Below are 128,309 nucleotides of genomic sequence, written 5' to 3' on the forward strand. Positions count from 1 at the left end.
CATCTCTGTATATTTAAATTATTCTTATTACTTTAGACATTGTTTAAATTTTATTGTTACTTGGATTTTATGTTATTTTTAATTTTATTTGTAAACAATATTATATTCTGTGTTAATAAGTGTAATTGGTTATAGGCCGTTCTTGTTAACAATAAATAAATAAGCTTAAAAAAAGCAATTATATTATAACTATCACAGTGTTCGTTTTTAAAGTTTCCCGCGATGGTCCTACAAAGATACCTTCCAAATACCTTGAGCCGTACTCAATTGAAGGAAGAACTTATCTACACTGGCCTTCAAAAGTAAGTATCACACTTTTAAAATTGGGATAACGTCTTAAGTTCACAAGATATACTTTCGAAATAAAAAGGACTCCAAAAAGAATTCAATTTTGTACATAAAAACTTTATAGTCGGTAACCTTCTTTTAAGAATTGGCTGAAAAAAAACTTCAAAAACAAAATCATTCCTTTTTCAAAGTGGACGTTTCCGAATTACAATTTTACCATTCACATTTTTCTTTGTGTTTTATTTTTTTTCAAGATCGATGGGTCTTGTTTTAAAAATTTATGCTAAAAAGCACATAACATTTATTTATAATGCCTCTTTCAATTGAAGAATGTGCTAGGATCATGGCTTTTCTGGAACTAGGCATCAGTATGCGTTGCACTGCAAGAATGGTGGGTGTGACGAACGGTCCCGAAGGTAAAGCGAAGGTACGAAGAGACTGGACCACATCTGAGGAGACCTTGTAATGGCAGACCCAGGGGTACCAGTGCCCGACAAGATCGTTATATTATTTCCACTGTGTTAAGAAATCGCCACTAAAATGCAGTTGACGTCCAGCAACAGCTACTTCAGACCCGGAGGGACTACATTAGTGACAGTACAGTGAGAAGAAGACTTGCTGAAGCAAATTTGAAACCCTGAAGACCAGCGAGTGGCCCAAAACTCGAGAGACAGCATCGAGCAGCGAGACTGCGATACGCCCGTGAACACATGCAGTGGGATGAAGAAGAATGGTCAAGAATTTTGTTTGCAGATGAGTTTCGATTCTCCCTTTACACTTCTGATTTTACAGGCGACCTGGTGAGCGATACCTTCAAGCCTGCATCTCAGATGGAGTCCAATACGGTGGAGGCACTGTACATGTATGGGCTGGCATATCTTCAGAAGGTCGCACAGAGCTAGTAGCCATAGAAAATGGCACCCTCACTGGGCAAAGATATGCCCAAGAGATTCTCAATGAGTATGCAGGGCCGTATTTAGCAAATATGGGTGGTGGATCGATGCTGATGCATGATAATGCCCGGCCACACACGGCTCATATCGTACAAGAGTATATTCAGGAGGTCGGTATCAGCGTGATGGCTTGGCCATCAAGATGTCCTGATCTCAACCCGATTGAACACGCCTGGGATGAGCTTGGGAAGCTAGTCAGAAATCGCAGACCACCACCTACTACCCTAAGGGCACTAAAGCAGGCCCTGGTAGAAGAATGGGAGAATATTCCCCAACATTGGCTCCGAAACCTAGTGTTCAGTATGCCAAACCGGCTCGAAGCTGTAATCAGAGATCGAGGAGGCAATACCAGTTATTAAAATTAAATAACATGTAATACATTTTAGTTGAAGGTTTTTACACTAAACTAAAAATGTCTATTTTCATTGTTTTATCTTTTTTAAGTTAAAAATTTTACTAATGTATAATTTTAGTTTCTAAGAATTTCTTAAAATTTGCAACAAAACGTTTTTAATCTTAAATCTCTACCTTCTATTGTTAAGAAAAAAAAATAATTTGAAAAGTGTGATACTTACTTTTGCAGGCCAGTGTATATAAAGACTACATAAGTGCCAGACCTATCATCGCTCTTAATTTCTAATCACGCCTGCAGAGATGTTTCTAAATAATATGATTGTCACTGAAAAGTTCATTCTGCCTTTTCTAAAGGAGAAATCTTCAGAACTAAGCAAAAAAGTAATTATTAATTCATGACAAATCCCTACTAATATTATAAATGTGAATGTTAGTTTGTTTGTTACGCTTTCACGTCTTAAATACCGAACACATTTTGATATAATTTTGTAGATAGCACTAGAGCGTGAAAAACGATAAAGGCTACCTTTTATTGCAAACAAAAGTGATTTCAGTTCATTTCTCTATCATAGAAGAGCGCTGCCAGCAGCGGAAAGAGCAGTTTGTATGTATATTACTTGAAATATAAAAAAATAAATAAAGAATGCCCAAAGTAACTATGTGTAAAATTGACAAAACGACAATATAAAAGAACGTGGCACTACAAAGGACGCCACTAAACATATTTGGAACTGAGATTTGGATAACCCCAATTCAGTGGGTACCTACCAGAGCTTTAGAATATATAAGCGTATAGACGACCTGGCAGCCTAATTTTAATGACCAACATTCAAAATACAAAGGAGCCAAGCGTGGCTGACTGTTTAGGAGTTGTTAATTTAAATCGGTTAGAAAAACGAAAAATTCACTTTCCTTCTCTATCTTGCTGTTACAGCTCCGTTAGAGATGTTCTTTCTCGCGTGTTTTCTTTATAGTATATTATAAGTATGTGGTACCAAATCAAAATTATTTTATTCATGTAGGTCAGGGAAACGACACTTATAAATTTATTTTTATTTATTTATTGAAAAGACCAACAGCATAAATGTTATAAATGAGGCTTTAAAATTAGTGTACATATAACAGCCAATTACAGGTCTCTATATAAAAAAAAACAACTAATGAGTATCCAACCTAATTTACTTTAACATAATAATATGAATGTATAGTTAAAAACATTGTAAGAACAATATTATGCGTATGAATGCGAATGTAATATATAACTATTATTATATTATGTTGTCATCTATGTATAGAACGTCATTGACAATAACCGGTTAAAATTGGTTATTGTGTTTAAATTATGTGTATGTGTGCGTGTAGTGTGTGTTTATGTAAATGTTCGTGTGTTTATGTGTTTGTTCGTTTTATTAACCGACTTCAAAAAGGAGGAGGTTATCAATTCGATCGGTATTTTTTTTTATGTATGTACACCGATTAACGTAATTCTTCTTTTGTTAGATGCGAAATAGATGCCATTTGGTCCCATAAAAATTTTACATAGTTTGGCCCAGTAGTTTTCATTTTATGAACATTTATATGAAAATTTTCGTCTACCTGGATGACATAATTGCTTTCTGTGTACGGCTTTTTTTTTGGAGGCTTCATTCAGGTTGATTATATATTATTATTAACTGGCACTAAAATGTAAAAAATAACAAAAACTACGTTTAAAAAAAGCCGACTTCAAAAACTGAAACGTATCAAATAACTAAAAAATTTATTATATACACCTCTTATGCAAACCTATACCTTTAATATTAATAAAATACTATTATTTGTATGTGCTACATATTGATAGCTTTGAAGTCGGTGCCAAGCCAAATGTAATAAAGGTACCTTCACTCGCTACGTGTGACTTTAATCGGGATTGTTCGTCGAAACAACCCACGCGGATAGACACGCGTGGCCAGACAACCTTAATAATTACAGTATGTAAGCTGTTTATAATATTTAGTTTTATTTTGCTTAGGGCTTGGGACTGACTTAAAACCTATCAATAGGTAGCACATATAAATAATGGCATTTTATTAATATTAAAGGTAAAGATTTGCATAAGAGGTGTATTAAATTAAATTTTTAGTTATTTGATACTTTTCAGTTTTTGAAGTCGGTTTTTTAAACGTAGTTTTTTTTTTTATATTGCTCCAGTAACATTTTTCGTATATACTGTATTCATTAATATTTGAATAATTTCTTCCTTGCAGATATTTTTACTGTGATTATGAATGTCGACATTAGAAAAACGTCATTGTAATTCTTACAAATTCTATTAATGGGAGAATTTTTACCATTGTTCGTAGTGTAAATTGATAATGAAAAAAGAGGCGTATTTCTCGTTCGTTAATACTAGCAAGTAATGTTGGGGAGTCCAGAAGATTATTTATTATATTAAATAAGAACATTGTATCCAGTAACGCTCGTCTATCTGCTAGTGAAATTATATTGTAATGCATGCAGCCATCTTAATAGTGGGAAAAAAAATATGGCGAGGGTTAAGGTGCTTTATAGATTTAGCTTGTATCTTTTCTAGTTTTTCTATATACGTTGTATAATGGGGCGACCAGATACAACTAGCGTACTCTCAGACACTACGCACGTATGCATAGTAAACAGATTAATTAATACATGCAAGGTCAATTAATGACTTGGTAGAGTGGTAATAAAAGGTTTACAAGTACGTCACAAAACCTAAGTCCTTGAACGCTTTGTTCGCATCGTAATCTTTATGCTCAGACATAGTTAGTTTGCTGTCAAAAATAACACCTAAATGAAATGAAATGAAATGAAATGAAATGAAATGAAATGAAATGAAATTTATTTGCAGGAAGCATTGTACTTAAGGTGTTAACAATATAATGGATAATCCAATATGTTTCGTCAATTGACATGCAAAATATGTTACAAAATTGTCTAAACACTAATCGTACTGTTATATTGAAACATGTCGGATTTCACAATGATATCAATAATATTTATAAAATGAAATTTTAAGATATTATAATATGAGACGTAAATAACTTAATAATTCATTTAGTACCTATGTATAATATTAACAAATTCAATGTCATAAAAGTATATTAATTTACATATATTATTATCAAATAGACTAATTCATTTTGTATTGAAAAATTCATTTAAACTATAGAAGCACTTATTTGTTAACCACTGATGCAGTCTTCTTTTAAAAACTTTGAACTTTGAAATCTTTCAATTCATTGGGCAATTTATTATATATTTTCACAGACATGCTGAAACAATTTCTACTAAAAGATGCAGTGTATATGTAAAATATATTTTTATCATCTTCGTACAAAAGATGGTTGCATGCATTAAAATATCTATAAATGTCATAAATATAAGCGTTGTAAAGCCATGGTCCCAGGTGAGATCCCTGTGGAATACCTGATGGAATTTTCACAAAATCCGATCTGTATCCATCTACAATCACTGCCTGGGATTGAATAGACAGGTATGATTTAATCCATTTTAACAGATGCCCATGTATACCTAGACGTTCTAGTTTGGCTAGTAAGATGATGTGGTCTACACGAGCGAAGGCTTTTTCGAAATCGGTGTAAACCACATCAACTTGACCACCATTTTCCGTATTTTTAAGGACAAACTGTATAAACTCAGCTAAGTTCCTCAGGGTTAACTTTTGGTTCATGGAAACCGTACTGTGAATGACTTACTCCATTCAAAACTGTAGGATAAATTTGATCATAAACAAGTTTTTCAAAAATTTTACTAAATGTGTTAAGCATATATAGAGGTCTATAATTATCAATTTTATATAGGTATGACGTTAGACTCTTTCCATTTAGATGGAAATATTCCCTCTGATAAAGATCTGTCATAAATATATTTTAGAGGTTTTTCTAATGTTTTGACACAGTTATGTATTTATAGTTACAGTTATAAATGTCAAAAGTTTTCTTTTCTTTTTGCATTTATCACGACTTTGGAACATGTTGAAAGTTTCAGTCTGAGGGCGCCGTAGCTAGTGAAATTACTGGGCAAATGAGACTTAACATCTTATATCTCAAGGTGACGAGCGCAGTTATAGTGTCGCTCAGAATTCTTGGGTATTTCAAGAATCCTGACTGGCACTGTATTGTAATGGATAGGGCGTATCATCTACCATCAGCTGAACGTCCTGTTCGTCTCGTTCCTTACTGTCGTAAAAAAAGGTTGATCTTTAATGAGACGAAGCGGCAAGAAACTCATTGCTACTCTTTATAATCAACATTTATAGCTTCATCGTTTTACAAATCATTTCAATTACAATATAATATGTAAAGTGATGCAACAAACATTCTCAAACGTCAAATACTTAATGCCTTGAGAACAGAAGATGCAACAATCCACACCAAAGACTATATTATGATACACACACACTGTAAATAAAAAAAAAAACGTGTGCGTCTTGGCATGACCGACAGAAGTGATAACCTAAACTATTCTAAGTTTAACTCTTCAATATTCAAATTGATTAACTTGAGAAAAGCTTAGGTATGTAACCTTAGGTACCTAACCTAACCTTATATTTAATATTGACTAGCTGACCCAGCGAACGATGTATTGCCATAAATTAATAATAAAAAAATCAATAATTAACATTTTTGGAGCATAAAAAACAAATCACGACCGATTCTCAGACCTACCAAATATACATATAAATTAATGTATATATATAATATATATGTGTAACTTACATGAAAATTTATCGTACTATAATTTATTCAATTGCCCTCTTGCAACCCTATTGCGGTACTGTGGATGGAACAACGGATATTGATCGTAGAAGGGTGAAAATTTTAAATTGTATGTATTTATGAACCATACCAAGTTTTTGAATCATAATAAAATAAAAATAAAAAAATTGATAAAAAAAAAAAAAATAGTCAAAGAAAAAAAGATGTTGGACGCTTCTCAAACCCACACAATTTCATCCAAATCGGTTTAGCCGTTTCGGAGGAGTTTGGTAACAAACACTGCGACACGATAATTTTATATAATAGATATGATAAAGTAAGGAAAGATTTTTGTTAGTAAAATCATTTATTGGTTATAAAATATGTAAATTTTATTCTTAATTACAATTCTGGAATATGTACATTAGAATTTTGTGTATGTACATTATAATAAGTATCAATATTTAATCCTGTGAAAGTAACAATTGGCTTATGGTACCTTTAATAAGCAACGATATAATAGATGCCTGTCCTAATAATACCGAGGAAACCAAAAAAAATTCCGCAAATGCCAGATTTTTTTTTAAATTTTATTTATTTTATTACCGAGTAATTTGAAACAATTTTTTTTAAACCATTTAAAAGCTATTAAGATTAACAACGGTTAAAAATTGTTTCAATTTTTTTTTCTGACGGGAGTAATGTCGCAAACGTCAGAAAAATTCTGAATACTTTTATTTATTATTCATTACAAAAGAGTATTAAATAAACATCTGAATTAATATTATGTCCCATAATACATTTTTTTTTCGGAAGAAGAGGACAAATGAGCGTCGGGTGTACCATGGGTTGTGATCACCGCCGCCCACATTCTCTTGAAGCACAAGAGGAATAGCAGGGTCGTTTCCGGTCTTTTAGAAAGGTGTACGCGCTTTTTTTGAGGGTACTCATGTCGTGGAAACATCGCACAAGGAAAGCCCATTCCACAGCTTGGTTGTACGTGGAAGAAAGTTCCTGGAATACTGCAAGAAGATTTCCGAAGATTGTACAAAAATAAAACATACAGTGAAATTGATAAACTCCTCCGTTTTGAAGTCAATGTGGAGGAACGCCATACATCTAGATGGTGGGGATGGTATCCTAATTTGTGACGTGTCGTGTAAAGGTGAAATTCAATGGCAGGATTCAAATCAAACAGCTCTTTGGAACACAAGATAGAAGATACGCAACTGACAACGAAGCGACTTCTATACGCAATCCCAATTGATCGAGCCGTTCACAAAGAACTGGATCCCCCACAATTTGAGCAGCATCTCTTGAAGGTACCCATGTTTTATTGTCCTGGCAACACCTCACAAAAAAGCTCATTTCACAGCATGATTGTACGTGAAATAAAGTTCCTGGAATACTGCTAGAAGATTTCCGAAGATTCTACAAAAATAAAACATACAGTGGAATTAATAAACTCCTCTGTTTTCAAGTCGATTGAAAAAAGAAATGAAATTACAAGTAGTTAGTAGCACCTCTGACTTAATTAGGTCTGCTTTAAGTGATATCGAAACTGGGTTACTAAGACGAGTTTTTATCAAGTTAATTATGTTCTTTTATACCATTTATTGTCTCGCACTTAATTATCTTATAAGGTCCGTATGGGTTATCGTCAGAGAAATGAGTCTTAAGTATTATTATTCTTCGATACATAATCCTTCAGATCTTTTTCTGAATCTGCTGGAAATAAATATCTTAGCGAACGTTCAATGATCTAGCTGCTTATTTGAAGATCGCTTATTGTTTAAATACTAAATTGCCGGTATACTTTATATTAGTTGCGTCTGAATGTAATTTGGCAGCAAAATTGGTTGGGAAGAATCTCACGATTGGCTTAAAGTCTTTTGAAACGTTACAAAGGCATTTGATTGTCATCCGCTGTGACATTTTGCTGAAAAATCTGCAACTTTACTGTATTATCAACGGGCCTCAGAATCGAGTGAAATGTACATTGTAATCAGAATTCAAAAGTCAATGTTCATGAAACAACTTCACTGAGATCACATGTATCTATGAGTATAGCACAAGGGTCTTTACTTGGACCCTTCATATTTCTTCTTTATGTATGTACATGAATAAAAGATTTTTATGTTTTCAGCCACAGCAAATTTATTATATTTGAAAAACTTAAATAACTCTATCTTCAATAATATTTAATACTGAAAGGATTAAAATAACTGGTTCCCTATTAACAACCACAATATAATGTTAAATGAAATGAAAATAAAATGTTTTAAATTACGACTAACATTAAATATAATTAAATTAAAATCTTAACAGGGACTATGTTCTTAAGAATAACTTTCAGACAGACAGCTTTTTCTGCCGCAGAATTGCAGCTCCGCATCCTCACTCATCAACCTCCATACAATCCTTACTATCTCAATGTGTACTATATTTCTGTGTATTCATTTACTACACTACTAAAGAACCTATTTTTTTTAAGGATTTTCTTTGTAATTATAAACAAACTGGTGAATGAACTTCTATTCGTGGTTTTTCCTGTCGTGTATTCCTGTAAGTCGAGTGTTGCTTACGCTACCTATACCCTGTTTATTCTCCTAGTGTTGCAACACTAAATGAACAATTATTATGATCAATTATCATCACTCATCATGTTCGCACTTACGCTCGTTTATCCTCCTTATTCCCTAAAATGTATTATTATAGTGCAACTTTTACAATTATTATTGATATTGTCTACGTCGTAGACGATCTCAAAGGACGTAACGATCCGATTATTTGAAGAGTTATATTTGAACCTCACTTTGGGTCTACAATCAAGGAATGTGAAAATATCTTAAAGATCTTGTATATTCGCTTAGTACTTCCGCACAAACGTCATATTAGCGTTGCAAAGAAAGATAGCCCTTTGTATTATCAATTGTCATCAACTATTTGGGCTTAAGGCGGTACGCGAGTCAAATTCCTTGACTATACAGTCCAACTGCCAGGACATCGAAAGTAATCGCCCTAAAAAGAGCCCTTAATTCGATAGCCGTTTACAATAACGCAAGCCATGTATGGATTGATTATATTAGAACTAGTGGCAGTTTGGGTTATTTTGTTTTTTTCTAATCGGTGAAATAATTATTCATAAGTAAGCGTTTGGTGATTATCCTACTACAAAATCACAAAGTTTTAAGTATGTCTATCGATATTTTGTTCTAACACCTTATACCATACACGTTACAGATATATATTCCATATGAGAGTAGCTGCAACAGAGTTATTATTATCGTTGCGAGGCATTCACCCAATATAGATATAGATAGGCTTTGATAACAAAGTGATTCTGATAAGGACATCGAAGATAGTCAAACGCTTTTTACAATTCGAGCATTAGTACCTCGCACACTTCTAACTGTTAATGTACAGTAAAGTCTATTAGCGTGATATGTGATTGTTTTATCTCTTGGAAAATAAAAAGCTTAGTGAAATATGGTTTTATTGTTCGATATCTATATTGTAGCATGACATTGAACTGCATTCGCACCGGGCATTTGTGTGAAATTTTATTTCCAGCTCCAAATGAGTACCGAAAGGTAGAGTAAATTTGTATTGTGAACTAAGCGTACAACTTCAGATATTTCAATGATCCGTGAGCTGAGCCCAGAATTGGCTCAGATAGCCAAAACAGAGCTAAATGAAAATCCAAATACTACTCCGTCTGACATTACATATTTGAAAGAATGGATTTCCAAGCAGCCGCATTTGAGAGCTAGAACAGGTACGGTTCCATATTTTTATATAAATAAACAAATATTTAGGTCTATTACGTCTGTTTGTAATATCAATTATAAAAAGTATAAAGTTATACACTTGTATTTACAGCAAGTGCATGTATCTAATGCATCTGCTGTACTCACTTATGTGCTTAGAAGGATTTTTATTATTGTTACATATTATAATTTAATTGGAGTATTTCTGTTGCATCACATCGTTTATTTTGTATTTTATAAAATGCTTAACCTGTGACGTTCTCACACTTTTTGAAACTCACACGTTCTTGCAATTTTTTGAAAAATTTACAATTTTGAGATTGATATTGAGATTAAAGAATAATTAATTAATTTTTGGTTTGAGTGATTGTGAGTCTGGTTGTTTATTGTAGATACCTACGTCAATGCTTATTTCTGATTAATTGCTTTCAGATGATCAGTGGCTCGTTGCATTATTAAGAGGTTGCAAGTTTAGCTTAGAGAAAGTGAAGACCAAGATAGATTTATTTTATACGCTGCGGTCAACTGCATCTGACATCACACTGAAGATGAAGCCAACGGAGTCAGAGTTCATAGATTTTCTTAGGCTTGGGTATGTATTTACCACTATATATAAAGTATCTGTATTTACAAAAATAAAATTTGAAAACAATATTGTACCCACGACCTCTCGCATTCCGTGCGAGTGCAACTTCCAACTGAGCTTACCGTAGATGAAGCCACAACCTGAGAGTTGAACAAAGCATACAAGATTTTATGACGATACGTCACGTGACGTAATGAGTCCCGCATCGTTCATAAAATTTTGTTTTCAAATTTCATTTGTGTATTAATCCTAGAAGTTAGGGTTATCACTTTAAAATCATAACAACTTGTTTATATATGTATTTAATAATTTTTGCGATGGGCTGCGAATAACAGGGAATACACTTGCACGTTTTTTATATTTCAATTACTAACTTCAAAACACAGATACACTTGCAATTCAAATCAATTTTTAAAATAACATTTCAAACATCGATATGTCTTGTTTGAACGCCGCCTTATTTCGCGGATCTTGGATGACGTCATAATCCGTCCTCCTTGGTTATTTATTACATGTATTGTATAATTTTACATCGATCTTTAGCTTGGGGCTATTCTGCCAATGTAAAAAGCTTAACAACTAATAAAACAAGATCAGATCTTGAAGCCTATCCGACTACATTGGGGAATCAGACAAAGTGCTGTCATATTGACGAAGCTATTCACCACTGCATTGGAAGATGTCTTTAAGCGTCTGGACTGGAACGGACTGGGTGATGCTCTGTCAGTACAATAGAGACCCCATATTGAAGGATTGGCTAATAGACTTAATGCCGCAGAATACTCCGTTAAAAATATTAGACAATTAACTAACATCATCATCATCAACAATAACACCTTTAGCTATTTTCATAGTATTATATCCTATGGTACTTTGTTATGGGGCAAATCTGCCAATATATCATCTTTGTGCTGCAGAACAGGGCTATTCGCTACCTATTTATGTCCTAGGTCCCAGAGAATTATTGAGGGCAATATTCAAAGAAATCAAAATTATAATGTTATGTACGTAGGCTCATAAATGAATTTGCGAAAAACTGTCATAACCATAATGTTAACACCAGGAATGCACAGACGGCACAGACATAAACCTACTACTCGGCAGTCGAGTTAGTAAGTCTTTAGTGGGGAGATGTATATGCTACAACAACATCCCAGAAATTTTTCAAAACAAATAGATTAATACATCTAAATCGAAAAAGAATTGTCAATAACGTTTGTGTATATTGTAACCATATATTTATGAAAAAAAAAAGCCCGCTGAGTTTCTTGGCCACGTTCTTAGGTCTGAGGCATACTTTTTCGAATGGGTGATAATATTTGAATTTCAATAAGTGATATCATAGCCTATTTTGAATAAATAATATTTGAATTTGAATTTGAGGCGGAAATCTTTAGCACTAGACAAGCTATTAAAATGAACATCGAATTTAGATTTAAGTTTAAAATTATAAAATACTAGCTGACCCAGCAAACGTTGTATTACCGCGATATATTAAAATCGCGATATAAAAGTAACTGTTGATCGTAGATGGGTGGAAGTTTGAAGTTGTTGTAATGTAATAATGTTGTTTGTTTTAATGCTGACTTTTTTAATCAAACAAATTTAAAAAAATTACAAGAAAATTAAAAAAAAATCGTGTTGACCACCCTTAACATTTATGGGGATGAAAAATAGATGTTGTCCGATTCTCAGACCTACCCAATATGCACTCAAAATTTCATGAGAACCGGTTAAGCCGTTTCGGAGGAGTTCAAAGTTTAACACCATGACACGAGAATTTCATATATTAGATAATTTTATAACATTTTTGAACAGCAAAAAAGGTTTATTTTTTTTATTTTATGAATGTTGATCACAATAAATAAAATAAATATACTTATTGTTTGTACAGGACCATTTTAATTTTACCAAAGTCGCAGAAACTCACGCCGAGAACTATCATAATACGAGCCGGAAGATTCGACATAGAACACTATCACGTCGCACATCTAATGTGCCTTTTATATTACTTGGTACAGGTAAGTTTAAGATATAACAATTAAAACTATGATTTTCGTAAGTTTAATTCCACCTTCGCATGACACGCCACAAGTTACGATATCATCCCCACCATCTGGATGTGTGGCGGTCCTCCACAGTGCGGTTTTCAAGGAGCTTTCTTCCACGTACTACGAAGCTGTGGAATGAGCTTCCTTGTGCGGCGTTTCCGGGACGATACGACATGGGTACCTTCAAAAAAAGCGCGTACACCTTCCTTAAGGGCCGGCAACGCTCTTGTGATTCTTCTGGTGTTGCAAGAGAATGTGGGCGGCAGTGATCACTTAACACCAGGTGACCCGTACGCTCGTTTGTGCTTCTATTCCATACAAAAAAAGTTTCTAAATTTTATTGAAGGGAAAGCTTGTTAAAATATCTTTATTAATTGAAATCATATTTGATAATTTTGAATCGATTTTTTTTTTCTATAGCCATACATCCTACTTCAAAATTTTTGTGATAAAAATACATATATTTTATAACAAATTATTGTGGATTACAAATAATTTGATAATAATAAATGTTTTTTTTTTAATCTTAACTAGGAACCCTAAAATGTAAATGGATATTCAGCGGCATATAACCTCTGTGTTGTAACAAAAAAAAATGTATTTAATTGAAAATGCTTTGCTTAGTCTCATATAATTTGCAGTTAGGTACTAACTTTACTTTGTAGGGATAATTCTTTTATGCACTTCTGTGTTAGGTTCACCCGACGAGCAAGTTTGTTGAAAAATCTATTATATATTTTAGATACTGGTTGTTGAGGATGACACAGCTTCCATTGTCGGAACCAAGATCGTGGTAGACTACGAGGGTGTTACTATGAATCATTTTAAACAGATAAACCCCACGTTTTTAAGAAAAATGATAACACTAGCTCAAGTAAGTAATTTAAACTAATTCCAAGATAAAGAGACCTCCTCTTTATCTTATATCAGATGTATTTTTTTTAATTTTTGTTATCTCGGAACATCGTCGTTTATGGAATGTTTTGGGAATAGTCTTATTCATTTATATCAACTTTCTAGGATCGAAATCGACATTGATAATCTAGTTAACAAGTGCCAACTTTTTTCAGAAGTCTCCGAAAATTATCATTGAGGTGTCATTCGATTCATAATGGCATCTAGATGGTTTTCGAAAAAAAAAACGAAGTTCCGTTTGCAAACATTACAAAAGTTATTAACAATTAATTAAAAAAGGGGGTTTAGTTTTTTGCAAATATCTCATAAACTACTAGATTTTTCAAATTTGGAAAAAGTTTCAAAATGAGGAGGAAGTTTTCTAAAAAAAATTTTAACTCCCAGAGGTTCGGAAAATTATAAATATTGGTCCTATAATGGGAAAATAATAACTTTTGTAATTTTTGCAAGCGGAACTTCTTTTTTTTTGTTCGATAACATCTAGATGCCATTCCGAATCGAATGACACCTCAATCATAATATTCGGAGACAGTTATAACAGTTGACCAAAAGGCACTTGTTCGCTAGGCTATGAGTCCAATACTGAAAAATAAATCGTTTCAAATCTGTGGAAAAAGAGTTGAATTTAAATTTAAAACGATCACTTTAGATTCTTCAAATGACCCAGGTTTATGATCTAAGATGCCCTGAGTAAATTAAACTTACATACATACATGTGATCGGTGTATAATTGCACTTCAGAAATGAATTGGAGTTGGCACAGGATTTCGTCTAGGCGGGTACCATCGGCGCCTTTTTCTGCCTTCAAAGAGTAACCTGCAAACTTATGAAGATAAACCTGCCTCGGTTTGAAGTTCGCCGTAAATAGCTAAATTTGTGGGCGAAAAATACTAAACATCTTTTGTTTCAAAGTGAAGTGACGACAATTAGCTGGCTGCAATTTTTCAGAATTGATACGACTTAGGGATCTTCATGCTTAACCCCAACTTAAGGCACTTTACCAAGCAAGCACGATACCTTGTGAAATGATCATCTTTGAGGGCCTAATGCTCTGCAATGAGTTAGCTGGGAGATTTAAAAAAAATATATGTTAGGGAATGATTTGTAATCTCCAATCCGAACGTTTAAAAATTTTGTAAAACGTAAAGTACTATGTAATAAAAATTATTGAAATGAAGCTGTCGTCAACTTTAAATTTGCTACTGCTTCTTAGCAACTGGTGATATTTTTATCGCTATAAAAAGAGAAAATAGCTATTTTATTTTTCTAAAAAGCGAATATCTTAAAAGTTAAAAAAATAATACAAATTTGACATAAGTATAAAAAATTCTAAAAGTATCGGGAATGGAATATTTCCACTGTTCCTTGTCATATTATTAATTGAAAACTCCTTGGTTTTCAAAATCGAATACCATTTATTTATTTAAAAAAAGATTCTCGGTCTTGTCACAAGGTCTTTTCAAACTTGTTTAGTCTTAAAATTCTAGAACGATGATTTATAATGACTTTCGAAGTGGTTTAACACAAAAACAGTGTGTGGACCGGATGATTTCTGCATTTGGTGATGAAGCCCCATCCAAAACCACAATTTATCGCTGGTTTGCTGAATTTCAACGTGGACGTGTCAAGCTCAGTGATGATCCCCGTCAAGGTCGTCCAAAAACTGCAGTCACGAAAGAAAACGTTGATGCTGTGCGTAAGCTGATTGAGGAAGATCGACATGTGACATACCGCGAAATTCAGGCAATTTTAGACATTGGCATGAGTCAAATACAAATAATCTTGCATGAACAATTAGCTGTAAAAAAGTTGCTTTCCCGATGGATACCGCATTTGCTCTGTGAAGAGCAAAAAGCGGCTCGCGTTACTTGGTGCGTCAGAACTCTCGAAAGATTCCACGCAGGATCCTCAAATGCTGTATACAACATAGTATCAGGTGACAAATCCTGGATATACGCGTACGAACCCGAAACAAAATACCAGTCACGAGTTTGGGTGTCCGAAAATGAGTTAAAGCCAACAAAAATTGTTCGTTCACGGAGTGTTGCAAAAAAAATGGTGGCCACGTTTGTCTCAAAAACCGGCCATGATGCGACTATTCCTCTTGAGGGACAAAGAAAGGTTAATACAGAATAGTATGCTAGCATTTGTTTGCCACAGTTCGTTTCTGAACACCGTACACAGAACTGCAACCGCCGCATCATCCTCCATCACGACAACGAGTTCTCACACCGCGCACAGAACAAAAGAGTTCTTAGAACAAGAAATCATAGAATTATTAGACCATCCGCCTTACAACCCCGTCCCAAGCCCTAATGATTTCTATACTTTCCCTAAAATAAAGAATAAATTGCGTGGTCAGAGATTTTCATCACCTGAAGAAGCTGTGGACGCCTACAAAACGGCCATTTAGGAGACCCCAACTTCCGAATGGAATGGTTGTTTCAATAATTGGTTCCATTGTATGGAAAAATGTGTCAAATTTTGCGGAGAATACTTCGAATAGCAATAAATACATTTTTAAATAGTAATGTTGTGTCACTTCCTTGATTCCTGAAATTTTCAGTGCCGCGCTCGTATTCACTACAAACGGCCGTCCGCGGGTCCGTGTGAGGGCAACGGGAGGCAGTGCATTTACTTGCTTACTTTCACACGAATTACCAATGACATTCAAGAACGTCATTGCGAATTACATTTGTGCGCGCTCCGCCCAATTTGGTGTTCGTTGGCGTGATCCTCAACCTTAAAGGCCGGCAACGTATTTCTTTATTCCTGGTGTTGCTTTAATACTTCTCATCACGTTTTACCAGTGGGAGGCTCCTTTGCACCGGATGCCGGCAAGATTATGGGTACCACAACGGTGCCTATTTCTACTGTGAAGCATTACTGTGTTTCGGTCTGAAGGGCGCCATAGCTAGTGAAATTATTGGGCAAATGAGACTTGACATCTTATGTCTCAAGGTGACATGCACAGTTGTAGTGCCGTTCAGAATTTTTGGGTTTTTCAATAATCTTAAGCAGCACTGCATTGTAATGGGCAGGGCGTATCAATAAGCATCAGCTGCACGTTCTGCTCGTCTCGTCCCTTATTTTCTTTAAAAAAACGTGGCATCTTGCCCGTTTGTTTATTTTAATGCTTATACTAAAAAAAAATTATTTAAATTGTAATATTTCTTTTAGGATTCTCTTCCACTCCGATTATCAGGCAGCCATCATATAAATCTTCCTTCTGGCGTGGAAATAATTTTCAAACTCATCTCAGGTTTCCTAAGTCAGAAAGCAAAGGACAGGGTTCGTTTATTCTTTATTTTTGTCTTGTGTTGATTCTTAAGATGAAGACTTCATTAGGCACACTGAGCACTTCTTATTGTGGGTATTGAATGAGACTGAGCTGTCACGCTCGGCTTGTAATGCTCTTTCAAATAAAGTCGGCTCGAGTCGACTAATACGTATCATTAACATCGCATTGATGAAGTTTTCACTATGTTATAAGGTCTTAAGCTAAAACCGATTTTTTTTTATTTTGTATAACGGCGCAAATACTACAACACACCTATTATAAAAACGAGAATAATTCAGTTTAATAATGGTTTTATTGTAAAAATAACATGAATTGAAAACACGTGCACGTACACCGAACCCCATAAATACGGCCGCATTTCAAAACACGTGGAGTAGCACGTGCGCCGGGTCCTATAAATACAGTCACACGGTCGACACTTGGGTCTTATCTATAATATTGGGTTTCGCATGAGCGAAAACTGGAGCGGCGTAAGTCATAACCGGTCGAATGCAAACCTTGAAGAGTGTTCGCTTGTTCCTAAAAGACATTTTACTGTGCCTACCTAACATACTGTTTAGGCGGTACAGATAGAAGCGGGCGGTTCCGGTCACCTTCTGGACGTGAGGCCTGAAGGTGAGTTGGGAGTCGAGGGTCACACCCAAGTACTTGGCTGTGGACCTGAACGGGATAGGGGAGCCTAATAGATGAATGGGTCGATCCCGGCAGAAGCGTCTGCGCTTAAAATCAAAACGGACTGCGGAGCTTTTATCCGGGTTGACCTCAATACGCCATTTCCTAAACCAGTCACCTAGCTCATTAACTGAGCATTGGAGCCTGCAGAGGACTGAAGATATCTGTTGGGACTGGACGTAAAGAGCGGTATCGTCAGCGAAGAGAGAGAGTTGGACTCCTTTTCTAGGGATGGGAATATCGTTGGTATATGATATGTATAGAGGTGGTGAGAGCACTGAGCCCTGTGGTACCCCAGCCGTGAGCAGGCGAGGGGAGGAGAGGACACCTTCGTGTCTGAAACGAAAGGTACGTTTGTGAGGATAAGAAGCCACTATGCGGACTGATCGGGATGGGAGGCCTAGAGCGTGGAGTTTATATATTAGGCCTTCGTGCCAGACTTTGTCAAAAGCCTTGGCGAAGTCGAAGAAGACAGCGATTGTCTTTTTACGTTAGGGATAGAACCCGCTGTAGATGTACTCTACAATGCGGTGGACTTGTTGAGGACAAGAGTGTTTAGCACGAAAGCCGAATTGTTGATGTATTATTAAGGGAGGGCCGTCCGTTGGAAAGAGATGCTTTCTCATACGGAACAGAATAACCCGTTCAAAGACTTTCCCCATAGCCTTGAGGAGGCTGATGGGGCGATCGTTGGAATATCCCCTATATTGAGGGGTTTCCTTGGTTTAGGAATCCCTATAACTATGGCCTCTTTCCAAGCGGTTGGAAAGAAGTAGTGGTCGAGGCAGGCGTTGAAGAGGAGGACAAGAAAGAAGATCACCTGCTCGGGGAAGTGTTTGAGCGCCAGGTTGGAAATACCGTCGGGTCCTGGAGCTTTGCGAGGTTTTAATCCACGGATGATGGATTTAACCTCCTCTACAGTAGTTGGAATGGGATCGTCGGTGAGAGGCATTGAGTTCAGACGGCTGACCTCATTATCCACCGACGCTACGTGGAGGGGTTCAAAAGAAGAAGTGCTGGGTGAGCATTGTGAAGCAATGCTTTCAGCAAAACACTCCGCTTTATCCCTGTCCTCGAAAGCTGTACTGCCGTCGGGGCGTATCAAAGGCGGAGTGTGGAATACAGAATAGAACTATATATATATTGACCACAGCTAGTGACAGTTACATAAAATATTGCAACAACACTTGGTAAACGTTACCAAGCTACATCATTTTGTAAAGGGACTTTCACATGGTTAGAAAGTTTAATTGATAAACTCCTAGTCCTTTTGTAAATATTGATGTAATGATCTTTCAATGTACTAATAATTTTACGAAAAGCAGTAAAAATAATGGCAACTAAATAAAATAAAACGTGTGGCACTCGGGGACTGCCGCGGTAAAGCTACTGCATAGCATTTTTTATCAACTTATGCAATTATAATTATTTATTTATTTTATTTATGCAGTATTTTTTTTTTTGATAAAATTAATTTAAAAAAAAGCAAACGGGAAGTGAGTAAAATTTAACTTGCAAGATTTGATTACAGACAGACGACGGGACAGGTGAAACTAAATAAAAATGCTTGGCATAATAATAAAAATTAAAAAAACGTGATAAAAAATCAAGATGTACCAGGCTCGAACGTGGAATCTTCTGCACAAAAAGCATACGTGATAACCGCTGTTCCACGAGAACTGTAATGACCTTGCCGAAATATCTATATATATCTAGTAAGTAAGTGTTAGGTTATTTTCGTTACGGAATTTCTAGATTCGGTCTCCACGCTCAAGGCCCGCGATAGAAGCTATGCAATAGCTTAAAATGAGTAAATTAAGTAAACAATGACTTACAAATTGAAACTATAAAGATTATTTTAATTATCATAGCTCTTACCTCAAAAACGAATATCTTTTGGATAGCACATTATAACGTCAAATTCAAAATCATTCTTTAATATTTACGTAGAGTTTACTTAAATGACTGGCGAGCTGACATTTGGCGATCAAAATATATTGTGAAAAAAGCGGCCAAGTGCGTGTTGGACCCGCCCATGAAGGGTTCCGTAGCATCAAGTAACAGAATATAAAAGTTCTTGTAGTTCCTTGTTACTTTGATCCATGTTTTAATTCTAGTGTATTTTCTTTCAATTAAGTTTTTGATAGAATTATTTATAACGTATTCAAAAAAAACTACTCACTAGATCTCGTTCAAACCAATTTTCGGTAGAAGTTTGCATGGTAATGTACAACATATATTTTTTTTTAAAGACAAAAGTCCACTAATCGCGGGGCGCGGAAGTAGATAGCGTGAAGGGACACACGGACCAGTTGGCACTTGCGCTTAACTAACGAAATAATCACGCAGTGCGGTGATATATCAACACATAATTTTTATAGGGAAATTTGTTCAAAAAGTAAGCACGTAATTTTAATACATACATAGAACGATAGTCGAGTACCGAGTTCGCTCGTTAAATATTGTTAAAAGTCTCACCACTAACCCAAGTGCTGCATATTACGTTAAAATAGTTTTAAACTCTGAGCATAGAATGCTAAATTCATTTCATTCGTAAAAGCATTCGTTCATTCATTTGGTAAAACTAATGCAACTAAATGTAGATCTTTTGTTTGTTTTTAGTTGCAAATACATAATAGTTATGATGAGTTGCAAGAAAAAATACCTAAAGATATCCTACCAGTTGAGTACGGCGGTGATGGCGAAAGCATTGCTGATATTATTGGTAAATATTTTACATTAACTTTGTGATTTTTTTTATTTCCCATCATGTGGGACCAATAGTGGGATGCTCCTTTGCTGCCAGTGGGGGCTCCTTTGCACAGGATGCCGGCTAGATTATGGGTACCACAACGGCGCCTATTTCTGCCGTGAAGCACTAATGTGTAAATATTACTGTGTTTCAGTCTGAAGGGCTCCGTAGCTAGTTAAGTTACTGAGCAAATGAGACTTAACATCTTATTATCTTGTCTCAAGGTGACGAGCGCAATTTTAGTGCTCAAATTTTTTTGGGTTTTTCAATAATCCTGAGCGGTGAAGTGGGGTACACCATTGCCTTGTAGTGGGCAGGGCGTATCAATTACCATCAGCTGAACATTCTGCTCGTCTCGTCCCTTATTCTTTTTCATAAAAAAAAATGTAATTCTCTAACAGTCGGTTGCTCCATAAACCTGTGCGTGTAAAAAGCCCTTTTCCTTGAATCTAAGACATTGGATAATTAATGAAAATTTTTAAAATATAAATATATGTAAATGTAGGTCACTGGGAGAAGAAGGTGGTTGAGTACAGATCTTGGATGGAATACGAGATGACTCTGGGAACTGATGAATCAAAGAGACCTGGAAAGTCGTGTGGCTCCGAAATATCCGAAGAGGGATCATTTAGAAAATTAGACATTGATTAATTATTTTTATTGTTTAAAGTTGTATTTGTTCGTTCTGTTTCTGAATTATAGTTTACTATTTGTATTCAATAACATGTACTTAATATTAATTATTAACAATAGTCGATAATTCATTAAAATAATAAGATTTTATCATCATATAATAATGTGTTTTGTTTCTCTGTGTTTTAATTTTTTATCGAAAATAACTATGTCTTGCGAAAGCTATCCGATTTGATGGGCACGTATCGATACAATTACAGACACTAGTGAATTTCGAAGTGAGCCCGAGTGAGGAAACTTAAAGAAAGTCCATTTAAATGATAGTCGATATACAAGCTAATTTTCAGAATCAACATACCATGGAAAACCACCGTTATAAGTGAACAGTACGTGAACATATTCCTGTTTTTTATATTAGGTTTGTTCAATTTAAACAAGACATAAATAAAAACGCGGTTTAACGCTTTTGTGATTCCTCTGGTGTTGCAAGATAATGTGGGCGGCGGTGATCACTTAACACCAGGTGACCCGTACGCTAATTTGTCCTCCTATTCCATAAAAAAAAAATACTTGGATTTTTTTTTATGGAATACGAGGACAAACGAGCGTACGGGTGACCTGTTGTTAAGTGATCACCGCCGCCCATACTCTCTTGCAACACCAGAGGAATCACAGGAGCGTTGCCGGCCTTTAAGGAAGGTGTACGCGCTTTTTTTGAAGGTACCCAAGTCGTATCGTCCCGGAAACACCGCACAAGGAAGTTCATTCCACAGCTTTGTAGTACGTGGAAGAAAGCTCCTTGTAAACCGCACTGTGGAGGACCGCCACACATCCAGATGGTGAGGATGATATCCTTACTTGTGGCGTGTCGTGCGAAGGTGGAATTCGGCGGCAGGAATTAGGTAAAACAGCTCTTCGGAACACTCCCCGTGATAAATGCGGTAGAAGGCACACAATGAAGCGACGTCTCTACGCAACGCCAAGTGCTCCAGCCGTTCACAGAGTACTAGGTCCCCGACAATTCGCGCTGCTCTGCGTTGCATGCGGTCAAATGGATCGAGCTGATACTGGGGTGCGCCAGACCAGAGATGACAGCAATACTCCACGTGTGGCCGGACCTGCGCTTTGTACAGCGCTAGAATGTGGGCCTGCTTGAAGTATTGCCGTGCTCTATTAATGACGCCCAGTTTCTTTGAAGCCAATTTGGCTTTGCCCTCCAGATGGCCACGGAATTGGCAATCGCTCGAGATTTCGAGACCCAGTATTCCGATACTAGGCGAGGCTTTTAGGGAAGTGTTGTCGAAGAGCGGTGATGCGACAAATGGGGTTTTTTTAATGGTAAACGCGCAAACTTGAGTCTACTGGGGGTTAAATTGGACAAGGTTCAATTTTTTCCCGAGAGAGACGTGCATGGCCCGTGTATATGGCATCACCAGTGCTGTCATCTGCATAGCAATGAATGTTGGAGGTGTCCAACATATCATTGATATGCAGAAGAAACAGCGTAGGAGATAGCACACAGCCTTGGGGCACTCCAGCATTCACGGGCTTCGGGTTCGAGCAATGTCCGTCGACAACGACCTGTACGCTGCGCCCAGTGAGGAAGCTGGAGGTCCACTTGCACAAGCTCTCGGGAAGCCCAAATGATGGAAGTTTAGAGAGGAGCGCCTTATGCCATACACGATCAAAGGCCTTCGCTATATCCAGGCTAACTGCCAGGCCTTCCCCCTTGCTTTCAATAGCCGCAGCCCATCTATGTGTTAGGTATACCAGAAGATCACCTGCCGACCGACCATGGCGAAACCCGTATTGTCGGTCGTTGATCAACTGGTGACCCTCTAGGTATACCAAGAGCTGACGGCTAATTATGCTCTCCATGATTTTGGAGAGCAGGGAGGTAATAGCAATAGGCCTGTAGTTTGCCGGATCCGAACTGTCTCCTTTTTTTTGGATCGGATGGACAAGGGCAGACTTCCATGAGTCAGGGACTATGCCTTTGGAATAAGAGTGCCGGAATAAACGCGTTAGCACCGGCGTCAACTCAGGGGCACACGTTCTAAGCACGATTGGAGAAATGCCATCCGGCCCGCTCGACTTCCTGACGTCCAACGAAAACAGAGCTCGCCTAACAGTTTTCTGTCTGAACTGTACTTCAGGCATAGAGCTCTGACACCGCGGGATGGTCGGCGGTGTTTTTCCGTTGTCGTCAAGAGTCGAGTTGGAGGCGAAAAGAGCGCACAGGAGATCGGCTTTCTCTTTTGTCGTATGGGCCAGGGTGTCATTCCTCATGTGCAACGGCGGCATGGACGGCTGGCTGAAGTTACCAAGAGCAGCTTCCGACAACGACCAGAACTTGCGTGTTCAGGTCGGGTAACTGGAAAGCTGCTCGCCGATTTTGACGACGTGTTTTGACTTTGCACGGGCGATTTGCCGCTTAAAAAATCTGGAAGCACGGTTGTATTTCCTCTTTAGAACTATGCAGTTCGGAACCTTTGTGCCCAGCGCCGCAACCCAAGTTCGATACGCCTGTTTTTTGCAGTCAGATGCTGCTTTAACTGACGCATCGAACCAGGGCTGTGATCTGCCACCGATCGGTACTACAGAGCTTGGTATAAAAATATTCATGCCCTGTAGTATCACATCGGCTACTGCAACGGCGCAGGCACTAGGATCATCCGAAGGGAAACAAACCCTGCTCCAAGGGTAGGATGCAAAAAAGGAACGCATCCTATCCCAATCTGCTGACTTGTAGTGCCAAACGCGGCGGGTCGCTGGTGGTCTGCGACGTGGGCGTCGTATAGGCACTACACTCCTGACCAGGCAATGGTCGGACGTTCCGAGAGGGGCGTCGACAATGACCTGGTAACCATCGGGATGTGTAGTCAGCAGAAGATCTAATAAGGACGGCATGTGGCTATCCACATCCGGGAGCCGCGTTGGCGACTCAACCAATTGGGACAGATCGTACGCCAATGCAAAATTATGCACAGACCGCCCTGCGTAGTCTGTGGTACGTGATCCAAGCCATTCGGCATTGTGCCCGTTGAAATCACCCAAGACTACGATTTCAGCGGAGGGGATCTGTGCAAGCACGTCGTCAATTGCCGCTTGAACGCAGCCCATGAGATGATCGGTTTCTGCGTTACCACTATGGGACCTGTAGACACACGCATAGATGCGGACGCGGTCCTCTAAATCTACATGGAGCCAGAGAGTGGACAGGTCCCTACCCTCAAAATTGCCGAGACGGCGACAGCAGATATCCTCCCTAACGTACACACATACCCCGGCATGAGGCAAAAAATTGTGCTCAATTTTGTACCCGGGGTACGTTAAATATGACGTATCGCTAGGTCGAGACATCTGCGTCTCCGTAAGGAAACACAAGGCCGGCTGCGCCGTCTCAAGGTGGTGGTGGACGGCGTTTAAGTTGGAGTGAATTCCCCTGATATTGCAAAAGTCCACGGTGAGTGTGGAGTGGGGTGCCGTGGTGTTACTGCCTCGTTTGTCCTTGGTCATGCGCGGTACTGTGCCCTCCCCAGAATACGAAGGGCAGCCCGGGCTAGAGTGCTCGAGGAGGGATTCTCCGACACTAGTAGAGCCGGTGCCCTCCTGGGGTACTATCTCTTTAGGGACCGCTTTCATAATCTTTGTTGGGGATTGGGGGGGGGGGGGGGGGAATGGCCTCCGGTCCTCGACACTAACCTATGCGAAACATAGCGGCACCAGGCCGCAACTTCACGCCGGTATTCTGTGCGAGTGTGGTAATTAACCCGGACGAGTCTGTCCCGATTGTGCTCACGTCAAAAGACGGCTGCGTGACTCTCCCACTTCTACACTACTTGGAGTTAGTAGCCCAAGCAAATGGTGCCTGGTCAGTCCTGTCTTCGGAAACTTTTATTGTTATTGTGATAATATACTATTTAAATACACAAATTAAATTTGAAAACAAAATTTATGAACGATGCGGGACTCGAACACGCGACCTCTCGTGTTCCGTGCGACCGCTCTTCCACTAATCTTGATAAATATTACTTGTTCAACTCTCAGGTTGTGGCTCCATCTACAGGATCTACTTTACAATTGATAACCTTAAGCAGGTTATCGCGATGAAAATATTCCAATGCACAAAATACAGTGCACAAAGATTAAAGAAAATTTTGAACCGAATAGAATATTTATATATAATTTGAAATATCCAAGAAAAGATTTGGAAGATACTTCCCAAAAATTAAACTTTGGAGTCAAACATCTCTGAATTCTCAGGGATAACAACATTCTTTTTTTTAAGAATTTAACAAAGTTAGTATTTTTCTAAAACTTAAACCGAACAATTATTCAGTTTGATGTATATATTTGCAATCAATGCATTTTTTTTATATTCAATAATATTTAAAACCGTTTCAAGGGCGATCTGCAAGTAAAGAATTCTTATTATTTATAACACATTATCTCGTATAATATGACGTAGGTACCTACTTTCTTGTTGTTTTAATTAAAGTGATTGCCAGTCAGTTACAATATTTCCGTTGTGAAGTTCGGATCTTAAATTAAACATCTCCATATTTTCAAATTGCTGTAAAAGTGTGTAAGATCCTTTTCTTTTGTTTATTTATTTATTGTAAATAGAAAATAATTCTATAGCGTTATGTTGATATCATGAAAGTTAACCTATTATAATTTCATGGATTTTTGGTGGTTGTACTTTAAACAATATTATGCGATATATCTAACTTATTTCGAAATAATTTCACACAATATTTACGTGTAGTTATTATGTGTGACTTGGTTTAACTCATATTAATTTTCCGACGGAAATACCGCTGTTAGTCTGTTCACGCAGTTCCGTTATTTATAAACTAAAATATTTCTTGCTCTTAAATGTGTCTATCTATTCGTAATACTTTTCTTAACCAGAAGTGACAGATATTTTTATTGAAATGTGTGACGATACGATAGTAACGCGTCGCCAAATGACCTAACGTGTGGTACAAGCCCGATGATATCACACTGCAACCGCCCGCCTAAGACTTAACCTAAAAAGTCTCATGTAATGTCTCTGTAAATATACAATATACCTACTCATAGTTATTTATGCAATTGTTGTGTAATAAGAGTACCGGATACCTACTCATGTGATACTACTATCACCCATATTCGTGTTTTAATACCAAATTATCAACAGTTGCATACAATACAATACCCATAATATGAATCCTCTAAAACATTCTGAAACAGTTAGCTTACTTCTAACATTAAAACAGCTTGTCCTAAAACAGTAGTAACCTCACATCATCCATTACTGATTAAATTAATACTTTTTGAAATTTTTTGACAAAACTTATGATTTATCAATCTACATATATGTAGTTTGTTGTCAAATGTCAAATAAAATTGTTTGCGTTCAGAAATTTAATTTGTGACAAAACTTAAGATTTATCAATCCATATAAAAATAATCTGATAGATAGTTAACAACTGTAGTTAATATACCTACTATAGTTACCTAATTAAAATTAAGTTTATTTTTTACCTCCTGAAAAAGTTAGAAAGATATAAAAATTCTAATTAGTTATTCAGTATACACAATTATTTGATTTCTTATCGACGGGGGACACATCATAGAAAATCAAAATCGTTGTTTTTATTTCATTCCGAGCATTTTCATATTTATGCAAACTTTTTAAACCTTCTCTGGACTTCCACAATTAACTTAAGGCCAAAATTAGCCAAATCGGTCGAGCTGTTTTTGACTTTTAGCGAGACTAACGAACATTTCATTTTTATATATATAAATTATAAAGAGATTTGTATATACGTACTATGTACATTGTACAGTTATCGCGCAAGCTGAATGCAGTCAGGGCCTCAAGTAAGGTCCGGGAGCATCTTTAATAATGAGTGAGTCGAACAGAGAGAAGTAGAGATTCAGAAGAGAATGCGGCAGAACAAAAATTTGAGATTTAATTATTAGGTTCAAATGATTAAATCGTAACGTAAATTTAGTCTTAAATGGTAAACTTAAAGTATTTTTTGAAATTATCGACACACTCATGATTATTTATGGTCATCAGTTATAATAAAGTCACATCACTATCGCATCCCGGAACTCTGCATTTAACTCGCGCGTTATATGTATTTACTTTTGGAATACTTTGCTGGTAAAAAGGGCAAGGCGTTTGCCCGAGTTATATTATAGTATATGAGTGTCAATCTCTACTCTGTGGTACATAATATCTAACGCAGAAAAATAAGTCAATTTCAAGTATGAATAGCACAGAGTAGGAAATAATTTTTAGTTTCATAAAAAAAAAGTAAAGGATGTATAAGCATGTAATATATACAATAATACCAAAAATGTAATTTAAAGGAAAAAACTTTTGGAACCATGAAAATACGGCCGTTATCGGAACCCCTGCAAAAAAAGGCGATCAAGGAATTGTTCGAAGATCCAGAAAGAATACATTCGGATATAACAGCTATTCGAACATGGCTTCAAAAGCAACCACATTTGGAATCGGTTAATCCGTGTGAGTGAAATAATGACTTCCAGATCTATATTTCTTTAGTTATTGTATTTTCTCTATACTATTGTGTTTTTATTTATCAGCCATTAAAAATATATTTTGCTTATATCTGCCATCTAGTGAAAATATTACATATTATTTATAATTCTCTTTTGATACCTATAAACGCCATCTAGTGAAAACATTCCAAACTATTAGAAAGTATTCCGTAAACTTTAGTTTGTTCCGTATTCTGAGAGTTTTTAGTTGGCGCGTTAATACGCTAATGTAATAGATGGTGACAATATAGTAACTAAATAAGGACAGCTGTATAACATAAATCTAAGCTGACCTTAGATACAATACGAATGCACAACTCATATCAGTTCTCATATTTACTTCCTATATATTATATAAAGGAAAGGAAGGAAGGAAAAAATAATATTTAATATTTAAATGTCAAATACCCCTTCTGCCGACCATCGCAATACTACAAACCACAGACTAAAATAAATATTAAATACCTCTGTGTGTTTATGGTGATGCGTTGCATTCCTCCACATTGTGATTGTTAAAGAAGTTCCTTCATGTAGAACCAGACTATGGACTATACGAACAAGGTAACTCATTAGTTACCTTGTTCGGTGAGAATCTAGCGCAACACATATTTATCGTGTTATTGCACTGTGACGCAGAATGTATAACAAAATAAAGTTTAAAAAAAAGTACATGATGTTTGTGCAATAGCACAGTAGGCATATGTATGTAATAGTCTCGTAGATGTTCCTGCTGACATGACACCCGTATTCTTTTTCTTGTCTTGTTTGCAAATTTTAACGAAAATCCAGTTAGAACGCAGAAAGCAATAAAAGGACATAAAAACGACTTTCTGCTGATGTTGAAGTTATTATATCTTACCATCACTACACGCTTGGTCACCATCTTTTTTATGAAAATAAGGGACAAGACGAGTAGGGCGTTAAGCTGATAGTAATTGATACGACCTGTCCATCGCAATGCAGTGCCGCTCAAGATTCTTGAAAAACCCAAAAATTCTGAGTGGCTCTATAATAATTGCGCTCTACAGACATAAGATGTTAAGTCTCATTTACCCAGTAATTTCACTAGCTACGGCGCCGTTTAGACGGAAACACAAAAATGTTTACACATTACTGCTCCACGGCAGAAATAGCTGTCATTGTGGCACCGATAATCTAGCCGGCATCTTGTGAAAAGGAGCCTCCCTGTGGGAACTTTTACTCACTTAATTTTAACTCAGAAATAGTATTTTACTATCAGCACGTAATTATTTGATCAATTCGTAGTATAAAAAAACAAAAATTTGGTTATTTGCAGCTAATCAAAGAATAGTTTCGTTCTTGCGAGGAAATAAGTACAGCTTAGAACGAACGAAGGAAAAGATTGATATGATATACACACTGCGGACTTTGGTGCCGGAATTATTTCGGAATAGAGATCCATTTGATCCAAAAATACAAAGAATTTTGGCAAAAGGGTAATTTTTTTATTATGATACAATAAAATCGACGTTTTATCGACAAGTTATTGACGAATCATTGAAGTTTTCTACAAATTTCAGGGTAGTTTTGCCATTAGGCAAGTGTGTTAGTGAAGATGGAAGTCGGCCAATATTAATGAGTCTTAATAATGGCTCTTGTCCTGAATGTACCCTGGAGGACATGATGAAAGTCTCATACATGATTTTTGAATTACTAATCGAGGAAGATGATAACTTTATTATTGGTGGAGAGGTGAGATAAAAAATCATTTCGTTCCACTTGCACAAAATGTCATTTTGTGTGACTAGTAATATAGAAATAAATTTGAAAACAAAATTTATGAACGATGCGAGTGCGAGCGCTCTTCCACTGAGTAACCGTTCGAGTGACGTATCGTCAATAAATCTTGTATGTCTGTTCAACTCTCAGGTTATGGCTTCATCTACAGGATCTACTTTGCAGTTGATGACCTGCATAACCCCAATATTTGCATTTTAGGAAATTGACTTGAGATGTAAGCAATTTGTTATTTTTTAAAGTGATAACCGTCACTTCTGGAATTAATGACACAAATTAAATTTGAAAACAAAATTTATGAACGTGAGGGACTCAAACCCGAGACCTCTCAATAAAAGACCAGCAACGCTCCTGTTATTCCTCTGATGTTGCAAGAGAATGTGGGCGGCAGTGATTACTTAACATCAGGTGACACGTACGCTCGTTTTTTCTTCCATAAAAAAATATAAAGCATTAATAGTCTAGTAAAATTGAGTTTACCGTAGCTAAAATATCGACCATCCTATTACAGGTATTTATTTCAGATTTCAAGGACGTTGGAATATCTATACTATCTCAGTTTACGGCACCGTTTGCCAAAAAAGTTATAACATCATTCGAGAAAGCTTTCCCGGTGCGAGTGAAGGCTGTGCATCTATTAAATACACCACCAGGATTCGAAACAGCTTACACACTAGTTCGAAAGTTTTTGAGTGATAAATTGAGGAATAGAGTAAGTAAGCAACCATTTATAATAACAATTTATTCTACATGTTATAAAAATATAACCAACCTATCAAATCAAACCTACCTGCTCTCGAAAACAATAAGGAGGCCATGAACCGCCAGGTCTTGCCTTTTCAGCGACAACCATTTTACAAGCATTTATCATGGGGAATGTTCCGAAAATCTGTTTCAACTGATCATTGCCGCCGAATCCCACCTTCGCACGACACACCACAAATTAGAATATCATCCCCACCATCTGGATGTGTGGCGGTCCTCCACAGTGCGGTTTTCAAGGAGCTTTCTTCCTCGGATTACAAAGCTGTGGAATGTGCTTCCTTGTGCGGTGTTTTCGGGACGATACTACAAAGCTGGTAGCTGTGATTCCTCTGGTGTTGCAAGAGAATGTGGGTGGCGGTGATCACTTAACTCCTGGTCGGGTCACCATGCGAATTGGCTTATACCACCACATTCAAACTATCGTTTTCTGTCATCAACCACCACATTGAAATTATCATTATCGTGTTAAGTCAAAGTTTCCTCTACAGCCGCACCTTCTTCAAACAGAGCATATTGAGTACTGTTTCTGTTGCGTTAGCTCCACTCTGAAACACGTAATCTAAAATTACTCCAATTAGCAAAGTATCAATCTAAAGAAAAATTAAAAATAAAATAATTGAAATTCAAACAAAATTTTTAAATCTAGAACGTTTGAGCAGTCATGGGGAAAATATTTCACTGTGTACCAAGTTTATACTAAAACGGGAACGTTATACTTAAACTACTATTACTAATTATAGTTAGTTGTTAACACTGCCTTGTGGAACTTGTGCTTCACTAGTTTGCAGCACTGGCAAGTGATAACAAAATGTGCGCAAATATCTATTAAAACCGGCCCCTTTTTCACCTTCTTTAAAAGCAAATAAAGTATTGTTAGACATAGTTAATCGGTGATTTCACCATTATATCTATCCGATTTTTTCAGGTTTTCCTGAGCCGAAGCCTTGAACAGTTTAATGAGCACTTTCCTCGAGAATTGTTACCTCAAGAATACGGAGGCACCAACGGTTCGATTCAGGAGTTGACTGGTATTTTTATTTCTGTAAACTATATATTTGTTGGGCACTCAGAATGTTTTGAGAAACTACAAAACCAGTTTTTAGTTTCGAAATGAAATTCACTCTAAATATCCCGTCATACTTTCTAAGCGTTTCTTATTTCGTTCTTTTCGCGTTCTTTATTAGCTTTCAGAATTTTACCTGTGCTTCTCGATCGCTTCACTTTGGTAGACTTTGGTTCGCTTTGTAACAGCCAAACTGTCGTCTGACGCATGACTGACGACGTTTGGAACTGAACTGTTTTGGACTTGAATTAATTGGATGTAATTTTAGAAAAACGTTTCAAACCACAATCATGTCGAAATTATGAACACAAAACTGGTCACGTGATTCATATTAACGGACTGACAAAAAATGGCAGCCCTACTCTTTAAATAACATTACGACTTAGTAGCCCAACCCACATGTATGGAATACACTAATATTTATTAATCTTTCAACACAAATTTCTTAAAATGTGATGTTTGTGGCTTGTAGCGTTTTGCAGGAACTACGTCCAAATTTTCTTCAGTAGCAGCGCTCGAATGACGACCATTTCTGTCTTCATCCCCCAACGATAGATGACCGCGTTTAAATTCGTTAAGCCAACTGAAGATGGTTTCTTTACAAGGATCTTCATCCATAAATGCAATTGGAAGTCGATCAAATAACTCGTCTGGCTTAAGGCCAGATTTGTACTATAAAAAATCGCTTGAAAATGTTCCCGACGTAGATCCATTTTTATTTTCAATTTCGATCAATTTTGCTCTCAAAAACATTTGGGGGATATTTGAAATTCGAACGATGGCATTTTTACGCGTGAATAATCACATATTTGTAGATAATTACAGTTAGCCAGGGCTTCATAACTATTACTACTATACTTCATAAAAACTGTTTTTCGCAGAACTTTCTGAGTGGCCTGGTATGTACGTGACCATTAAAATATTATGTTAGTTAGGAATAATTCTTTTATTGTAATTAATGCTATATATCATATGTTCTCCTGGTAGAAAGTGATGCAATACAGTACTGCTAAAATTCTTGAGAAGTTCTCAGCAGCATCGCGATTATGCTCGTCAGTTTGAGACATCAGAAATATGTCGTCTGAACAGCCCAGTAAATTCAGTACATACGCCTAGGGTGCCCTTTATGCCGAAACACATTACTGTTTAGCGGAAGACCCGCTGTGTTCCTCAAGTAGCCGGCATCCTGTACAACCTACCCTTTAGTTTTTCCCATTTTAGCGGGATCACTCACACATACACACACACAGATCAACATATAGGTACCGGTGTGTCATTAAACATAAAATTATAAAATGAATTTGATTCGTCTCAGCAACTTAAGCAAAAGTTGTGGGATTTTTGAAACAAAATATGAACTGTACAGATATGACTGTATAATATATCGAAGATTATACATTTTTTTTAGTTTCACAATCGCTATAATATACATAATTATATTTCTAGAGTACTGGAAAGGCAAGGTGGAAAGCTACCGTGATTGGTTCCTTGCAGAAGACAAAGTGCGCTCCAACGAGTGTTTGAGACCAGAGAAACCTAAAACCACATGCTCGTTATTTGGTGTGGAAGGATCATTTAGAAAACTAAATATAGATTAAGGTTCTGACGAAGAACATTATTATTTCTTTTATATTTTAATCTTTATAAAAATATACGATCAACTTTGTTTTTAAATTAAACGCATGGGCACGTAGGATACTTCTTAGCTTTAAGATACAAATCATATTATATAGTAGACAATCTATTTCAGTAGAAGTGTTTTTCAGTAAAAAAAAAATCTATGATTTTGTTTTACTTTAGGAGTTTTCTATTGAATTGTATGAGATAGTTTTTAATTAAACTAGAAATATAATAAACTAACTGTAACATTAATTATGTTGTGTTTCATTGATTCATCATATCTTTAGGTCAGTTAAAAACGGGTGGTAAGATGGTGGTTTTATCATAATTATATTTTTTTATAAATATATATAAGTTAAATTACTGTAATAATTGCAATTGTTAATACACGGACTTCTACGATGGTTACTCGCAGCAGCCCTGTTAATGGATATGTACAAATTTAACTGGTTACTGGTAATTAGGACTGGCCTGATCAATGGGAAGGCTTAATTGTCTTAATATGTCTGTTAGTGTTGCATTTTATATCTACTAATAACTAAGCAATATTCGTAATATAGCTAAATATTATATTAATATGATGTTCGATTGATTTACTTCGAACAACCGTCCTTTAATAATAATAATGACTTGTGTCACTGTTTACTACGCATGCGCTGTTGTCGGTAGTGCGCGGGCGGCGCGGACTACTCCCACTATTATTTACTTCATTATAATAATATAATAATATTTATCTACACCCATGCTTTAAATCCTCTATTAAAGATTCTGAAACAGTTAGCTTATTGCCAACATTTAAACACCCAATGTGCTAATAACCATTACATCACCCAAAAGAGTGTTGTAATTTTGTACTGAATTTCATAACAACACTCCTATGTTTTTTTTAATCCCTTCATGCGCAGAGTTTCAACATACCTACAGCCACATTATTTTTATTGCTCGATGCGTGGTATCTGTATGAATTTTCGTTTACGCGCGCTCCACACTCCCAGAACGTCGCGAGCCGTAAAAAAAAAGTAGGTTATTCGAATCCCCGCCATTTTTCTTCGATATTTTTATTGTTTTGTTTACAAAAAATGAGCGATTCATTTTAAACGCTGCAAAAGAACATTATATTCGAGTGAATTTTAATTGCACTATACAAAATGTAAATTACTACTAAAATAAATAATTGTTTCATTAATACTTATTTTATTTGTATATAATCAGTAACGAATGATATTAGGTTACTACTAGGACTGGTGTTTTAATGTTAGCAGTAAGCTAACTGTTCCAGAATATTTTAGAGGATTCATATTCTGGGTGTAGATAAAGTCTTGTATGCAACTGTTGATAATTAGGTATTAAAACACTCATGTGATACTATTATCACACTCGGCTTCGCCTCGTGAGATAAAACCACATTCGTGTTTTAGTGCCCCTTATTACACAACAGTTGCATAAATAACTATTAAAAATTAAAAGATTTATTTGGTTAAAAAATACAGATATCTTATAACTAATAACAATATTATGGACATTACAGAACCAAAATGGTGTCTAGTCGCCATTATGTTGAGAATATTACTTCTCAACGCTGGTATTCTCTAGACACCGAGACACAGACTTCGAGAATTTAATATTTATATATTTATAATCCCCCAAGTCCACTGCTAACATAAACATTGGCAATGAAAATAAAAAATATATACATACAAAAAAAAAAAAAATAAAAATTAAATCTCTTAGTTACTAATACACTTATCAATTTAAGGAACATAATAATAACATAACATTTAATCATAATATCATAACATCGGGAAGTAATCGGCAAAATTTTTCGTAAAAATAAAATTACAATACGTCGACAATTATCGAACGCAAAGAAGATGTAAATACTACGTAATAAGAGGCTGGACTGCCTGAGTAAAAATTTAAATGTAGTTTATTGTGAAACGTGGCATAAGTTTGAAATAGTAGTAATTACAGGATGGCGATTGGCGAAGAAGTATAATCCGGCTAAGTTTGAAATCATACAGTTGCTTAATACGGAATGGATTTTGGCTATCTCCGTTTTTTACAAGATTATAGCCGTCATCTGTCAATGACTGTGTTATGTTCATACAATCGAGTGAATCGCCTTTTTCTTAGAGAGTTTCGCTAGGCTGATCGAAGTCATTGGCATACAGACCTCATTTTTCTTGCATTAAAATTTCAACGAAGTTGTAACGAATGTTACTCTTTAAATCGGCGGGCGGCGACAGTCACCGAGCTCTGCTCACTGTGAAAACTCGCGAAAATGCCAATTTACAGTGGTGAGACTAGATATGTTTTTCGCCTCTAAAAACCTCCCTTTAGTAAATTACATCCAGAACATTAGAGCCGATTGCGTGGGAGAGTATTCGCCTTGATGAAGTTTTCTATTCTGTCGTGTGATTTTAAGCGCACACCGTTTTTTAACTAAGGCTCACTATCAAAATATTTATTTATGATATTGTTGAAAATAATGTTTTTGATGATAATTTATCTCAGAGTCTGATTCCACAATTTAAAATTCTTAAATAAATTAAGAAAATACAAATGAGAAGTAACACAAATATTTTATTGAGTGACATAGGCTATACCTACGAAACGAAATATAATAATTATATGTACAGGAGAATTTCGGGTTGATACGAGCAACAAAAATCCACCATCGGATATTAAAGTGCTTCCACCAATATCACAATGACACCTGGCCTTCTAAAACCGCGTGTTTTGCGACTTTGTGGAAACAATTATCGGCTATTGTTTTCCCGAACCGATACGACTTAGGGACATTCAAGAAAGGATCATACTCCCATCTTAAAGGCCAGCGACGCATCTCTGAACCCATGGCATTGCGGATGTCCATGAGCCGGTGGCCTTTCCACTACCTATCACGTGAGCCTCTTGCGCGTTTGCCCCCTCTTATATAAAAAAAGTAAAAATGATGACCCAACGCATGGTCCACTGACCACGGATGCACACATCGCAAGTTAATCGCATGCCGAGGAAGAAGGAAACGGGCCGAGGAACATACGGTATTGTCAGTATTTGCATTAAACTAACAATATGTTTACGCAGTGTCGTGATATATTCACACTTAATTTATTAATCCAAGGATTTTTTTCAACAAATATATACCAAAAAAATTTGTACAAATGTTTTGAAGACAAGTTGTGGACAGCTTTTCTGATATTCTTAAGCAGCTCAACTTTTTCCTGTGGTACATTCCTAAATTTACCTAAGATATCAGTTGTTGTCGCTATATTTAAGAAAGTATGACAGATATTCGAAGGTTTTTGAAATATACATACAAAAAAGATTAATGGAGATTTGCCCCAAATTTAATGTAAATTAATAATAAAGAACTGTATGGGTTCCAGAAAGACAAGTCGACGAATTTAGCAATTTTATCTATACTAAAGAATATCTTATGTAATTAAAAAGACTGGAATATATTTTTATCCTTTCAAAGACTTTTGAGTATCTCATCATATAAAATCAATCATCAAAAAGCTTTAAGCGTCTGGTTTATGGGGAGCTGCACTTGACTGCTCAACTACCTTGCAAATAGACCTCAATATGTGGTCATCACGTAACTTGCTGAAAATAATGAGATGAAGTCATCTGCCCATAAATAACTTAATAAGGGGTTCCACAAGGAAGTGTTCTTGGGCCGTTTCTAATTTTAATTATTGTTAATTTTGTTATAAATATTACAAAAATGTTTCTCATACGATATTTCTATCGTTGTGACTTCTGAAAAAATTCCTCTGGAAGGATCATAAAGCTGACATAAGCGTTACGATGGATTCAAAAAGACAATTGATTGGACACAATTATCTAAAAATTAATCTGGCTAATTCGAATTATGTACAATTTAACGAAACGCATAATCCCACATTGAAATGTTCATTATAATTCACTAAGCTAACCAAACAATGTTTCTGGGATTTCTGCTAACAGATCATAATCGAATCAAGTCTTAATGGTGCTGAGTTCTGTAAATTGTTATACTAACGAAATCAATAAATAAAAAAAATCGGCATTTTTTAATAAAATACTGAGATAGATCAAATTAAATGTACTTACTCTTTAAATAATTTTGCAAAAGGTCCTTTTAATTTTAATTGCACGGCGATCACTCTGGAATCTTCTCTAAATTGCTGCCTTACTACTGCTAAATAAATAATACAATCCATAAATTAAGCAACAAAGTAATAATTATAATAAAAATATATAATGTCGATGTCGATAATAACGTTGCTAGCACCTGGATAATTTCTACATTTGGGAAAAATTCAAAATAAGAGAAAAAAACTAAAATATAAAAATACCGTTCGTAAAATTAGCCAACCATAAATATATTAATAGAGTTTTGAACAACATGATACCATGCTTTAGTGATAAAAACGGAGTGCCAGTGCGAAGTGTTTGTTTAAAATTAAAAATCAGTAAGTTATTTTTACCGCACCTTATGATATTCTCTGTTGTTATTTTAACTGTTGTTAAACTATAGCTTACAATTTTTGTACTTTAATACCATACAAATAAAAAATTAACAAATTAAAAAAAAATAAATAAAACAGTACTTGATTTTAAAAATGAAACCATTTCTACAAAATTTCAAATATTCTAGTATAAAGATGACCTACAAAAGCCGTAAGGAGTGCTTCAAGTAGATTTATTTCAGTTGTTATTTTGAACTAAGTATATTTAAAAAAAATATATAAATTTAAAATCTTTAATGGTTTTGAGTACTATCTACACATACATTGTATAAGTATGTAACGGCGCTCCGTTGTGTCTTTTACCGCATTTATCACAGAAAGTGATTCGAAGACCAATTTGACTGGATCGGTCCGGTACAGTTGATATAGAAAAGTGTTCGGAGTGCTCTTTTCTCCTTTGGACGACAAGAAGTCGAGCGGGCCATTTCTTTATCGTTTCTCCGAATTCAGAAAGTATGTCCTTCAGTTAGATCCGGTGCTAACGAGTTAATTCATGCACTCACACACAAAAGAAGTAGGCCTGAACTCGTGGTAGTCAGCATTTGTCCATCCGATCCTCAAATAGCAGACAGCTTGGACAGCTCCCGGCATATCGAATATGTATCAACAATCGCTAGTTCTTGATATATCTATAGAAACATCAGTAGATCAACGACGGTCACTTCTGCTTTAGTTCAACTGGAAATCTTCTAGTATAGTTCAGAGTACATGTATACATACCTACGTAAACCTTACACTTAGGTTGTTGGAAGGAGGCCATTGAAAGCAAGATACAAATGAAGTATGAAAATGATAGTTTGGATATTATAGACCTTGGATCAGGTATGACACAAGAAATTTCCATCATTTAACTATTATAACTTCCCGAGAGTTTTTGCAAGTTGATCATTAGCTTTCTGACTGAGCGCAGAATACAATATGTTATTGTCAGCGTTTGTTACTCAGACTCTAAGCCCACCACTAGTTTTCAGACCTCTGTGCTATCTTCTACACTGTTCCTTCTGTATATCAGTGACATATTGCCTTAGCTTTAGCATGCATTGCTATGCGGATGACAGTACTGGAGATGCTTTCTACACCAGCCATGCAGGCCTATATCGGGAAATCGTTGACCTGGGCTGGAAGAAACTTTTACTTTCTATCGAGTCCTATTATGAGAAAGCCGCGGCATGGAATACTTTGTTCAATTTAACTCCCAGAAAACTCGCATGTTCGGAAATTGTAAAAATTTCATTATCGGAAACTGCCTCTTGAAATATTAAGCGATTGGCATTTCCGTGGTAAGCTGTAAGGCAAAGCCAAAATATTATCTTCGAAAAATGATTCAGTCTAAGTTAATTAAGTAAAAATCATTTAAATTTCTATGATACTATTCTTTATTTTCGCAAATAAAACCATCTGCATGCACATTAATCACACCTCCTCGTGAAAACAAGTCAATGACAAGTAAAGTTATTATTAATTATCACGTCCAAAATATCCTTATATCTTCGTACAATTTATTATATAATAACTATTTTAAAAGTGAACGTGTCTACTTCATACGTTAGTGTCTGTGAAGCACTTAGGTAAGTCATTTCAATTTTATTAAAGTCAAGTGCACCAGAAACTAATTACCTCATTACCTCTTCAAATCTACACGTTTATAAGACACGAGGTTTTGACACGCCTATTAAATGATTAATAATTACTTAGTTTTTCTTTGACTTTTAAGTTAAGAACTCCAAAAGCATGTTTACTGAATACATCGATTACACATAAAGTATATCGAAAACGGTCATTATTTTGGGTATAAGTTCTCAAATAACTTAAATCACGTTTTTATACTGTTTAAAAAGTATGTATGTTTCTTTGGGCTTGTAACTTTTTTTTTACATTTTCTTTTGGCATTCTAAGCTTCATATGCGGTTCTGCAGTATGGACTCGAACAGCTTGTATATACTTGAAAATAGGCTGATCGGTCTATATTTCTCGATGTTGATGAGCAGGCTACTCCTTTTGTAATGAGATTTGCATCTCTCCATAGGTACTGTTTCACTTTCAAGCACCATATTGAAAAGTTCTGGGAGCTGTTACACGAAATCAAGTGCTCCTATCTTCAAAGCTTCATTGCTAATGCCATCTGGCCCGGGGCTTTTATCGCCTTTAGTTTCCTTTAAGTGTAATAGTATTTCTTTTTCAGTTATTTAATCTATTTTGAGGTTTGATTCCGTTGAAACAATATCTTTTTCACTATTAGGTATATTTCTTCTGTCTATAATTCTCCATAGAATTCTGTGGCATATCTCAGCAACTCTCTGAAACTTATTGTTTTATAAGTTGTTGCGATAACAATAATGGTCTCTTGTAATGTTTTTGGAATATATAGAAATATTTTTGTATCATCTCAATCAATCGTAAGTTATTTTGATAAATATAATTTTATACAGATCAGCAAGAGATTTTCACAGTGTAAAAAATAAATACGCACGCCAGATGATAATTGCTTACCTTATGAAACACCAAAGGAATCACAGGAGCGTTTCCGATTTTTAAGATAGTATTATGATTTAAGATATTTCGCCAGTGGGGGGCTCCTTAGGACTGGATGCCGGTTATATTATGGGTACCATAACGGCGCCTATTTCTATTTAGGCATTATTGTGTTTCGGTCTGAAGGGCGCCGTAGCTAGTGAAATTACTGGGCAAATGAGACTTAACATCGTATGTCTCAAGCACGGACTAGTAAAAAAATAAGGACTCCGTGTCACCTTACATAACAGTGTAGCACCAAAACAAGCCGATTAACGTGTAAATACATAGCCCCACGCACACACTTACACTACTACAGGCCGATAGGCGGCCATTATGAGAGTTGTCATCGTCTGTGACAGATCAGTTTGCATTTCAATAAAATATTTTAAAAATGCCGTCTTACGTTGTCATATATATATAAGTGTAAAAACGATATTATATAAGTATTTGTTGCCATATATGATTATTTAAGGAAGAAAACATTGTGTAACTATACTTGCCTGTGGTCTCAAGGTAACGATATACGCAATAATTGTAGTGGCGCTCAGAATTTTTGGGTTTCTGAAGAATCTTGAGTGTTACTGCATTGTAATCGGCAGGGCGTATCAATTACCATCAGCTGAACGTCCTGCTCGCCCGTCTCTTACTGTCATAAAATATATATATATATAAAAAAAAATACATGGCGACTTTGTGTGCGAAATCTTATCTACTTTGTTTGTAACCTATCGAAATAAAATAAATGCTATATTTTACGTTAAGCTATAAGTATCAAAGAAACTCGAATTCATATGGTTTTTGCAGTTTCTGAGATTTGCGTGCATAATAAAACATGACTTATTTGGCCTCTTTTATAAAATACAGCCATTGTCATTTGTTTTATTGAGATAATAATATTTAATCGACAATTCGACATACACGGCATATTGACGTTTTTATTGGTACATGTAGCTACATGTATAGGTGTTTATAATTTTAGGTACTTGATGAGCTACCTACCATGAGAAACATACACTTCATGAATGTCGGTCGTAAATAATAACTACAAAGTCGAATCTAATACCGAATATGTATGTATTGACCATTAATGGTTTAAAATTACCTTACCATATTACAGACTTAAAAAATGACAATCCGACCGCTTCCCGGGCATTTACAAGAGAAAGCTTTCAAAGAATTGTTTGAGGATCCGGAAAGAGTTGAATCGGATATTGCAGCTATACGGACTTGGCTTCAAAAACAACCGCACCTAGCATCGGCTAATCCGTGTAAGTAAAGACTTCATAATTATGCCATCTATTGAAACTTTTGTGCACTACTACACTACCGTTATCTGTCTAGATATATCGGAACACTCCATCTGAACTTGTTTGTTAAAAGTTCCCTAGATGGCGCTATTAAGGAAACACCACAAACTCGAAATTTAATGATAATATCCATATTTTTATACTAATTATTATTGTATAATTTTTATATAAATCCACTAATCTTTTGAATATTTTTAAGACTAAATATATAGTCATTTGGGAAGTATCTCGGCGACTCGTACGACGGGTATAGCGGGCAAGATTTTAGACTACGTCTTGATGCCTACATCCGATAGTTTGTAAAGTTCAGTGTTTAATTAATTAATTAATAGCCTTATCTGGTACCTAAGTCCCAGAGATAAGTCGACTATTTGTAGCACTTATTAGTCGCAGCTGTTGGCAAAGTCCAATAATATTATCATTATAATATTAGTTACAAAATATGCCACGCACACGGTAACAATGATTGTTGTTTTAAATTGAAGTAGGTACCTACTTCCCATCTAATTCTAACCGGTATTTGAGTTCGGTAGATACCTAATGGATAATAATTGCCTTCTGGATTTTCCTCGGTAACTGCTGATCACCAAGCGTATATCAAAAGCTAGACTTACTACTACCTATTTGTAAACTTAAGGCAATGTTTAATTTATCTATATTTCAGCTGATCAAAAGATAGTTTCATTCTTGCGTGGAAGTAAATACAGTCTGGAACGTACAAAGGAAAAGCTTGATATGAGTTATACACTGCGGTCTTTGGTGCCAGAAATATTTCAAAACAGAGATCCTCTTGATCCAAAAATACAAAGGATTTTAGCCAAAGGGTAAATATCATATTGCCCAAGAAAATTAAATAAAACATGTTTTTCTTTATTTAAGGAAGACAAAAGTCTCATTTGATAGGAAGTGATGATGCAAACGTGCAAAGCCTCCGCAAAGAATTTTTCATATTTTCAATTCCTCTTAATTTTAAAATACCTCTCGTTAAAGCTATTTTAAATTTCATATATGTTATTGTGGCCCTTGACCACTGGGTCAAGACAGAGAGAGAGATGCGTTGCCGACCTTTATGGTGGAAGTATGGTCTAAGATTAAAGGTCCCTAAGGGCTAAGTGGTATCGATTTGTGACGACTGTTGGCGGTAATTTGAAGTTGATTTCACAAAGTTTAGTGCAGTTGGCAGCATGGTGCGAGTGATATTTCACGAAGTCCCATCCTCAATCCCATTGACATCTGCGGGACTTTCTACAACGACGTGTTGGAGCTGTACATCCAGTCCCACAGAACATCTAGCTATTTGCTATTACGGCGGAATGGGAGCTTATTTCTCAAAAAACCTCGTCCGAAGCATGCCACGAAGAATTGCAGTAGTTGTTTTAGCCAGTGTAGGTTTATTGTTTGTAAGTTTTAGTAAATAAAAGAGAAAGTTCATTGAAGTAACCCTATTTTTTGTCAAAATGAGTAATATCCTAAAAAACAAAATAAAACAATCGACTTAATAATAAAACAAAAGTGTTTATAAATCAGTAAATAATTTTGATTTTATGTAGTAGCTTCAAATCCCTTTTAATACAATAAGTAGGTACTCGAATAAATCGAATCTTCCAAATTTTTTTGCAAAAGAGTTTATATAATATGTATGAGTTACCACTCACCTTACCAAGACACTCACGATACTCAGCGATGTGATATTTGGCGATCATATATTATGAAGAAGGAAATACACGCCGATCGCGGGGTGCGGTAGTAAGAAGGGGAAGGCAGACACACGGACCTGTCGGCGGTTGCGCTTTACTAACGAAGTAATCGCTTGTATAACTTGTGCTGGCTCTAATAATCAAACTAGTATTTATATTGGAAATTTATTTGTTGTTTGAAAAAAATAATTATTAAAATATGTATTTAACAACATAGGTACTGATATTAAGATAATTATTTAATCATGTATTATTTTGAACTAGCTGACCTGGAAAACGTTGTTTTGCCATATAAATTATATATGTAAACCTTCGTTGAGCTTCAACGAATCTATTACAAAAGATTTCATTATGATCGGTCGAACAGTTTAGGAGTTATTAGGGAACATACAAACATAGATTCTCTTATATATTTATAGATTCGTTTTCAGGGTTTTCTTTAATAGTTATTTATACGACTATGACATAATGAAGTAATAAATTTTATATAACTCAAACAGAAGTTTTTGCAAATTTACGATGTATGTTACAGGGTATTTTTGCCGTTGAGGATATGTGCTAAAGATGGTTTTCGGCCAATATTAATCAGGCTAAGTTCTGAAATTGGTCCTGACGTCACCATGGCAGATATGGTGAAGATTATTTTCATGATAATCGATTTGCTGATTGAGGAAGACGATAATTTTGTCATAGCTGGTCAGGTAAAGTTCTTTTTTAAGGCGAAGAGTAACCAGAAAACATGCAAACAAGGTGTTTTTAGACAAATTTTTTTGGTGAAAATATAGCATTTCGAGCTATGAACACTACTTAATCCTGTTACACATATACTTAATTCTTGTTTGTAGGTTTCTAATGCTTGCTGTTGGTTATAATTTTCACTTCAGAGCCTTTTTGAACTACCACTTTTCCTTGCAGTTAAACAAGTTTTTTGGCATGGCATGACGCATTTTTTTAGTACAACTCTGAGAATAGTTATTCTTATAGCTTTACTTTTTTGTGTAGGTATATTTATTCAGATCAGTAATAAATAACGAGGATTGTAAGCATATAAACTGCTTTACACGCAAGAATTTTGAAAATATTGGCTTTGTTACATAGATGGCGGGCCGGAAGCCGTGAACTCATATCGCGCAAGGTCGCTGGCATTTAGTGTCGCCTTAACTGACATTTTTCCTGCAATATGTCTTAAGAGCATTCAGTTACACACTAAGTATTTGAATTCATAAGTGTCATTTCCGTGACCTACATAAAAAAAGTGATTTTGAATTTGAATTTGAATTAAGGTCGTGTTTGGCAAAATCCACTGATTTGCCCGAATATAATGTACTAGCTGACCCGGCAAACCTTGTTTTGCCATATATATTTTTATATAGCCTATAACACAAAGGTATGGCATTCTAATAATTGGTAACATAAATTTTGAAATCGGTTTGGTAGATCCAGAGATTATCATATTATTATTAAGTATTTTTAAATTATTTTGCTATTCGAGACGGAGACAAACCAACAAATTAAAAATCATGAAAATCAGTCCAGTTATAAAAGTTCGAAAGAGTTTTTATAATAATCTAACTAATAGATATTTTAACCGATATAGTTTGTAAGGATAGATAGGTACGAATATATGTGATGCAAAATTTAAAGGTGGCTACTGCATTATACTCCTATAAACTATGATAACCGCTTGTTTTCGGTCTGTCTGCGATTTGTTGAGATATTGAAAATTCAACTTTTAATGCGAACTGCATGCGTTTGAACTTAATAACTTACTCGGTTGTTTATCGTTATATTCATATTTAATGATTTGTCCAAATTATGCAGTGTATGAGACAAATTTTATCTGCTTTAAATATCAGATGATTATCTCAAAGGTACCACACTCCAGATACGATTTCATAAGGCTACCCGAAAGCATCTCTTGTGGATACATCAAGGGTTTGTGGTTGTCACATAGGTTTTCCTCGTAGATATGGAATGTACTTGGTTGGTTATGCAACCTGAATGAGGTGCCCAATGGATTATAAATTAGCACACCACACGGTCTGTTGCAACAAAGGTCCAAAGCTTCCACTAACTGCAACGCAATTTTATAGTGACGTGCATAGTGTCCCCTTACAATTCACAATAGGTAATGCCCACTCGACCTTTTTTTTAGCATAATTTAGTATAAATGCGGTAGAAGGTGCAGAGAGAACCCACATCTCTACGCAACGCCAAAGAATCAAGCCGATCGGATATGACTTATATTTTTTTGATAATCAAGGAAAATAATATGTTTTTTGTTATTTCAGGAAGCGATTTCAGATTCAAAAAACCTGGGATTTGCTCTACTGTCGCAATTTACTCCAGCGTTGGCAAAGAAAGTTGTAACCTCGTTTGAAAAGGCTTTGCCATTACGACTGAAAGCCGTTCATTTAATAAACACTGCTCCGGGATTCGAAACATCTTACATATTATTAAAAACATTTTTGAGCGAGAAATTAAGGAACAGAGTAAGTAATTGTCACGTTTGTTCTTCGATGCATAATAAAACTATGTCTATAAATAGATTAGACAAGGTATCGCTACGTTATAGATGTGTTAGATAAGACAGTTTTAATTATAATTGTTATGGGCAAGAGACATAATTCCAATATTAACTGAATCTCTTCATTTTAAACTAAACTGAACTAAACATTATAAATAGCAATGGAGAGAGCTATCTAAAATTAAAGCGAACTCATAAAATATAACATGTAATTCTTAGACAAAGAAAACACAGAGTATCTCTCTCTCTCAACAAGCTTTAAAACTCAAATTACAATGGCCAGGCCATGTCGGAAACCAAACTGATAAGAGACGTACTTTAATGTCAGTAAAATATGGACACGACCAAGAGGAAAAAGAAATGTTGGAAGACCAAGTGAACAGTGGGATGATGATATAAAAAATGCAGGAGACAGCAGACTTAATCAAGCAAAAGAATAGAAAGAAAGACATGGAGAACGCTTTCATCCTTTACTGATACTATAATATTAAAAACTTAGATATTTTCCTAACTCACACTTGTAGTATAAATAAAGATATATTGTTAAATTATTTAAATATAAAAACGATTCACAAATATCAGTTTAAATTTTAAAATAAAGTTTGTATCAATTGAGGGATGTCAACATATCAATATAGCTGAGCAAAATATAAACCTATGAGCAAACCAAATTATATACACACACTGCATGTAACTTATTTTACTACATTTATTTTTTACTAGGTATTACTTACTATATTTCTTAAATTGTTTTTGTTAATCTTATTAAAATTAAACAAAGGCTTTGTAGTGCTATTAAAAAGGGTGGTCGTGAAAGCAACATGACTGTGCAAATTTTTATTGTGTATGTAGAACAAATTGTTAGGAATGATTGGTATCATGTTCAGATCAAGAATGTACAGAAAAATGATCAAACTGAGAATACCAAGAATTTCAGAGCTTGCATGGAAAGTTTGACATTGGTGGAAGTGGCCAGATATAGCTGGACTATGGCAAAGTAAGGCCCGGGGCCTTATGACAAAGCTCATGGTCGCTCAGAGGGCAAAGGAGAGGGCTATGCTCCGAGTTTCCCTTCGAGATCGAATCAGAAATGAGGAGAACCAAAGTAACCGACATAGTCCAATCGATTGCGAAACAGAAGTGGCAGTTGGCAGGGTACAGGGACATTTTGGGGGAGGCCTTTGTCCAGCAGTGACGTCTTCCGGCTGATGATGAAGATAATATGTTCAAAAGCTATTACTAGTGACAAAATAAGAATATTCAATGAGAGTACTGGGTACCGGATTCTCGTACTAATAACTTAATCATATTAGGTAATAAATAAATGAAGGGTGCATACATCCCCACTGAGCGCCCGAATCTTTCGTTAGTTGAGTGCAAGCGCCGACAGATCCGTGTGTTTCCCACTCCCTACTTCTGCACCCTGTGATTATCATCTAGTCCACTGTTTAGTTCGGGCAAGTATACGAAGTAGTCAATTAATATTTTCTTACAAATTTGTTTAAAAAAATGATCGAAAATATCACATCCTCCAGTACCGTTACTTTCACAACAGTCACATTGAAGAATGTACAAAATGTATAAAAATGTTCGAGTCCCACGACGTACAAATTTAATTTTTATATTTAATCCCAGAAGTGAGGATATTATTTAAAAATAACAAACTGATTAGTTTTGAAAGAGCTACATCTCGAGTCATTTTCCTAGCAATTATTGTTGTTGAGTAGGTTATCAACTGTGAAGTAGATCCTGCAAATGAAGCCACAACCTGTGAGTTGAACAAGACATACCAAGATTTACGATCGATGCGTTGCACGCATGGTTGACTCAGTTATAAATTTACAAATTATTTTTTTGTATAAAAGGTCTTAAAGAACAAATTCCCTGTTTGTTTTCTCCACATTACAATATGAAGCATGGCTACTTAATCATATACATTTAGATGACTTAGGTACCTATGTAATTTTTGCAGTTTCATGTCCATAATAAAAACTTTGCGGCGCTGTATGAGACATTCCCACAAGAGATGTTACCAGAAGAGTACGGAGGCAGTAATGGTTCTATTCAGGAGCTGACTGGTATTATTAATTTCGATTTTACTATTGCATCTCATATCTCTCTAAGTTTTAAGAGCAGTTTCACGATCTGCATGTGCAGGGTTTATCCGAAGCATTACACACCTATATCTGCCGCAAAATACCATATGTACTGCTCTGTTCCGATTTGCAGGTGGGCATATATCTAATAGAATGCTCGTCAGATATTCTATCTTAAGTCTCAAGACGACGCGAGCATGGTGTTGTGATCCAATCGTATTACGCTACGCCATTTGTATTGCGTTAAGATTCAGATCTTGCTTTCACTGTTGTGGGCAGATAGAGCCTGATCTTATCAGCTGGATCATCAACTAGTTTTGTCACTAAATCAATCAAAAATAATCAGAACTATTAATGAGATCAATACGGTTTAATTTTTCACGATGACGTGATTCCTCTGGGATTGCAAGAGAGTACTGGTAGCGGTGGTCACTTACCTTACTAAGTAGATAAAAATAAGGGTAACAGAACATCTTCCTTACTAGAGTTATAAACTTAGTCTGGCCATAAATACTGTTACAATTAAAAATAAACAAAATATTACATTTGAATTTGGAATCTGTCTTTTTTATATGATTGTTCATTGAGTTTTCTTATTTTGGCGCCAGTACATATATTTTGCGATATTAGAATGGAGTGGGGTGTTAAACAGAACCGAATTGCTGTGATTACATTACACAAAGTAGGTATGGAGCCAAGTGCAATTTTTAAAACTATGCGCTTGGTATTTTTGTTTACGGATGTGATTTTTTTACAATTGAGCAACATTTTAACGAACATTTTATCTCTAAGGAAGCTTCCCAATTAGTCGACAGAGTGCAACGTGGGCCCTATATCTGCATGTGCAGGGTTTATCCGAAGCATTACACACCTATATCTGCCGCAAAATACCATATGTACTGCTCTGTTCCGATTTGCAGGTGGGCATATATCTAATAGAATGCTCGTCAGATATTCTATCTTAAGTCTCAAGACGACGCGAGCATGGTGTTGTGATCCAATCGTATTACGCTACGCCATTTGTATTGCGTTAAGATTCAGATCTTGCTTTCACTGTTGTGGGCAGATAGAGCCTGATCTTATCAGCTGGATCATCAACTAGTTTTGTCACTAAATCAATCAAAAATAATCAGAACTATTAATGAGATCAATACGGTTTAATTTTTCACGATGACGTGATTCCTCTGGGATTGCAAGAGAGTACTGGTAGCGGTGGTCACTTACCTTACTAAGTAGATAAAAATAAGGGTAACAGAACATCTTCCTTACTAGAGTTATATACTTAGTCTGGCCATTAATACTGTTACAATTAAAAATAAACAAATTATTACATTTGAATTTGGAATCTGTCATTTTTATATGATTGTTCATTGATTTTTCTCATTTGGGCGCCAGTACATATATTTTGCGATATTAGAATGGAGTGGTGTGATAAACAGAACCGAATTGCTGTGATTACATTACACAAAGTAGGTATGGAGCCAAGTGCAATTTTTAAAACTATGCGCTTGGTATTTTTGTTTACGGATGTGATTTTTTTACAATTCAGCAACATTTTAACGAACATTTTTATCTCTAAGGAAGCTTCCCAATTAGTCGACAGAGTGCAACGTGGGCCCTATATATATAGTTTATAGGTTATCACGAGCTACTATCCGCAACTCGACGACTACAGCGCGCCTATTTTGCGTGGTGAGGTTGGCGGCTAATCCTGCCAGCCCAGCCCCTTAAGGTAATGTATCAAACCTCTGATGTCACCCATTACCTCGGGGAGAGTCCTCGGTGACCCCAGGTGTTTGGCGTGGACCTTATCCGAGTATCCGACTTCAGTGATGGTTTGGTGGGGTATTAGCTATGAAGGAGTGACTGAGCCATACTTTTATAAAAAGGACATATATATTGTAGATATACAACTTAACTAACAATTTGTGAAACTTTTCAACCTTATAGCTCTACGTGTTACTAATTAACCGAGTAGTATGCATAAAAAGTTTATTTCTGTACCTGGTTTTAACATTATTATTATCACATGTTCTAGAAAATTCGTTTTTGAGCCTAAGTACATAATTTACATTATATGATCGAGTTTTTTTCTCTTTAACAGATATGGAAAATATAACCGTAATTCGTAAAGTACAAATAATGTTTGTGTAATAGTATTGTGTGAATATATTCTAGATTACTGGAAAGTTAAAGTGGAAAGCCGCCGCGACTGGTTCCTTGAAGAAGACAAAGCGCGCTCCAACGAGTACTTGAGACCAGGCAAACCTAAAACAACATCCTCGCTATTTGGAGTCGAAGGATCATTCAGGAAATTAGACGTCGATTAATATTTAAGAAATAAGTATTGTGAGGATAAGAATCAATACTATGTACAGCAACCGCAGAGAAACTGCGATGAATATACCTAATTAATTGAATGTTTATATTTTTTATTTTATTTTATTTATAGCTTTATTTCCTTACATCTATACATTTAGATATTTACTTATAAATTGTATTTGTTAGTATGTGTTAGTATTTCACTATTTTAAATAAAAATACCTATTTTGTTACTATAATTAGTTATTATTTTCGACATAAGGACTTACCTTTAGCGGTAAAAGCCTCCTCCAGTGATTTCCACTTGTTCCTGTCTCTTGCAATTCTTGTTCACATCTCTCCTGCTGTTTCTACTATGTCATCCCTCCATCTCTTAGTAGGTCTGCCTCGATTTCGTTTCCTATTCATAGGGTACCAGTTCGTTACTCCTTTAGACTATCTTTCGTCTTTTGTTCTTTGTATTTCTCCAGCCCATTCCCATTTTAAACCTAGAACAAATAAAATGGAAATGGGACCGCAGAGAAACTGCGATGAATATACCTAATTAATTGAATACTTATATAAGTGTATATAAATTATTTGACATAAAGTACATAATTTTGATTATTTCTGTGTTTCCTTAACAAATATTATTAATTTAAGTTCCTTATGTAAGTATCAAATAAAATTCCGTTGTAAGTTGAAACTGTATGTGTCTTAGATTACACGCAGACATAGGAACTTGATCAAGACGAGGAAGACTCCCTTAGTCGATTCAAGCCGACTTTATCTGAAAGAGCGTTACAAAGCTGTGCGTGATGGCTCAGGCTCATTCAATACCCACAAAAAAAGTGTACAGCGCGCTTTAATTACAATGCAAGAATTTAGAGGGAACGAAAGCGTTGTCTGTTATGGCCTAAACAAATGGTCGCATTTGGTATGGCTGGATTATCGGACGGCCCGGTGGGCGACTCGCATCAATTAGTCCGGCGTCGTACTAGGGACGTTCCGGAAGGTAATGATAATAATTTTGTCCGATTCACAATGCGACATACCATCTGTTAGAATCATTTTACGTCCTTTCGCTTAACATCCAAAAGATGGCGTTGTCTATGTATATGTACATTGTAACATTAAAAGACGCAAACAATTGTCAATGCATCATAATATATGAGTATGTATGGTACAGGTTGGTTGGTTATCCCAGTGGAAACTCCATACGGAGTGCCGCTTGCGCCTCTCTCTCTCTCCCCCCAAGAGAAGGTCGCCTTTGATGTAGGCTTAGAGGGCACCTGCCCAAAGCCAACTGCAGGTGGTGTTTAGTGGGTAGGCACCTAGGTTTTCACGTGAGTCCCACATAACCAACGCAGACTTAGGCTGCGTTGGTATGCATGAGCATTCACCACCTCCCTCCCGTCGTTATCCCGGAGGGTAGCCCTTTCCCTTGTTTGGGAGCAAAAAAATAAAAAAAAAAGTTGGTTAGTTCTGGAATATCAGTGAATAAATACTGTCAAGTTAAAGGGTGTGTGTTTCTTTATCGTAGTCCTACTGTGCAAATTAAACACCATCGAATATGTTCCACTACTAGATCGCATCTGATGAATCAGCCGTTCCAAATCCGATCATGTGCTTAGGTTATTATAATTAACATGGTAGCCTATAGAGTCTTGCGATGCTCGAGGAAAGTTAGTCACCATATAGATGAATCAACATGTCTAAAAAGTATACACATTAGAAGGGTGTCAGGAAGCCAAAAATTAGGAAAATTATTTAAAGAAAACGGAAATTGGAGACAAATTATTTACCCCTAATTAACATTGGTAATTTTTTTTGCAAAAATGGCTTAAATTTTTTTTTGATAGGGTTTTATTCTTTCAAGTGTCTACCATAGTAGAAAATAATGATATTTTTACCAAAAATATAACTATAATTAATTATATTCTGTTATGGTACCTTCACTGTATTTTAGCGGCAGTGTGCCCATACCGTTACAGCCACAGAATAGGTAAACTCTTTAAACTGTTCTGTGGTTACAGCTATATCAAGACATATTTTCGTTGACTTTACCTTATACTATATATAAGTAAAGATCCGAAAGCCCAATAAAATCTTCTTACATGTCAGAAGTATTACTAGATTATCAGTTTTTAAAGAAAAAGATTACCATGTTAAATTATTGTTAATAACTATATCAATTTTAAGTGCTGATACATCCTCGAGATACATATATTAATAGACGTCATTCGACAAAGCTATATTTTTACAACCTTTATCAAGAATTACACTAGGTGCCTTAAAGGCCGGCAACGCTCCCGTGATTCCTCTGGTGTTGCAAGAGAATGTGGGCGGCAGTGATCACTTAACACCAGGTGACCCGTACGCTCGTTTGTTCTCCATTTTCATTAAAAAAAACACATTTTTGAACTTAGACTAGCCAATTCTTCAGAACATGTTGTGCATCATTTTACCATTTCCGTCTGCAGCATTTATATTGATTATACGTTTATAACTCTATAAATATGCCAACTTAAGATTAAGAATGATAATTACAAAACATTAATAGGAATACATGTGTTATTTTATGCACGTATTATTACTTACGTTAATAATAATAGTATTTAAGATGTGAATGTGTATGTATAAGTGTACGAGAATGAGGATGTGGGTGATTGAGTGTTTTCGTGTTTATGTTATACAATTTTATTTTAATTTAGGGTATTCTCGCGCCTGCTACGATCTTAAAGCGCATCAGGGATGCTTCCCGAGGCACGGGTGAATTGTTGGGTAGTTTTTATTTTAAAATCCAAAACTTTGTATGGCCTTGATAGGCAAGAGCAGCCACAACAATATTCTACTGATTTGACTGGACAGCATTTGACCAATGTAATATGAATCACCTACTGACTTTATGAAATATACAATCCTTATGTTGCACTTATATTTATTATTCAAACAAACCAAATCTTATAACCATATTTACAATACAACGACTACATAAAATTAAAACCATCATCACGTGGAAGCGCACCAAGAATACTGGCAGCATTACCGCGTTGGATAGCAAGGATGATCCGTTGACCGAAATAGCTGCCAGCGCTTGGGTTTCCAGTAGCCTTATTGAGGCGCGAAGATAGTATTTTGAACATTCTCCGCGCCTCTGGGCCCCACGGGCCAAGTGTATCGACACCAAACGGCACAACTATGTATGACTCACTGAGACCAACATATTTGCGACGCTTGCTGTCTTCGGCAGTCGAAGCAGTAGCCCCAGCACCAACTGACGTAACTTGGACATGAGAAGGAGCCAGAGTGCCGACGCAAGTAGCGTCCCACACCAGCGCCCTTATTATATGCACTTATTATTATAATTATTATAGTACATTTCTGCAGCGGTCAGTAAGTCATTGATGGCCGAACGTGTAAATATGGGCCGAGGCATGCATACCTAAGTCTATCAATGCCTAGTTATGGCCAAGGCTTGTATATTACTTTTCTCAAATAACATTTCAAAATTATTTATTAATAAATGATTAATACATAAATGTACAGCTATTTTCGTTTTAATTAAACATGAGTTTTTTTTTCAAATTAAAATTAAACGTCTCTTATCAAATTAAATTCAAATTCAAATTCAAAAACACTTTATTCATGTAGGTCACGGAAATGACACTTATGAATGTCAAAAAATAAATAAAAATAAAAATATTGTTTCTTATTGAATTTACCGCTACTTCGTAAAGGGCTTAGCTCAACTAATGAGAAGAAGTAGCAATAAACTCATTGCCACTTTTTTAAGTCAAGATTATTATTTTAATTGTTTTACAAATCATTTCAATTACAATATATGCAATGTGACGCAACAAAAATACTCAAATGTGAAAAACTGAAAGGCTTACACGAGTAAGTCAAAAAAAAAAAAATTAATACTTATAAACACAAGAGTTATTGAGTATAGTAGGTGCATCAATCCATACATACCGTAAAGAAATAGAGGCATTATGTGAGCATTTCATAAAATAAAATATATAATAACTTTAACTTTAAAGGAAATAATAATAATAAAAAAACACATCAAGCAGACCTCCCGGTAACAAGATCATCCAGCCACCACGAGTAACACCCGTTCACGAGCATGACGCATGGACCGGCCATCGCCTCCCTCGACCATATTTTAGGGAAGGGAACGACCCGCCCCACGTCGCCGCCACAAGCAGAGGCATTTAAGCGAGCATGACGATACCTGTCACGAGAAATCTACCGAATAACAAAACAATTCAAGTTCATCTACATATTATGCAATACTTACTAAATGCCTCTACTTTCAATTTTGTTTAAAATTACATAACTCATGATAATTATTATTATTCTTATTAAAATTGATTAAAAAACAGAAACAATATTAATATTTAAATTATATAACTATAATGACATTTATCAAACTAAGACAGACATGTAACAGCCCAGCAGCTCAGTCCCAAGGGTTCTTTAGATCCAGATATTCAGATATTTTATAGTACCCTTTTGTATACAACTTTTTCTTTAGCACTGATTTATATTCATTTAAAGGTAAGTTCTGAATGTCAATAGGGACCTAATTATAAAATCGCCTCTTGAATTTCAGGTCAGAAAATTCATTACACTCATGTTCTTCACTTGATATTCTTTTTAAACGATTTTAAAAAGGGAGTATGTTCTCAACTCGTTGGTATGATTTTTTTATCAAATACAATTACTTTTCAAAATCGCTGACGAACAATGAACAACAATAATTTTTACCGCTTTAAAGTGTTTATTTTTTTTTTCACTTACCAGTTTTCTATTTGCAAGTCAGTTGGAAATTGAAATAAAACCTTTTAATAAGTTATCTCCTTGGTTTCTCTATCTATTGTCTTGGAGTCTATTGACTCATCACGATATCTCCGGAACCATAAGGCGTAGAGACATGAAATTTGGTAGGAATATTCCATTCGCCGAGTAGAGGTCAGCTAAGATATTATGAAATTCTACTCGGGATAGTTTTTTTATTATATAAACAGAACAACGTCTTTTGGGTCAGCTAGAAATGTTATACTTATTTCGTTTCTATTTAAAGTTAACCTAATCCGTATTATAACGTTATATACGTATTATTTAATTTATAAGCTTTTAAGATGAATAAAAATAAAATCAAATATAATGATGACCTGACGTGAGATTAATGCAAATTCACAATTTGAAACATATTTTTTAATCGGACACAATTGCAGTTCATCGCAATGTTAAAAGTCACAGATTTCGATGATATCTTGTGACCACATCAAAATATGTTTCGTAAGGCTGTGGTGGTCCAATCAATTAGAAATTTAAAAAACATTCGAATGAATTCGCGAAATTCAACCCGCTTCATGTAATTGACGTGTGGCATTCAGCAACCGCACTTTTTGTGGGAAAGTTCTCGCCTCACACACCCACTTTGTGGGATCATCTACCGGTTGCAGTTTTCCCGAATCCGTACAGCTTAGAAACCTTCAAGCTTAAAGAATACTCCCAATTTAAAGGCCAGCAACACATATCTTGACCCCTGGTGCCGTGATCATCTATGGGCGGTAGCCTCACCACATCTCATCACATCTATTCCCCCTCTAGTACCTATAAGAAGAAATAAATAGTAGTTAAAAAACCTAAAAACAAGCTTTTTATAGAAAACTGAACTAAAAAATTTGAAATTTAAAATTAATATAAATCCCTGCCTTATAGACGATATTATAATAAAAATAAACTAAAATCTTATTTGTCAAATTGAAAAATGGAATAATTTTATCAAATTAATGTATTGTCATCGGTCCTCGATAAATCTACGAAATTTGAACGAAATCTGGCCGTTTGATGTGAACATTAGACACATCAATTTAAGATATAAAATTAAATCGATCGTTACGAATATTTACGTAAAAAATCTTATATTAAGTACATTTCTTGTGTAAGTAACTGTACGGTGTATTGTATAGTAATCTATAAGTTTTAAATAGAAAGGAAATTAATTTTTTTTTATTATATTACTTATAATAAGCAACGCATGCATGAAATTTTGACATTTCAAAATAAGTTAATAATAATCCTGAACTAATCTTGGGTCCAGTTAATATCAAATAATCGTTTATAGATTGAGTGATAAGCATTTGGAATGCATTCTTCATATCACTATCTCGGCTTCTTTCGAATTCAATTAACATTGTTATACATTCTACGAGTACGTATGATAGTGTGACGTATGCAGTCGCGTATCACAGTGCGGGGTGAGGGGAGAGGGGCGCGGGCGTCGCATTCAGTTGTGTTTAGCGATCAATGTGAACGCTCGTTGCTCGTGCGCCGGTACCTCGTGACTTTATTATGTATTCGCTTTCTCTGTTTACTCACTGTGTGTGTAATACTTAAATACATGCACGCCACTATGTCACAAGAAAACCTCGATCGACAGCTCTCAGTCGAGCCTCCTTCGTCCGGTAATGTGTCTGATAACGACGAGGTGGAACTAAGAAAAGATCGAGCAAGTGTCAAAGAGATGATAATGCGCTTCGAAAGAACTGGTATTCATCTTGGCAGTTCTAGTGAATCGTTGGAAAGACTGAAAGATCCAATGTTAGGTAGTTTGACGAGTATTGTGAATCCGATCCATTCCCATTTCCAACATTTGTGTCCAGTGAGTAAATCGCAAGACAGAAATTCTAATGTGTCCGTGAATTCTATACTGTCAAATGTTTCTGAAATAAGTTGTGAATCTAGTTCATCGGGCTTTGTTTCGGATCGAAAGTCATGTTCATTAAAACCACACAGGCCAGCACCTCCACCACCAGAACCTTTTAATGATACCTCATCAATAGACAGTAAATCGCCAGTACCAGAAGAAAATACTAAAGTAGAAAGGCGATATTCGTTTGCAACTCCATCAACATCGCCAGTGGCAAAACGACGGTCGCGACAGCCACCCGTCATTCGAAGAAAGTCTTTAGTAGCTCAAGCGCAAATAGGTGAAACTCTTTGGTCATATGGTGTTAGACAATGTGATTTAGAAAAACTTCTAAGATTAAAGCTTTCAGACCCCTCCGATAACGAGGAAGATAGAAAAACTATTGCAATTAATAATATGTCAAGTGAGAGTAGTAGTAGCAGTGATGATTCCAACGATAGTGAAAATTTAAAGGAGGGTGATGAGTATGTTGTTAATAATAATGAATGTAAGGCTGAAACACTATCAACTGACCAATCCACTGATACATTAATAAACGATTACGGGAGTGACGAAGCTGACAATCTGTCAGAGGCTTCTGCTGCGTCTGGTGATCCCAACAATTTTGACAACGTCAGTATCAAATCAATATCATCACTCGATATGGTTCCATACCAAAAGTATGACAGCATTACGGTTTCTTCCGACGAGTTTGGTTCAGAGGTGTGCCATGCCCCTGATACAGAATTCCTTACAGTCAGTGCAGTAAACGAGTGGTGCGTATCAAAGGCCTTGGAACCGGTATTATTGCCAGTGGAATCAAAAAAAGAAAAATATAGAAGGTGAGATTACTCGTATTATATATCTATGTTGAAGTATTTTGCAATATTGTGCCGTTCTGTTAATAATCATATCTGATAATGTATCGTTTTTACCCTGAACAACTGATATGGACTAATCAGACTACCTATGTACTATTTTATTTAAAGTACCTGGTACGATAAAATAGCTGATATTAGCTGTGGGCTTGCAAAATTCTGTTGAGAATATAATTTCGTTTATAGACATGAAGGATTACAGCTCCATTTACCTTAGATATGTTTGTTTAGTTTGCATAATCTAAGCAAAATGATTGTTTAAGCTTACTCGGTGTCGCAAAAACGTGTTTGTGGTTTCACCTTGATGTTTATTCATATTATTATGGTCTGAGACAGACAGGTTGTTAGCACGGTTATACGCTGGCAAACTATGTTCTCACTTTGAATATTATCATTAGCAAAAGCTATTAATGCTGTTTTCTCATGCTGCATTATTTAAAATTAAGTAGCTGCGTCGTAAAATACTGTTTTCACTGTCAACTTTTTCTGAATGTGGAATTTCCCAAATCCATTTTTTTGTCACTAACCGTTTGAATCTCATTCCAGTGATTTAAATGATTAGGTGCTATATTCCATTGCACCGTGTTTCAAAGAAAATAAAACACTCGTAGCTATCTCTCTAAGCGAGTGTTTTCTCCATTGACAAGTTTAGAATAATGATATTTAACATTGGTCTAGAGAGAATAAAATAATGATAATTAACGTTTGATCTATTATGACCCTTTCAATCAAGTGCATCGCATTTCCTTTGATTATTTACAAGAGATATGTTTTAATAACAATAGAGAGTATTCTTAGAGAACTAATTTCCATCTAGGGAATACGTCTAGATGCGTAGAGAATTTCTTCAATGCCTAACTCCTCTAATAAAACTCAGGGAATTCACATGGGGAATAAACACTACTTTAAGTACTCAACTCAAAGAAAATAAGCTAAGGTATTCAATAGCGTACCGTCAGAAATTCAGACTCCAATTTTTGCCAATTTAAGTTACCAATTATCAGAGAGACATGAGGGTTTGTCGATAAGGATTTACCTTTATATATAACAAGAGCGTTATATAAAATAATGATATAAATATTTATACTAAGACTTTTAATTAATTATTTCAGTCGTACGTGCCTTGAATGTAAAACATTTGTTGTGTTTATCATATAAGTCATCAATATTATGTCGTCTTTTAATTCTAATAATAAAACCTAATTATATTTGTATATACTTAAACCCAACATCCTTAGGTATAGATATATCTAAATTGATGTAAAAAATCAATTCATTTTTAAAAAATAAATATTTTAGTGTAAATTAAATTTCACAATCACTTTTATTGAAATTCAGCATCTAGGTACAACCTATTTTAGGAGAGCCAAAACGATGTACTTAAAGATATTAACACCCTCTATTACGTCTATAAGTCAGAATACAAGTAAAAATTTTAATACAAGTACGTGATAGTTTTATACCAAAAATTTAAAGTGCAAAAGTACCTAATGCATACGGGTGTTGACATTACTAGTTGTTATTACTAGTTTTATTTTTATTTTTATCGATTTTTTTATGAAAATAAGGGACGAGACGAGCAGGATGTTGGCGTTCAGCTGATAGTAATTGATAGGCCCTACCCATTACAATGCAGTGCCGCTGGATTCTTGAAAAGCCCAATAATTCTGAGCGGCATTACAATTGCGTTCGTCTCCTTGAGACATAAGATGTTGTCTCATTTGCCTTGTAACTTCACTAGCTTCGGCGCCCTTACTGTTTACACTTTACTGCTTCACGGCAGAAATAGGCACCGTTGTGGTACCCATAATCTAGCCGGCATCCAATGCAAAGAAGCCTCCCACTGGTAAAGTTACAATACAAATTAAAATTAAAATACAAGTATGTAATAGTTAATGTAAAGTGTAAAAGTACCTAAAGCAGAAGGGTGTTGCTGAACCGCATTAGTTGGGTTATTACTAGTTTTTTTTAACGATGATGTACAGTCCACAAATATTTATTAAGAAGCAATAGAAACTAGTACAAGAATGCTGTGTATGCTTATATTTTCTCTGCTTGTCTCATTTCGCTGATGTCATTTTATACGTAATCAACTCTTTATTGTTTTGGCTCGTTTGCCAAACAATTTTAGTGCGCGCTTCGATTCACAACTAGATACTATTATCGACACAAATGAAATTTTCATCAATGTGTTTAGTCGAGGCCTTCGTTCGTGGAAATAGTATTACTAGGAAACTCTTCTAACGGGGTAAAATATAGGCTTTATTCCGATTCCAATTAGGCTATGTTCCATACAAAATGTATATCAAAATCACTTGGGCTATCCCCTGAAAAAATAACTATGTTGGTTTGAAATAAATATAGATTGTTACATATACGTTGCCTTGTATCATTATTGTCACAAAATATATTATAAAGGAATAAAATATTTTACATGTTTCAATATTTAAAATGGGATTTCTAATAAAGAATTAAGTTAATTATTTAGGTTGAGAGTTTTTTTGCGCTGCTTCTTTTCTCTCAGAACGCTTTTTGTTTCCGAAGTGGTGCTAGTGTTAGAAATGAGATCAAAAAGAATTCTAAAGGATTGAAAATTCTTTCATTCATTTAGAGAAAATAAATGCCATTATGCCTTTTTATAGTGATAGACTTTGCATTCATGAATATCTTATCATAGACAATTGTTTCATCTTAAAAAAGTCCCTTTATAGTTATTAGTAGGTATCTAATACAATCAATATTAACTGTTCTTCGTATTCAAAGCGCTGCTGTTCAACCGAATGTGCTGAGTTTCATTCAAATTGTCAAAATCAAAAATAATTGATTCAATGAGTTTTTAAAAATAAGTGATAACTATTCATAAGGATGTTTTCTATTCTAAGTTTCATGAAAACTAGAATACCTATGAAATCAAACCTGCATAATATTTTCTGATTATCAATTTTGCTACAAATTGCCACGAAATAGTGGTGCTTATTTAATGATATAAAAATAAGTCATGGAAAAACATTAATGGTTTAAGCTTGTAATATTAAAATTAATTATGTAAATCAATAAATTAATTTAAAATTTATGCAGAACGAGCTAAATTACTCGAATAATTGTATTTTAATACATCAACAACGCTAATAAAACAAGATAATGCCACTTTAAGACCGGAACATATGATGTATAGCAATATTTACTAGAAAGTGTAAATCGTATAACTGACGTAACCCACTAAGGCGGCTTATAAAACGTAACAAAATAAAAATCCTATTAGAATCATTAGCGAAGATGGGTAGTATGATTGTATAGATGCTCTGGGACATATGTAATTCATTATAAAAAATAATTACGAAGTTCCACATTAACTTTATAACAGCAATTTACAAATAAGCCTTGTTTGTAGTTCTTAGAAAACTTATTCCCTTAACCATATCTACGCTTTGGGGGTTCAGACTTTCATATGCTTACGTTCTACTAAAACATTACGTTTTGGCTAGAAATCCAGGATTTCCATTTTCCAGTTTCGGAAAAACCTGTCTATTTCCGAATATAAACTCATTAAAGATATTGCGAAGGCATCTTCTATAGAGTTATCCAGTAACCCGAGTTATGGTTCATACAAAAAAAACAATAAAATAAATGTCACCAATGTAATCTTTTAGATTGCCAGGCAAGACGCAGATGCGAATAAGCCACAAGAGACTCAGTGAGCAAAAATTTTTTGTGATTACATTTATTATAACAGAGATTCAAAATTATATATTATGAGCAATAAGAATCAATATACAACTGATTAAGAGCAATCTGTTTCATTGTAAGCAGTCTTATCATAAATGAGGTCTTTTAAACTGTAATAATAAATTAATTAATGTTTAAATCTATTATTTGACAAATTTTGAATATGATTCGTCAGAATATTGTGACAACGTACAGAACAAGTTCAGCATTCTCAACTTCGGGACCAAAGCTGCAGAATGCGATCAAAATTCAGTCTTTTAATATGTCGTTAACATTAGTTTAAATTGCATGTGTTAAGTTATCAAATTAGAAATTTAAAATATAAAAAAATGTATAATAACTTATGTAAATGTTGGATGTGAAAGGTTTAATATAGCTCTTCCAATAAAATTACAATTAATTTTTTATTATATGACGCGAACATATGAGACTGAACCGAATGCAAACATAATGTCGCAATCCTTTATAGATACTTCTAAAATTGTACTTGATATAAAACTAATGTAGTATAGTTGATGATACCTGTCCATACCTCCCGTACCTACCTCTAGGTACGATAAGAATAGATAATGTTATGTGTGATAGATTAGGTACGTATTCGACTACCTTAAGTAATGCATAAAGTAAATAGTGAAATTTTGCATCGAGCTGGAAAGATAATAAACATATTAACCTATCTATAAAGTAATGAAGCTTTACATGGTAGAATGCATTTAGAGTATCAATAAAATTTATTTTTGACTTTGGCCTATGCTTTTATATAAAAAATTCTCATCTACCTGGAAGGCTACCACTGCGGCGCCTTTTTCTATGGTTAAGGTATAATCTGCAAGCTAAGCAATTAATGTTTCAGTTGTAAGGCCACCATAGCTAGTAAAATTACTGGGCTTAAAATGAATCTAAGCATATTACGTACGTTTTAGAGTGTCGAACACAATTGCGATACCGCTTAGGTTTTGAGCTGCCCCAGCACTGCAAAGTTCACTTGCTAACAGGTGAATACAGAGGCAGAAAAAATTCTACAAAAGTACAGTAGCATTAATAATTTCCCATACTTATCGTAGCAGTGCTAGTTATAACAACTTGTGAAAAGTTTAATAAAGTAGAACTTATAAACCAAATATATTTCAAGTATACAATACACAATCTACCGAAGTAATCCTTTATGTCGTAATGTAATGCCCCATCTCTTGAATTTTATCATAAAACACAGAGCATAAACAAATATTGAGCAATTTTTTATCGCAGGCGGATGACAGAACGAGTGAAAGAGTTAATTCACACGGAAAATGGGTACGTCGAGCGCCTCAGGCACGTGGTCGACGATTACATACCAGAAATGGCTCGTGATGATATACCAATTACGCTTAAAGGCATGAAGACTGACATATTCGCCAATATTGAACGAATATGTAGGTTTCACAGTGAAGAATTCCTACCCGCTTTAAGAGACTGCGAACACGATCTCAGGAAACTTGGACAATGTTTTAGGAGATTTGTAAGTATTAGAGAATGTAATATTTTTAGGTATTTCTTAAGTAATACATATCATAGTAGGATAAATTAACATAAGTGAACACCTCCATACATAATGAACAACACCAAAGAAATCACAGGAGCATTACGCGCCATGCCAATGAACGCGCTTTTTTTAGAATATGAAGTCCGATTGGCCTAGAAACACAAACACATCACGGAAAGAAGATGGGTTTGGTTATACGTGGAAGGAAATTCCTTGAATCCTACTAATTGGACTTATGACACATTAAAATGATGATGATATTTCACTTAGTTTCGTGTGATTCTATGGAAACATTCTGCGGCAGGAATCAGATCAAATAGATTCTCGTGATAAATGCAAATTGTTTTTAAACATTGAATAACAAAATAGTCTAGATGATTTACCTTCGTTCGACATTGGATTACTGTTATTATAGTAAATGACCTTGTTTCGATGTTGCAGAGCTAAATTTATACCACAAATTATTAAACACATTTGTAGAGATTTGTTCTTTTATCACAGTTATAAGATAGTTGTCTGTAATGTATTGTCCAATCAATTTTAACTATTTATTACCAAAGAGATTTAACTGTCTTTATTTTAAAATTTGTATTAGTTAATAAGTGATGTAATTTATTATTGATATTATTATCCTTGTATCAAAGTAATTGTATAACCTCGAAGTTAAGTCAATGATAAAAAAATTAACAGTTTTTAATTAACTCTAGAACCATCTATGTACTAGTAACTGTCTAGAACTGTTTTTACTGTCGCACTTGATAACTAATATGCTCTCTTATAACACTAAATTTTTTACATTTCTATAAGGTTACCCCCTTATTCATAATAGTCTGCTAACTTAAAGCATTGCTAATTCTCACTCTGTCTTCTTCTATTGACCTAAGTCAGAATGAGAAAAAACACTCCTTAGCGGCTGTTTAAGGTTAGTGGACCATTATGAATAAGGGGGTAAGAGTTCTTTTCAATATTAATTAGCTTCAAAGTTATTGCAATATATTAAAAACCCGAAAGCCATTTTTGTGTAAAAAACTCTAGAACCGTCTGAGTACCAAAACCGTCTTCTTTTGTTGTAAAATAACTGTAAAATTCGCTGAAATTGTCGTGAAATGGTTAGAATTAATCACAGTGTTAATTCGAAAATTATTGCTTACTTCTATTGGCCAAAATAGTATTTAAAAATAAATTCCGAAATTAAAGTTAATAAGAAATATTTTAACGTGATTGTAGGTGCTAATTATAATCACACTTTCTATTAACACTGAATTACAAGAGTTCTTTTAAATATTGGTATAAAGTTACTGCAGTATTTTTACAATCTTTTATCGGTTACGGAAAACACCAGAACATTGTTCGAAAGTTACATCAGCTATCGGCAATACGGTATAATACGTTTATGCTATATTAACTACCGGTGTATTATATAAATTCACTCAATTTCAAAGAAAAAATGAAATGTATCTAATAGATTAGTTATGATAAAATGTAAAAACATTTGTGTCACGGTCCGAGCGGCACGCGTGACTGTCGCTTCTTATCTTCAGCTGTAGATACATTTCATTTGGTGTCGTGATCTATAAATTTACATTTCTGATTACTGTTACATTGTAGATTTGTCTTTTTCCGCATAATTTACGATCTTCAAATTTTAAAAGTCACAAATTTTTAATCACTTAATGAAAGTCAAAATATATGCCTCAGTTAGGGCTGTCAACATTTTAGGAAGAAGTAGAATGTGCCGGATATCAGAAAGTTTAAATATAGATTTTTTTTGGAATTTTATGACCTGCTAAATGAGACCTTTAAGTCAGTCATAAACTAATACCAAGTAAAGATTGATAGCAAACAGTATTTACTATAATTAAAATAAAATAAAATTTTCATAAACGTGACACATTTACATATTAGAGGTGTGACTTTTGTGCCTCTGTTCAGAAACGCCTGACTTATATGACTTGTTTTCTTATGATGCACATAGCTAGTATGTGACAAAGAGTACGTTGATTTAAGAATCTGTGATAGGTATAGATAATAGAGTACACCTGCATGAAATATATTAGAAAACTCTATTTTAGAGTACAATTGGCCCTTAACCCTGACCTGAGAAGAACGGGCGTGAGAATTCCAGCAAGCCTCTTTTTTATTTTAAAGCTAAATGTGGAGAAAGTATTTCGATCGGATCAATTTGAAATATAATATAAATTTACTCAGTTATCTTCAATATCGATAGATTCTTGTCTCATTATTATAATGTGAACTTAATGCGGATTTTCGTTATTTCAAACAGACTAAATATAACATTTAAAATTGTGTACTTGCAAAACGATAATTTATTCAGAACTAAGTTGTCAAATAATGATAACAGCATAAATTCACAAACCTAAATAGTTTCATTTATAAAATTACAATAGATATATGTTTTATTGTATTTATAGATGACTCCTAGTTGAATAATTAGAAGTTCAAGAGGCTTTTTGACTATTTGGTTTATAGGTTCATTGCTATAAAGTACTTTATAGCTTAGGGGTAATAAGGCATACATTTCATTTGACAGAAGTAAATCAAAAACAACCTATATTAAATTTACTGCAAAAACAATTACACGTGAAAAAATCATCGCACCTTATCATTTTACTTCTATACTACGCATAAGAATTATAGATCTACAAAGGGCAAGAACAACAAAAAAATTTGAAAGTTTACTTATCTAATTTATATCAAAAAATTAGTGACAATGCAGGATTCACCCACGCCATCTTTGCAGTTGTGATGACATTTGCAAACATACGATTGATGAACATTTTCGGCATAGCGGTTTATTTAATTTTATTTTATTTAATTTTTCATTTAATCTCAGATATGAGGCAGAGCCCTTAAACATTACAAATAGGCAGTTCTGAATTTATCGTAATGTCTTGGAAAATTCGTTGCACTTTATTATTATTGGTTAAAACTTATGTGACTATATACTTATTGTATTCCATTAAGTACTGCATAACTGTAAAATCTTCATTACGTAATTTAATAAGAGTGTTATTAAATACTTGGTATCAAGTACTGAACAGTTTTATATGTAACATGTTCCTTGCATCATCATCGTCATTGCTTTCTTCATTGTTTCCACTTTTTGTACCATTATTTACACGAAAGACATTATTTGAGATAAAAAAGGCAAGCTATTGTTTATGATTCAGTGTTAAGTAGATTTCATAATTTATTTTTCACTATCAATCATTGATCTTTGATATATTTCAATGGTCTCTTAAAATACTATGTTTATTATTTGGTAGATTTGCGGCTGCAGAAATCACTTTGCAATATATTGCACTTTTTAGTGATATTTGTCAATCTTTTTACAGCAAGAGTGAAATGAAGTATTTATAAGTTACGGACATTGAGCAGTGAAATTGTGTGAGCGGAATTAAAATAGGGTGTCACTGGCGGAAAGCGCGGGTTGTGTATGATTGTTGTTTTTACAAAGCGTAGGATCAGCGTTCGTTACTCAATGACAATGTAACGCGCGCGACTGTATTAAGAATTCTACTTTTTCTGAGTCGATAAGTTTTATAGTCATTTCTCATTGGTGCAACAATATATATATAAAAATCCAGTGTCCTGATGTTTGTTTCCAGCGAACTCGAATGAACAGTGAATTAGGGACACATAATTATTTTTATTTTCAATATTTGTTTTGTATGAACATATTTTCTATGAGAGAATTTATTGACGCACGGTTTGATAGTTCTGCTGTAAAACAATTTTACTACAATTTAAGAGGGAGTATATTTTACGAAATTATGTGATTGTGATACATTAATGACAAAGTCATAAAAAAACAGTATTTTATTTAGTATGTACAAAACAACGTCTGTCGGGTCAGCTAGTACGTATAACATTCTATTGTAACCAGTATGTTTATCATATTACTTTTTTTTATCAAGGTCGCCGTTGGTTGGTTTATTTTGTTGGTTAACATTATTATCACTTAGTGATTCATCAAAAGTAATTTACTTTTTGAGCAAATGTTTTAAAAAATGCTTACCGAAGAAGAAGAAAAAAATCGACAATCTTCTTCTTCTCCCTAGCTTTTCTTCATATACGTCGGTTTAGCCTTCATTGTCCTTTCCACCCATTCGTTACGGTTTTGTGCCATTGATTTTAACAACTTTCATTTAAATATTTTGACCGTCGTCAATTACGTGGAGGGTGCTCTATATGCGCTCTCTGTCTCTCTCTCCTCTCCACTCTCTCTCTCCGGTGCTATGTCGTATACAGACATATTTCGTTGTTGGGAAGTCTACGGCAAGCTTCACTATATGATTCCCTGAATGCCTTTGAATGTGGCTTTTCTTTGAATTTATCGATGTCTCCATTTCTGATTTTGTCTTGCGGTGTGATACCCGCTGTTCTGATACTTGAAAGTCTTAAATTTTTCTTATTTATCAGATAACTTGTTCTTGAGGCCACACAATCACTTTATTTATAGTATTAAACAAAATGACATCGTTACTTTTAAAACTACGACGCAAATAGCTTGAGGGATTTCAGTTACGATTAGATATGATAAATTTAAGGACGTTTTCGTGTAAGCTTGTAGATTTTGCCAAGTTTTGATCAAACCTGTTGAATATCATTTAATATTCCTCACATGAAACTGAGCCTAACCGCATTAAAAAATGTATCAAAGTGACTCATTTTTATGGACATCTCGCGCTTGACCAAAAAATATATCTATGCTAAAATAGTTTTCACAATAAAAAAGTAAGGTTTAAACGTCAACGTAAGGTTTAAGGTTTAAGTCATCCGCAGGGCATTTACCGCTCTTAATATTCCAGCTGTTATAGAGCCAAATGATATTACCCGCCGCGATGGCAAGCGTCCTGATGGAATGACGCTGGTGGCTTGGGCACGGGGAAGGGCGCTGGTGTGGCCAGAGTGTCGACGCTACTTGCGTCGACACTCTGGCTGGTTCTAATTCTTCGACTGCCGAAGACGGCAATTTTTTAATTTTATGTAGTCGTAGTATTGTAAATATAGTTATAAGATTTGTTTTGTTTGAATAATAAATTTTTATTACTCACTTATACTAATTAATGTTTTTTGTTGCAGGAGCAAAGGTTCAATATGTATGTAATGTATTCTAGGAATAATAAAAGAGCAACAAGACTGGTGTATGAACACAAACAATTCTTCCAGGTACTAATTGTCCAACTAATTATTATAATTTAAATTTAATCTTTATCTGTTTGTTTTGTTTGTAAATCAAATATACCACTAAAGCTTGCTGGGTCAGATAGGCGAGACAGTACTTTACTTCAAGTCACCGCTTGCAATCAGGCGCAAGTTTTTTTTTAAATGTAAATAAGGGACGAGACGAGCAGGAAGTTCAGCTGATGGTAACTGATACGTCTTACCCATTACAATGCAGTGCCCCTCAGGATTCTTGAAAAATCCAAAAATTCTGGGCGGCACTACAATTAGCGCAATTGTCACCTTGAGACATAAGTTGTTAAGTCTCATTTGCTCAGTAATTTCACTAGCTACGGCGCCCTTCACACCGAAACACAGTAATGTTCACGGCAGAAATAGGCGCCGCTGTGGTACCCATAATCTAGGCGGCTTACTGTACAAAGGAGCCTTCCTTAGCTGTTTTCTCCTCTGGGCAACCGTTTCTCAGTACTATCCCTATCCTAAGATAACCAACTCATCTTACACTTGAATATTGGTGTTGCGTAGACATGGTCAGTGTTATTTATAAAAGCAAAATTATTCCACGTTTAAAAATTGTTGTTTTATCTTACCTTTGTCACTCCAGAATTACATGACAGGGAGAAGTAATTTTAAACTTGAAGTAACTTTACATCGCGTTTATTAATAAGAGCTGGGGTCTTTTCGCATATTGGAAACGCGAGTCATTTGTTCACGGTTTAGTTTAAGTTTTGGTTACTATAAAATAACTTACTTTCTCAATAATACCCAGATTGGGAATGCAGCAACTGCCCTCAGCGAATTAAATTTGATTGATGAAATAATATCCAGTATTTATTTTGATGAAATTTTATTAAATAAAGAAGCCGCCTGAGTTTCTTGGGCCTGTTCTTTTCTGAAGTCTGAGGCATACATTTTCGATTGGGTGGTAGTTTTTGCCGTTTAATGAGTGATTTTAAATGTTATTTTAAATAAATAAATTTGAATTTGAATTTGAACTTCATACTAGTACCGTCATCGCAATGCGACATTTACCCGCATCACGTTAATATCTGCCATGCCACATCAGCGCGTTTTTTTTCCTCGCACACTCACTTTGTGCAACAATTAGCCTGTATGTATTACCAATAAAACTTAGGCACCTTCAAACACAAAGCTTACATCTGCCTTTAAGACCTCGCATTTCTTGACCTATGGTATGCGGTTCTCCATAAGCGGATTTTACTTATCACCGGAGTGACACTTACAGTTTTGCCTTCTCATATCTTTATATATATATATATATATATATATTATATATATATATATAAAGATATGAGAAATATATTATATATATATATATAATTCTTCTGTATGTTAAGAGTGAACTCCTCCTATACGGCTGGACCGATTTGAATTAAACTTTCTGTGTGTATTCAAGTCGATTCGAGGATGGTTTAGATTCACAATTCAACTACCTCCTAAATGGCTGGACCAATGATGATTTTTTCGAGTGTTCCAGTGAATTTGAGATTGGTATAGATTCTCAATACATTCAACATATAATTCTCCTACGTATGTTAGTGATCTCCTCCTAACGTCTGGACCGATTTTAAACTTTTAATACGCGGGTACAGGACAACGTCTGTCGGGTCCGCTAGTTATATATATAATCCTAGCTTCTTTTTAGTGCTTCAAGTAGGTTTTTTTTTCCTTGGACCGTATTATGCTGTCTGAGTTATAGGCGGATGCGATGAATAAGTTAAATTTCGGTTTATCAACCATTATTATAGATAACACTATCATAAAAGGATATTCGATGTTTGACATTGCCCATATTATTTGAGCAACAGGGAAATCCCACAAAAAGTTTGATAAACTCTCTAAGCTCTAGCTATGCACTAACTATGCACGTTGGTATTGATATCTCATTAAGAAAATTATCTATAAAAAGGGCATTACAAAATATCTGATTGTTCGGATGACAACAACAGCCTTTGGATTAGGAGATAGCTAATAGTTGTGTTATAAATACGTATTATAAATGATGTATTTAAGTTATTATTAAATTAATAAAATAGCTAAGTTATAATCTTAATTTAAGGCATTTAAAAGTGCTATTTTTGTGGCCTTAATACTGAATAAACGATTAAATTTAAATTTGATGTATTTGAAAATACTATTAATAATTTAATAAGTTATGAACTAAAAGTATATTTAATGCCTCAATCAGCCATTATCAGTTAATATGTTACGCGATTAAGAGGTAGAACAAATGCACAAAGAACTTTGAAAAACCAGCTATTTTAGGCCAGCTATATATTTCCAAGATTTTAATCGCGGTAATAAATAACTAAGACTATTATAATAAAACACTTTTACGAACGGCTTGAATAGAAAATATCTATATATATATAAAAATTAATTGCTGTTCGTTAGTCTCGCTAAAACTCGAGAACGGCTGGACCGATTTGGCTAATTTTGGTCTTAAATTAATTTGAATAAATATGAAAATGCTCGGAAATAAATAAAAACAACAAATTTGTTTTTCCTTTGATGTGTCCATACATAATTTCTATGAGAGAATTTATTGACGCACGGCTTGACAGTTCTGCTGTGAAACAATTTCATTACGACAGCAAGGTGCATATTTTACGAAGTAATTCTTGATGTTATGATATATTATTGACAAATTCATAAAAAACATTATTTTATTTATTATAATATACAGAACAACGTCTGTCGGGTCAACTAGTATTCAATAATTTCACTGTAATCACAACTATATACAAGTATTACTAAATGAATTATAACAATAGTGCAGTCGGGTGACCAGCATCCATCACGTCCGATACTTTCGACTGCGCCAACAAGAAGTGCCCAATAGCCAAGAGCAATTCGTAATAGTTACCCTACTACCAATCTTAATGACACGAAACTACGAACATCATAATAAAGTGACATCACTAAGATTTTGCAATTACTTTTACTAAAACATATAACAATTACTAAAAATATAGTAATTACAAGCTGACCCAGCAAACGTTGTATGACCGAAATTAAAATCGCGATACAAAAGTAACTGTTGATCGTAGATGGGTGAAAATTTGAAGTTGTATGTATTTTTAATGCTGACTCATAATCAAACAAATTAAAAAAAAATGTCAAAAGTTCAAAGTTTAACACCATGACACGAGAATTTTATGTATTAGATAATAACTTAAACTATTCTATTAATATTATCATAAATTAATGTTGGTACTAATTGGAATGTCAAATAACAATAACACTACACTATTATACTGCTAGTAATAACTGTCGTCACATACATAAATCATATTATGGATTGGATAGAGATCTTGAACGGTGAACGAAAGTAATTCACATATTATGTATAATCCCCACGGTTTACTATACATTCGGAATCTTGTTCAAATATGATTTCTGAAATGTCACTAAGTTGTCACTTGTCCCTCTCTCAACCTGTAGTGATATAAATATATATATAGGTGGATGCGTATAAGTGTTAATAGTATTACTAACTGAACACTCGATAACGATTCGCTTCGATCGATCGAAATATACTAGCATATAGACGACCTGACAGATAATGCGTGATCAATTTTGATTTGTCAATGTGTGCGTTAGCTAGTGGTTTCATATTCAACATACTAATGTAAGCTAAATTCAACCGTGGCTAACTGTTTACAACTTGACAACCAAAATCAGTTACAGTAAGTATTGTTTTCGCTTTCCTTTTCTATCTATGATCTTCTATCTCGCACGCTATGTTTTTCTTTACGTTTAGTATATTGTTATTCTATTTACCAAACAGATTTTTTTTGCGCCAAAAATATTTGAACAGAAAAGTTTCCTTCCGCCTCTATGTTTTAATATATTTTTCTGTTTGGTATATCATTTGTATCACTATTTGTAGGTACATCGATATTGATCCCCAGGTACGTTAGAAGGACTCATACGTTTTCACTTTTTACAACATGTACATCCTTTTGTACTTTACAATAATTATCAAACACAATAATGAAAATGCTCAACGGCGTAAGTCTTAGTAATTATATTTACCAGACCACAGTCTCACGCTCTATATGGCACAGATCCGTTCATATACTATACATCTCCATAATCTTATTATGATTAGCTATAATTCTACCATGGATAATCACATAGTTTAAAAAGGATTGGATGCATATTCCCAGAGACATCAAACACTTGTTGCTGAAATTTACAATCTCAACAGTGGCTCTCAAAAAAGTCAGGAGACTTCTGTTGTACGAACAACAGTTATTTTAGCTTGACATAACATAAGCATAAATACTTTTTGAAAGTCTTCAAGTATTTTATAATTATTTTCCTTATATACATTCCAATGGAAGGATTTTAGCATAAGATTTCATCTAGATGAATACCACAGCGGTGCTTTTATGTGCCATGTAACAGTAATGTGCAAGTATTGTTGAGTATCGGTTCTAAGGGGGTTATAGCTAGTGAAATAACCGGGCCAATGACAGTTAACATCTTATGTTTCAAAGTGACAAGCATAATAATTGTGATGCCGAACAGAGTTTTGGATTCGAGTCGTGAATCCTGAGTCTTGCTCATTTCGACCCATTTTGTCAAAAATTTACATCTACATATATAAAAATGAATTGCTGTTCGTTAGTCTCGAGAACGACTGGACCGATTTAGCTGATTTTGGTCTTGAATTATTTGTGGAAGTCCAGAGAAGGTTTAAAAGGTGAATAAATATGAAAATGTTCGGAATTAAATAAAAACAACAATTTTGTTTTTCCTTTGATGTGTCCCCCGTCGTTCACAAATCAAATCGAAAGAATAGTTTAAAATGAATAACTAATTAAAATTTTTATATCGTTCGAGCCTTTTCCGGAGGTAAAATAAACTGAATTTTGGCTACCTATAGTTGGTAGATTTTATGTACGATTTAATATTTGGTAGGTCTGAGAATCAGTCGTCATCTATTTTTTATACCCCAAAGTTTTTTTTTCTTATTACTTTATATGGCAATACAACGTTTGCTGGGTCAGATAGTCCTTTTATAAAAATGCTTTATTCATTATTCAATCTGTCTATATTATTAGTACAACTTAATATATTTTATTAATTTGAAGACGATATTTTGATCCAATTGCATGAATCGTGGTCGAATATATACATCGTGAGTACCCGACATTATAATTACTAGCTCAAGTTTATTCAACTTTTATTTCCTAAAAACCTCATCAAGATATTCCATCAATATGTCTTTAAAGCTACCGTGGTGTAATTTCCTCATTTCTCTCAATCTAGAAAGTGGCAAGATCGCGTAGGTAATGAAAATTCTATTACCATAGATTAAGAATTAGTAGATTTATAATAAATTATGAGTTTGATAATTGTTATTTTTTTTTTTATGGAATAGGAAGACAAACGAGCGAACGGGTCACCTGTTGTTAAGTGATCACCGCCGCCCACAATCTCTTGCAACACCAGAGGAATCACAGGAGCGTTGCCGGCCTTTAAGGAAGGTGTACGCGCTTTTTTTGAAGGTACCCATGTCGTATCGTCCCTGAAACACCGCCCAAGAAGAAAGAAGAAAGCTCCTTGAAAACCGCACTGTGGAGGACCGCCACACATCCAGATGGTGAGGATGATATCCTAACTTGTGGCGTGTCGTGCGAAGGTGGAATTCGGCGGCAGGAATCAGGTTGTGTTTTGTATGTTAAAAAATCGTAATGTTGTTTTCTCGAAATGACTAAAAAGGAAGATAAAATAGATTACATGTGGACCCGTTAGTGTTTTAATAAATTAAATTTAACACTTTTAAAATATGACACAGTTTAAACTTAAGATTATACGAACTTAGTGAGCTAGTCACTTAATATTCAATGAATCTTGCATAACCTCTCAATTAATTGAAAAATGTGCAAAACCCCGACCCACATCTGCCCAGTTAAACTATTAATTAAGATTATAATTTTGGCTATGGGGAAAGTTTGCACACTGTCATGCGCCATTTCCTTGCAAACAAACTTCGCAGTCTAGTTGGCCGGATTAAATTCTGCTCCAGTAACTGTAGTCGATCATGATCGTATATCTCATGACATTGTACTTTTATTAAATTATACAAGATCAGATTTTATTCTTTACTTGGATATCAGCCATTTAAATCACGAATTGTCTAAGAGATTTGTGGATGCATATTTCATTTCGGTTAGTCAAGCAATGTCACTTTGTAATAAAAATAATAAAATTTTAATAAATGATTAGACATGTGCACACTACAAGAAAAACAATTATTTGAATTTTTCCTTTCTGTTTGTTTGTTCCGGCTAAATACCGAAACGGCTAGAAAACGAATTAGGATACCACGAAGATTCTGGAATTACGAAACTTTAACACTTTTAAAACTATCAGACATCAAAGCATATTAAAATACTTACTTTTTTCCCCAAAAAACTTTTTAACGTCGATAACACCAAACACCGGCCTAATGGCGGTAAGCGACTATTTTCAAAATGAATAGTCAGTAGTGACGTACAGAATACACTATACAAAAGAATTTAATATCGCTGGAATTTTTTAAACTAGCCTAATGGCCTAAGTACACATAGTGCCAAGGTACAACAGGTTTCCCTAATTATAATAATAATAAAGCCATTTATTCCATATCTCTAAAAAAGTGTACATTTGAAATAATATTAGTTTTTTGTTAGTATTATTTGCTTAATCTAGGTTTTTAGTACAGTTGTTATTTAGTTACTTTTTTAGATATGGATCCCAGATTGGGTAAAGGCCTCCTCCAACTTCATCCACAACTTTCTGTCAAGTGCTTTCTGCATCCATTCTTTTCCTGCTGATTGTGCTGTATCATCAGCCACCGTTTTATTGGTCTTCATACATTTCGTTTTCCTGATGTTGGCCCCTTCCAACGTGTAATTTCTCTAGTCCATATACTGTCGGTATACCATGCAATATGTCCAGCCCATTTCCATTTAAGTGCCAGTTCATGTGTGAGTGCATCTGTCTGTGATCTTGGTTTTCTGTCTTATCCTGGCGCTTCTTATTTTATCTATCTAAAAGTAAGGATACTTTTAATAAGCTTCTTTCCATTGCTCTTTGATTACTCGCAATTATCTGCTTGACTTTTTCTGTAAAGGTCCACGTTTGACAGCTGTACAATAAACATGGTGGTTTCCCTACTTAATGGTCAGTAATTCTACGCAAGCGATTATGGGTTTTAAAATAGTTAAAAGATTATATATGAAATTAATGTAAAATATTTTTGTTACAGCAACGCCAATTCGAAGTAGGCGATAGATTAGATCTATCGAGTTATTTATTAGAACCAGTGCAAAGGATACCAAGATACAAATTGTTTTTGGACGACCTAGTGAAAACTTATACAAACTATGAGAATGAACGGTGCGAATCTGACTCCAGAATATCAAAATTAAGTGTGGACAGCGATGAAACTGGCGGCAGTAACGGAGAGTCGGACACTGATGAAACGCCGTTGGAAAGTTTGAGACTAGCAAAAACTATGATTGAGTGTGTTCTAACAGCAGTCGATGGTATAATGGCTTTAGAAAATATTAGAGATTGTCCTGTAAGTTAACATCTAGTACTTATACTTGTTTTTACAATTAGGTAGATATAACAATTTATTATTATTAATGTGATAACCCTTGTCTTCTGGGATTAATGTATTCATAAATTTTGTTTCCAAATTTACTATTTTATCCCAGAAGTGAGGGGTTGTCACTTTAAAAAAATTACAAATTGTTTTGATTTGAAAAAACGAGATCTCAAGTCAATTTCCTTATATGAAGATATTGGGGTTCATAAGGATATCAACTGTAAAGTAGATTCTATAGATGAAAACACAACCTAAGAGTTAAACAAGGCATATCAAGATTTATGAAACTTACTCACTCAGTTGGCTAAGTTGGAAGAGCGCTCGCATGGAACGCGAGAAGTCGCGGGTTCGAGTCCCGCATCATTTATAAATTTTGTTTTCAAATTAATGTATGTAGTTATTAGGTATAGTAGCAGATAACGTAATACAACTATCATCATATAACAAGTACAAGATATGTGATATATATGTGATCCTGAGATCCAATTAAAATTTTACATAGAATTCACAAAATACAATAAAAAAATGGACAACAGAAATAACATAATAAAATAAAGTTTAACAAAAAATAATGGAACTTAATATAGCAAATTTTATAAAGAGTATTTTTAAATAAATGTATATTTCACGGAAAATGTAAATATTATTAGCACAGTCTAAACTGTTGTATTAGTTTTACGGATTGGACTTTTTTCGATTAAAATTTTTGTTTGATAAATATTAATTCTAGATGAAATGAAAACGGTCTTGGGAGATTAATATAGGTGCTTAAAGAATATCTAATAATAAAATGTAATTCTTATTTCAAAAACCTTAAAATTTGTAAGTACCTAAATTATATGAATATATTATTTGATTTATGACACGTATTTCAGAAAATCTTTGTTCTTGAGACGATACAGCTAGAAATGACTTATAAATCATTTCTTATATTATAGAGTCAGTCAGCGTTTTATTGCCAATTGTAACTGCATCAGATAACAATAGGTCAATAAACATCCGGTCAAAGCACCTAAAGGTTTCCTCAAAACTACAGCAGGAAAGTATTGTACTTGTATTGAAAAATTATTATTACAGATAGGTTATTAAATTAGTCAAAATATTCGTTTAATTTTGATAAAGTTGTTTAGTAAAAAATACTCTAAAACTGCCACGTATTGCCACGTAAACGACTGTCATAAATCTAATACTTGTTGTATTTCATACATTTCTACATTAGAAGACACATTTGAGTTATGATACTTTGAAATAAGCAAAATTATTAATAGTAATAGTTGTTGTTTTATCAATATATTTAAGTCTTACAATGTCCACTGGAATATCATAGGATTGAGGTGTTAAATAACGATACATAAATGAAATTTAAATCACCATTAGTATGTCACAAAAAATCAAATATTTTGTATTTATAAAAAGGCTGAGTCAATTACTACGGGTACTGTACGAACAATTTATAATTATTATAACGGGTACTGCATAAATAATGTATTATTATTTAAATTTGTTTTTGGGACCTCCTATTGAACAAGGGCCGATTCGGTTCTGGCACTCACTGGCAGCTGCCGCGGCCCGCTACGCTCGGCTCTTGCGTTGTGGTCAACAGTGTAAATTTGTTTTTGGGACCTACTAGTGAACAAAAGCCGATTCAATTAGATAACAATAAGTTGATTACACACATGCAAAACTAAAAAACAATGACTATACAATAAATACAAGAAACAGACGAATCAGCGACCGCCTCATAAACTAACTATCCAGTAAAATTGTCAAAATATCATTGTATAAATAGGGCACCAGTGAAATTGTAATGTCACAAAAAGGAGGCCGTTAAGTTGTTAGAAATGAAGTCGATTGCTAATCTACAGTTTAATTATAACATCAAGGCTTTGACGTAACTTTAAAAAAATTAATACATGTGCGATTTCAATAAATATAATTTATTCGCCCAGTACCCGTAATCCCGTACAAATAGTCACTTCGTTATGAGAACTACACGCATCATGTTTGGTATTTAACATTAGTTCATATTCAAAGTGATATTAAACATTGCACCCTTGTACTACTATCCAAATGTTTGAGTAAGTTAATTTTAATATTACAATGAAATTTCAGCCTTATCTAAACCTGTTGAATCAGGGAAGGTTACTGCGTCAGAATGAATTCCTGGGAATGGACAACGCGCGGCGGCGTCGGCAGCTCATGAGAATTTTTCTGTTTGACAAATTGGTGCTCATTACCGCAGTTTATAGAAAGGTTTGTTCGTGTGACCTTTTTATTTGTCGAGTGTTCGTTCATAACTAAGATAATTTATACGTGTATATAGAGTCTCTTACTGTTACACAACAGATAAAAACAGACCAAGTATTATACTTTAGTGTGCGTGACAAGCTACGTCTTAGACTCGCGATTTGTATGACACTTAATTAGTAATTAGTAATTAATTCTAAACTCAATTTTTCGACCTTTTCACAGCTGTCATAGTCTACTTAGACGTATAAATGATCTAAGGTTGATAAATTATTTTCCATATACATTATTATGACGGGAGATCAATTAAATTAATGTTCACCTATTGCATAAAAAGTGTAAATTAATTTATTTGATCTATGTATTTTGCTAATTGCTTAAATGAATGTTTTTAGAAATCAAATTACGAATTATGGTGCTACTTAAAAAAAATACAGTTTTCTCCTCTTTATTTCTCATCATGTTGCCTGCTTACAGGTCTGGTAATTAGATAAATTTTTGATTATATCATTTAAAATATCACAAGACACAAAACATGATTCAATTAACTTCCTCAATAAAATACTAGATATTTGCGTGACGTTTTGACACTTCATTTATTGATATTATCACAAACTAGCTGACCCGACAGACGTTGTTCTGTTCATAATAAAAAAAAAACTCTTGCGGATGGAATTTTGGAAAATCCGCTGACTCTACTCGGTGAAAAGAATATTCCTACCAAATTTCAAGTCTTTAACTCTAGTGGTTCCAGAGATATCGTGATGAGTGACTATAGACGTGGAAATCTCTTATATATATATATATATATATATATAGATTAATAATTCATGGCGTATTTTGATTTAACCTTAAACTATATATTTACATGAAAATAACAGTAAATAAGTTACTCAGTCACAAGAACATTAACAAATTAAAACATTAATTATTAGATATCGGAATAAATAAAAAAATATCAAACTAACGGAACGAACAATGTTGAAATCAGTTATAATAACATGTTGATAATTAAGCGATCGTATAAATTTTTTATATTTAATCAGCTTACTTCAAAGTCGATGTAAGTTTAGGCACAAATCTTCAATATTATCGTAAATATTTACATTGTGAATCATAGTGTAATGAATCATACATAATTATTATCAAATTGAATAAAAATTGCACATCAGTATCGTCGGGTGACTGTTTCTACTGTCGCATGATAACTGCACTGATAGTAACGGGAAGTTAAATAACAGATTATTGCATTGTAACTATATTTTACTTTTAATGAATAATTGGACAAGGCGGTTTCATAGCCCTGGACGGCGGCTAACTAGATTTGGTTCGTTTTAAACGGCGTCGCATTTAGTGAAAATTCTGGGATTTTGGGACAACATCACACATAGCATAGCACGATTGCTCTTCCACGGTATTAGGGTTTTTCTCTTAAGTGCACTTTGGAATTGGCAGGTTGCATCACTTACTGTCAGCTGAACGTCTTGCAAATGTCATATCATTAGAAATTAAAGATTTTCACCGGAACTTTCTACCTCCTTCTACTCGCATTAAACCTCTTTAACAATCTTTTTTGTTTATGACACTGTTAACGTATTTATAAGATAACAATTTTACTGTTCCATTGACGTCCATTAGTGATTGAGAAAGTTTCGAGTTGATCATGAGTATTTATACTATTAACAATTATATACAGTAATAATCTTCACCTAACATACCCCGAAAAACTGTTTGAACAGTTTGTGTGCAAGATCAAGTCTATTATAATAAGTTCTATTAAATGATAATGAGAGGGACTATTCTTTTTGAGATTGATTATTAGGTTGAGCTTTTGCAACTTCTTTTTCGATTTACATTTATTTACATTGTTCCCTATAGTTTAAGATTGACTTCAGCGAACTGTGGCCCGGTTGATCTAATGAGATCTTAAGGCATAGTATTAAAATTAAAAACTTTGTTTTGGCTCACTTTGTACTTTATTTTGTAGGTATTGAATGAGATTGAATAGTCACGTTCGTTCGAGTAAAGTCAGCTCGAGTTAACTCTGGGATGACCCCCTCGGTGAGTATAGCTGTATTTGGGTCTGTTAGACTCGCATACATGAAGTTTTCACTCCTATGATGTTATTTTATGTATTTACCGTCTTCTTTGTCACCTATGACGTCATTGTGAGTGGTTATTCTAATTTGTATATTTCCCTCTACAAAATACTATCTAGCTGGATATAAATCTTTGGTTTCTTAATAAAACCGTTACAATATCTTCTCATTAACGTTTCACGCATTGAACAAATATGTGTACGTTTCTGCTCTAAATATTCCATTATAACCTTGAACGTGAAATTCCTAGCATCAGCATTCAGTGATTACAATCCGTACAGAAATAATATTTACTAAGATGTTTGCACTTAACACAGCGTAGTAAGTAATGAAATGGTAGATAGATATTACAAAAATAGTTTATTACGTGGACTCGCCTCACTGGCGTCTCTAGTAGTTTATTTCGTAGACATCGGATATTGGTTTTGTTCATTGGACTTCTTTATTGATTCTTTTATCTTTAATTTCTTGAAATAAATATTATTATTATTATTATTTTCAGTAATGTCACAACTGAGGTTGTTCTAATTGGAATAACGTCATAACTTTGGTTTGGTTAGTCATAGGTCATATTGAGGAGATAGTTGAAATTAAATTGACTGCATAGAATAATAAAGCAAATGTAGATGGAGTTATTCGAAAAATTGAACCAAGGCGTGATTATATTATGATTCCGTTTTATTATCAGTTTCCTTGAATATGATAGTTTGTTTATACAGGTTAAGGAGTTCCTAACTTTCTAATGACTAACAAATGGAAGTTTGTAATTTCTTGCCCTCCAAAGTAATGGTGTGATGTATTTATTGTTTATATAGGATTGTTGATTCTGCTACTAGAAAATCATTGTTCTCAGCGGCGGGGTGTTTATTGTACTAATCCTTCTCCAGTACTTGATGACGTAAAAGATTTTTGCAACGCATTCACAAATGAATCGGCTTCAGTTCCTACATCTCCCTATGGTTAAAATTAATAAATACTTGATTTAAGACACATCTACTAACTCTAATACATCGTTAGTAATACTCCATAGATCGAGTTTATCTTGGCTTTAATTTAAATTGAGATGGTTTTTGTAAATCTCTGATCTCTGTTGCTAAAACTTTATAGAAAATAATTTACCTGCGTATTTTTTTAGGCTAGTATAAAATCCAGTGTGTGCTGTAGAAGTCAAAACTTCATAAATCGTGGTTAATAATACGAAATACAGCATTTTTTTTGTAATTGAGTAGTACGTATGAATTACTCTGGCATTAGTGATAGCTCAGTATCATTCAATACTCACAAAAGAAAGTACACAGAGTGCCTTATGAAATTTTCAGTATGGAATTCCAGAACAAGCTTATCACCTTCTTAATGTCTAGCAATGAAATTTGCCCATTACAGTAATATGATTCTAAATTGAAATGATAAATTTATATATAATGACGTCAGCATGTATACTCAAATGTCTATAAATACGAAAACAATGCAAATGCACTTATTCTAGTTTCGCTTGTTAATAACTCAACGTCATTTGGAACAAATTAATTGCTTGCATCCTCATATGTGACAGGATTTGACTTCACAACTATTAGTAAGTCTTTGTATTTAAAGTTTTAAGCTCTTTTGTATTCTAGATAGTTATTTCTAAATTTATATATCGAAACCATGCTGTGAATATTTTAATCAAATCAAAATTTAAATTTATAATCGCCATTTATACTTTATTGGATGATACTGATGACGGATTTGACTATCGATTTAATTTTTTGGAAGTTTATTGAACTTTTGTGTCTTTTTTAATTAGTATCAATTATTTGTTTCTTGATCTCATTCCAGTATATCTGGTGTCTTACCTCTAGCCAAAATTGCAGTAAAATAGAATAGACTTTATTTCGTTATATGAAAAAGTTGCAAGACGAGTAGCTGATGGTAAGAGATACGGTAGTGTCGCTCAGGATTCTTGTTTGAAGCCAAATTGAATACATTCATTTCTTCAACATTAGATGCTAAGGTTCATTTGCCCAGTAATACCACTACGGCACCCTTCAAACCAAATCACAATAATGCTTGCACATGACTTCTTCAAAGCAGAAAAACTCAGTGCTGTTGTACCAAACTAATCTGAAAGAAACCTCCCACTAGTAGACTATTTTATGATAATTAATTTTGCAGCAATTAACAGTGGAATTCTTCATCTATAAAGACCATATTCCTGTGGACGACCTCGGTATCACGGCGAAGGAGCATGACCAATTTAAATTCAGTATTTGGTACAAGAATAGAAATTTGAAGTCTTACAAGCTCGAGACGAGAGATCCTGTTATAAGGAGTTCATGGGTTGAAGAAATTACTTCATTGTTATGGGAACAGGCGATGGAGAAGAAAGGTAAGAATTACTTAGATATCTTTGTATGTAGTTAATTAATAATGATAAAAATACTGCAAAAGTTATTAAACTATTTCACTAAAACTAAGAAGGTTATTTGCTTAAGATGTTATACAATTTTATTAGCTTAAGAGCAAGACAGTCAGCCTAGCGAAACTCACTAAGAAAAAAGCGATTCACTCGATTGTATGAAACGTTCAGTCATTCACAGATTAACAGATGACGGCTATAATCTTGTAAGAAACGGAGATAGCAGAAATCCACCACGTTTTAAGCGACTGTTCGCTTGCAAACCTAGCCGGATTATACTTCGTCGCCAATCGCCATACTGTAATTACTACTATTTCAAACGTACGTCAAATGAATGCACGTTTCATACTAAAATAAATTTAAATTTTTACTTAGACAGTCCCATCTCTTATAATGTAGTATTTAAATCCTCTTTGCCCGCACTGAGCGTGCCGGTATGTTCGTTTGTCCTCATCTTCCATAAAAAACGTGATATTAGCTTATACCCAGATTCAATATAAATATGTGTATAAATATTCTCTAAATAAAATAGACTAAAGTTATAGGTAATTAATGTACCATTAGAGTATTTGTTTTAAAACGTTATGTATTTCGATAATTTAATACAAACATATTGAACAAGGTAAGAAAAATATATGTTGTAACTGAATATTATGATGCGGAAGTTTTGTTTGCCACATGTACTGGGCAATTTATTACCTGTCATTTTATAACTTTAACGAGGCTATTTATGTACGCAAAAGAGATTTTCCTCCAATTCAGATTTAGCTTTGGCCTGGATTTGGATCGCTTAAATCTGTTCCAAATCAATTGTTATTAATTACAGATGAGTGTAACGAGTGTGTGTGATGACTGTAGGTGCATATAAAAAAACCTTTTATTTCTTACAAAATATCTTTCAACAAATTATGATGTTGAGTTGTATGATTTAAAAAATATTATTTTTAGATTAGTTTCTTAGTATAAGTTTAAGATTTTATTTCAAAATTATTTTAATTTATTAAATATTCATTTTGTAAGAACCCCTCCACAGGTGAAGGTGGTTTTCTAGCAAGGTAGGCACTGTTGTAGATCTAACGTGTTGTAGTTGAGCTTTAGTCTGACAGTGCGATATAAGTTGTATGAAACGCTCCTTGCTTCGTATATGCAATCTGTAGACTGCCTACCGTAGGTAGTAAATTAACTTTAACACTATTTAGGTTCATAACGAGGTAGGCACTACCTAATTGCCTATATGATATGCACGCCCCTGGGTGAAGGCCTCTTTCAAAGAAAGCCAATTATCTCTGTTTTGAGCTTCTTTCACCCAGTGTTGGCCGGCAACATTAGTTATTTCATCCTCCCATCTCATTTGGGGTTTCCCTCTGGATCGTTTGCTTTTGGGTCCTTTCCATGAAGTCACCCTTGCTGCCTATCTTTGGTCTTGCAGGCGTACTGTGTGGGCTTCCTACTTCCGTTTTAGTTTTTGACCATAATGAAGAGCGTCAGTCGCTTAAATCGTTCGTAGTGTCATGTCTTATGGAATTATATTGTGAGGTAGGGCTGCAGATATTGACAACATATTTGTGCTGCAGAAAAGAGCAATTCGAGCAGTCTATAAAATGCTTTCAAGGGATTTATTGAGAAAAAAGTTTAGTGAAATTAATATTATGAGAGTACACTGCCAGTACATATATGAGAACCTCCTATACGCTCATAAACATATTAGCAAATTTAAGAAGAATAGTGATGTACATAGTGTAAATACTCGAAACAAACATAAACTCGCAATTACATCTACTAGGCTCCGTAAAATTGCTAAATCTTTTAAAGTAGTATATTTTAGTTATATTTTATAATAAACTCCCAAATAATATTACCTATTAAAAAATTTAAATGTATCGTAAAAAATAAACTAACATCTAAGGCCTATTATTTTGTAAAAGATTATTTGAATGTTAAAGATAGTTAGTTAAGACTAAACTTCTTATTTTTGTGTGTGGAATTCTGCAGGTGCATACTTACTGATAAATGTTATTTTTTTATGTGTATAGGCACACAAACAAATCACTAAAATTTAAATAAGAGAATTAAACAGAATAATAAAATTTGAAAAATAATTTTATTAACGATGCGGGGGTCGAACCCACGACCTCTCGGGTTCCGAGCGAGTGCTCTCCCAACTGAGCTAACCGCTCTTGTGACGTATCGTCATAAAATCTTGTATGTTTTGTTCAACTCAGGTTGTGGCTCATATAGTTTACCATATATACGAATATTTGTTGTAGGTCATTAATGCTCGGCATACTTTATAGTTATTAGTAATTTGACGTATTCCGTAAGGAAGTGAAAGGGGCGATATTATTTGTGATAATTTTAAACCACATATGGATTATACAAAAGATAACCATTTTTGAGTTATCAGGTTTTTTAGCTTTTTCAAAATAAGTCAAAAATACAACATTAAAAATGCATTTATAAAAAGTATCAATTTATATCTCATTTATAAACATGATTAAACACTTAATATTTATCAATACAACTATTGTCGGACTAAATTTAAAAATATTATTTCAATATTTATTTGAGATCTATTTTCACAAAAATGCCTTAGATAAACTTATATTAAATAAAATAAAAACATGGGAATTAATTCTAACAGTAATAATCTGTATCTGCGACTCTTTAATACTACAGTATTTTGTGTTAGTTCATTATAACAGATCATTAATTTCAAGCCATTATTACGTTATAAAAAAACAGCATCAAAGTTCTAATTGAAAGATTTAGTTCCTCTTAATATCGTATATATTCATCTTTCAATATCCTGATCCAGTTAAGGTTATTAAGGCAAAAATTAAGAAAATATTGGTTTGTCTTCGGTCCTTGAGACGAGTCCAGATTATCAAGTAAATCGAACATCTAAAAAGTGGCAAAAAATACTATTCAGAATTCTGTAACATGTAAGGTACAACCCAAAATAAAGAGTACAGAATGTGTATAATTATTTTCCAGTTAGAGCACAATTTCAGTAAAATATCTCTGTAATTCCGGTATTATAACATAGTTGCCTAGAGCGAATGAAAATGAACTGTTCATTCAGTTTGCATAATGTAGTATCATAATGACGTACGCTGACGAGTGGCGTATTCGTATGAATAGAGACCGAAGACCTGGGAACGTGTCACAGATGTATTTTATTCATTATTAACACTGCTCCCAACTTCGTCGTGTGAATTTGTTTGAATTTCATTATATGTCGGCTGATTCGTAAACCGCAACGCAGAATTTATTTGTCGAGCGATTATTAACAATTTAATTTGACGCTTCGATGGCCGGCACATTGCTTGACAAGATAAACGAATAATTCAAGTATTAACGTTCGATTAATTTATGCTTTGTACTCAGTAATAGTTGGATTAATGGAGTGTTCGTTTGGGAGGGCAATTGTACTGATGCGTTTGAATGCCATCTTTTACATTGTACGATAACGGTCGTGAAACGACACTGGTAAATTGTTGGTCGCGATGAACACGGTTGGTCAACGTCTATGGTCAAAAATACATATTAATTCACTCATTTAAAAACATACTTGCAAATTTTACAAAGTTATAATATGAATAACTAGCCTCCTGCTCGCGACATTGTCCGCTTGGATTCTTTAAGGCAGCAATATATATATTATATACTTGCCTGCATCTAACATGACAATATTTAGTCTATATGTTGTCACCACCTCTTGTTAAAATTGCAAAAGTTTATTAAATTTATTCAGAAGTTCGCCCGCCGCCGGACCGCATCATAGTATCGCGCACTCGGTTGGTCATTGTCATTATTAAAAAAAACTATACTTTAAATACCAGATTTGATGTATTTATTTTGGTATAAAGATCAGTTTTATACTTCCAAATGTGCGTTAGAAAAAATTAATTTCAATCAATTTTATTGTATTTATGGTTCACTATTTTGGCGATAATGGCTTTCACATAAAAGATAGATTTGTAGAGTTATATTTTGAATAATTCACACTATATCTTTATAAATAGCCTATGTGTTATTCTGATGTGTAAGCAAAACTATTGTAAAGTTTCATCAAAATCCTTTCAGTAGTTTTTGCGTGAAAAAATAACATACATCTATACATTCTTACAAGCTTTCGCGTGTATAATTTGTAGGATTAATTTTTATGATTTTAAATTAATATTTTTTGAAATGTTTCATGCGTATTATCGCTTGCTGCGTTTTATCTCCATTAATAGTGTAACTATTCCAAATTCTTTATTATTTTTTTTTATGTGAGAAAGTGACAATACGAGCAATAGACTTTCACAAGTAGATAAAAGCGCTCGGACGGAACCCGAGAGATTGCGGGTTCGAGTCCCGCATCGTTCTTGAAATTATATCAACAATTATGGGTATTATGATTATTATTGGTACGTCAACGGCGCCTATTTCTGCCGTGAAAAAGTAATGTGTAAACATTACTGTGTTTCGGTCTGAAATCCGCCGTAGTTAGTGAAATTACTGGGCAAATGAGATTTAACATCTATCGTCTCAAGGTGACGAGCTTTAACAGAATTTTTGGGTTTTTTAAAAATAGGGCGGTAGGGCGTTTCAATTACCATCAACTGAACATCCTGCTCGTCTCGTCCCTTATTTTCATAAAAATAAAACATTATACTAGTTAATAGTATAAAAATAAAAATATTTTAATTCGTTCATATGAAACGATGGCCTACGACTGATTGCTGAGAACTGGTTTAGCTTTCATTATCTGAAGATAAATTGTATAACCACGGCTTAATCAAGTAAGTTATTGGCTTAAAGGATGTTATTGAGTCCATCTGGCTCAAACTCGACCCAAGTAATGCCGTAGTTAATGCGACTAAACTTTTTAATTGATCGTCATGTGCTCCCATCTTTGTACGTGATGAGGAGAGGGTATGTTATCGTAAGTTGACGCATGCGCGGTCATTGACTGGATCTTACTGGGCGCCTGGCATATGCATATGCACTTGATGCGTACGCGCCTATGGGAACGACAGGAAATCGACTTTTTATTCCATTATTTTTAATGCGAAATCAACTTGTGTGGAAGTGTGACGTCAATGCTTGTACTGTTTAACTGAGCGTATAATTTACTGTTTAATTTTATATATTATGCTTCCTTTTGAACCTTGGTATCAGTTTACTTCTGACACTAGCGTATAGAAGACTTGACCGCCCGATAATACGTGACCAATTTTGATTTTTTTTAATGAAAAAATACGACGAGTCGAGCAGGATGTTCAGCTGATGGTAATTGATACGCTCTACCCATTACAATGCATTACCGCTCAATATTATTGAAAAACCCAAAAATTCTGAGCGGCACTGCAACTGCGCTCGTCACCTTGAGACACTAGATGTCAAGTCCCATTTGCCTAATAATTTCACTATCTACGGCGCCCGTCAGACCGAAATACAATAATGCTTACACATTACTGCTTCAAGGCAGAAATAAGCGCCGTCGTGATATCCATAATCTAGCCGACATCCTGTGCAAAGGAGCCTCCCACTGGTCAATGTGTGTTTAATATAGTAACAATAGAGTCGCCTTAGTTTTTTTATCTTGCTGTATCTCCATTAGAGGTGTACTCTCTTCCAAGCATTCTTCGCCTATACGCCAGTTTTTCGTAAGTCTATGATTTAAATAATGTTTATCTTTATTGACGACCCAGTCGAGTTGTTTGTGACCCCACCTTGAGCTAGAAGTCCCTAGTTCAAATCCCGGTAGGTGCAAACATTAGTATGATTAATAAGCGTTGCTATCGAGCTTAAGCTCGCCACACATTTTCTTTCACTCACTTTACCACACGTTTTCTTTCGTTTCTGAGCATTATTTCACTCACCTCACCACATACTTTCTTTCACGTGCTTTGCCACACGTTTTCTTTCGTTTCTGAGCATTCTTTCACTCACTTCACCACACATTTTCTTTCACTCACTTTGCAACCAGTTTTCTTTCGTTTCTGAGCATTCTTTCCTCACTTCGCCACACGTTTTCTTTCATTTCTGACTTTCGAAGCTAAATTTCGTTTCTAAAAAAATTTTCGACTCGACTAGTACCTATCGGAATACCGAGTCTCAAATTTCGTCTAGAATGGAACCACTTAGCCACCGACAGACTAATAATATTACTAACAAAATATATTTTTTTTAAATGACAATAAACCTTATGGACTTAACATTTACTTTACATCGTTGTAGAAGAAACTCTAAATATTGAAAAAATATTTACTACCGTTTAATTCAACCTGCTATTAAGTGCGATTAATTAAGTTTTCAATACAATAACTTATTTTATTTTTTAAAACTATAAATAAAATACTCAATTTTTTCTTATATCGTATAAGTTTCATTGATTTTTTTTATCCTCTGGTAAGGATACATCGCCTAATCACCTAATTCAGATATTGTATTGTCTTTTGTCTTTGAACACGTGTGTAGGTATATAACACTTATGTTTAAACGTCTTAATGTGCACGAGCACATTATGTTGATATATCGAAAAGTTGTCTTGTTTATTTTGACATATTCAATAAAACCTTCGATGTTATTGTGACACATTACCGACCAATACCACAATCCTACACCAGTATGCCGTAGGTAGCTCATTTCTTAATGTAACACGACAGAAAGTTAAACAATGCTCTTTGTTACTTCGGCGGGTATAAAATAAGTCACTATAAATGACTCATGCGATATGTAATCGATTTACAAACTGCAACTTACATAATCGAAAAACATTTTCTCATGTTTGCTTGCGATCAATGGATGAAAAACAGCTGGAAGCAACATTGACTAATTTGTTTCTTTATTTGAAATTTAACATTTATTATGTAACCAATACCAGCCAGACACAAATAGTGCAGCCAAAGACATTTTATTACATAGGTACGTACTATTATGCGAGTTATAAATTATTACGAGTATTAATTATTTATATCTGAGATAAGGGGGTATCTACGAATGACGTTAGTTGCTTGGGGGGGGCGAGAGGCTCAATCTCACGTTGGGGAGAGAAGGGTATTGGCAAACATCATGAAAATTTTCCCCGTCAGAAACATTCTATAATTGTGAGAAATCTAAGTAATTAAATTAAGGGAAATAAAAAATAATTATAATTTTAAACAACAAACAATGCAATCAAGTACAGATTTGTGAAAATTTTTGTGAGATTTGAGGAGGGGGGAGGGAGCAGAGAAAAATCGCACGACAATGGATTCCCCCTATATATATATATCGTCCTTTACATGTATATACCGTCGTATTATAATAAATAGGTAATTGCACGAAAGTCAAATATATTAATAATTATATAATAATAAAGTCGAGTATGTAGGTTAGTTCGAGTTCTAGATTGCTATCTGTATTGAATTTCGGTCTATCAACAAGCCTCGTTTTGCGTCTTTATTGGATTTCAATGTGGGAACGTTATGTATTTACATTCGCTAGGATTCAACTATCAATATTTAGGTTTGGACGGTTTGTTTATTCCGATTGGGTATTGTGTTTATAATACAGCTGATATGAATGAAGCAGGTATGTATAGTAAATAAATATCAAATGATATTATAGTAATAATAGAGGAGTTGATTGGAGTACATTGAACCGTTGACTTTAACCATGGAGGCCCCGGTTCGATCCTCGCACGAAACGTACAAATGTGTTTTCTGTTTTTGAATTCAAATGTTTAGAAGGGGTTGGTAATTTAAACGCACTTAATAAAATTAAAATATCTGTATTATACAGTTTCCACTGATAATTATAATAATAACTGACTCAATACAATTTTGGCAGTGTTACCTCTTAGAATTCACAATTAGTAATGACCGCGCGAAAAAAAAAATTTAAATTCCAAATTTCTATATTTGATATTAAAATATATATATACAAAATTACTTAAAACTGAGCGCTCTGGCTTATAAAGGGCACGACGGTCTGCTGAGATGATGCTACCAACTGTTAGTACACTTATAATGTAAGTAAGGTTTTACAAATTGAGACAATAACGTAGAATCTTAAGTTCACGTACAAATAATTGAGCTGAATGGGTCATTGTCTTGTATATTATTATTATACATTTCTAAAAAATACTTTCATTAAATCCCAGAATTTACTTAGAAAAATTGCTATAATAATCATTTCTTGTTTCGTTAAACCTTCTTGTTAACCGTACGTATCGATGTTATCACTGGTCTTATCACCTATTTACTATTTAGTCAGGTGTAACCAACCTTGATGTTTAGTTATGGTTTATAATTCAATCTGTATCATTAACTTAACAATTATCGGCTATTTATAAGTATATTATTATAATTATACCTAGGTATATGAAATAAAATCAAAATCACTTAACATAAATAAAATTTGAAAACAAAATTTTATGAACGATGCGGGACTCGAACTCACGACTTCTTGCGTTCCGTGCGAGTGCTCTTCCAACTGAGGTAACCGTTCGAGTGTGTGTTAATCCCAGAAGTGATAACCCACTTTAAAAACATAACAAATTGTTTAAATTCACTTTATACATGTAGGCTTAGATTAAGGATTGGTTTCCGCTGCGCTCCAACTAGATACCGTACTACCTAAGAACAATAGTGTGTATTGGCTATCTGTAAAGATGCTTGTGTGCGTGGCATCTGGACACTCAATGGCGTCTTTCTTTTGTAACTTATATGCGCTTCGTGTTATTTTAGATTGAAATAAATAAAATACTTACAGATGATATTATGTGATCCCAGTGTCTTTCTTATTTCTTGAAGTATTCTTTTAACAAAGTTTTACTACGCAACCCGGCATTTTAGTTTCAATTATCAGCAAAGTTTAACAGAACATGTGGCACGTCAACGTCACATATTGTTCGAGACTGGCTCGAGTTCGCCCAAGTGGGCGGAAGGAAATGATACTTATGAATGACATAAGTTTTTTTTTCTTGTTACTTTTTTTTCACTTCAGAAAAGGTTACAAGGTGTAAAAACTCAATTCGATTTTCAAGGAACTTTCTGTCTTGAACAACTCAAGTTTGAAATTAAATAAAGAACCTCTTTTTTAAGTTGCTTTACCCACCATTGTTCAGGATCTAGAGGGAGTAGAGAGAGAGAGAGTTTGAGAGATAATCTCGAAAAATCTTTTTCATACACATTACTATATTAACTTTACAGTCAATTTGCTGTCTTTTTCCTGCGCCTAAGCCCAGAGTAGGTACCCAATAACTAAGTACCTACGAGCAGATCTTAAACTGATTTACGAATGTGTTTTGAGCCCAACGCAGCTACGAACTGAGTACAATTTAAAATCAATCTTATGGGCGGGCATCTATAGCAGGGATTTCTATAAAAGGTGTAGGTTCTAAGTGAGACTTCTGTCACTATTACCTTACTCTTTATACTGTGCTACAGATATAGTAGCGATGGATGTTAATATGCAAGACCTTGAATGATATGTTATGCAAAACCAAAGAATGCGTAGGCATTGCTGTGGGAGTAAGTTATCATCACTTACATAACTTATTGATCTCGTCACTCGATACCATCACAAAACATTGTTATTGTAGCAAATCAATTTTTTGATGATAATGATATGTTTTTAAGAGATTGTAAAAGCGGTCTTTGCTATTTCATAGATCTTTGTCACTTAAGATGGTTTTTTATGGAAGAAGAATATGGTCGATTATTTAGTTAGTTCGCATTGAGTAATCAATGCAAGTTTCTGAAAGAATTACGAGTGATCTAGGATGATAATATTGTAAATTTAGTGAAAACATACCTAATATGTATTATGAAGCTTGAATGTATCAAACGTTATCAATTTTCTATATTAAGATAGCCTGTTTGAGTTATAATTTAGATTTTGAATGGTACAAATGTTTCTTGCAAATTCTTCTCATAATGGTGAGATGAGAGTGTACCTACTTGTATAAACATATTTGATTTTGACTTTTAACTTCATAAAAAGTATAACGAAGAATGATTTGCAAGAAACAATTATTGTATCATTAAAAATCTTAGTTATATAACTCATACAAACAGGCGAAAAACCACCTAAATATGGAAAATTAATAACGTTTGAAACACGAGGTACAAGAATCTCTACAACAATTTTTAACTTATTTAATTTTAACATGAATCAGAATTTCTTAAATATGTTTTATGTCTACCTCTTAACTACTTATACACAATACATAGCCGCTATTTTATTTTAATGGATGGCCTGAAAAAGTACATGATGGTTTTTAAAAAATTTAAACTTTAAATTTATTAAGCACTGTATTTTTTTGGTATTGAATGACTCTGAGTTCGGGTAAAGTCGACAGTCAGACAGAGAAAGAATACTATTAACTGCTTAATTAATTTAACTTAATTTAGTTTAACTAAATTAATAATTCAAATAGCCAATGTCGTTAAGGTTCAATTATAATTATATTTATATTTCAAATGCTATACTTAAATTAATAACTTAACTAACTTTGACAAATACAAGAATGAATTCAAAAATTCTTTAATACATTTATTAACTACACTTTTTTGGACATAGATTAAAAAAAAGTACTTTTGCTAAACGAGGAGGTTTTGGTTTAAACATACATAAAAGTATCTACTTTGTGAGGAAATAACGATAAAAGAGTTTTGATAAGGAAGCATCGTTAGGGATGAGATTAACACAATTATAATAACCACTTTACATACAAAAGTAGTTCGAAAAAAATGTTGAGGCTTTTGTTGGCAAAGCATTCTCAGATTTTTATTTATGTCTACCAAGCAATCAGTTTTAAAGGTTCCGCTTTTTGTTTTCAGAATTACTGCTGCAGCAGCGTAATAAAAGAGTATCTATGGTGTCCATGGACAGCCAGGAATCCACCGAGACTGACGCAAAAGATGACAAATGTAAGATTACTAAAATTAAAAAAAAAGAACAAAATATAATTGCAATGTGCTAATTGTAAATAAACTACATCTTTTAACTAACCTATTCATAATGTAGTCAACATTTCTCCTCCAGGTCTATTAGATGGTTTCGTTTTCGTGAAAGTGCACCCATGAAATGCTTGTAGGTCAGTACGTTAGTCTCTGTGTATGTTTTACTCTGTTACCCCAGCACGCTTACTTCTGGTTTTGGGTCGTTTTTTATTCCTTTTATTTCTAAACTGTAACAACTTCTTCTAATTCCTTCTCTATGTTACTTCTATCTCTAACCTACTGATATCCTATACGTAATGACTATTTTCTATTTTCCTAATTCAATTTCTTTCTAATTTAATTTATAAATCTAGTTTTGAACCCCGAACCGTAGATAGATCTTAAAAGGCATAAAAGGCATTTATTTTCTCAAAATTGATTCCTTTAGAATTCTTTTTGATGTAATTTCTAATATACTAGATACTACTACCGCTTCGGAAACAAATGGCAGCTGAGAGAGAAGAAGCGGAAGAAACTCTCCCAGCAACCTTTTTTGCGCTCTTTTTAATAATAATATACAATATTGTACTGTCATTGCTATTGCTATAAAATAATTATAATCTAGCCTAGAGTAGTAGGATTTACGACTGAGTATATTTTTTTTAAAAACATTTAAATTTATTTATAGATAATGCCTGAACAGTGACTGGGACTTTATTATAAAAGTGTATACATTTACCCTTAAAGCTATTATGTATCTTATGACATTGTCATCAGACACATAATCCAATATCTTATACATGCTTGCGTTTTACTAAGTATTGATAAAAATTCAGTCATATCCTGCCTCCATTGTGAATTATGTTGTGATAATTTGTTGTTTTAAGAAATTAATAATAATAATTTTTGATGATTGATGATATTCATTGTTAAATAGAGAAAAATGCTAAAAGCACGAATATTATAATACAAACACTATCCTAATTAAAACATCAGATTCGATAATTGTCATTAAATTATATACAACTAAATGACAATATTATTTTGGAACTAAAGATCGGTATTTAAAAGATTATTTAATTCTCAGGTAGGACCTACACAAACAGCAATTAAACTGATATTTTATTATTTGCCCGTTTCAAATTCAAATTCAAATTCAAATATTTTTATTCAAAATAGGATTTATAATCACTTATTGAACGTCAAAATCTACCACCCACTCAAAAGAGACTGCCTCAGACCTGAGAAGAATGGGCGCAAGAAACTCAGCGGGCTTTTTTTTTTATATATAAAATATGGATTACAATGTAATATCGTACAATAAACATTAATAATTAAAGAGCCTGAGGGTGTTCGCTTTAATCCCAGTCCGTGGTGTCATTAAGAAAATCGTTTATGCTATAATAACCTTTCCCACACAAAGGTTTTTTAACAATTCTTTTAAATTTCGTAACACATTTGTTTTGTACATTTTCTGGGATCATATTGTAGAAGCATATACATCGCCCAACAAAAGACTTACTAACTCGACCCAACCGAGTAGTAGGCATAACAAGTTTATGTTTGTTCCTCGTGTTAACATTATGAATGTCACGTTGTCGTTGGATTCCTTAGAACCCCACAATCATGTTAACAAAACTGTGTGTGTTTGAGTGGGTCCAATTTGATTTTAAATTTGGATCGGTAGATGGCCTTGTACTACTCCATAGTACTAATTTATTGACGAATAATTTTATTATAATTTATATCACAGCCTACAATCAAAAATTTCAGTCCCCTTTAATAATATTTTTTTTTAAAAACGTTTTAAGCATGAAGAGCTAGCCTGAAGCTAGCAGAATATAAATTATAATTAATCTAAATTTCATAGATTATCTATCCTTTTATAAAAATATATATTTGCTACATTTGATGTCATACTCTCCTAATAATTATTTGTTTCTTAATTAATTCATAGTATCATGAGTGATAAAAAATATATTTTATTTGAAACCAAAATTTAATTATTACAGATAATTCCCTGCGAGGCGTGCCAGGAGAAGTCCGCAGGTCGGGGGATAAGAAATTTCGACGAACCACGTGGTATTGTGAATGAAGCAAACAATATCTAAAGATATGAAGTTTGATGACGTCACAGGACTCCCATCGAAATAGACCTGAACATTACAATACTTGTGTGCGATACCAAATGTATGACTTGCTCTGAGTAGGTCTCCAAAGATATTTTATATAGATAAATTTATAAATATAATACCATAAGATAATTTAAGAATTTAATATTAAAGCTCTGCTCGACGCGTTTAATATGAAATATTGTTTTAGGTTCAACCTGATTTTGGAAAATTTGCGTTGAGGCAAATCTTATTAAATTGAATGGAAACAAATGATAAATGCATTATTATAGTTATTTATGCAACTGTTGTGTAATAAGGGGTATTAAAACACGAATGTGGATTTATCACACGAGGCGAAGCCAAGTGTGATAATAGTATCACATGAGTGTTTCAATACCTAATTATCAACAGTTGCATACAAGACTTTATCTACACCCACAATATTAATCCTCTAAAAGATTCTGAAACAGCTTACTGCTAACGTTAAAACAGCCAGTCCTAGTAGTAACCTAATATCATTCATTACTGTTTATAAACATATAAACTAAGTATTGAAACAATTATTTATTTTAGTAGTAATTTACATTTTGTATAGTGCAATAATTATAATTCACTAGAATATAATGTCCTTTTGCAGCGTTTAAAATGAATCGCTCATTTCTTGTAAACAAAACAATAAAAATATCGAAATAAAGTGGCGGGGATTCGAATAATCTACTTTTTTTTTACGGCGCGCGACGTACTGGTAGTGTGGAACGCGCGTAAACGAAAATGTTCTTTTTTTGAAATTCATACAGATACCACGCATCGAACAATAAGAATGTGACTGTCTGTTGAGACTCTTTGCGCATGAAGGCATAGAAAAAAAAACATAGGAGTGTTGTTATGAAATTCAGTACAACATTACAACACTCGTTTGGATGACGTAATGGTTATTAGAACATTGGGTGTTTTAATGTTGGCAATAAGCTATCTGTTTAAGAATCTTTAATAGAGGCATGGGTGTAGATAAAACAATTTACATTGTGGTCGATTTTAATTTCCTTAACTAATTTATACGTATAGATAGAGTCTCTTGTTGTTAAAGAACCGATAAAACAGGCCAAGAATATTAGTTTAGTGTGCGTGACAAGCTACGTCTTGCATTCGCGATTTGTATGACACTTTGTGTTAGTGTGCGTGCATTGCTCAAAATAGAGGTCAGAAACTAACTAGTTTTTAAGGATTTTTTTCGACGTTTTCACAGCTGTCATAGTCTATCTAGACGCATAAATGATTTAAGATAATTTCCTAGTGTTATACGGCCACTACCTAAAATCCATTATTGAGATTTAACATGTTCCTTTTAATAACATTTCTAAAAGAATTATCCTAAAATATATTCACCTCAATAAAACTCAATAACTTTGAAAACTCCATAACAATCAATTTTTTTCTGATAAAGTGAAAGTCATCTCTTACTTTCAGACTTAAATACACCAAATGATGTTTTAAAATGATATAGAGGTGTGTCTGTTTATAAATGTGAAGCGTAAACGGCTTTTTTAAATAAAGAAAAATAGAAATTATAGACTGTTAAATAAAACACTTTTAAAGGATTAAAACGCGTGTAATTGTAACGGTTTTACATTAGATGTTTGCGTAAAAAGTTACATTTTTATTTTAGTTAACCCGACGTTTCAAGACCTTTCCAGATCTCGTTTTCAGGGGGTTACAGTTACAATTACACGCGTTTTAATCCTTTAAAAGTGTTTTATTTAAATGTGTAACACTCGCGTTATCGAAAATATATCGTCAAAGAAAATACTAATTATAGGCAGTCAAAGAATAAGCAGCTGAAAATATAATTTTAAAACCTTATTTTCCAAAAAAGGTATAATTGGTACATGAAACGTTAATGCTGATGAAGGTCTTTTTATTGAAAAGAAAAAAATTGAGATCAATCACTTCAATTCTCCAGTTATAGTAGAGACTTACGTATTACTTCCAATGACGTTTTATAGATAGACCAACAGACAAATCAAGCCTATCCGAAATATGGAACATGCCACAAATTTCACTATAATAAGCTTCGACTGCTTTATCTTTACATTACCGCATTTACTCTAGTTGCTTAAAATATTCTTGGTCAATAAACAGCAATGTAAAAAAAATATTCAGTTCAGGTTTCGGACAAAGACCGTTGACCCACGACATACGAGAAAAGTGTGCTTACATTGTCATTAAGCACACAAAATTTGCATAAAGTTATAACTAATCATAAACTAAGAAAATGTAAAATGTTTACAAATAGACATTTTGCTTACGATTGGTTAATTCGGACGTATAACGTTTCCCGCGTTTATTTGCATGACAGCTTGTCATTCGGAAAACTTCAGAATTATCATTGTTTTGACAGTGTTGTCAACGATATTGTAAACATTTTGCATATTCTTTGTTTATGCTTAGTTATAACTTTATACCAAGTTTATTTGTAAGGCCGTATATGTTTATAGAATGTCATCGATAGCTTCTATCAATATTCCAAATAAAGGACAATTAAATTAGAAAAAATGGATTCACAGCTTCTTCAATGATGTTCATTAGAATAAGGAATTCATTATTAACTCGTATTGACCGATATTTGTATAAATGTGATAATTGAGTTTAAAATTTAGTCATTATTTTACACAGTAGTAAATTAATTAAAATATTTAAAATAGCACATAAAATATTTAATTAATACCGTTTGTGTAAATATTAAATAGCATAGAAAAACATGAATTATGCAGTAATAAATGAAAATATTGTTATTTAAATTTTGTATGATAAAATTATATTTAAAAACCAACAGAGTTTTATTATAATTAATCATTTTCTTTTAACGTTCGTTGTTTGAAACGCTTGTTTGCCAAAATAACGCTTAATAAGTAATATATTTGAGGGAATTTATCAAAATTACAAGAATGGTATGCGTGCAAAAATATTGACTGTCAGTCACTGAATGGAGCATAGAGTTAGAAAATACTAGCGGTTATAGACGATCAGATAATCCGTTAATGTATGATCAAATTTGATTTGTCAATGTGTTCGTTAGCTAGTTTTTTTGGACGTTCAGCTTATGATAATTAAGGTAATTAATACGCCCTGCCCATTACAATGCAGTGCCGCTCAGGATTCTTGAGAAACCCAAAAATTCTGAGCGGCACTACAATTGCGCTCGTCACCATGAGACATAAGATGTTAAGTCTTATTTTCGCAGTAATTTCACTAGCTACGGTGTCCTTCCGATCGAAACACAATTTAATGCTTACACATTACTGCTTCACGGCAGAAATAGGGGCCTTTGTGGTACCCATAAACTAGCCGACATCCTGTGCTAAGGAGCCTCCCACTGGTTAGTGTTTTAATATTCAAAATACTCAGGATAATTCCATTAGCATGCCCATCGTGGCTGACTGTTTTTCGACCTGTAAATCAAAATCGGTAACAGTAATAATAGATTCCCTATCATTTTCTATTTTGCTATATCTCCGTTAGAGATGTTCCTTTCTTTTGCAGGCTGTGTTCGTCTGTACCAGGCCTTTAAAAAAGTTTTCCAAAAAAAATGTTTATGTATGAAGCCATGGCTAATTGAAATTATTCAGAAATTTGTGATTATTTACGAGTAAAAATACCATCGTTCAAATAATAATAATATTGACACGCTTTTACACAAAATATCTTGCCCCAAACTAAGCATAGCCTGTACTATGGGTACAAGACAACGATATATTTAATACAATATACTTACTTAAACATACATACATACATATTAACATCCATGATTCGGAAACAAACATTCATATTCGTCACATAAATCATTGCACCTACCGGGATTCGAACCCGGGACCTCCAGCTTAGTAGTCAGGGTCACTAACCATTCGGCTATATGGGTCGTCAATATCTCGCCATAGTTTTTTGAGAGCTAAATTGAATTATTATGTTTGATTGAAAAATAGATCTGCATCAAAAACATTTTCATGCAATGATTTTTTATGATTTCAAATGTGGTCTTGATCGTTGAAGGCCTTTCTGAAGCAACAATCTACCGTTGGCATAACGAATTTATGCACGGTTGTCTATCGTTGGGGGATGAAGAAAGAAATAACGAATTACATATGAAGAAATTCAAAATTTATTGCAGCAGGACGTTCAGCTGATGGTAATTACAACGCCCTGCCCATTACAATGCAGTGCCGCTCAGGATTATTGAAAAACCCCAAAAATTTCTGAGTGGTACTACAATTGAGCCCTTCAGACCGAGACACAGTAATGCTTACACATTACTGCTTCATGGTAGAAATAGGCGCCGTTGTGGTACACATAATCTAGCCGGCATCCTGTGCAAAGGAGCCTCCCACTGGTATTGGCGTTCAGAAGTTGGCCTGTGTAGAATGGTGCCATGATATGATCAATAAATTTGATGCAGGCTTGTCTCGGCACGTTCATTACATTGTAATAGGTGACGAATCCGGGATTTATCCATCATATTATTTTTATGTCAGTCGACAGTTTGGCTGTTACAAACCGAACTAACGCGTACCAAAGTGAAGGGATTAAGAAGCGTAGGTAAAACTTTGATCGATAATTTCTTCACTGTGCACTTCACTGCGGTATATTTGCTGTTGACAGTCGACCGAATACTCACGGCTCCGCGGGCACTCAGCCCTGAAAACATGGACTTCCTGGCCACCACATCGGTCAAAGTCACGGGTCAGCGTCCTTACAGTCCTGATCCACGACCATGTGAGAAGGCCGTAGAAGAGTGTCTGCGGCAGACTGGAAAAAGTGTTTTCAAAACTGGCTTAGACGATTTTGTATAAACGCTGGTGGAGATTTCATAACATTATGTTATCCGTCTACTGAGATTTTTTAGTTTCTAACGGCCGTTCCCAATATTCGTAACTATCGTTGACTTTTCTTCCCAATGAACTTATCGACGGTAACTCACCTTATCCGTACACGCTGTCTGTCAATGGGACGACGAATAGCTTACCAGCGATATAAGTTTGTATGGAAATTGGAATTCACGCGTCCCAATATAAGGCGATAAGAATGACTTATCGGGGAGATTGGAACAGCTTCAGGTTATTGACAGCTAATTGCTGACAGTAGAAGGTAGTAGTTTATCTCTATCTGTAGATTCTGAGTGCTCCACGTCGTAACTATAGGTGTCGTTACAATCCGAGTTTTCCATAAGTATAAATAGGTTTTGTATACCCCAAATATATTACGCCACACCAGGTCTACATTAATGATTCACATGTAAGTGAAGTGAAGAACTTAATTGGGTAGGGAATGAAGAGAGACAACTTATTACTCTTAGTTGATTATTATCTATATTTATAGATATAGTATTGACTCATCACGATATCTCTGGAATCATAAGACGTAAATATTTGAAGTGCAGAGATAGGAATAGTCCTTTCGCCGAGTAGTGGTCAGCTAAGAACAGATTTTACGAAATTCCATCCCGAATAGTTTTATTATAAACAGAATGACGTCTGTCGGGTCAGCTAGTCTTCGAATAATAATGCAGTTCAAACAGATTCAAATAAAACTATTTGGAAGTATTTTATCTATTGAAGGAAAAGAAAATAACACTATGGTATGGTATTAGATACGAAAAATTCAATATTAGTTTGTTAATAATAGACGGATTCTCTCTTCACTTTATTATCATTTGCTACAGACTTACAATGTAGTGACAAGGATCTGTCCTGAGACTGAGACAGATTTTTAAATTTTTATGTGGTAATAAATCCTCGAGATACATTTTCTATACGTCAATTCGAATCGAATGAGGTATCGCTAATATTGTTAGGACATTTATCAAGAACTAACACGTTTTTGAATTTGTTGACTAAGTAAGTATTCAAAGGAATTAACACAACAATCGTCAACAAAACAACAAACGAATCTCTCGCACTAATTCTAGTTAAATACCGAGTGCCGGCTCATTTGTGAAGGAAATAAAACGAAGTAACGAAACACGTCTGTTAAAATCCGCAATGCGAAAAATTATAGCCTAAGGGGCAAAGTGGAATGGAATATCCCACCTGAAGGCTACACTTTATTGCCCAGCGCTGTTTTAGAACAATTGCATTAATAGTATATCAGAGGCACTTCACGTCTGCTTTACGGCTGTGGGGTCGGAGTTCGGACTGGAATACAATTAAAGTTTTAATATTTGAAGATTTTAACTTTCGTTGTGGAAATTGTTAATTCGTTTTACGACTTCGGTGAACGCTTACTATTAATTCCTTGAGTATCGTTCAAATCAACACAGTGATTTGTTTTAGAGATAAAATGGTTTGATATTTTATTTTGTAGTTGTAGTCATTTTAGCCGAGTATATAGAATTCCGACAATTTAAAAAAAAACTTAAAAAAACAACTGTAGACAAGAGACCGTCACGGGACTAAACACGTCAGAACACGTCAAAACATTTAAATTCAAATATTTTTATTCAAAATAGGATTTAAAATCACTTATTGAACATCAAAAACCACCCATTTCAAAATCATCTACTATCATTCAATTATCAGCCTCAGACCTGAGAAGAACGTGTGCAAAAAAAAATCAGCGGGTCTCTTGGGTAGTTTGGCTCGGATCGGCTTCCACCATCTCTTTCAATTCATTGTTATTCACCTGTGTGTGAGGTCTTCCACGTGGTTCGTTCTTCAAGTAAAAGTTTCCATCACAAAAGCATTCCAGCAAAATTAGCATCCCCTCTCCAAAAGCAACATTGGTATTGCGAGCTGTTTCTGCCGCGTTAGTTCCGCGTCGAAACTCGTATTCAAAAATCACTCGAATTTTCGAAGTATCCATCTTTCTTGTCTAAGCTGAATAAAAAAACAACTTAAGTTGATAATTCGGTTCTATGTCAATTCGAAGTACCTGTTACGATACGGCAGTTTCATACTTTAACCCCCATTATTTTGTTATATACAATTTCCAGGATCTGTCGTGATCATTAAGTAAGTCATTTATGTTATTATAACCTTTACCACAACATTACTAACAATTCTTTTGAATTTCGTAACACTTAATATTTTGTTTTATACATTATCCAGGATCAAGTTGTAAAAGCATATACATCGCCCAACAATACACTTAACCACTTACTTAACCTTCAGTGCTATCATGATTATCACAGTTTCTAGCAAATACTCTAATGTACATAACATTATCAAGAATATATTGAGACAAAACAGTAAACATTTTTATTTTTCTTAATATTTCTTTAGGTTACAGACCTAGGTTACAAATAGCGCGAATAGCTCTGTCTTGCAGCACAAAAATGGTATTAATATTATCATCACACGAGCGTTTACATATCTATAGAATCACAGTGGTGTTTTCTTTTTTGTAGCCTGTGAAGTTAGTGGGCTAAACAGACTTAACATGTTATGCCTCAAAGTTACAAATTTATTTATTTATACTTTAATAAAACGGCGTGAGCTATTTACAATAATAAAGTAAGTAATTAATTACAAATAAAAAGTTAAACATTATATTACACAAATAATAGTTAATAAATACAAAGTTAACTAACAATTAATAAACATCCAAATACGGTACATCCATTCCTCTCAAAAAAACGCAAGCACTCGGTTGGCTTCGAGAAGAGCGTTGAGAGCAGAGAGAGACCTCGGTATAGGTGAGTTGGTGCGAGCTACAGTACGATATGTCGGACTCGCGAATCTATGCCTGCGCCTCGAACAGTAATTGTCCGGTACAAAGATTCTACATAGCTAATCACGTAAACTCGGCGCATCTATATCACCTCTGAGAACTTTTCACATAACTGTGAGCTGCAAATGCAATTACTATCCCGCACATAATTTAAGGTTCAATCAAGAATTATAAGCGACACTGTATTGTAATGGTAGATGAAGATCTTGATCGTCTCGTGATTTATGTAAAACACCGTGCAAATTATCTCGTTAGATCATATTACAGTTTTGTTAACTCCATTGATCTCATCCAACTTTATAATGTATCTTTTCGGCTTAAATGAAGAGCAATGGATCTAGATAGTGAAATAACCACCGCCTCTGCAACAATAGATAAATATTAAAACGAAATTAATTTTAGACGCTTTATATTAGCTTGACCCATCTATGTAACGGAGTCTTTGGGTACAATTTTCACCGACTTGACACCGACAAAATGTCGGATTAATTTAAAACTTTGCACATAGTTCAAGGACTGATGTCAATTTAATAATTTTAATAGCTTATCCGATTTTTCTTACAAAGATCTTCAGGATAAGCGATTTTTTTATGCCATTATTACCAGTAGTGTCTTTGTGCCAAGACCTGTTGCTATAACATCGATTATTCATTACTGCGAAATCATCGTTTTAAGATTTAACAACAATAATTTTCTAATTTTTAGTTTTATTTTCTATAAAAGCTTTCTTTTTAAGCTATTAATTTTTAAGTGAATCGTTGGTAGACTAATTTTTTATCCCAGGGTTTCCTTGACTTTTATTAATATGTTCACTGGCGACATAAACCATGAAGGAGTTTCATACGTCTGTTTCGTTGAACGTCGGACAATGTTTTTTTTGGAAACGTACTCTAGTTGGTGCCACGTCGAGATGATGTAAGTGGTCCCCTGAATAGTTACACACACGGATATGGGGCGTAATTTTAGTGACTTCATGTCAAGGTATACTGTATACACTCCCAGTGCAGTTGCCAAACTGACGACAAATTAACAAGACCGCCTCTGTTTCGTATTTTTTTTTTTTATGAAAATGTTTTTTTTTATGAAAATAAGGGACAAGACGAACAGGACGTTTAGCTGATGGTAATTGATACGCCCTGCCCATTACAATGCAGTGCCATTTAACTATGATTACATATTTTATCAATCTGAGAAAGACATGTAGGTAACAGTAAGAATCTAAGTCAAAAGGGTTATTTAGATCTAGAAAGTCAGATATTTTACAGTATCCTTTTGTATACAACTTTTTCTTCAGAACTGATTTATATTCGTTTAAAGGTAAGTTCTGTATCAGGGACTTTATTCTAAAAACGTATATAGACCTCTGAATGAATTTGTGACTTTATGTAGTCGACTTAAATGACTACCAAGCTTATCCCAGTTTCTAGTATTGCTATTATGAGTGTCACTATTTGTTTTTAAATGAATTTAGGTATACTTTTTTACAAAATTAATATTCATCGCAATACATATATTTATGTATTTTAGTTCAAACTTCGTAGATTTATCGAGGGCCGATGTGACAATACATTAATTTCATAAAATTTTTGTTTATTTATATTATTTTTATCAATCGTCTATAAGGCAGGAATGGATGTTAATTTTAAATTTCAAAATAAATTTTCAAATTTTTAGTTCAGTTTTCTATAAATAGCACGTTTTTTTTAGTCTTTTTTACCTACTATTTATTGTATTAACTATTATTACAATTTTGCCATTTTACAAAATATTTCAAGCAAGTCTATGAAAAGAGGCGCCCCAAAAAATCTCTAACGTTGAATCCAACAGACAAACTTAAGTATAAAAATTTACTTATAACTCTAAGCTAACAATGATTCAATTTTTTTTTAATTTAGGCATCAGAATTTGAGACTTCCTAATTTCTCAACAATCTAAATTAATATAATATGTACTAAGGCAAATATTGTATTTAAATTATTAAAACCATACATCGTATCATGCAAGGGCCAAGTTAATCTATTTATTTAAAACATAAAGGATTTTAAAACTAATATGGTCACTTAAACTTGTTGTTACGTTAGCTAATTACGTAATTTAATAAGGCAGAAGGACCCTTAAGTAGGGCCTGAATAAATTGACTGACTTAGTATTAAGTGGATCTCACAGCGGTAGAATAACTGAGATGCGAGACTTTTACAAGATTTTTAACAACTTGGATATTTAACCAGTTATGTTTTTGACGTTACATAAAAAACATAACGAAATAATCATATTATTATTTCTGATCCCAAAGGCGAACACATCATAACTATCAGGTATAGATTAATTAACATTAGCATGTTTATGACGCAACCTGGTGTCGGCATAGTACACATACAGTTTGGTGAAGCAAAAGGTACCAACTTCTTAATTAGTTTTTTTTTGTGATAGCCAAAAAAAAACAAAAAAGCAAATTTTCAGTTTGGACCAAAATTATTTGCTGTTGCGACAATGTAGGTACTAATCACTAAAATAGCCGTTGTGAATCTGTACTTAACACTAAAATACATAACTTCTGCAATTCAATATATCTTGACCTTCAAATTACGTCCAGATTTGGCTTTAGATAAATTATACTTAATATAATAAAGCAATATGTTCCCGCTTAACACCTGAAAGGCCAAAGACAAATTGCCTAGTACAGACTTCCCTTACTACTTTCCCATTGAATTATCTCCCATCATAATAATTATATTAATAAGAGTTACTTAAAAAGGCATATAAACATTTATTTTCTGAAAATTGATTCCTTTAGAATTCTTTTTGATGTCATTTATACTTGGCGCTCTGAGAGAGAAGAAACGGTGCAAGAAACTCTCGCAGCAAGCTTAAAGAGAAAATTCAACTGTTGAATCTATCTGTTCATATTTATTTAGACCGATCAATAGGTTTATTTTTATTAGGCAAGTCATACACCTACGAGAGTTGATCTGTTGAAAATTGTATACAAATGTATTTAAATAAAACACTTTTTAAATGTTTAAAACGCATGTAATTGTAACAGTGTTTTTACATTAGATTTTACGTAAAAGTTACAGGTTCTGTAACGTTTTAATCATTTTAAAAGTGTTTTATTTAAATGTATAACACTCTTAATGAAAGACAATACTATGTACAAAAGTATATACGTATTTATATAAACTGACGCCGATACAATTTGCATTTCATGTCCATAATTAACACATCGTGCTTAACTTATTAAGGCGACACTAAATGCCAGCGACCTTGAGTAATATGAGTTTACGGCTTCCGGCCCGCCATCTATGAAACTAAGTACGAAGTACGTGCGTGGAAAACGTACCATTTTAACAGGCGGAAACAGTTTATATTCTTACAATTCTCATTATTGATTGCTAATCTGAATAAAGATACCTACACAAAAAAGTACAAGCTATAAGAATAACTTTTCTGAGGTTAGTACTAAACAAATGTGTCATGCCGAGAAAAAACATGTTTAACTGCAAAGAAAAATGGTAGTTCAAAATAGCTCTGGAATGTGAACTATAATCAACAGCAAGCATAAGTATCCTACAAATAAGTTTTAAGGGTATGTGTAATCGGATAAAATAGTGTTAATAACTCCAAATGCTATATATTCACCACAAAACTTGTCTAAAAACACCATGTTTGCGTGTTTTACACTCACCCTTCCCCTTAACAACTGAATGCTGTTAGTATTTACTACTTTTTAATTCAAAACGTAATATTTAAAGCCATGACAGCGTCTAGACATCATTTTGGTTAAAAGCTCCAAAATTACCTCTTGCAAGATGGGAGGTTTACGGTGCTATTTCTCTGAGTACATCTTGTTTCGTCAAGAGTTCTCTGACGGCGTCTTTAACACTCCCTAGAGGGTTCATTTATATATTCGCAACACGGACTCGGCAATAAAACTGCGTTATCCCACTCATTATTTAGTCATCACCATGTCGCTCCTACTCTTGGCAAATAAAATGCAACTAAATTACTTTTACATTTCTTAGTGGCTACATTTATAATGCCTGCACAATTAGACATAGAGTCGACAACGATATTATATATAAGAAATTATTGTACAAAAGATTCTTATCTTTCGCTAGTACAATTTTATTCTATGTCCTTATACTTAAATAAAACTGTTATGTTGACGTGTCGTGTATTGGATAAAGTACAGGCAGTGGGTTGTATGTGATAAAGGTTGTATATTTTATTAAAAAGAGCGCAAAAAATAATGATGGTAGAGTTTCTTACGCCGCTTCTTCACTCTCAGACCGCCATTTGCTTCCGAAGCGGCGGATGTGATAGAAATGACATCAAAAAGAATTCGAAAGGAATCAATTTTGAAAAATAAATGGTTTTCATGCCTTTTTTTTTTCAAAAAGAGTAAAACTGAACATATAAAAAATTGTCCGTCTGTCTGTATGTTTTTTTGTACACGCTAATCTCAGGGACAACTGGACAAACTTTCATGTAATTATAACGAATGCCTCGAATAATATTAAGGTTGTATTTCATCAAAATTTGGGCACGGAGAAAAAAGTGATGTTGATCGAAAGTTTATTACCGAAATAAGAATTCATACAAATTATTCACCCTAATTTATGTGAACGAAGTTTTTAACAGAGCTAGTACTAAGTAAATATGTTAATCTCTCTTAATGTTCTAAATTATCGACTCTTTAGGGATAGCCGCCTGAGATTTATCGATTCTTAATTTTATAAGAATCGTAGTACATTTTTTAGTAGATATTAACAGGAATACATGAAAAATAAAGCAATTTTCAACCTGATATTGCTTGACATTGCTACTTGTTCACATGTAATCGCTCCAATGGAGTTATTTTTTGGTGATAACGTCGTTGAAAATTATAGGCTTACATTAAAAAAAAATAAGTACAAAAATTAAAAGTAAAATGTTAGTATACCCAAAAGTTAAAAAAAACACTTTAGGTAAGTTACCACCAAATGGTAATTGCTACAAGAGAACAATGCTACAAATTATTATACTTTATATATATCAGAGCGACCCACAGTTTAGCGTAACCGGATTTAGCTAGATTTTGTATGTTTTTTTCAAGTGTGATCTAAATCATTTTGAGAGACAATCTTCTATGTATTTTGTTGATTATAACATACCTATGTCCTAAGGGTCCAGTATAAGAACGCCTTCAGAGCACTGTTAGAGCTGCCTCGTTTTTGAAGTGCGTCAGCAGTGTACACGCAGAGGTCGATAGCTTTACCACCAGTGGGACGCTCTTTTGCACAGGATGGCGGCTAGATGATGGGTACCACAACGGCGCCTATTTCTGCCGTGAAGCAGTAATGTGTAAGCATTATTGTGTTTCGTTCTGAAGGGCGCCGAGCTAGTAAAATTACTGCGCAAATGATACTTAACATCTTATGTCTCAAGGTGACGAGCGCAACGTTTAATAAACGTTTTCGATGTGATGACTTCTTATGGGAGGGCAAATCGCTTCGTAACGTAACGCGTTACGGCGCCAGTCTGTCTGTGTTCCCTTTCTCTCACACATACGGCAGCGGTAGGCAGGCTCCTATTCTCTCACTCTAACCAACTGTTACTTTTATAGGATTAAATAATGATACTAATAATGTAGATACACAAAATTCTGATGTATATATTTGTAGATTACACGCGCTTTTGTAGATCTCTAAAAAATACACAAGTCCACCATACATTATTTTGTTATATCTCAAAGGCAGCGTTTTCGTTGAAAGCTACCAGACGCCATATTTTTTCTGACACCTCCAACAAAAATCGTTAATATATACAAAAATGTATTCGAAAACTTAACAAATTATATACTTAAACCATCTTTGAGAACTACGCTATCCATTGGTGTAAGCAGAATGAAAATCGGTGCAGTTTTTGAGTTTATCGCGAACAGACAGACAGACAGACGCGGCAAAGTACTTTGTTTTATAATGTGGTGATAAAAGAATTAATTATTAAATAGTCTTTTTTTATATTAATATACATATTAATTTAAGTAATATCCTTTGCTTTTCTTAAGTTAAACAATTTTAATATTATATGAATTCAACTTAGATTAGTTTAAGAATTGATAAAATTCTGTCGGGCGTCCCGAGACGCACACTTTTTTTTATAACAATGGCTCAGACTTGTGACTCGGGTAATCCTCCCATAATCGGGCCCCTTAAGATGTACATCAGCATCTGAGCTTTACTCCTCGGACTATTCTCCCCCCTAGCAATTTTTTTATATCTAATCTTATGTATAAAATTCTCGTGTCATGGTGTTAAACATTGAACTCCTCCGAAACGGCTTGACCGATTCTCATGAAATTTTGAGTGCATATTGGGTAGGTCTGAGAATCGGACAACATCTATTTTTCATCCCCCTAAATGTTAAGGGTGGTCCACACGTTTTTTTTTTATTTATTTTTTAAATTTGTTTGATTATGAGTCAGCATTAAAAAATACATACAACATAAAATTTTCACCCATCTACGATCAACAGTTACTTTTGTATCGCGATTTTAATGTCGGCAATACAACGTTTGCTGGGTCAGCTAGTATAATATAGGACTGACAAAATTTCAACATAAGATCTTTTAATACAATCTCATAAATGTACTCATTAATGTGTAAATTAATTCTGTAAATCCAACAATTGGGAGTAATCCGATGCTTTTAACATTGTTGATCGCAAGCAGAATACTGTCGAGAAAAGCTAGTAAGGCCAAGCAAAGCCTTCGGTCAAGTAAGGTTACGGGCACGCCATTTTATGAGGCGGCCCCGGGCGTCGCCGCTAAATCTCCTTATTTATCCGGGAAACATAAACCGTAGTCTCAGCAAAAATTAATTGGCTACCACGCTTTCTTGTCGCGCATTAGCTTTTGTGACTTTATTGTTACAGCATTCTGTTGTGTGATATCGCTAATATGAGTTTTATGACAGTTATTTATAGATGTGATGTCCTTTAGGCTTGCTGAACACTATATTTTGTGACGATTGAATGTGCCTTACCGACATGCTCGTTCTGGTAAGGTCAGCTCGAAACGAAATAGGACGACTTGCATATTTATACTGATTATAACTATATTGTTACATGTTGTTTTTATTGATATACCTGAGAGTTAGACAAGACATACCAAGATTTACTGTCGATGCGTCACTGGAACGGTTGGTTCAGTTGGTAGAACCGCTCGAATGGAATACCAAAGGCATGGGTTCGAGTCCCGTATCGTCAATTTTGGTACAAATTAATTTTGAATATTGTAAAAGTTATAACTTATGAATATGGAATTAAAAACGTTGTTGTATTTCGTACTATTAACTTCGCACCGCCTAGGCTTTGATGAAATAATCACTTCTGTCGTATCGTGTAAAGCTTAAAGCCTTAAGCAGGCTTTAACATGCTGTGTATATCTAAGCAATAGATTATTTCAAAGTGATTTTCCCTCACTTTGATACGTCGGATTAATTTGAAACGTTGAACACTTATCAATGACCGATAACACTTCAATAATTTATATATTCTATCCTTTTTATTTACAATGATTTTCAGAATAAGCGATAGTTATATCCGATACCCGTTTGTATCTTTGACCAGAGTAATCCGCGTCCTCAATAATTCTCTGTTTTCTCATACATGCGCACACCGAATTAATAAGTTAAAATATGGAATAGAATACCGGAAGACGCAGTGTTGGTAGACCCCCCACAAGATGGACTGACAATCTGGTCAAAATCACCGGAATACGTTGGATGAGGGCGCAGGACTGATTGTCGTGGAAATCTTTGGGGGAGCCCTTTCTCCAGCAGTAGACGTCTTCCGACTGATGCTGATGATGATAGAATAGAATAAAAAAAACTGGTCGTTTTTTTGTCAAAATTTTTAATGATTTAATGATTTTTAGTGAATTTGAAGTACACTAACTAACAATTTGTCTAAATATGTGTAAATATACTAAATTTTTCAATGCAGCAATGAACGTAAGTTCTTTGCAATTTGATTACAGACAGTGTTCCGTTACTTTGTCATGGATTCCGTAATCAGAACCTAATCAAACTCTCACCAAACTATCTTTGAAGTATATGCTTGCCAATAAAAAAAGGGATCGTCGAAATCGGTTGGCGCGATATTGAGTTATTTGTAAATTTATCATCCACTTTGTTATACGTACGTATAGCAAAATTTAAGACTTTTATGGTTTTCTCATGGATTCCACTGTCAAATCTGGACCAAATTACAATGGGATCACTCGGGAAGCACCAGCTTTCAAATAAAAAAAGAATTATCAAAATCGGTTCATACAGTCGAAAGTTTTGAGGTAACAAACATAAAAAAAAATACCGACGAATTGAGTACCTCCTTCTTTTTTGAAGTTGGTTAAAAAGGCGTAGTGTGCTTGATGTCAATTGATGTGATGACACGCATGGTTTATCAATCAAACTTTGATTATTCAAATTAATTGAAAATCTCACTCACAGTCATATTTCTACTCTTTTAGATATCTTCAGATTGCCTTAATTTTATTTATCTATCGTATAATATATATTTAATTATATATAGATGTATTCCTCATGGTTATGTTGTATTCAATTATTTACATTTCGACACTAACAGTAGTATGATAAATTGAAATGTGTAAAACAACACAGATAAATTGAAGTGGTTTCAATTCAACAGATAAATTTAATAATAAATAAAACATCCTTCATGTTAAAATACAATTTTCTATGTATTTACATTTAAAGATCACAAATCATCTATCGATCATAAAAATCAGAAATATTTACTAAAGCCCATCCAAGTTTTTATAACTTGCACACACGATGATACTGCAATATTTTACGGCCGCCTACTTTGCTATTATTTTTATGTAGGGTTCAAATTTAGCGTGACGATCAAAATACGGTTCGTAGCGGTTGGACACAGCAAATGTTTGCGATACCATTTGTAAAACATGCGGTATTTCATCTTTTACACTACAAGATAAAATAATACTTTGTTGCCAGTATACAGAGTTTATGTTCCCTTGATAGTTCTGCAAAAGTAGTAATATATTGCAACCTGCTTATACTTTCGTCATCATAAAACTTCCAGGTTTTACCAGACCATTTTACTCAAACATTCTCTGTTCTGTTTTACTTTTGTTTAAGTATTCGGAGCTCTTATGGCTTGGAATCTGCCGGAAACATCAGAAGTGTATTCGCATTGTTCGGGAAAACAAATTCTATTTGTGTCAATACACCACGTTTTGTATGAAGCAGCGAGAAAAGGCGATAAGCAGTGCTAAGATCGCACATGTGACCTCTGTCGTATAAGCCGTATCTTGCCAAATAGAACATACGCTTGGAATTGTTCCAGAAGTTTCGACTGACCTTTGAATTTATATGAGTTAGTCAAAATTCATTATAATAATAAACTTGCGAAACTCCTGTCAGGCAAAGATGTAGATAGATGGTTCAGTTTGTTTCAGCACAGCCATAAAATATTTTCCTCTAATGTTCATACAAAATTCAACCTAAATACATATTTTTTTATGGTAAAGGAGGGCAAACGAGCTTACGAGTCACCTAGTGTTAAGTGATCACCGCCGCCCATATTCTCTTGCAACACCATAGGAATCACAGTACCGTTGCCGGCCTTTAGGACATATTCATCATAATTTGCAACACAAGAAACAACACTATAATTTGCCCTGTACTTAAAGCTCCGTTTGACAATTATTTTTATTAACTAGCTAAGCCCCTGGATTTGTTCATAACAAAAAATCTCTTGCGTCTGAAATTTCGTAAATTTCTTTCATTTTATTATTTATTAGGTCTTGTAATTGAAGATTACTATTATTTATTTAAATGTTAACCGATAGACAATCCTTCAGAAGACTTCATCTGTGATCAACGATCTAATCGTTAAGTTCTCGGTGTAACGCAACGCAAAACCTTTTTCCTACACATGCCGAGAGGAAGTAGCACGCACCGTAGAACCAGGATTTCCTAGAGGACTATCGGGGGCTCCCAGCTGCAGGCCATCGTGCCTAGGAATCTCAGGTACGTCGGAATATTATTAAAAGCCATAACTAAATTCTCAATTTTCCTACGCACGCGATCATACACTTAGTTAAACATACATAAATACATATAAATATCCATTACTCGGAAACAAACAAATAAATATTAACATGATGAAATTTAATTACATAGCAGATTGTCAGGTGGGTGTGTTTAGATACCATATCACAGGCTGCAGTGATCCATTGCGATGGCCGAGTAATCCCAACTAGAGGCTTTGTCTCACGTCTAGCTTACTTTTATTACCGTGCCTGCATGGCGAAATAAAACAAAATTGGCGGGAATTTATGGGCCACAGACCGAGTAGCGCTAGTGGGGTGGAAAGTTTTCAATTTGAAACGAATAACTTGTTTGTCCCGTGTAATAAGGAGGGTTTGTTGCGGGTAATAAGGGAGCCGAATGGCTGTCGCGGGCTTACTTAAAACTACTTTCTTCATTTTATTACCGTAAGTACAGGGTAAGTAGGAAGTACTCGTCAAGTTGCTGCTTGTTTACGTACTCCCTACGACTTTGTAAAGGGATCACTTTAAAGACTCATGTTCACTTAATTCCATCTAAAGTTAGGTGTCTATTGCTTGTGTTTATATACTCTGTGCTATTAGAAATTTGGAAGTTAAATATTTAAATTTAATTTTTATCAATATTTGATTGGATGATCTGCGATTCTAGATGTTACGCCTCCAACGCTTTAGCCGCTAAGTTAAGCGTCCGTATGACACATGAACCATTTTTCTTGCTATGATAAAATTTTGATTCAAATTAATTTTGTATATTTATTCCCAGATGTGATGGAGATTACTTCAAAGTATCAAATCGTTTATATGTGTGTTAAATCTTGCATCAAGGGTTCCGCACTATTAGAATAAAGACTTTAAAGATAAAGAAAAAGTTTTTAAACAGTGCAATAAATCATATTTTACGCAAATAAACATCTTTGTTATCATTATATTTTAGGCGTTAAATTGCGTTTAGTCCTATTGAACAAGATATGTGTAGATGTCATTACATCTGTCTTTACTTATGTTAATTAAAAAATAAAATAAGTAATGCACGTCCTTATCAATGGAAATTGGGACTGATATCGTAGTAAGCTTAGATTACCATATCCTTTGATTGGCTTAATATAAAAAAAATATTGAAGTAGGCGTTACTTTGTAGAAATCCATAATAACGCGCCTAAAGAAGTATAACTTCCAAAAATGGGTAAACCTATATATATATATATATATATATATATATATATATATATCATATTTATGCCAGTAAAATGATTAATTAAATTACCCACTACATAAACGAAAGCCTGGAGGACAGTTTCTGCGTTACAGGGATGTCTTAAAACGCCACTTGACAGCAATTGGCATGTCTAGTGAGTCATGGGAGGAGCTTGCAACGCAGAGATCGGAGTGGCGAATTGCTGTCAATACGGGTATAGAAAACTTTGAGCGTTCCCGTCTTGAAGACCTTGACGCCAAACGCCTGATCCGAAAAACTCGACCCAAGTCCTCCTACAACTATACTCGCAATTAAAGTGGGTCTCTTTACTGCGCTTCTTGCAATAGGACCACCAAAACAAAATTTGGTTTTGCGAGTCATGCTCGCGCTCATGCAAGAGCCCAGGCGAAGACGAGCTAAAGGTGTCGCCGTTGACGGATACGTCTGGGAGGACATCATTATCATCATCATATTTATGCCATCATAACACACCCAACCGGATGACCACCAGATTGACTATTTTACGTTTGAGTAAGTTTGTTACATTACTTTACATATTATAATATTGTTATTGAACTCAAAGAAAATGTAAATCTTAATATAAAAGAGTGGCACTGAGTTCCTTACTAAATCTTCTCATTAGCTCAACCCTTTACGAAGTAGCGGTAGATTCAATAAGACAAAATATTTGTTTGACATTCATAAGCGTCATTTCCGTGACCTACATGAATAAAGTGATTTTGATTTGATGTGAGTTTGATTTGATTGGTAAGGCCCAAATGTTATTTCGGGTTAATATCTTTTTTTTTTCTGGGAAAAGGGATTTGACAATTGGATGACGAGGCGATCCTTTGAGATTCCTTTTTAGAACGGAATCCTAAGCAGAGAGAATTGTTCGGACCAACATATCATAATAATTTTGAAGCAAAGGTACACAATGAGTTATGTAGATCTAATAGTCATATAATAAGTTATGGTGAAAATATATCTTAATATATATAAATTACGTGACACGTTGTTTGTCCGCGATGGACTCCTAAACTACTGAACGGATTTTAATGGGGATTACTTCATGGAGTACAGTTTGGTCCAACTTGAGAGATAGGATAATTTTTATTTCGATTTGGGACCCATAATTATTTTTATTTTCAATATTTGTTTTGTATGGACAATATTCTATATATAGTATAGAAAATATTCTATGCGAGAATTTAGTGACGTTTGGATTGACAGTTCCGCTGTGTAACAATTTCATTATAAAAACAGGGAGCATTTTTTACGAAATAATTCTTGATGTTTTGAAATATTATTGGCAATTTTTTTTATTATCTACAGAACAACGTCTATCGGGTCAGCTAGTTATTATATAATTTTATATCATTGCGTTTGTTGCGTCAGTATATACTTATTATGATTGTTTGTTTCCGAGTGATGGATGTTTATTTGCATTTATGTATGTTGAAGTAAGTATATTGTATAAAATATATCGTTGTCTTGCACCCATAGTACAGACTATGCCTAGTATGGGGCAAGATTATTTGTGTAAAAGTGTGTCAATATTATTTTATATGATAATAATGAAACTTTAATAGGCCTATTAGCAATCTTTCTAGAAACTGTGAAAATAATTATGTTCACACCATGAATAAACATAAACTTGTAATGCCTAGGTACAACTTGGTTGTCGAGTTAAAAATCATTAGTTGAGCGATGTCTAATGTGCCTTTACAATATAATACCAAAAAATTAACAAAATAAATGTGTATTGGACAGAATCGTTCAAAATGTTTTTATAGTAAAGCCTACATTAACTTAAATGACTTTATTAGTAATATCACACCTAGAAGTTTTATTATTTTATATATATTATATATTTTACATTTTACATATTATATTGTAATTTGAAATGATTTGTAAATCAATGTACTTCAATGTAAATCTTAATATAAAAGAGTGGCAATGAGTTTCTTGCTACTTCTTCTCATTAGCTCAACCCTTTACGAAGTAGCGGTAGATTCAACAAGAAACATATTTTTTTTTGACATTCATAATTGTCATTTCCGTGACCTACGTGAATAAACTGATTTTGATTTGATTTGATTTATTGGAACGTTTTTTTTAAAGACACTCGGTAAGTTTTTTTTCTTCTTTGTTCTTGTCAGATCTGAGGCACGAGTAAGATTTAGACGGTCAATAAGTGATTTATAATGCAATTTAAATAAATAAAATAATAGAGGTTTCATTTGTGCGCGGATAACGGAAAAAATACTGGATAAATTTCAATTAAGTCTTCTGCATTTTATTCCTTATACACTTGGTCCAAAATCTAAATCAACAATTATTGTGATATCTTAAAAAAATATTAAAAGTTTTAAGAAACAATGATTTTTGTTCGTGCTCAGTCATATTGTATGTACGCTGACGAAGTTGTTTGTAATAGCTAGTTTAAAATAAAATGTATGAATTTGAAGAAATTCTAAACGATAAAGAGTTATAGTTTTAGATGCACAGAACTTGAGTTATCTTTATCAACAAGTTTCCGAGAGTTTTCTTAAGAGAAATTAGAATATAACTCCATAAAAATAGCCTTTACGACCGTCGGCAAGCAAATGCTCGTAACATCGGCATACCTACAGTTCTTTGGGCAACAAATTGAATGTTATAGCGTAACCTGCCCCAACTTGAATAAGTTATGAGGGTGGACTATTGGTAATGAAACTTGAATGACCCGGGGCTTGCAGACCGTCTGCGTGGAGCTCCCGTGTTTACCCACCTTCATTTTTGTTTACTCTGCTGCGTTAAGTGCCACTTTCATCAACGTACGATTTGGAAAGGCGTGTATGTCATTTGCTTATGAAGGAGTGGTCGGCGAGTTGAGTGGATAATTATTGAAGTTATACTTCTTTACGCGCGATATGAAAGAATGATGAGAGTGAAATTTTAAGATGCGCGCGCATCACACTAACACTAAAGTTCAGGTTGAAGTTGGTTTCAAAAATTTTCTGACGTTTGCGTCATTCATTTTTTTTTGGTTTATTAGTCCATTTTTAGGACAGGCAAAGAGTTCAAGCCCATACGTATTCGTTACATAATTAAATTAAATTAATTGTTAAAGCCATCTTTGCAAGATTTTTACAATATTATTCTTTCTACAAACCTAGAGTAGCACGAGGAATAAATAATTTTAAGGATTTTTGCTTTGTTACGCCAAAGAAGTATAACTTCTTGCGTGCATACATAAGTACATGCACATATTTTTATATAATTGAGTTCGAATTACCTTAAAGTGAGAAATTTGTCTTCATATGTATCTTTTATTCAATTATTATTGTATTGTTGAAATATTGGTACTATACATATAATTAAGTGACTATATTTTATACTTTAAGTTGACATAAAATATTGACTTGCATATGAGAGAAGCTCATAAACTGTGCTTCCCTAGGCATAAACGAATAGGGAAGTCCCAGGCCCAAGGGTGTCGTAAGAGGCGACTAAGGGTATTCACCAGTAGAAGACTCCTTTGCACTGTATGCCGCCTTTTTTGCTGTGAAGCAGTAATGTGTAAACATTATTGTGTTTCGGTCTGAAGGGTGCCATAGCTAGTGAAGTTCCTGGGCAAATGAGACTTAACATCTTATGTCTCAAGGTGACGAGCCCAATTGTACTTCCAATCAGTATTTTTTGGGTTTATCAAGAATCCTGAGCGGCACTACATTGTAATGGGCAGGGCGTATCAATTGCCATCAGCTAAACGTCTTGCTCACCTCGTCCCTTATTGTCATAAAAAACTACGATATCTAGAAAACCAGTTAGTTCCATGTGACACAAAATAAAAATAATATTTTTTTTGTGAGATTGCAGATAAAACAATATCCCACCTCTGTTACTATAAGAGGTAGGGGCAAAAGTCTATATTCATTTGACTTTCTGAAGATTAAGATTAAGATTTTATCTTTAATGAAGTAATTCTATATGTTTTACAATTTAATAACATAAAAGAAAATAATGCAATCCAAGCCCCTTAAAAAATTGAGACGCTTATTGACTTGAATATGAAAGAGAACTTTAGGTAGAGAGGACCTGGGTTATGCAGTGTTAGTAAGAGTAGCACTAAGATAGTTCTACGGTCTTACAAATAATCTTGGTATAAAGTTATACCCGTGAATAAACCAAGAATATGTAAATGTTGACTATATCGATGACAACATTGTCAATTCAATGGTAGCAGTCTTGCAAATAAACACGGGAAACGTAATGCGTCCGAATAACTTGGCTTATTCTCAGGTGTAACTAACTTTATAGCAAGTTTATTTGTAAGGCCGTAAGTGAATTTAATCTGGGAATTTTGATGTGAAAGATGAACTTAGCTCTGGTCGTCCTTTCACGGATAACACAGACGATACTTTTAAAAAAGTCGAACATTTTTGCATTTTAACATATGTTATAGATGGATATTAAATGGGGGGCGCACTTGTTGCTGGGGAAAGTTAAAAAAGAACACGAAAATAAAATCACTCTTTAAATATAAAGAAGAGAACTTAATTATAGTTGAAAACTCCTAAAGGTTAAAATAAAATCAAAATGAAAGTTAAAATCATCAAATGAAACTAATGATAAATGTAAATTATTGGTTGCAGACCTTAAGCCAGTAAAGAATCAATAGAATTGTAAATTAAATGAAAATAAGATAAGTGATACAGAAGAAACAACTCCAGCAGTTCCACGAAGAATGCCAGTTACAAGTAAATCCCAAACTCGACCTCGTGTCGAACAACTTTCTATTTTTCGATTGGTCGTGTTAGTAAGTTGGAAAATTTAGTTTAGTCAGCAGTTCACACGAAGGCTACTCTACAGCAACTCAATTTCCTAACTTCTTTTGCATCAAATGTCCTTATGTTTGAGCACAGATTGCATAGTTTGCTAAACTTGAGCGAAACGGATAAAACTTTTTCATTCTTATCACGAAAGTAGTTTAAGTCATATTTTTATGTTAGACGTTCTTGGGAAGTGGCTTCGTATTGATTTTATAACTGGACCGAATTCTATTATTTCGCACCAAATTTTGGTGGCATTTTTGTATAAAATCGCCTTTATTATGTTGTCCAGAACTTAATGTTTATTCAAAATTGAATTAAATCTATGCCGCACTATTTGTGTTTTGCCCGGACAAAAGTGTATATTCCGTAGTCTGGATAAATAGACTCGAGTTTTTATAAACTACTTTTCTGGGTTTGGTATTGTTTGCACACAGCAACCTTAAAATATGATTCGACGTATAGCTTTTTCTTTCAGTTATTAGTTGTCGAACTATTGCTGCTTATGGCATACTACCTGCAGACAGACAGGCAGGCAATAGAGCCATACTAATAGGCTATCTACCGATGGTTACCCTTCGGGCACGGAATCTTAATAGTGGAAAAGATATAAAACGAAAGCTTGTCATTCTAAATGGAATAGGAGGTTAAATGAGTGTACTGGTCAATTAATGTTAAGTAATCAGCAGCGACCACATTCTCCTGCCACACTAGATAAATCACAGGAGCGCTTCCGGAACCTTCTAAAAAGAACGGTGTTAGGGTCGTTTTCACCACTACCACAACTGCTTAGGCAATACAATGAGATAAATAGAAAAATAGAGAACTTAGATATATTTTCCAATAGTCTATAGGAATTTAAACGTTACCTACGAAAACATCCCAAATTAATAAACACCAACAGGCATTTATTTTTTTTCTTTTATTCCTTTTTTAATCTAATAATTGAAGTCTTATATAACTATAAGTCCATAATCAACTTTAATTTGGTATTTTATCTTAGTTTATATTATGTTATTAGTTAATAGTTAGTAATAATAAGTTTGTCAGTAGTAAGTAGTTTATTGTCACAGCAGCAACTATGAATGTTGTGTAAGTACATCTGTTATTGGTACTCAAATCAGTTATTTAATTTCTTGTAATTCTATATTATGAAATTGTAATATGTGTGTACTGTTGATGTTGTTTGTTTGAAGTATTTTGTTTATGATTGTTTATTTGAAGGTATGATACATGTCGTGTCACCCTGGAAACACCGCACAAAGAAGCTCATTCCTCAGCTTGGTTGTACGTGAGAAAAAGACAACCTGTATAGCCGAGTGGTTAGCGATCCTACCCACTAAGCTAGAGGTCCCGGGTCGAATCCCGGTAGTTGCAAGCATTAATATGATGAACATAGATGTTTGTTTCCGAGTCATGGATGTTTAAATGTATTTATGTATGTTTATATGAATATATGTATGTTTATGTAAGTATATTGTATTAAATATATCATTGTCTTGTAACCCATAACACAGGCTATATATGCTTAACTTGGGGCAAGATAATTTGTGTAAAAAGTGTGTCAATATATAAAAATAAATCTATGTTACTATGAGCATGTTAGTATAAGCCCACACTGCTACGTTACCTAAGTGACGTAAGTAAGGTACTACACAACGTTGCTAGGTATTGTAACTCAGGCGGTTCGATAAGCAATCGTTGTTCTAATGTTCTTGGGTCGCCGGCAGTGTACAGGCAGTACGTAGCTAGGACGAATGAATTACTAACTTCGGACTTCGAAAGTTCGAACAAAGAATATTAATATAAAAAAAAAATTGTAATATGTGTGTACTGTTGATGTTGTTTGTTTGAAGTATTTTGTTTATTTGAAGGTATGATACATGTCGTGTCACCCTGGAAACACCGCACAAACAGGCTCATTCCTTAGCTTAGTTGTACGTGAGAAAAAGTTCCTTGAAAATCTTACTGTAGATGAACGTTAAACGTGTCTGTAATTATAATTTACTTGAGGTCCTAATGGTAGCAATATTGCGGTTAATAGCTGAACATCTAATTTCCTTTTCTAAATACTTTTTAGGAATTCGGAATATCGGAACAGTAAAAGTGATTTACATTAAACCAAGATCTTCCAAGAATATATATTTCGAATTACTAAAGCAATTCTGTGTTTAATTCGTAGGCCAGACAAGAAAGATGGGCAACGGTACGGCCGACATCCAAGTTTAATTACAACGCAGGTTTATTCGGACTAATTTCGCGAATTTTGCATTCCCCGCATGAACCACGGAAGGGTTTGACCAAAAGAAAATGACATTTTGTTATTCTATTTTATAATTAGGTCCCCCTGCTACAAGATAATGCGGAACGCTGCTGTTATTTTAAGTAACTTAAGGGCCTAACTTGTTATTTTTTTCTATTTTCTTAATCTTATCTGTTTTTTTTAATCGACTTTAAAAAAGAAAGAGGTTTCTCAATTAGATGGTAGTCGGTGTCAGCCATGGTAAGTTTGCAATTTTAATTACATACATAGTTATAGGTGGGATGTGCTTGAGTCGCACGCGCGATGTGATTAGACGAGAGGTGAGAGAGGGGTCTCGGCGGGAGGACACCGATTCAAGATTCGAGTAAATTTTTTTCAATTCATTTTACTTGGAGCTGTAGAAGAATACGCGATTATTTTTTTACTTTTTGGTGCATATTATATTGTTTTGGAATAGTTTTTTTTTGAAACGGATGTTTTTCGTTAACGATTTTTTATAAATATATTTTGACAAGTGCATCAGGGTAACTTCGCATACAGGGTAAGTCCAGATAATTCAAACATTTTTAAAATATATTGCGATGCGCCATTTTATTCTGCCTCTAAATTCATTCAGCAGTCTGTGTTTAACGATGCGTTTCGCTTCTTGAGTGTGGTGTGATAATGCTATAAAAACAACGTTGAATTACCCGGACTTACCCTGAAGTACTATATTATAAAATTTAAGAGCTGGAGCGTTATTCAAATTACATTAAATTAAATTTAAAAATTAAATTAAGTAAAAGAAACAACACAAACTGTATAAGCATGTTAACGAATCGGTGTTAACCGTTTCAACTGTTTTTTAACCGACTTCAAAAAAGGAGGAGGTGCTCAATTCGTCGGTATGTTTTAATCATTTACTGAACAACAGAATATTTGAAGTAAAAATATAGATTGGTAGAATTGCATTGTAGGGTACTGAATCCTCATAATAAATTGACTTAACGCTTATGTAGATTACTTCTGGGAGATTTTGCGCTTTTTTCATCATTACTTGGTATTGTAGTAAATGGGATTATCGCGAGATTTGATCTATTCTCAATGTATACGTAGTACTCCTTTAATCTTCTATTTTGGTACATATTTATACAGTACCTATATTTTGATGAATTTTTTGGTCTATGTTGACTTTATGCGATCTCCTTTATATAATATTTGAAGATTATATTAACACAGAAATAAAATTTGAAAAACAAAATTTTATGAACGATGCGGGATTCGAACCTACGACCTCCGGCGTTCCGTGCCGGTGCTCTAACCAACTGAGCTTACCGTTCGAGTACCGCCTCGTTATAAAATTCTGTTTGCTTTGTTCAACTCTCAGGTCGTGGCTTCTTCAAATTTTGATCCTAGAAGTGAGGGTTATCACTTTAAAAACATAACATATTGTTTAGATTATATTAACATTACCTGAATTTAAAAAAAAGTTTGATCAATAATGATAGGGTAAAATATGTAAAATTTACAATTGGACAAATTTATAAAAGACATGATAAGCTCTAAGTAAAATAAATCTCTGGAATAAACAGTGACTAAATTTTCCATTTAAAACTGTCCTGACACATAAAAGGGTTACTATAAAGCTAAATGTAGTAATTTTTAATTGAATTACTCTTTATTTATAGCAAAGACTTCAATACACAAATAAATAAAATTATGTATAACTAATATTATTTTACTTTGTATTGTGAAATTATGGCCAATATCAATTTTTTATTCAAATCCGGACTTAAAAGCGTCAAAAACTACCAATCATCCGAAAAATGTATGATGCCTCGAACCTGAGAAGAATGGGTCCAGCGGGATTTTTTTTATTAAAATTCGATACAATTTAATTTACTAACTAGCTTGAGGGCATAAAAAATGCATTTATTTTCTCAAAATTGATTCCTTTAGAATTCTTTTTGATGTGATTTCTAATACTACTAGCGGTCGCGGTCGCTCTATTTCCAATCTATATCGTTATTGTTAAAAGTTATGATTATCGCAGTTTCTTAAGAATATTAAGGATCGAAATAGTTTTTCGTATAATTAACGTCGCTTTAATTCTGACCCATTTTGTTGTAGAAAAATCCTGTAGAACAATAATTATATTTAAAAAAAACCTTTTGGTTGGTCAAGAATCGAATTGTATATTCTGTTTATAAATTCAATAATAAGCCGACACACGTCAGTATATAAACTGCTTCGTTAACCATTAAAAGGCCTTTGTATAACAATATATTTTAAGCACCCTGTATAACAGCAATGAGCTTGTGACGTCATCGAGACGATTCCCTAACGTTGGCCATCGCGCTTATAAACGGGCGAACTTTTCTCTCGTCGGTCGTTACGACGCGCGAATTACTTGCTACAATTACAAAGCGGCCCGCTATATTTATGCCAGCGGTAACCAAATTGCCTGATATTATTCCGTCCCATTGAGTGCGAAAAGCGCAAATTAAACCGATTTTATATTGGATGATTTTCCCCAAGAGCTAGGGCGAGATATGTTCGCTGGAAGATAAGAAAGCGAGGAGATTGTGTTATGAAATAAGAAAGGAATTGCACATTCCAGAGAGTTGCGCTTCAACTTTCCGCGTTCGAATAAATATTGTAACTTCACTTTGCGAACTGTTCATAAGTGAAACAATTGTGAGTTTATTCGTTATTTGAGGCGAATTCATTAAAAACTAGCTGACCCAGCAAACGTTGTATTGCCATATAAAGAAATAAGAAAAAATCAATAGTCAAATTATTAAAATTGTTTTTTACCTCCTGAGAAAGTAAGAAAGAGATAAAGATTCTAATTAGTTATTCATTTTAAACTATTCTTTCAATTTGATTTCTGAACGACAGGGGACACATCAAAGGAATAACAAAGTTGTTGTGTTTATTTAATTCCGAGGATTTTCATGTTTATTGAAACCATTTAAACCTTCCCTGGACTTCCACAAATAATTCAAGACCAAAAGTAGCCAAATCAGTCCAGCCGTTATCGAGTTTTAGCGAGACTAACGAACAGCAATTCATTTTTATATATAAGATTAATTATTATGGTCACTTGGCTACGTTTGAATTAATATAATTACTAAACTTGTATGATAGTGAATAGGTAAGTTAGGTTATATTTAAAATAACGTATTATTTATGCTATGTGTGATATATTAGTCATTCATTACTTACAAATACATAAGTATCCGTCCCTGCACTGTGTAAACGTCATATGAAAGTGTTGAGTATCATTATCCAAATTATCGGTTATTGTCTAATGACATTACTAGTAAAAAACACTCACACACACACACATACTCGTGCCTTGTTCCCGTCAGGGTAGACAGAGACAATAGAATGCTTGCTTCTGTCCTTACAAACCTCACGAGCTTCCTCTACATTCATTACTCTTTTCATACATGCTAACCGGTTGCGGGTGCTTCGGACCTTTCCTTTTCCCAAAACATCCCCAATTTGTTCCAAGAATGTTCTAGTTTAAAACAAAAACTAAATAATAGTAAATAATACTAATTACAAAAATATGTTGTTATCGGATATGAGCCATTATGTAAAACTAAATTCCATTTGTATAGGAAGGAATTTATATGAAGCATATGATTGCAAAATTTATTATATTTTTTGTTATTTTTTATTTAATTTTATTTGGGAAACAAACAGTACAACTTAATACACTTAAAAATAAAACTTAAAATATAAATCACTGACCAATAAAAGTTTCCACAATTAAATATCCAAATCAGTTGCAATATTTAATCTACACGAACCTGCTTACAAACTTACACGGCTAGTTAAGCGCTTGTAAAAAACAACTTAAGAATTTAAACAAAATGCAGTTGCATGCTGTATTTTCCGCCTTTTTAATATTTTGTAGTAACTATTATTAGTTGTAATTTCGTTATTTTTAACATTCCGATTAATGTTATTTGTAACCTAATTTAAATGTACTTTTATGAATAACAAATTAGTTTAATTACAGTTACATTTTTATTTTTATTTTAGCTAACCCGACGTTTCAATACCTTTCCAGATCTCGTTTTCAGGGGGACTGAAATAAATAATAATAACTTTTACGCAAATTCTACACGCGTTTTAATCCTAGAGAAGTGTTTTATTTATATAAATTTTCTTGTTGATTAAAATAGTATATCGTGAAAAAAGGGCAATTACAATGTCTTATTGAAATAAGGCTGTAAAATATTTAAGCAGGAATCATTTGCAGCTGACGAAGAAACTCGCGAGTGAAAGATATATTTTTGAGGGGTCCAGATATTTGGGAAACTACAGCCTAATGAAAGCGAACGAGGGCGGCTGCTCGCTAACAACTAATTGGCTATTCCGGAAACTCATTTGAACATAAAATGGATTCTGTATTTAAATTTAAACATTTCGTAAAACGTCGGTTAAAGTTCAGTACATGAATGCGACTGTATTATTAAACTATAAATAACTCCGAGTATCGGTACCGTTGATGAATATTAAAATAAGTCGTTTAATATTAAATTCTTTTATTATAATGATTATTCAATTGGAGCGGGGAAGGTTCAGTCGTGCTTCTAGTGGGAATCCGACGTCTGGCAGTGGCTCGGCTAATGACGACAGTGCTCTGAATACTGAGTGACCGTTCTAGGTATTTCTCGAATATTCTTAAAAGCATTTTGTGTTAACTTTATGGGGTGCGCAGTACTTTCGTAAAACATAATAAATCAACGTTACCACTTGTTCGTTGGGGTAAATTTGTGTTTAGCTTAAGACTTGATTCCGTTACGTTGACGTGCGACATATTGTTTGAAGCATCGCCGACGCCTCTCCAATAAATAAGCAGGTCACATATTGAAGGGGGTAATGGGGGACGAAGGAAATACAATTGTAACTTTCGCGCCCCTGGTTTACGTGGAGCCGAAAAGTTTAAAAAATACAAGTTAGCTTGTTGGGACGTAGAGGTCTCGCATTGGGATGCTCACACGTCCACACAAAGGCCCCGCGGGACTATTAGCGAACGTTACAAACTCTTAATCTCATGCTGTTAGTCAAAAACTGAAAAAAAAAAGATTTTTTTCTTTTTTACGCTTTATGTTAACTTCACGTGCGAATTACTTGTTACAATTATTACAAAGCGGGCCGCTATATGTATGCCAGCGGTAACCAATTTGTCTGATAATACTCCGAATGAGTGCGAAAAGTGCAAATTAAACCGATTTTATATTGGATAATTATAATACATAATGGCATCTTTTAAATCAAACAATATGTTTATTTTTTAATGAAAATAAAGGATGAGACGAGCCGGACGTTTAGCTGATGGTAATTGATACGCCCTGTCCATTACAATGCAGTGCCGTTCAGGATTCTTGAAAGATCCAAAAATTCTGAGTGCTCGTCACCTTGAGACATAAGTTGTTAAGTCTCATTTGCCCAGTAATTTCATTAGCTACGTAGCCCTTCATACCGAAACACAGTAATGCTTGCATATTACTGCTTCACGGCAGAAATAGGCGTCGGTAATAGTAACTTAATTCACATACATTCCGAATGGGTCTCAGTGTATCAAACCTGAGCAGATTCTGCTGTGGAGCCACTGAAGAGTGAAGACCCAGAACACATCCTGCTGGAATATATATAGGATATGCATTTTTTTCATATCTTTGACCTCTTATTACAAGTAGAATATTAAAAAATATATAAACGAAGATCACGCCAACCATTCACGAGGGTTAAAGATTTTGGTAGGTACTTACTGGCGTAAAAAAATCTTGGCTTTGACATAACTGGTTGTTTACAAAAATATATTTTACTTTTGTATTTGATTAGATTGTTCAAATATATTCGAGACTAATAAGTTACTATCCGAAACACATCATATAATTAATAAAATGGAGTAATTAATTATGTTTTAAGTCCATGCTGACAAATTGCAGGAAAAAGTTCGTAATATCTATCTATCTATATATATAACAATGAATTGCTGTTCGTTAGTCTCGCTAAAGTTCGAGAACGGCTAGACCGATTTGGCAAATTTAGGTCTTGAATTATTTGTGGAAGTCCAGAGTAGGTTTAAAAGGTGAGTAAATAGGAAAATGCTGCTAAATTAAATAAAAACAACAAATTTGTTTTTTCTTTGATGTGTCCATACATAATTTTTATGAGAGAATTTATTGACGCACGGTGTGACCGTTCTGCTGTGAAACAATTTCATTACGACAGCAGGGTGCATATTTTACGAAGCAATTTTTGATGTTATGATATATTATTGTCAAATTCATATAAAAACACTATTTTATTTATTATATACAGAACAACGTCTGTCGGGTCAGCTAGTATAATAATAAATAGGTAAAATTGGAAAATGTGTCAGGGACTATCATAAGACGATAACAGCTAATTAGTATTCCTTATCGAATACCTATCGTTAATCGACTTCAAATGTAATGTACAATCTGTTTTGGAATAAGAATGAGCTATTAGAGTGTTATTTTTCAGAAAATACTAAAGATGAAATCCACCCTTATTTCACTACCAGCATTATAAAGTTGAAGAGGATAATCGAGATTATGAACACAACAGTTTTGATCGATTAAGAATGAAAGTATTTTATCTCAAAGCCGACAAAGTTTCTAAATTTTCTTAGGCTTAAGTAAAGATACAACAAGCGATTAGTATGCGTAAGGGACGCGCAATTTTTTTACATTATGCTAAGTCCGCAAGAAAAAGTGAAGAAACTCCGCGATGGAGAAGCAGGCTTCAGCGATTGCCGATAATTCATTAGAGCTGCCGTCACGAGGCAAGAATTAAAATTAATGATTCGCGAAGTTTTGTCTCGCTTTGTGAGAGCTTATCACGTTATCCAGTCACTTTGTATCTATTCAGGTAATACCAGATATATTACTATTACCTTTCGGCTATTGATTGCATGCATTAATTTAAGACTTCGCAATATAATTTGCTTTCGAGTTTGTCGCGTGAACTGAAATAGATCTCCTTCAGCTCGAAACGTTC

General features: G+C 34.2%; 4 protein-coding genes across 5 annotated transcripts; all 4 read left to right on the forward strand.

Annotated features, from left to right (window-relative positions):
- The first annotated feature begins 9,725 nt into the window (after positions 1-9,725).
- Positions 9,726-21,175, forward strand: LOC126972693 (clavesin-2-like). Its single transcript, XM_050819589.1, has 7 exons — positions 9,726-10,109; positions 10,534-10,693; positions 12,582-12,708; positions 13,481-13,612; positions 16,834-16,944; positions 20,249-20,351; positions 20,884-21,175. Exons 1-7 carry the CDS (start codon positions 9,974-9,976, stop codon positions 21,027-21,029), a joined length of 915 nt encoding a protein of 304 aa, XP_050675546.1. The 5' UTR covers positions 9,726-9,973; the 3' UTR covers positions 21,030-21,175.
- Positions 21,176-25,529: 4,354 nt separating this feature from the next.
- On the forward strand, positions 25,530-33,034 carry LOC126972688 (retinol-binding protein pinta-like). Of its 2 annotated transcripts, none has more exons than XM_050819582.1 (7): positions 25,530-25,595; positions 27,381-27,540; positions 28,873-29,032; positions 29,117-29,288; positions 29,845-30,045; positions 31,024-31,126; positions 32,608-33,034. In XM_050819582.1, exons 2-7 carry the CDS (start codon positions 27,399-27,401, stop codon positions 32,757-32,759), a joined length of 930 nt encoding a protein of 309 aa, XP_050675539.1. In that variant the 5' UTR covers positions 25,530-25,595; positions 27,381-27,398; the 3' UTR covers positions 32,760-33,034. The 2 variants fall into 2 exon arrangements, with proteins under 2 accessions (XP_050675539.1, XP_050675538.1); XM_050819581.1 differs by having other exon boundaries at positions 25,531-25,599.
- Positions 33,035-38,799: 5,765 nt separating this feature from the next.
- Positions 38,800-49,828, forward strand: LOC126972687 (alpha-tocopherol transfer protein-like). Its single transcript, XM_050819580.1, has 7 exons — positions 38,800-38,866; positions 40,930-41,080; positions 41,784-41,943; positions 43,349-43,517; positions 45,108-45,308; positions 47,316-47,421; positions 49,618-49,828. The coding sequence occupies exons 2-7, from the start codon at positions 40,939-40,941 to the stop codon at positions 49,767-49,769; spliced, it is 930 nt and encodes a 309-aa protein (XP_050675537.1). The 5' UTR covers positions 38,800-38,866; positions 40,930-40,938; the 3' UTR covers positions 49,770-49,828.
- Positions 49,829-56,061: 6,233 nt separating this feature from the next.
- On the forward strand, positions 56,062-98,017 carry LOC126972667 (triple functional domain protein-like). The gene is made up of 8 exons (XM_050819548.1): positions 56,062-57,288; positions 62,299-62,548; positions 67,679-67,765; positions 75,066-75,380; positions 77,523-77,663; positions 81,911-82,124; positions 92,972-93,061; positions 95,086-98,017. Exons 1-8 carry the CDS (start codon positions 56,159-56,161, stop codon positions 95,166-95,168), a joined length of 2,310 nt encoding a protein of 769 aa, XP_050675505.1. The 5' UTR covers positions 56,062-56,158; the 3' UTR covers positions 95,169-98,017.
- Positions 98,018-128,309: the final 30,292 nt, after the last annotated feature.

Source organism: Leptidea sinapis, chromosome 27 (genome assembly GCF_905404315.1).
Source record: "Leptidea sinapis chromosome 27, ilLepSina1.1, whole genome shotgun sequence".
In the NCBI taxonomy this organism is placed as follows: Eukaryota; Metazoa; Arthropoda; class Insecta; order Lepidoptera; family Pieridae; genus Leptidea; species Leptidea sinapis.

Excerpts from the sequence above, each read along its gene's own strand:
- LOC126972693 (XM_050819589.1), top strand. The coding sequence starts at position 9,974 with ATGATCCGTGAGCTGAGCCCAGAATTGGCTCAGATAGCCAAAACAGAG. Across the intron at positions 10,694-12,581 it reads ATAGATTTTCTTAGGCTTGG|GACCATTTTAATTTTACCAA; the intron begins GTATGTATTTAC and ends TTGTTTGTACAG. Across the intron at positions 13,613-16,833 it reads AAATGATAACACTAGCTCAA|GATTCTCTTCCACTCCGATT; the intron begins GTAAGTAATTTA and ends TATTTCTTTTAG.
- LOC126972688 (XM_050819582.1), top strand. The coding sequence starts at position 27,399 with ATGAAAATACGGCCGTTATCGGAACCCCTGCAAAAAAAGGCGATCAAG. Across the intron at positions 27,541-28,872 it reads TTTGGAATCGGTTAATCCGT|CTAATCAAAGAATAGTTTCG; the intron begins GTGAGTGAAATA and ends GGTTATTTGCAG. Across the intron at positions 31,127-32,607 it reads TTCGATTCAGGAGTTGACTG|AGTACTGGAAAGGCAAGGTG; the intron begins GTATTTTTATTT and ends TTATATTTCTAG.
- LOC126972687 (XM_050819580.1), top strand. The coding sequence starts at position 40,939 with ATGACAATCCGACCGCTTCCCGGGCATTTACAAGAGAAAGCTTTCAAA. Across the intron at positions 41,944-43,348 it reads CAAAGGATTTTAGCCAAAGG|GGTATTTTTGCCGTTGAGGA; the intron begins GTAAATATCATA and ends TGTATGTTACAG. Across the intron at positions 45,309-47,315 it reads GCGAGAAATTAAGGAACAGA|TTTCATGTCCATAATAAAAA; the intron begins GTAAGTAATTGT and ends TAATTTTTGCAG.
- LOC126972667 (XM_050819548.1), top strand. The coding sequence starts at position 56,159 with ATGCACGCCACTATGTCACAAGAAAACCTCGATCGACAGCTCTCAGTC. Across the intron at positions 57,289-62,298 it reads AAAAAAGAAAAATATAGAAG|GCGGATGACAGAACGAGTGA; the intron begins GTGAGATTACTC and ends TTTTTATCGCAG. Across the intron at positions 67,766-75,065 it reads AACACAAACAATTCTTCCAG|CAACGCCAATTCGAAGTAGG; the intron begins GTACTAATTGTC and ends TTTTTGTTACAG.